General features: G+C 38.8%; 3 protein-coding genes and 1 long non-coding RNA gene across 5 annotated transcripts; 3 read left to right on the forward strand and 1 right to left on the reverse strand.

Moving 5' to 3' along the window:
• Positions 1-20,639: 20,639 nt before the first annotated feature.
• Positions 20,640-67,858, forward strand: LOC135714993 (lipopolysaccharide-induced tumor necrosis factor-alpha factor homolog). 2 transcript variants are annotated; one of them, XM_065238396.1, is made up of 4 exons: positions 20,640-20,658; positions 20,757-20,867; positions 20,954-21,223; positions 67,829-67,858. In XM_065238396.1, the coding sequence occupies exons 1-3, from the start codon at positions 20,655-20,657 to the stop codon at positions 21,205-21,207; spliced, it is 369 nt and encodes a 122-aa protein (XP_065094468.1). In that variant the 5' UTR covers positions 20,640-20,654; the 3' UTR covers positions 21,208-21,223; positions 67,829-67,858. The 2 variants fall into 2 exon arrangements, with proteins under 2 accessions (XP_065094468.1, XP_065094467.1); XM_065238395.1 differs by lacking the exon at positions 67,829-67,858 and having other exon boundaries at positions 20,954-21,745.
• On the forward strand, positions 23,626-45,090 carry LOC135714987 (uncharacterized). Its single transcript, XM_065238390.1, has 4 exons — positions 23,626-23,729; positions 38,251-38,740; positions 38,849-40,715; positions 45,047-45,090. The coding sequence occupies exons 1-4, from the start codon at positions 23,626-23,628 to the stop codon at positions 45,088-45,090; spliced, it is 2,505 nt and encodes an 834-aa protein (XP_065094462.1).
• On the reverse strand, positions 49,985-62,331 carry LOC135714992 (uncharacterized). Its single transcript, XR_010518919.1, has 3 exons — positions 62,234-62,331; positions 54,496-54,599; positions 49,985-50,680 (listed from the first exon to the last, which is right to left on the reverse strand). It is a non-coding gene; the product is annotated as an uncharacterized LOC135714992 (long non-coding RNA).
• Positions 67,859-94,678: 26,820 nt separating the features above from the next.
• On the forward strand, positions 94,679-102,367 carry LOC135714991 (uncharacterized). Its single transcript, XM_065238393.1, has one exon. It carries the CDS (start codon positions 94,715-94,717, stop codon positions 101,180-101,182), a length of 6,468 nt encoding a protein of 2,155 aa, XP_065094465.1. The 5' UTR covers positions 94,679-94,714; the 3' UTR covers positions 101,183-102,367.
• Positions 102,368-106,431: the final 4,064 nt, after the last annotated feature.

The following is a 106,431-nucleotide window of genomic DNA, read 5'->3' on the forward strand; positions in this document are numbered from 1 at the left end:
CATAGAAATCCTCCAACACATTTTAAAAAATCTTAATAAGGCGCCCAATAGAAAATATAAACAAACCACATTATCAGAAAAATTAAGCCATGCGAAAAGCACATATACCAAGACTATAAACACTTCAGCTGCCCTCGAAGATAAATTATCAGTAACAGAAACTGCATTTTTAACCAAATGCGTTAGAAATGTGTATAGCAATATACACACGTTAATATTACAAAAACTTGAGTGGGCAGGTGTGCATAAAATTAGTATTTTTTCATTAGCATATGCTTTCGGTTTTTATTATAAATTAAAAAATAAACGACAAATCATGGCCAAGGTTGACATTAAACTTGGAACGTCACTAGTGGCGGTGTATGATGGTGCACCAGAACACCTCACCACTTTCCTCGATTCTGTTAATTTATTCAATGACACAGTAGAGGCAGATTTTGCAAATGCTACCGCAGCACAAAAGCAAGCTGCTCAACAAACAGTACTAAGGTTCATTAAAACGCGCTTGACTGGAAAAGCACGCCAAGCCGCGACAGATAATCAAACACTCGCAGAAATGCTAACTGCAGTGAAAGAGCACTGTGTGTCGAAAGTGACACCAGATAATTTAATTGCACAGTTGAGGACATTGAAAAGGGGTGAAAATTTGCCAGAATTCTGTCAACAACTTGACAAAATAATTTCCCAATTAAAGGCAGCATACTTGAGAGATGACATACCTCAAGAAACTGCACAAAAAATGGCAACAAAATCGGGAATAGAAACGCTGATCCGATGTGCCAAGAACAATGAAGTTAAAACAATCCTGAAAGCAGGAACGTTTCATTCACTGAATGAAGCTGTTCAAAAGTTTCAGGAAAATGAGACAATCAATACTCCAAGTACGGTCTCACAAATTTATTTTGGTAACTCGAGTAGAGGAAACCAAAACAGAGGTCGTGGAAATTTTAGAGGAAACAGAGGACGTGGAACATTCAATACACGTCGCTATGATTCCCAAAATTTTCAGAGAGAAAATTTTAACCAGTCTCGCTTCCAGAGAGGTAATTGGAATCCTCGAGGTAACTGGATTCCTCGAAGTAATTGGAACCAGAGAGGACATGTCAGACCGAACATGTTTATGGCACAACAAAATTTTCAGGAACAACAGCTACAACAGCAAATGCAACATCTACAGTTGCAACAGCAACAAAACCTGCAACAACAGTTGCAACAGCAACAGCCACAATATCCACAATCAAATATCCACCCTTTAGGTGTGCCTTTCGGGCAGCATACGCAATAAACGTATCTGCCTCGAATTTTGTATGCATGAATATTGATGCATCAGAAACACCGTGTATCTTTATGGTTGACAGTGGATCTGATATATCAGTTATTAAAGCACACAAAATTAAACCAAACCAAATTTATTTCCCGGCTAATAAATGCAGTGTTACCGGTGTCGGAAATGGAACTATATGCACTCTAGGTGACACTACTATAAAAATCATAATAAATGACCAAACTTTACCTCAGAATTTCCACATAGTAGATGACAATTTTCCCATGCCTACAGATGGAATTCTCGGTAGAGATTTCTTTACTCATTGGAGATGCAATATTGATTATGACACATGGATGTTATCGATTAAAGCAAAGGAACATACCTTTGAAATACCGATAACTAACCATCTTAAAGGAAACTACGTTATTCCTCCACGCTGTGAGGTCCTTAAAAGATTAAATTTACCGAATTTAGAAGAAAGTGTAACCATCGCAGAAGAAATACAACAAGGAGTCTTCTGTGCCAATGGTATAATTAATAAGAAATATCCATTTATTAAAATAATGAATACCTTAGACGAAACGATACAAATTTCTAATAATTTTGTACCAAAAATGGTAGCACTCTCCAATTATCAAATATTTAATGTTAATAAACCTTCAAACTGTAACTTACGAACCCAAAAATTATTAAATGAATTGAATTTGCAAGCATTAGACCCAAATATAAAAGGGAAACTACAAACGCTTTGTGAAGAATTCAATGATATATTTTCATTGAGCAACGATGTGCTAACTGAAAACAATTTTTATAAACAAAAAATTCATCTGAGTGATCTGAATCCGACATATATCAAAAATTACAGGATACCCGAAGCTCAAAAACATGAAATGGATATCCAGATACAAAATATGCTAGAAAGCAAAATAATTCAAAACTCTACTTCACCATATAATAATCCAATTCTTTTGGTACCTAAGAAAACTACTACAGGCGATAAAAAAATGGCGTTTAGTAGTAGATTTTCGTCAATTAAATAAAAGAATTACTCCTGACAAATTCCCATTACCCAGGATTGATGAAATCCTTGACCAGTTAGGAAGAGCGAAGTACTTTTCAACGCTTGACCTCAAGTCTGGATTCCATCAAATTCCTTTGGCAGAAGAAAGCAAAAGGTTTACAGCTTTTTCATCGAGTTCAGGACACTATGAATTTAACAGACTACCATTTGGGCTAAATATCAGCCCCAACAGCTTTCAAAGGATGATGACGATTGCTTTAAGCGGTCTTCCTCCTGAGATTGCTTTTTTATACATCGATGACATCATAGTCATCGGATGTTCAATAAATCACCACATTGCAAATCTTAGAGAAGTATTCTTACGTTTGAGAAAATATAACCTCAAACTGAATCCTGAAAAATGTTATTTTTTTAAAAATGATGTAACGTACTTGGGACATCACATATCTGCAAAGGGCATAGAACCTGATAAAAATAAATATTCAGTTATTGAAAACTTTCCAATATCAAACAATTCTGATGAAACACGCCGATTTGTAGCTTTTTGCAACTACTATCGACGTTTTATTCCCAATTTTGCTCACATTACTAACCCGCTAAATAAACTTCTCAGGAAAGGCGTAACATTCACTTGGGACAATGAATGTCAACAAGCTTTCGAATTACTTAAAAGATATTTGTTGTCACCTACTATCCTTCAATTTCCTGATTTTAAAAAGGAATTTATTTTGACCACAGACGCCTCAAAAGTAGCATGTGGAGCAGTACTTGCACAGCTACATGACGGTGTTGAATTACCTGTTTCATTTGCCAGCAAAGCTTTCACAAAAGGCGAATCGAACAAGTCAACCATTGAGCAAGAATTAACTGCAATACATTGGGCAGTTAAACATTTTCGTCCATACCTTTATGGACGTAAGTTTAGAATACGAACCGACCATCGACCACTTGTTTATTTATTCTCAATGAAGGAACCTTCATCCAAGCTTACTCGAATGAGGTTAGACTTGGAAGAATTTGATTTCGATGTAGAATATATAAAGGGAAAAACCAACATTATTTCTGACACACTTTCGAGAATTCAGATTAACACTGATTATCTCAAACAAATGTATGTCATAACACGTTCAATGGCTAAAAAGAATAAACCAACGCTTAATCCTTTACCGCAGGAGCCTGATCAACTCCATGTTTACGAAGCATTAAGCAACCACGAAGCTTTTGAACTACCAAAATTATCATTTGCATACGATAGAAACAAGTTGAATATTTTGCTATATAAGAAAAATTATACAAGTGAGTTGACCTTAGGGTTCAATATCCTAATCCAAAAAAATACAAATGAAATGTTGCAAAATATATTCAAAACGATTGAGGCCTCAGTCGAAAACATTAATAAAAATGAATATAATAGAAGAAACAAGCGAACAATTGAACAAATAGCTATTGCTAAAAGTGATTATATTTTTAAATTCGCAGATATGAAATTGTTTAAAGAAATTGGTAATAAAATTCTTCGGAATATAACTATAATTATTTATGATAAACCTAAAATATTATCAAACATAAATGAAATCGAAGAGGTATTGAAACAGTACCACAATACACCAACCGGAGGACATTTAGGCATAAATCGACTTTATAAGAAGATCAAAGCCATGTACTCTTGGCCAGGCATGAAAAGAACAATATCAGAATACGTGAAGTCTTGCTCTTCATGTTTACTAAACAAACACTATATTCCAGTAAAGACACACTCTACTATTACGACAACACCAATAAAGCCATTCCAAGTTGTATCGATTGACACGGTAGGACCTTTTTCATTATCCGGAAATGGAAACCGGTACGCCGTGACGATGCAATGCGATTTCACTAAATATGTTATAATAGCACCTATAGCTGACAAATCAGCAACTACCATGGCAAAAGCCGTAGTTGAAAAATGTATACTTGTCTACGGACCAATGACAAGTATCAAAACCGATCAAGGAACCGAATTTAAAGCGGTATTTGATGAAGTATGTAAATTGTTAAATATTACACATACATGCTCAGCTGCCTATCATCCACAAACTATAGGCGCATTAGAGAGAAATCACAGGTGCTTAAACGAGTACCTGAGAATTTTCTGTAATGAGAGAAATACTGATTGGGATGAATGGATCCCGTATTATAGTTTCTGCTATAATACAACACCAAACCTAGACCATGATTACACACCGTTTGAATTACTATTCGCTAGAAAAACCGAAACTTTTAATCTTTTATCAACAAATATATCTCCATTGTACAATTATGATGCTTACGATAAGGAAATGAAATTTAGGTTACAAGTCGCACATGCAAGTGTACTGGATGCCATTCAAAAAACTAAAAGTAAACGCACAAATAACTTGAATAAAAATATTAGCCCAACAGCAATAAAAGAAGATGACATAGTTTATCTAAGGTTAGAAAATAGGAACAAGCTTGATCAGGTTAATGACGGTCCATATAAAGTAATAGATACAAACTTTTCGAATGCTACTATCATAAGCAATAATAACAAACGTTTCGAAGTTCATAAATCCAGATTATTGAAATTTAAATAACAACAAACATTCTTTCAGGGGGATGGTATAGTGAAATTGGCACAAATACAAATAGATATTAAGCAATCCATGTAAACAATTTTTGTGAGAGGCATTTGAAGTCAAACTTACTTCCTTAACACTAAATTATTTTCCGTAGGGGGATGGTGTAACATGTGCATCAAACATGTCAGCAACTTCCCACGCTTGCTATATTTGCTGGTCTCATAAGTGGCACCATGCCGCGACGAGACAAGCTATTCCAAAAAACCTTTTTCAGTCATCGAACCCATTTGAGCAATGCAATGCATAAATGAGTTCGATGAATTGAACGAAACGCATTCAGCAATTCTCACCAAAAGGCAGAAGTGTCAAATAACACTTTGGTTCATTCTTTCCCACTCTTGGTATCGATCACCAACGATCGAGTAAATAGCGAAAATACATAGTGGCTTCAAGTGTCTCCATTCTCAGCACCATATGTAAAATATTGTTCAATAAAACATTCTTAGTTTAACTTTCGAAGCGAAAGGTTCGTTTTTAGTAACTGCAATATCACGTCATGAAAACGTCAAATGGCGAAATAGTGAAAACGTTAAAAACTTTCTAGCTGGTCAAGAACTCGAGCTATTGTATATGCGAGAATTACACGTATATACTAGCGCCTCGTAGTGTGAAATTTCTGAACTACTCCACCAACGAAAAGAGCTTGACTTCCTGAACAACTTTGCTGAAGGCATTTACTTTCTATCTGGTCAGGATCTAGAGATATTTTATACACGAGAATTTCACATGTATACTAGCACCACGAAGTGAGATAATTCTGAACTATTGTACACTAAGAAATAGGCTTTGACCTCTTGAACAACTTTGCCCAAGACAGTAACTTTCTATCTGGTCAGGATCTCGAGATATTCCATGTTGTAACCAATTAAGTCAATCCCACGTAGTATGGACATTTACGCGGTTTCCATTCTCATTTTCTCTATTATCCGCATTTTGGGGGTTAATTGTAATCTAAGTTTAGCTTGTTTAGTTCAAAACAAGTTTTTTGAGGAATACAAGTTGGTTTCAGATCGATTGGCAGCAACAAAATGGCAATGGAAAACTCATATGTGTTGTACAAAGTACAACAGCGCGAGTAACGGGGGGTTAACTTTTATGCATACCGTAAAACGGGGTGTAATTGATCAGCGGGGCAAAATTGATCGCTGAAATTTCTCGTGATATTTTTTCATGTGTAACATGTTTTTCGTTACTAAGCGTACGAATGTATCTTTGTATACATTGTAAAAATATTATGCATAAGTACAATATTGGGTATACTCAGCGATCAAATTCACCCCGTTTTACGGCACCTTCTTTGAAAATTTTCCCACCTAAACGGACCTAACAAATGCGAGATAGCAAGAAGTGACCGTCGTAATTAATTTTAGGCTCATAGGTTGAAAGAACTTCAGCATGTCCAAAATGTATTCGTTCCCATTCAGTGTGTCCAAAATATATTATGGACACTGTCCAAAATCAAGTGGAAGGGTCCAAAATATGTGAATATCATGATGTGAAAAGAATTATTTTTCGAGTATATATCAATAAATAAAACATCAAGTGACATTTTACATCCAAGATTAGTAGCTTTCGAACACAACCGCATGTAAATTGCATAATAATAATAAACAAATAATATTATTTTGACATAAACGTGATCTCACTTCCTCTAGGGGTCCAAAATCAGTTGGTTACCCTACTTACCTTCAACTTACCCTTGCACCAATAGACTATTGGAAAATTGGTTTTAAACTTATAAGATAAATAGGATAAATAAATGAAATACCCATGCGTTTTTATTTGCATCTTACATTTATTACTTTCGATCGTCTTTAATAATAATAATTTGTACATAAACCTTTTCGTAGGATATATTTTTATTTGATGAACTTTTGATTGGCATGTTTTTATATGTTATGAATGGTGCGTTCTTCGTCATTCGAAAATAGTTTCGCTGATATTTTATTTTCGGAAATCGGAACAATACAGTGATATTTTCTTGTACCTGGGATCGTTTGGGCCTTTTCAAAAATGCTTTCCCATTTTGCAGCCCCCTGTTCGTATTTCTTTTGTGACACAAAACAAAATGACATTTTTGTTAAATAATCATTACTCTTCTGGTTAGCCCATGCATATAACTCTGCTGCACTTGTGATTGGATGTTCGTGTTCTACAGCCACACTTGCGTTCCTTGCCATTCGTTTTAATGTGCCACCAATCGCGTCACATGGTCCCTTGAAATGCGAAGTTGCAAAAAAGTGCCATTCAACATCAATATTGTACTTCGTTTTAAATTTACAAAGACTTGCAACATTTTTGAAATTTTTATATTGGGATGCAGCTCCATCAGACATAAACATCGCTTATTTTACTTGTATTTTTGTTTGCAAAAAGGTCAGTAATTTTGAAATAAATACTTGCACCGCAATTGTATCATGTTTGAAAACTTCAGAGATTACGATCAAACTTAATTTTTTAATTATACCTGATTCTGAATAATAAATGCAAAAAGGATTAATAGTAGCTTGTTGATTATTCCAGTAACTACTTTGGGCAGCATCTTGAAGAACACATGAATAATTTTCGTACTTCTACATTTTTAAAAGTATTTTTTGTATTTTTCAAGAAACTAGACTGCTGAGTTTTAATATAATCATGGGATACCAGTTTTTCCAACTTTTCGCAAAAATAAGGAACAAATCCATCTACTGGTTTTACAAGTTTCTCTAAACTACATCGATCAGTTGAAACCCATTGTTCAAAACATATTTCAGACATACCCTGTTCCTCGAATTTTTTCTGAAAAACTTCTTTCAAAATCTGAGAGACCTGGACAACGTTCGCATTCGCGGAGATAACAATGTTTAGTTCTGGATGATGAACTGCATAATATTTCTTCAAAATAATGGTTGAAATCTTTTTCGAATGAATATTTTCTAAGACAATGAAGCATTAAATTAATATTTTCATGGAGCTTGAGCTTGATTGACCGCCCACGGTTGCTACTCTGTTACTACCAGATCAGCTGTAATTACACAGAGAACCAATAGACGATGCTTGGGACGATCAATCATCCTCAATGTGTAAATACTGGTGATCTTAAATTAGGCAATACCAGCGCCGGCCGCGCCCGAACACAGGTCAAGAAAGGAATGGGAAGGATTGTGTTGACATGACACTCGCTTTGATGGAAGCCGAGAACACCTTTGCACTTCCACGAGGAATCACTGGGATGTTGGATAAGAGGGTTAGGTTTGCAGCAGGGTTCGTTTTGGTAAACGAAGCTGAATTGATGTCCTAACGATCATATAACGCGAAGGAGCTTGGGACTAAACCCACGGTCTTCTGCTCAGTAAGCAAAACCGTTTGCCACTAAGCAGACGAGCACCTTTTTAATCACCGAGTTGCTGTTATTACCATGTAGTCATATTAACAAATAAAACGATTGACGAATCTTGAATGTGGATGGGCCTGAGATTAGACTCATGATGTTCTGCTCAGTAAGCAAAAACGGTTGCTCTAAGGCCACCGAGCCCCTCTTATCACATAATACCGTTGCTCAAATTTGTGTTTCCATTCAAACCCGGAACCAACGACAACAACGAGTTTCGCAAAATACACGATACACAAGTGATTTTACCATAAATCTCTTTGATATGTAAGGACCTGGGACCGCGTTTTTCTGCTCAGTAAGCAGGCCACTGTAACCGACGATCTTTCAAATCCGAAAACTAAAAACTACGAAAAAGTACTTAGGCCTTCATTAAGTTCCACTTTCACGCGACGTTCAATGACAGGGTCCTATCCAGGATTACATCTGAAAAATCCAAATCTGGCCAACGCCCACCTAAACCTGTTCTAATCCACCTGAAATGACTAACGAATGGAAGACTTTGACTATCCAGCCATGCAATAGTCTCATTCCGTGCCTTATGGCAACTGGATGATTCTATTGCGCTCATCTTTTGGCACCACCCAGCGGAGACTTGGTCCTGTACCTAATGCTTAACTTATCTCCATTTCACTCAGCTACTCGCAATTTGTTGTGATATAGTGGGCGGAATATTATTATATGAGACAATTCAATGCAGACGTCTTTCCAAATTTGGCAGATCGACAGGTAATCGGTGAGTTACCACTATAGTTGCTATTCAACAACTCGACAACGTCCCATCGTTAATGAGAATTTCCCATTGCAGACGCCAACGAAATGACGTCATCGAGCTATCGATCATCTTCCCTGGTTATCGCCTGGTACCTTATAGCACGATGCTAGGAGGCGAACCGGAAGAATCGATGAGCTACCTCTCCCCCCATTAAATTAATATTTTCATGGATGGTACAAACACAAATATTGTGAGAACCTGAACTACCAAGTAATTTGCAATGCTTTGGTTTTAGTGCTGCAAATGAACTAAATCCAATGCTATTTTTACTAACTTCTTGAAATTTAATAAAAGCTTCTCGCAATGTACAAACTAAAAGTCGCTTTTGAATATTAATCTTCTTACCTTCCTTCTTCACTGAAACGTAATCGTTTAGTCCTGGCGTGGCTCTGCTTATCTGGTCGCTTTCAAAGAACTGCAATACCTCGTTTTTAATTTCGGGATCCAAACCGTGTCCTAACCTTTCGTTGGGGTGGCCAATACTCCTTTCCCGTTTGCCAAGCATCGAGCTTGCAATACAATGTATTTATTTGTTTCAAACTCATCCATTACCGTTTGCGTTGACCAAGATTTCGGCAAAATCGTCAGAATCCTTATTTGATCGTCTCTCGATGAACCTGGATCAGCAAATCTCTCCTTCAGTTGTCCGATCATCTCATTGTGTTCCGCAGCTTTCAATTTAAGTTGCTCCAGGTCATCTTCTTCCGCTTGAAAACCGAAGATGCGTTTCTTAATGCCATTGGCAATGTCCATATACTTTCTCCGGGGATAGTTAACATTCTGGAATTTTTTTTTTGTCGATATTGGCGAAACGTTGATACCAGCTATGCCCTTGTTGAATAGCTCAATATTATGCGTCCTGGAAAATTGTTGCTCTCCACTATCCTGAGATGATGCTGTTGTTATTGACGTAGTTGTTGGTATTTCTTCAAGGCCATGTCGAGATGTAGATGGCTGCGGCTCCGCGATGTCCATGACTGACGGTTGCACTTCTAGTTCCAGATTTTCAGCACATGGTTCGATTCTATTTAAATTCGGATTGCAACACGTACCACAGATTGATAGAGATGTATCCAAATTAAATTCCACTCTAGGAACTTACGTTTTTCAATCAAATTTTCGGATAATTTACGAAGCTTTGACAAACACCGTTTATTAGGAAACGGCTTGCAACACTCGACCTTCTTGAATTCCATATTCAAATTATACTTGTTCACTCAAAAAGATTTTTTTAGTGATGTCTGTTTTCAAAAGGATGGTCATGCTTATATACAAACGTAGATACCATTTGGATATTCAGGTATAAATATTGTTTTGGTATTGAAGCTACTCTAACAGAGAAGCTCTTTTTTCATGAAAAATACCATGGAAGACATTATAATGTACCTAAAATAATAAGATGGATAGGTACATCAATATTAACAACTTGAATAGAATGAAACTACGCTTGATAATGAAAATAAGTGCAACTTAACTTGTGTTGGTTTCTATATTTAAAATAATAGTGTTTTCATTTCCCCTATAAATTCTAAACGGGTTGTCTGATCGTTCAATCTTCAAAAGACAAATTGTGTGTATTTTGCTAAACTTATCAATGCTGATGGAGAATCACGATTAACTTATGAAAATGGCTTATTTTCTACAAAAAATGATTTTGATGAAAGTAAATTTGAAATATCTCGAAAGCGGTTATATTTAGGAAGTTTATCGATATGAGCACTATCATTTGAAATGATGTTTATAATCATAAATTAACATCAAACTGAACATTTTGCCGTAAATAATGAAATTTTCAAAAATGCCTCAAAAGTTGCTATTAGAAAAACTTTTGACGTAGGACTACGTCTTTGATTTCTGTATGGGGGTACACTTAGTGAAAACTGAAACATGTAACAAATTAAGAAAGATTTTTAACGTTAATAACTCAGCTGTCCCTGGTCCAATTTCAATAATTTTATCACCAAACGATCAGAAATATAATGCTTCCAAATGTTGATTTTCAACAAGAAAATATTGAAAAACTGGTAAATGTCCAGTATTGTCCAAAAGCGTCGAATTAACTAACAAATCCACCAATTACCTACATGCATTTGCTGCTTCCCCAGCACAGTCGTCAGAGAGTAGTAAGTAGACGAAACAAGTCGAAGTGGCATTCGCCTCCGATCCTCGGGCGCGTGCGAATAGGGAGGATGGAATTGCGTAATATTTTGCACACTCATCGCCATACTCAGAACCACACGCTCCCAACGACCACACCACTGTGTGGTGGTGTTCGGTCGTCGAAATTAGAAGCAGCAGTAGCAGCAGTAGCAGTGCTTTCGGCAGGTGGCGTTGAAAATTGTTCTCCAGTAACAACGAAAGGCTGCCTGCAAGCAGCGAGCTGCAGAGCCCACATAAGCAACCATCAAAGGAGGAAGAAGCTGCACCGCTATGCTATGGATCGGAATCAGTAGCTCTTCGTGAGTCGCTGCGGGTCGGTTATCTATGCCAAGCGTGTCACCCTAGCTCCAAACGACATACAGCTCGACAGCCTCATCCGTGTTGAACACCCAGCTCAGAATTATACAACCATCACTACAAAACGGTCCTTTTCAGGGCCACCAAAAATTTGTTAGAGAGTATTATTTGGACATTGGTCAAGGTCATCAGTTCCCGCAAGCAGCTAGCTATCAAGGCTCAATCTGTCTATAGAAGGTGTGGAATTGTAGGCCTGAATATATTGGTGCAATTAGTTTTTCCTCGGCTTTCATTCCGCACGATTCGTTTCTTTCGTTTAATCAATCACCCTTGTAGTGACGTCAAAAAGATTGTTTCAATCGGCGCTTACATATGTGGATTATAGAATTTTTTGTATGGTACCAAAATTTATGAATGGTTTGCCACTAAATGTTGAGATAATTTATTGATTATTGAATTATCACACTGTATGCCATGAAAAAGCAGCCTGTTTGTGAGTTTTTGCCTGTTTTCAAGTAAGGAGTTATCATGAAAAACAAATCGCCAGCTGGTATTTCCCAGCGACTTTACAAATAAATAAAATCAAACAAAATCATCATGCAGAACTAGCTAGGATTTGCTTTACTTCATATTTCACAAAATTGCTTTCGAGTGTTAAGACATCGTCTCCCGCAAAGTTTACATTTTTCCCTCTACCAACACATACATCAGGGCTAGATAGATGTCCACAGGATCTATAGAATCCACGCAATTTCAAAAACCAAAATTCACAGCATTACGAAAAGAGGTCAGGTTTCGACCAATAGCAGATAGATTTTAATTCTAAACAAACCAAACGATTGGAAATTTATCTATCAATCTGCTGAAATGAACACTTAGCTAATTTTCAATGGGTCACTATTGAAAAATACCAAATGTCCAACTGTTGCAATGGTGATCAAAATTATCACCGAATGTCTGAAAACAGCGCATTCCCTAACACAGACTTAAAAATCGAATTCGATGCGGTCCCACTGAACGGTTCTTATTCAATCACCGTAAGTGGTGGTGTCCAGTCCAGCAGCAGTAGTAGTACCAGCAGCAGCAGCAGCAGCAGGAGTGCTTTTAACAACAACAACAACGAAAGATTGCCTGCAAGCTGCAGAGCTCATATGAGCAACCATAGAGAAGGAGGAAGAAGTCCCACCGCTAGGCTAGGATCGGAATCAGTAGCTCGTCGTGCTCAGCTCAGTATTGCTCAACCATCTCTACAAGACGGACCACCATAAAATTGTTAAGAGTATTATTTGGACATTTGTTAAGGTCATCAGTTCCCGCAAGCAGCTAGCTATCAAGGCTCAACCTGGTCTCTATAGAAGGTGTGGAATTGTAGGCCCGAATGTATTGGTGAGATTAATTATCGTCCGACCATTTTCCAGAACACGCTGGTAGGAAGTGTTAAAAAAACATATAGAATTTAAGAGAAGTGGGAATAGTAGCTTTTGGTGTATATTCAGTCCCCAGAAAGCCAATTGAATGAAATTTGTGAGAAAATTAGCTCTCACTAGTTCCATCTCTTGAAGGTCCCTCCTTTTTTTTACATAATCTGCACAAACGATACTTTCCACCCTGGAAGGAAATCCTGTGAGGGGTGAATTGAATACACTTTGATACCAAAATGCACAAAACTTAAAGATTCATAAATAACAAAAAAAATCAAAATACACCTTTTAAAGTCGGGTAGATGAATCGAAAATACTCAAGTTGACAGTCCCTTGGAATCTCTTCATCAACTTTCTCTTTGAAATAAATACTACAAATTTGATACGCTTACAAATAAAAAAAACGGAAAGAGTTAAGAAAGAGTTAAGTTGATGATTGATCAATTAAATGAACTAAATGTTCACATTTGTTCCGTCCACTAGCGGTCCTTCGTCAAGCTTCCGTTCGTGCCCCTAGGCACAGACCCTTCTACTTTTTTTTCCATAAAGCTTGCCCATCCGTTCACCAGAACGGTGCAGATTTTCCACCAGAATTTTTCAATACAGCTTAATTTTAAATAAAGCTTATGCTTTCATATACCAAACCAGTGCAAGTTTTTCACCAGAAATTTTCCGTTAATTTCATTTATCACAGCGATGCAAATTTTCTATAAAGCATGCTTTTTCATTCACTAGAACGGTCCACCAAAAATTGTAAGTGAAGTTTGTTTCACAATGCACCTTTGTGGTGCAATTTTCAGGCTTTGCCTCTTCATGCACCAGAATGCTGCAAATTTTCCACCATAAATTTTCAATGAAGCTTGCATTCATCAGAACGATGCAAATTATGCACCAGAAAAATGAATAAACCTTGTTTCTACATTCACCACAGTGTACCGAACTTTCCACTAGACATTTTCAGTTCAATGTGCACCTCCAAATTTTTAGCGTGATTCAATGTTTCTAATTTTAATTTTGATTAGTCCCTCCATGCACCACCTTGATGATATTTTTACACCAGAAATATTCAATAAAAAGCTTTTTCTTTGATCTATCATCACGAAGGTGAAATTTTTCAAGCTTAAATTTACCCTTTTCTTTAAACCCTCCATGAACCACCTTGAAAAAAAAATTACACCAGAATTTTTTTGTATGCACCACTGTGCACAGTGGCGGGCCTCCATACAAAGGTCGGACAAAACCTCATATGTTATCCGGAATGGCTTAAACTCACAGGTTAAGATGATTTTGGTATCCTGAATGTATTTCTGATATGAAACTTTTCATATGTTTTGGTTTTATTATGTTAGGGTGGTTCTAAATTATGAAAATCAGCTCATTTTGGGTTAAGTAAAAAGTAATCAACAATAGACTATCACGATGTGTTAGTTGAATGGAGATTTTGATTAAAAGGGTTATTAGGGGGTTTTGAAATCATTATTGATATTGAAATTAACTTTACTTGTGTATTTTTTGCTCTTAGGGTGCTCCAAAAGCTATAAAATCATATAAATTATTAAAAAAAAGTTCGATTACCTACGTTTTTCATTCAATGGATCGATTCAGCTACACACACATGTTAGCTGACAAAACTGATCGGTATTCTTAGGGACCGTACATAAAGCACGTGACGTTTTTAAGGTGCGAACTCAGAGCTAAGTTAATGCTGAAGTTGATGTTATATAAGGATTCATTTCTTTTACGATTTACCATGGGATCAGATAGTCTCAAAATGTGAACTGTTCCTTACCAATCTCATTTCAACGCTTTCATACATGCTCCTCTGAGTGTGGGCTATGATATACATTGATCTTTTTTTCTCACTTGTCGAAGAGATACCATACAGCGCGCTGCAGCGAACAAAAGAATGATGATACCTTATCTCATTTCACTTGTCGAAAGTGAAACAAATGTCAATACACATTCGCAATACCGAACGGAGTTGCTGATAAACAATCATCAGTGATCGGTGATCATATTGATAAAAAAGTAGAGTTCCAGCAAATACTTTCAAATTGTTAATCACCCTTTGTGTGGTTTAGTGGAAATGTGCTCTAAGAAAAACGGTGTAGATAACACACAATGAAATTTCTAGTTATATTAGAAGTAATATTTGTTTATATTTTATAGAAGTTTACTTAAAAAGAAAAGACGTATTGGAGGGTGCTCTGAACTGCAGCGATGTGCGTGTAGAGCAGAAACACAAAACTGTCGACCAATATGTGTCGCTATATGTTGGATGTGCGGTAGAAGGTCGTGATGAGATCGTTTCCAAGCTTTTTAAGGAGTTTCGACGAAGATGGCAGAGTGCGAATCGAAAAAAGGATCAGTTTTTGAAGACCAATGAGCAATGGTTTGTTGTTATTGTTTCATGTTTTTTACGGTTGATTATTTTTTGCTTTTATTTAATTTCTTAGGTTAGAAGAGTTCGTCGTTTTTGGTGAAGCAACATCATCTTCAACAATGCGGAATGTAAGTGGTCGTCCTTCAAAAGATTTTGAAGACGTTTGCGATCGAACCAAGCGGCGAAAAACAGAAGTGTTGCGTAAATCATTTACTCCGCAAGAACTGAAATTTGCTGCAGGAATGGCTTTGCAAGCAGAAGGAAATGCGGAATTGGCTTCGTTACTAAAGAAAGGCACCTGCACGACAAGCATTCCGATTGAGCATGCATTGGCAATATATGTCGGCGCAAAACTTTCGAAAAGAAGATACAATATCATTCGCGCACCCGTTAAAATTTTTTATCCATCTCATGAAAAAATATGTTCTTCGAAAAATGAGTGCTTTCCATCACTTGAGCACTTTGAAATTACGGAGATTGTATGTAACATTCAATTACAAGCATTGCTGAACCACACTTGCTCTCGGTTGATTGTACTTGTTAAAGATAAATTTGAAACTCTAGTTCGTGAAGGTTTCAACGATTTCAGCCTTTTACTAAAATGGGGCTGTGATGGAAGTTCTGGTTTTAACGAATACAAGCAAAAATTTATGGATCCTAGCTGCTCCGACGCTCACATTTTTTTAACATCGGTGGTATCATTAAGATTAATTACCGACCGGAAAGTAGTTTGGGATAACCCTCGATCGTCTTCTACGCGATACTGTCGCCCTGTTTCATTGAAATTTGCAAAAGAAACTGTCGAGTTAACAAAACAAGAATTTCAGCGCATGAATGACGAAATTTCTAATTTACAACCATTCGAATTAGAAATTTCAGGCATCAAGGTGTTAATCACATTTGATCTTATGTTAACTATGATTGATGGAAAGACTGTTAACGCCATCACCAATACAAAATCTTCTCATAGATTCTACCTTTGCTATGCTACGAGTTTCAATTTTAACGACATTGAAGAAATGTTCAACAGAGCTATCATCTCGGATAATCTGGAGTACGGTATGTGTAGCTTACATTGCTGGATCAGAACATTTGAGTGTCTGTTACATATACCATACCGACTTAGCTTCCGAAAATGGATAAAAACTGCACATATGGAGGAGTACAACAACTTAGCTCGAATTCAAAAAAGTTTCTTGCAGCAACTTGGATTACACGTCGATAAGCCTCGTGCTAAATTTGGAAATAGCAACGATGGCAAGATGGCATTTTATAAGACTGACTTTCTTTGATTTGCACGCTAGGATTCTTCAATATTAATACCTTTTACCTGTTAATATTCTAATCGTATCGTTCTTATTATCTACAGGTAACACCGCGAGACGCTTCTTCAAAAATGCTTGGATTTCATCTCAAAAAATCACTGGAATTGATCTTGATCTTATCATTCGATTGAGAACGATTTTGCAAGCCGTTTCATCTGGAGAATCCGTTGACCCAGAAAAATTCCACCAATATGCAAAAGAGACAGCCAAACGCTTTATGCTTCTTTATATGGATGGTATAATATGCCTACAACGCTCCATAAGTTGCTTGTCCATGGGTATCAAATAATAAATAACGCATTGCTTCCCATTGGTCGTATGTCCGAAGAAGCCCAGGAAGCAATGAATAAAGAAATTAGGCAGCTAAGAGAGTATCACGCGTGGAAAGGTTTACGCAAGCAAACAATAAAAGATATATGTTGTGGATTGCTTGTTGCATCCGATCCCATTGTTTCAAGTTATCGCCATGGGCAAACGGTAGTGGCAGATGAATTGCCTAAAGAGGTGCAAGATTTGTTAATAGTTGAAGATTGCGATGAATAAATGTTAGTTTGTTTAATAAATGTTTGTTTATAGAAATAAAAGTTAAATTTTAATAATTTTTTGGTGTCCCAAATTGATTACATAATTGACTGTTTAAACGCTACTCAAACTGTTTATCAAAACTCTCCAATCACTTTTTTCTGGAATGAAACCTCTCCAAAAATAAATGTCTTAACAAATAAAGGCTAAATCATTCTTATGTAACACTCACCTCCTTGTGGTCTTTTGTCCGTAGAAAAATTCTAAAATTTGTTAGGGCCGTGGTCATGACCCCCTCCCCATGACCGACAGCAACCTGAGTAATCGTTATCAGCGAAATCACAACATCAAATTTAGATTTTAATTTGGTCTCAGACTTTGCGCTGGGTAGCACTTCCTTTATCAAAAAGCAAATAAATCCGCACGCAAGAGAGCACGATGCGAACTCCTTTAGGAATGCTTCCTTCTTTTGAACGTCAGCTGTTCTTTCGAGATTTTAGTATTTTCTTCAAGTAAATATTGAAAATTTTAATCCGCTTGTACTAAACCAAAAGTCAATACCCACTAGAGGGATTCCATCCAGAATGAGCGGAAAAAACCTGAAATCGTGCTCGACCATCTTCGATTTGGATGATACTTTGCCCATATTTTCAGTATGATTGGAAGATTGCCGCAAAAGCTCAACGCAGATGTCGCCACTGAATGATGATGATAATGTTGACAGACTGCATATAAAATTCGTGAATCATAATTTTCATCAAGCCTGCGTGAAATCCTTCCAATATCATATTCGAATTGAAGAAGAAAACGTTTTTACGATCAGACTGATGTGCATCTTTGACTTTTCCAGGTGAACTTTCATAAGATATATTCATTTGATTTCACGGCTCCATCAATGCTGCATCGTAAATATGATGGTAAACAGAAGTAAATTGCTCAATTACTCAAAATAAAGATGATTTGTCATCTTTTTATCGCTTTGAAGACCATCTAGCACCATTTTATAGCATGGTGCGTGTTGAGTAAATCAAGTTCCGGTGCGTTTTCCGTCTATCTTTAAAAACTGTCGCATTAATGGCCCTTCGCTCATTTTCAACTTCTATTCAATTTTCATACTGCCATACTCTAACGGAACTTTCCACCTACCCTCTTCTAAAGATCATTCTCTAGCTAATAAATCATCACACTAAAGCTTCATGTTAGCATTTCAAACCAACTCTTTGCTGTTGTTTTGATGCTAATCAATTTTCCTCTGAATATATTCACATCGAGTTTTCTTTATCGATATCTCACTTCGCACGATCTACCGCCGTCTCAATCACTCCCGGGACTCTCGTAACCATGATCTCGCACTCCACCGGTCGTGGGTATCTTTTCCAAAGGCGTAAATTTTCTTTTGGCTTCAACTCGACTTTTTTCGCTCACTGTTGGAAACTTTCTGCCTCTTCCAGAAAAAAAAACTACTTCATCATCTCCTCTCTCTCTCTCTCTCTCTCTCTCTCTCTCTCTGTCTCGTTGCTCTTCATTCCTTGCATTTAGCTAACACTAAGTTTAACGCGGTTTCACGGTATCCCGATTGTTCCGGTATCAACAAAAGGTTTCATGAAAGCAATCTTGAATAACTCTAGCATTAACATTATCTACTCCAGCCGTTTTTCCTAGTGAAAAGCAAATATTTTTAAGTTCATCTAATGTAATTATGTGAAAACCATCAAATCTACAGTTACTATTAATCGGCTGTTTTATTTCGTCCGGTTCATTGATCAGCTCAATAGATTAATTGATCAATGAAACGCTCTCTACGAAATAGTCATTAAACTTAGAAGCAATTACTGGTTCTGACTGTTCTAATATGCCATCAAAAGTTATGGTCCGCGATTTACAATTACTAGGCTTCATCAAAGATTTCAAAATTTTCCATAACTCTTTGCTGTTGTTTTGATGCTGATCAATTTTCCTCTGAATATATTCACATCAAGTTTTCTTTATCGATATCACACTTCGCACGATCTACCGCCGGCTCAATCACTCCCGGGACTCTCGTAACCATGATCTCGCACTCCGCCGGTCGTGGGTATCTTTTCCAAAGGCGTAAATTTTCTTTTGGCTTCAACTCGACTGTTGGAAACTTTCTGCCTCTTCCAGAAAAAAAAAAACTACTTCATCATCTCCTCTCTTTCTCTGTCGTTGCTCTTCATTCCTCACTCTTACTTCTCCTTTCTTCTTTTCCGGTGATCCGTGCTGCCAACATTGAACACTCCCGCACAAACTTTACATACAAATCTAACCTAATAATCAAAAAACAAAAGAACTAACCCTAACCTTAACTATCCTCCGTGAACATCCTGCCTTGAGCCGGACCATTGTTCACAAGTTGTTGGTAACACATTCAAGATTCGTCAATCACTTTATTTGTGATGTGAATACCATTGGAATAAAAACAAATTGATCATTGATGTGATGTAATAAAAGGAGCTCGTTTGACTAGTGGCAAACGTTTTTGCTTAGTGAGCAGAATATCATGGGTTCAATCTCAAGCTCCTTCGCGTGATATGATCGTTAGGACATCAATTCACCTTATCGTTTACCAAAACGAAACCTGCTGCAATCCCAACCCTCTTACCCAATATCCCAGTGATTCCTGGAGAAAGTGCAGAGGTGTTCTCGGCTTCCATCAAAACAAGTGTCACGTCAACACATTCCTACCCAATTCTTTCTTAACCTGTGTTTGGGCACGGCCGGCGCTGGTGTTGCCTAGATTTAGATGACCAGTTCTTACACACTGAGCATCATCTATTGGTTCTCTGTGTACTTGCAGCTGATATGGAAATAACAGAGTAACAACGGTGGGCGGTCAATCATGCTCATGCTCATTCCCTGATAAATTTGTTGCAACAAAACATTACAAAACATACCTTATGAAAACTACAGCTCTTTCAAATAAATCAACTGAGTTCAAATTATTATAAGTAACAAAAATGAGTAATGAGTGTTTTAACTACCCATTCACGTACATATCAAAGCTCTGCGAGAAAACCGAATTCAATTGCAACCAATGGTTGATGAATCACTATTCAATGAAAAACATAAAAATAAAAACAATAAAGACTTAAGTGACGTTGAACTGCTCCAGATACCAATCACCTGGGGATGGCAAGTAAAATCTAATCTGACTCACAGTCGTTACCGTCATTCCCAATATCTTATCTTAACCGCACGAAATCAAAATTTGGGCACCAGTTAGGTTGAATCATACTCACCCATATCACAAATCGCTTTCAGTCGCTCTGATAACTCACTCATATCAAGCGTCAAAAACAGCACAAAAATCCCCAGCCAAGTAAACGTTCTACGATAAGACTCAAATACTGAGTTTCACAAGGCGATTTACGGTTAGGACTGATAGCAAGCGTCGATTAGTTTAGTTTTTGCATTCAAACCCAGCGGACGTTAAGCAGATATATCAAAATAATGGGTAAGTCCATTTGACTGTTTTGGCAGTTATGTTGAATTATAATGTAACAATGTCTACATGATCAATCTTCATCCCATCATTTTCACCTGGTGTGCCAGCTTCAGAAAAGACAAATCCCCCAACATACGATCAGGTTCACGGTCCCACATCCTCGGCATATCCTCATCCGGAGCAGTCCAATGCGCCGGCCTCATTCAACATCCCAACCCGTAAGCCCCACCCACTTCATCAAATTCTTCGTAGAGAAGCAGTCTGGCACTAAAATCATCTCCATTTCCTGACTCCTCTATTACAGAATCAACCACCGTCATCGTTACGAGTCCCCAGGTCGGTCCCGATCCAACCACCATGACGTGCCCATCCTGTCGGGCAACCATGGTCACCCGGTTGGAGTACGAAACCACTACCAAGACACACATCTGTGCCGCTTTACTGTGCCTGTTCATTTGCTGGCCCTGCGTTTGTATTCCCTACTGTTCGACATCGTGCCGTGATGCAAACCACTACTGCCCCAACTGTGGATCGTTCATCGGAACTTATCGAAAGTAAAAGCTCTCTGCCGTTAGTTGGGTGAGCTTTCCGACCACCGTTACCTCTTAGTATCGAGTATTAGTGACGGGAAAAGCTTGCCCCAAAAGAGAGTGGTTTCGTCAAAACGCTTAGTGAATTAGAGACCTGCCTACCCACGATTCGAGTGAGTAGGCCAATATCCAGTGTGATAGGGTGGCAGAGGGGGAGCCGATAGCGGTGGAACTGTTTTCGTTAATCTACTTTGGCCAGTTTTGTATGTCAGTCAGTGGTGGATTTTTAAGAGCGGGAGATGTTCAGTAGAAAACGTGCAGACTGATATAATTGAATGTGATCATCCCCAACATACATCGCCCCGTGGCGAGCAGAGTGAACGACGAACAATATAAAATAAACTCCTATTAGGTAATGCTAACAATGATGCCGAGACTGCCGAGCAAGTGTGAGAGAGATAGAGAGAAACCGAACATGGCTTGTGAAACGTTTGTTTTAGAAATATTTTATCGTGGCTAAAGTAGTTCAACCAAGCAACGGATTAGGTAAACGCAGAATAATGTAACGCAAACGATTGCACCGTGTAGTAGGGTAGGATCACTTCATTAGATAATTTTTTTTTTGCTCATACACTTTAATGACGGGGATAAGCTGCAGTAATGTGCATTTCACTAGCATTAATGTTATGGAAATAAACCTTTCTTTACTATCTGGAAATCCTTTGCGCTAATATTGTGAAATCAATTTGGGTTTAAAAAAATAAAGGGTTGTGTTCTAGACAGGCATTGTTGCTGACGGCAATGTAAACTTCGGTGAATTTTCGGATCTTCCGTTAGCAAACTCAAGTTTTGAGTGAGAATGCTTTTAGCTGTAAGTTTTATTTAAAGATTAGATTAATTTTAGAAAACTTAATATATAAACTTACAAATTTTAATCCACTTCACGTGTTGAAGTTCACTGTGTCAACAAACTGTTTTTAATGTGTTGTGCTATCTGTATATAAATTTTAATTTAATAATTGCTAGTATTTTAATTCATGTAAACTTACGAAATAAAAGAATTCAATATATTTTACCACTAGCAAACACTTTTAAAATGCGAAAGAAAATAAGTACCTAATAGTTTTTAATCTGTCTTCCTTTTGTTCTATTTGTTATCTGTTATCTTATAACTCTCCTTATCTGTCCTGTCACCTGTTCTGTCATCCATGATGTCAATTGTCCTGTCAAGCGTAGCGTTACGCCCAGTCAGCTGCCCTGCTGCAATTTGGCTCGCTTCAAGACCGGTATGCAACTGGCTGTCTCCAACATTCCCCGGCCCGTATTGCTGGAACTTCCTTCCAGCTGTACCGCTGCTTTGAACCTCAAGTACAGCCAGACTTGTTACTGGCCTCTGAAGCACTCTGCTACTAGTTTGGACGTCAGCGATGCGGATTCTGCCATCCTTTCCGGGATATACTCTGACGACCTTTCCGCGAATCCAGCTGTTCCGTATTCCACCATCCTCCAACATCACCAAATCTCCTGGCTGAATTGGTATAGAGTCGTCGAACCACTTGGTGCGTGTTCTGGCCCATCTGGCCCAGAAGAGGTCTAAAAAACTCTGCGCGTGGCCGCAGTTGGTTTTGAGAACAGCGCCAGTATCAACAGACGACTTGGTTGGCTGCACAACACCACTGGAGCTTAACATCAAAAAATGATTGGGGGTAAGCGCTCCGTCATCTTCCAAATCAAGTGGCACGTGCGTTAGCGGCCTAGAGTTCACGATGGCTTCCACCTCGACCAGACCGGTTCCAAAAGTCTCCTCGTCCGGATTCCTGCTGGTAGAGAGCGTGTCTAAACCTATTTTGACCGAACGGACCAATCGTTCCCACGAGCCACCCATGTGTGGGGCAGCTGGTGGATTCAAAATCCACTGAGTGTTGCAGTTGGTAAAGGTGTCAGCCAGTTTCTGGTTGATGCCTGCAATCTCCTGTTTTAACTCCTTCCTAGCGCCATGAAAATTGGTTCCTTGATCACTGAAGACCTGCTGCGGAGCACCTCTTCTTGCGATGAAACGTCGCACAGCCATTTTGCAGGATTCAGTTGACAGACTGCCTGTGACCTCTTAATGGATTTTTCTCACGGTTTGGCACACAAAGAGCGCTACCCATCTCTTCACACTACTACGACCGATCCGAAAGTAGAAAGGTCCGCAATAGTCCACTCCGGTAAAGAAGAAAGGACGTACGTACGAAGACATCCTGGACTCTGGAAGGGGCGCCATTCTCGGAGCCCGTGGGGTAGCCTTGTAGACGATACACCAGTTGCACTTTCGTATCTGTTTGCGCACTGCCGTGCGCAAGTTAGAAATGTGGAATTTTTGCCGAACCTCATTAACAATAGTCTCCACGTTGCAGTGGGCGTATTTACGGTGATACCAATCCAAAACGAGTCCAGTCACGTAATGGTTCCGTGGAAGCACTATTGGGAACCTAGCGTCATAGGAAGCGTAGTTGGCAGCACCAATTCGCCCTTCCTGTCTAATTACTCCCGTCTCATCGACGAAGGGTGATAATTTGTGAAGCGGGCTTGTTTTTTCCAACCTTGCTGCACTCGATTGTTGCTGCTGTCTTCCAAGCACGATGACTTCATCAGGATATGCCTCCATCTGCACGGCACGCCAAAGAAACTCCTCGGCATTCTGCAGCTCCCGTTGAGACAAAATGGGGTTGAGTTCGACAGGATCTCCGTTGATTTTGCTTCTGCAGTTATTCACACACCGCAGAAGGAATGCTGTGGCTCTCAATAATCTTTCCGACTTGGAATACCTGCTGTAGTTTATCAGAGGTTCAGGAATTTTTCGATGATGGGCATGTATCGGGCGTATCTCCTCAGCAGTGTCCTTCGTTGGCAGAATCCTTTTTTGGCCACGCCGACTCCTCCTGGTACAAAAACTCAGGTCCGACAAACCACCTACAACCGCATGGAAGCTGGGTTCTTTTACCCACTTCGTTGCTTCATCCGCTACGTTAAGGCGCGTTGGCACCCAACGCCATTCCTCTATATTGGTCACATCTAGGATTTCGCTGATTCTGACCGCCACAAACTGACGGTATTTGCGCTGGTCCGACTGTATCCACGATAACACCGTGCTTGAATCGCTCCAGATTACTCTACGACGAATCGGCAGCGTGTTGTTTTCCTCAATTGACTTCACCAATCTGCTTCATATGACCGCTGCCTGCAGTTCCAACCGCGGGATTGACAGTGGTTTTAGTGGAGCGACCTTCGATTTTGCAGATACAAGTGCACAGCGGACCTGACCACGATCGATGATGCGAAAGTAAGCAACGCAGGCGTACGCTTCCTCACTTGCATCAACAAACACATGCTATTCAAGTGTGTCCAAGCTGTTCAGTGAATAGTTTGGGAAGTAGCAGCGAGGGATAGTCACTTGATCTAGCTCTTTCAGTACTTCCACCCAGTGACGCCATCGCACAGTGGTTCCCCTTAGAACAAAAGTTGGCCAAAACCTCAAAATTGTTGCTAATAGGCAAAAAAAACAGTTGAAATAGATGTTTTTTAGCTGTACAAAGAAAACTTGACAATCAAGACGTCACAAAAAGGAGTATAGTAGAACCAAAACCAATGCACATTGGGCCCAGCCGCATTTACCTAGGAAGACAAAAATGTTCGCGCCCAAACTGTCAGTTTTAGGTATATGGTTTCTTAGGGAAAGTTGCTTCATATTTTTTGTTCAATCTTTTTATGTTCTTAAAATTAGGGTGTTTGTCTCTTGTGACAATAATCCTCCCTATTGCCCTGCCCTAGAATGGGGGGTTTGACAATGGTTTGTCAAGTTTCATTTTGCATTTGTTTTTGTTTTTATCTAAGTTATTTATATAAGAAATATAATATTTCCATATAATTGCAATTTTAGGTTTGCTTTTGTAATTGCACGATAAATAGTTTACGTCAATTGAAATATTGAGTTGTATAAACTTGGCGAATCATACCTCTAACATAGTAGTGGTTAAAGTGTCGCATGATTGTACAACCACTACCTGCAACTAGTGTTGGAGAGACTGGCAGGGTTGACTACGGATCAAAACGATCATAACTCTAACACTAAAATTAACCCGAAACTAACGCTCATTCATTGCATTTTTAGTTATAAAGTAGTTCTGTTTTCCTAGTAATTGATCTATGCTTCATTCTATTGTTTTTACACTTTTTCAATAATCTGCCTACGTTGGTTTTTCTTTGTTTTCCTTTTTCTTATTCTCTTTTTATTGTTCTGCTCTTCTTTTGTTTTGTTTTTTTAGATATAACTAATACTAATACCTCTTTGTTTCCTCTCTAATGTTTCGTCTCTAATGTGTCTGCTATATCCCACCATCACGACGAGGGATGAGCTACCCTACATAGTACACGCCTATATGGGCGCCCAAAATAGTATGCCGCAAGTAAGTACCCGAGCAAAGCTGAAGATCAAATTGAAATCAAAATTTGCTGTTATGATGTAACTTATTTTGAATACTCCAGTTGATCTCATTTTGGTTGACTTAACGGTTAACACAGCAAAAATGAGAGCAAAATTTAATACTGTTGAAGCAAACGGAAAACTTATCCTGGTTTCAATGAAATCAATTTGTTTACTGATTTTGCATTCATAATGTTCAACTGAATACGGGCCTGGAGTAAATGGTTACCATTCATGTTTCTCAAGCTGAAAGACTTGGGCTCCAATCTCACCCCGGGCAAGTCACGAATGACCTAAAATGTGTTAAACAAATCAATAATCATAAGTTTAACGACAGATGAATTTCAATTAAATTTTAAACAAGACGAAAACAGCAGAACTTCAAGTTAAGTTGCTTTCATTTAAAAAGTTTTGACTGCATAATGAAAGCACAATATGATATCAGACTTATGTCGCAACATTTGAAATCAAAATGAGTTTTCATTATGATAGCAACTGCACACTTTAATATCGATTTGCTTTCATTTTGTTAACCGACTTTGCTCGGGTATATCACCAAAACAACTCAAGATCCAGAAATAAAAACCGATGGCGCTGCAGAATAATGAGGTAACTTCTACAATGTACTGTAATTTGTACAATAATACTCATATTACTTATATTGCTTTGAACAATCGTCACGTCGGTTATAGCTTGTTATGATTGCCTGAACAATGCGTAAAGAGCAAATCGAAACATTGAACGTCGCGTGATAGTGGAATTTAATCAAGGCCTAAATACTTTTTCGTAGCCTTTTGTTTTCGGATTTGAAAGATCGTCGGTTGCAGTGGCTTCCTTACTGAGCAGAAAAACGCGGTCCCAGGTCCTTTCATATTAAAAATGTATGGTAAGATCGCTTGTTTATCGTGTATTTTGCTAAACCTTTCGTTGTCGTCGGTGCCAGGTTTGAATAGTTATAACAACTTGAGTAACGGTATGATATGATATGAGGGGCTCGGTGGCCTTAGAGCAACCGTTTTTGCTTACTGAGCAGAACATCCTGAGTCTAATCTCAAGCTCATTCACATCAAGATTCGTAAATCGTTTTTTTTTTTTGTGTTAATATGACTACATGGTAATAACAGCAACTCGATGATTAAAAAGGAGCAGAAGACCGTGGGTTCAATCCCAAGCTCCTTCGCGTTATACGATCGTTGGGGCATCAATTCAGCTTATCGTTTACCAAAACGAGCCCTGCTGCAAACCCAACCCTCTTACCCAACATCCCAGTGATTCCTCGTGGAAGTGCAGAGGACTCCTCGGCTTCCATCAAAGCGAGTGTCACGTCAACACATTCCTACCCATTCCTTTCTTGACCTGCGTTCAGGCACGGCTGGCGCTGGTATTGCCTAATTCGAAATCACCAGTTTTTACACATTGAGGATGATTGATCGTCCCAAGCATCGTCTATTGGTTCTCTGTGTAATTACAGCTGGTCTGGCAATAACAGAGTAGCAACCGTGGGTGGTCAATTATGCTCATGCTCATACTCATTGTTTCGGTTATGGTTCAATATTGGTTCAAGTATTTTTCCTGGAATGTAATAAATTATGAACATTCAAATGTGGCAAGCTGTTATATATTTTGGAGTAGTACCCCAGTAAAGTACACAAACACATACATGTTGTGCGATAAAACAACTACCAAAAAATACGTCGTTTCAGTAGCTCCATCATTAGTTTTAAATTAGGTCTTTGAAGCAGAGAAGAGAGTGAATGTTGCATTTTATGATAACGCAACAGGCAGTTGTTTTTCTTATCAGAAGACGGTACTTTCAATATTGAACAAAATGTTGGTTCATATGCCAGCAAAGTATAACGATCATACGGGGTTTAAGCACCTATTTGTTCTCCAATTTGGAGGACAACTTTAACATAAAATTATCATGCATCATCATTATGTAGTTTACAGCGTGTTGGTAGAATGATGCAAAATACAAAATGTATGGTAAGATCGCTTGTTTATCGTTTATTTTGTAAAACTTTCCGTTGTCGTCGGTGCCGGGTTTGAATACTTATAAAAATTTGAGTAACGCTATAATGTGAAATAAGGGGCTCGGTAGTCTTAGAGCAACCGGTTTTGCTTACTGAGCAGACCATCATGAGTCTAATCTCAAGCCCATCCACATTCAAGATTCGTCAATCGTTTTTTTTTTTTTTGTTAACATGACTACATGGTAATAACAGCAACTCGATGATTAAAAAGGAGCTCGTCTGCCTAGTGGCAAACGTTTTTGCTTGCTGAGCAGAAGACTGTGGGTTCAATCCCAAGCTCCTTCGCGTTATATGATTGTTAGGACATCAATTCAGCTTATCGTTTACCAAGACGAACCCTGCTGCAAACCCAACCCTATTACCCAATATCCCAGTGATTCCTCGTGGAAGTGCAGAGGTGTTCTCGGCTTCCATCAAAGCGAGTGTCACGTCAACACATTCCTACCCCTTCCTTTCTTGACCTGTGTTCGGGCGCGGCCGGCGCTGGTATTGTCTAATTTAAGATCACCAGTTTTTACGCATTGAGGATGATTACTAGTCCCAAGCATCGTCTATTGGTTCTCTGTGTAATTACAGCTGGTCTGGCAATAACAGTAGCAACCGTGGGCGGTCAATCATGCTCAAGCTCATCAATTGTTGAATTTCTAGGTCAGAGCAAAAGCTCGTATGAGTCATGCGGCAAATTGCGACCTCAAACGAATAAAACTTATCATGTGACACCTCAAATCACATTGGCATTAAAAAAAAAAGTTTCCCAGGATCCAGTCGATTTCCGGAAACCCCTTGAAAAGTAGCCAGTTTTAGACTTGGATATGCGATGGTTCAAATCACATGAGAATTCATCTATACTTCCTCTATGCTCTGTTTAAGAAAGTTGTGACTAGGAAAGTAAACAGAAAATTTTGTTGCTGCGCGCGAAAGAAAATTTAAACAAACCGAAGCACACCTGACATCCAATGCAGGAAACAACTAGGTCCAACCATGATACTAATATAAATTCGGAATTTCGCCAAATATACACACTTTTTAATAAAATTTATGCAATAATAGTCTGCTAGCATTCAGACTTCTTGAACTAAATAAGCGCCGGTAAAAAAAATGTCCAACATGATTCATTTTTGGAAAGGTTCAACCTAAATTTATAACTCCAAAGGTTGTTACAAATTAATTTGAATTTCCTACATCGAGTTACCTTCACTTTCTCCAGCGTCCCAACCAGTAAATGGTGACGCATTACCTTTAACTTCTTTCATGTTTGCTTGATAACAGTGAACTTGCTCTGCAGCGGTCTTTGGAGAACCGTCAGCCTCACGATCCTTTGCATCCAACTGCCAGTAAAACACTTGACTTTAAATGATCTTTATTTCTTGTATTTGTAATGTTTACATGTATGAGTTATCAAGCGACACAGATGCGTCTTTTTAACGTTAGTTCTTTTGAGATTTCAATTAGGGGAAATGTCTCTAATGTTGGCCTATGGATCTAAGATTGGGCCCAACGCTAAAAATATGCTATTTAACAATTTTATCTAGATGAACGCGTTATTGGGACGTTACTAATGGATATTTTTGGTTGCTATTGAAAATTTAGTCGATTGCTGAATTTATGTATGGGCCCAAATTAGGGACACTTAGGCCGACATTACCTGCATTTCCCCTATTATTAATAACAATTCTTAGTCCTATCAGGCCTGTTTTAGAGAATGACCACCTTGGTGGGATTGGTTTGTTTTAAATTTGAAAAAGGAGACTACTCAAAACTACTATTTACAACTATAATTCACCTACAACTACTATATACACCTAATCTACTATATACAAATTGCTTACAAATTACATTTTTGTGCAAATTTAGTCTTAATTTCGTTAATTCTGGAATCTATTTTGGAAATGCCTGCCTCTTCGTGTAAATTTGTTATTCTAGTGTCGAAAGGACGATCAAGTACCATCCTCTGCACTCTATTCTGAGCGACCTGGAAGTTGTTCCTGTGAGTCTGTGCACATGATTCCCACACCGGAGCTGCGTAGAAAGATCGCAGGTGCTATGATTTGTTTGTAGACAGCCAGTTTGTTCACCCTTGAGAGGCGGGATATGCGACAAATCAGCGGATACAGACACCTAACCTAGGCAGAACACTTGACTACAGTTTTCACTACATGCGAACGGAAGAGGAGCTTTTCATCGAACAACATCCCGAGATAGGTTACTTCGGCAGACCACTCAACCCTTGTACCATCCATGATTACAGTACAAGATGGAGCCGGTTTCAGTTTGGGCGATTGCCGATGGAGGAACATGATCGCTTGTGTTTTGGAGGCATTTATTTTGATTTTCCACGTGGTGGCATAATCAGCAAAGGCGTTAAGGAATCGTTGAAGTTTGTTCGTTATTTCGCGAGGCATCCTTCCTTTGACGGCTATTGCGGTATCATCTGCGAACAGGAAAAACTCGCAACCGTCTCCGAGGCGCGGAATGTCGGAAGTGTAAATGCTGTAAAGCAAGGGGCCCAGCAGACTACCTTGCTGGAGGTAGTTACGGGTGATTTTAATAAGATGTAAAGGAAAGTTGAAGTTACAAAGCTTGTACACTGAAGTCTTTTTTTACACGGTTTTTTTTTACGCGGTTTTTTTTTACACGGTTTTTTTTACGACGATTTTCGAAATAACGCGGTTTTTTTTTACGCGGTTTTTTGAAATAACGCGGTTTTTTTTTACACGGTTTTTTTGAAATAACGCGGTTAAAGAGCCAAAACATTCTAAGTGTTTTCTGAGGAAAGGACTTAGCCAAAAAAACAAACTTGGAAGTGTACTTCGAGTGGATTCACCGGACAACATGAGTACATACATATTTTCGGAACGGGAACGACGCGTAGAGGCCGGAAATCGATGATTCATGCCATTTTGGAATCCAAGATGGCGGCTTCCGGTTTTGTGAAAAACTGTCAAAAAGCCAACAATATGGATATTTTTGGAACCGAGATGACATGCAGAGGCCGGAAATCGATGATTCATGCCATTTTGGAATTCAAGATGGTGGCTTCCGGTTTTGTGAAAAACTGTCAAATAGCCAACAATATGGATATTTTTGGAACCGAGATGACATGCAGAGGCCGGAAATCGATGATTCATGCCATTTTGGAATTCAAGATGGCGGCTTCCGGTTTTGTGAAAAACTGTCAAAAAGCCAACAATATGGATATTTTCGGAACCGAGACGACATCCAGAGGCTGGAAATCGATGATTCATGCCATTTTGGAATCCAAAATGGCGGTTTCCGGTTATGTGAAAAACTGTCAAATAGCCAACAATATGGATATTTTTGGAACCGAGATGACATGCAGAGGCTGGAAATCGATGATTCATGCCATTTTGGAATCCAAGATGGCGGCTTCCGGTTTTGTGAAAAACTGTCAAATAGCCAACAATATGGATATTTTTGGAACGGGAACGACGAGTAGAGGCCGGAAATCGATGATTCATGCCATTTTGGAATCCAAGATGGCGGCTTCCGGTTTTGTGAAAAACTGTCAAATAGCCAACAATATGGATATTTTCGGAACGGGAACGACGCGTAGAGGCCGGAAATCGATGATTCATGCCATTTTGGAATCCAAGATGGCGGCTTCCGGTATTGTGAAAAACTGTCAAATAGCCAACGATATGGATATTTTCCGAACCGAGACGACATGCAGAGGCCGGAAATCGATAATTCATGCCATTTTGGAATCCAAGATGGCGGCTTCCGGTTTTGTGAAAAACTGTCAAATAGCCAACAATATGGATATTTTTGGAACCGAGATGACATGCAGAGGCCGGAAATCGATGATTCATGCCATTTTGGAATTCAAGATGGCGGCTTCCGGTATTGTGAAAAACTGTCAAAAATCCAACAATATGGATATTTTCGGAACCGAGACGACATCCAGAGGCTGGAAATCGATGATTCATGCCATTTTGGAATCCAAAATGGCGGTTTCCGGTTATGTGAAAAACTGTCAAATAGCCAACAATATGGATATTTTTGGAACCGAGATGACATGCAGAGGCCGGAAATCGATGATTCATGCCATTTTGGAATCCAAGATGGCGGCTTCCGGTTATGTGAAAAACTGTCAAATAGCCAACAATATGGATATTTTTGGAACGGGAACGACGAGTAGAGGCCGGAAATCGATGATTCATGCCATTTTGGAATCCAAGATGGCGGCTTCCGGTTTTGTGAAAAACTGTCAAATAGCCAACAATATGGATATTTTCGGAACGGGAACGACGCGGAGAGGCCGGAAATCGATGATTCATGCCATTTTGGAATCCAAGATAGCGGCTTCCGGTATTGTGAAAAACTGTCAAATAGCCAACGATATGGATATTTTCCGAACCGAGACGACATGCAGAGGCCGGAAATCGATAATTCATGCCATTTTGGAATCCAAGATGGCGGCTTCCGGTTTTGTGAAAAACTGTCAAATAGCCAATATGGATATTTTCGGAACGGGAACGACGTGTAGAGGCCAGAAATCGATGATTCACGCAATTTTGGAATCCAAAATGGTGGCTTCCGGTTTGTGAATGTTTCAAAAAAATGTTATGCAACAAATTTTAATTAACTTTTTTTTTCGATAATCTGTAATTAATCTTCTTACATTTACAAGAACTTCATAAATTCAATGTTGAACAACATGTGATACCAGTGACTTGGTTGTGGAATGCATGTAGCACTAGAGGTTATACAGGTACAAGTGGTAATGGCCTGCCGAGATTTGCTCAGCCGAGCTCGGTAGAAAAAAAAACTTAGTGTGTGGATAGTACTTAACATAACAGGAACTGGGGTTGAAGTTGTCGCTGACCGAATAGTCAAAGTCATAAAACACAGTGAACGAAGAATCCTTGTCACTGAAATCAATGTTTAGCCAATAAGACATCATGGACACTGCCACTGCCAAAGTAACTCTAGTCGTAAACCTGACAGACTTAAATCTTATTTACATAACTAAGACTTATCGATACTTAATACAAGCAAATGATGAAATTAAAGCATACCCCGTCAGTCAATGCTAACCAGTATATTATTGCGGTAATGCTCTTCGACAGAGGAACCATGCCATTAGTGCGAAGCATTTTTAGTCCACTGCACAGTGGTCCAGAATGCAGATTTAGGTGTAATGATATGTTTTGAGCCTGAAATTGGAACTTAAGACTAAAAGTCTCTTCTACAAAGTTGTTTCTTAAAGTTAGGCCCTTATTTTTATGACAATGAATTCTAGGGTGGTTCTTATTATCATTAAAATCAAAAATATAACTTTTTTGTTTGAATAAATTAAGGTATACATTCTTCGGCAAAGTTATAGCTGAGCTAATTTTAGCAACTTTGTAGAAAATAACTTTTTTGTATCTCTTAAATTGGCCGATTTAGAGCTATTTTCTTGAATTGAGTTAGGTTGGCTCTTAAAAATACAGTTTTTTTTGCTCTATTTATCTTATTTCGAATTTCTCAGCAAAAATGTCTTGAGATAACTTTTAGATCTTAAAAAAGCGCAAATTTTTACTGCACAAAGCTTGTCAATATCTTTCGCCGATCAAGAGTTATTGACGTTTTTATACTAAGAGTATGCACTTTTCAAATGTTAATATCTCTGTTTGGCGCAAACAAAAAAAAAGTTTTTTTTGCAGCATTTGAAAGAGCGTATGTTATTCTCAATAATATGAAAAAATTGCAGGTATGTTATTTTTTAAACTCGTATAAAATCAATTTGAATTTATTCATATTTTTTACTATATTTGAGTATATCTTTTTTATTAGAAGAAATACAGGCAACAAATTCAGCTATAAAACATTCGTCTTAAAGAGTTTCAAAAGTCTCTAGAAGATGACTTTCATGATAAATTTCAAATAAAAAGGATGGATTTCATAGGACCACTCTAATGACAAATTTATATAAAATGTGCTAATACATTTATTTCAATATTTGAACATTTAGTGTCTTGGAAGAAGTTTTTGTTCTTAAAAATTCCCTTCTTTTGGTGTTTGCAAACGTCAGGGTGGTCCTCAAATTAGGGAATTTTTAAAACTAACTTTTTTGTTTTACAAAATATAAACATGTGTTGTTCAAAAAAGTTGTAGTTAAGTTACTTGCAAGCAACTTTGTCGAAATTTTTTTTTTCTATCTCTTAACGTTCTCATTTTAGAGTGATTTTTCGGAGTTGACTTAGGGTGTTCCTGGAAAAAATAGTTTTTTAGCAATAACTTTTTTATTTGAAAATTCTCATGAAAATTATATTCTAGAGACTTTTAAAACTCTTTAAGACAAATGTTTTATAGCTGAATTTATTGCCTGTATCTCTTCTAATAAAAAAGATATACTCAAATATAGTAAAAAATATGCATAAATTCAAATTGATTTTATACGAGTTTAAAAAATAACATACCTTTATTTTTTCATATTATTGAGAATAACATACGCCCTTTCAAATGCTGCAAAAAAACTTTTTTTTTTGTTTGCCCCAACCAGAGATATGAACATTTGAAAAGTGCATATTTTTAGTATACAAACGTCAATAACTCTTGATCGGTGAAAGATATTGACAAGTTTTCTGCATTAAAAATTTGCACCTTTTTAAGATCTAAAAGTTATCTCAAGACTCCTTTGCTGAGAAATTCAAAATAAGATAAATAGAGCAAAAAAACTGTTTTTTTAAGAGCCACCCTAACTCAATTCAAGAAAATAGCTCTAAATCGGCCAATTTAAGAGATACAAAAAAGTTATTTCCAACAAAGTTGCTTAAAATTAGCTCAGCTATAACTTTGCCGAAGAATGTATACCTTAATTTATTCAAACAAAAAAGTTAGATTTTTGATTTGATTGATAATAAGAACCACCCTAGAATTCATTGCCATAAAAATGAGGGCCTAACTATGAGGAACAACTTTGTAGAAGAAACTTTTAGTCTAAAGTTTCAATTTCAGGCTCAAAACATATCATTCCACCTAAATCTGCACTCTGTACCACTGTGCACTGATACCAGCGCTCATTTCTGAAAAAAAACTTATAATTTATTCATTGCTTGCAAAAAGAATAGATGAATCAGGGCACATGTATCAGTATATATCAAATTATAAAACTCTATAGTGTGAAAAAAATCAACAAATTGAAAAATTTACTCGGAGTCGTATGTTTGCGAAAAGAATTATTTCGCGAAGTTCTCTTTGGCGCAATTCCGATTTGCAGAATCCTATTTTGCGGTATAAGGATAAAATTTCTGCAAGATAGGACATTACGCGAAATGGGATATTCTGCCAAATAATATTCCGCTTGATGAAATAGGTTACCCCGTAAATCGCTATTGAAATGCCACTGCCGTCAAACTATAGGGCGCCTTGATTATGTTGAGCCGACTCTTTCAATTAGTAATGGATGAAATGGTTTTGCAGAACATACATGTATACCACATTTTTTTTTGACCATGTCAAACAGTGGAATTTAAATTGAAGTTTAATTTAAAGGGTCTACTTCAGTACATACCGTGCACTGGTAGTGGCAGTGTCCATGATGTCTAATTGGCTAAACATCGATTTCAGTGACAAGGATTCTTCGTTCACTGTGTTTCATAACTTTGACTATTCGGTCAGCGACAACTTCAACCCCAGTTCCTGTTATGTTAAGTACTATCCACACAATTAGTTTTTTTCTACCGAACTCGGCTGAGCAAATCTCGGCAGGCCATTACCACTTGTACCTGTACAACCTCTAGTGCTACATGCATTCCACAACCAAGTCACTGGTATCACATGTTGTTCAACATTGAATTTATGAAGTTCTTGTAAATGTAAGAAGATTAATTACAGATCATCGAAAAAAAAAATTAATTAAAATTTGTTGCATAGCATTTTTTTGAAACATTCACAAACCGGAAGCCACCATTTTGGATTCCAAAATTGCGTGAATCATCGATTTCCGGCCTCTACACGTCGTTCCAGTTCCGAAAATATCCATATCGTTGGCTATTTGACAGTTTTTCACAAAACCGGAAGCCGCCATCTTGGATTCCAAAATGGCATGAATCATCGATTTCCGACCTCTGCATGTCGTCTCGGTTCCGAAAATATCCATATCGTTGGCTATTTGACAGTTTTTCACAAAACCGGAAGCCGCCATCTTGGATTTCAAAATGGCATGAATGATCGATTTCCGGCCTCTGCATGTCGTCTCGGTTCCGAAAATATCCATATCGTTGGCTATTTGACAGTTTTTCACAAAACCGGAAGCCGCCATCTTGGATTCCAAAATGGCATGAATCATCGATTTCCGGCCTCTGCATGTCGTCTCGGTTCCGAAAATATCCATATCGTTGGCTATTTGACAGTTTTTCACAATACCGGAAGCCGCCATCTTTGATTCCAAAATGGCATGAATCATCGATTTCCGGCCTCTACACGTCTAGATTATACCATGCAAGAGTGGAAATGGCTGAATTCCAACACAAACCTGGTTCATTGTCTGGCTTTGTGGAAGCCAGCTGCTTTCAAGATGGTTAGGACTTACAAATGAGAGAAAATTCAGTAATGGTGTGATCAAAGCATTCGGAAGGTCTTTACCTTCAGAAGAACTTTATCATGAACGAATATGTTCTAGGTGATCATGACTTACAAGTACCGAATAAAATTCCATGCACACTGCTCAGTTTTTTTGTTATGATGAATTTTGAAATAACACGGGTTTATCACACGGTTTTGTGAAACACATGGTCTTTTTTTACACGGTTTTTTGAAACAACGCGGTTTTTTTTTACACGGTTTTTTGAAACAACGCGGTTTTTTTTTACACGGTTTTTTGAAACAACGCGGTTTTTTTTTACACGGTTTTTTGAAACAACGCGGTTTTTTTTTACACGGTTTTTTGAAACAACGCGGTTTTTTTTTACACGGTTTTTTGAAACAACGCGGTTTTTTTTTACACGGTTTTTTGAAACAACGCGGTTTTTTTTTACACGGTTTTTTGAAACAACGCGGTTTTTTTTTACACGGTTTTTTGAAACAACGCGGTTTTTTTTTACACGGTTTTTTTTTACGCGGTACGTATCCCCCGTGTAAAAAAAGACTTGAGTGTACACAAGTCCATCATGCCAAACATTGTCAAACGCCTTTTCAACGTCCAACAAGGCCATGGCTGTGGACTTGGATACAGCTTTGTTACTTCGGATGTTATTCATCACCCGTACTAGCTGATGATTGGTGGAGTTCCCCTTTCTGAATCCAAACTGTTCCGGAAGGAGAATGTTGTTTTCCTCGACAAACTTGAGCAAACGATTGAGAATGAGTTTCTCGAACAATTTGCTCAGCGCTGAAAGGAGGCTGATTGGTCTGTAGCTTGAAGGCTGTTCGTACATCGACGAAAAGTGTATAGGCGCGCCATCTAGGAGTCAACCCTCATGGACCGACAGCATAAACCATTTTCGTTCGTCGATCATGGCGCCCGGCTAAAAAGAGAATTGTCGGTCCACATGTGATAGCATGGAGACGGAGGTGATTGATAGTCAAAGACTTGCGTGTTCCCGTTGTGCTCTGTGGTGCCCTGAAAGGAAGAAAATTTGGCACAGAACTACTGTTCTCCGCTGATCCATCGAACATTTGGTCCTTCGAACCGGATTGGACGTCGAAACTCCGACCTTTCTGGAACCTTCCCGTGGAGAAGCAAACCGCCATCGCACCCGTGAGACGAGTCACGTAGGATCCGCCATCGTAGCCACTGAGGGAATCACAAAAGCCCATTGGATTCCGCCATCACAACTGCTGATATAATCATTGCCTTTAAAAGGTAATTAGCATTCCTATTATTTCTACCTCTCCTTTTTTGGGCTACGCGGTCTTTCGTTTTGCAGAACCGCTGAATCCCGTAACCCGCATTCATCTTTACCGCAGCTGGAATTATTCAATACAAGGCACTAATTGCCTTCAAAAAGGTAATTAATTTTCCAATAAAATTTACTCTCTCTCGTGTGAGCTACGCGGCATTACAGACCCTGCTCAACACCATGTCTACCGATCGACGTCCTCAAGACAAAGCAGAAGAGCCTGCTTGCGTCGTTCGGCCTCATCAAGGCCTTCGTCGATAGTTACGATGAAGAAACCGGTGCGTGTGAGATCCCGGTTCGCCTAGAAAATCTCGACGCTCTATGGACTTAGTTTAAGCAAGTCCAGTCCGAGCTTGAGACACTTGACGAGGCCACTATCGACCAGCAGCTAAAGCAGCGAACCGATTTCGAGACAGCATACTATCGTGTAAAGGGATTTTTGCTGTCAAACAATAAAACGCCTTCCACACCCCGCCTGAATACTTCTTTGAGCTCGCAAATCCCTGCTTCTTCATCGTCGCATGTCCGCTTACCTGATGTGAAGTTGCCCGTCTTTAATGGAAACCTAGACAACTGGCTCAACTTCCATGACTTGTTCGTTTCGCTGGTTCACGCATCGCTCGAGTTGTCCAATATCCAGAAGTTTTATTATCTACGTTCTTCTTTGGCTGGAGATGCCCTGAAGCTGGTTCAAACGATTCCTATAAGTGCAAACAACTATCCAGTCGCCTAGAACCTGCTGGTAGACAATCCTACCTTGACGCTCTTTTCGAGTTTCCTACGTTGAAACGTGAATCTGCTGCCGAACTTCATTCGCTGGTTGAAAAGTTTGAGGCCAATGTCAAGGTCTTGAAGCAGCTTGGTGAAAAGACTGAGTTTTGGGATATCATCCTTATACGAATGCTGAGCATCCGTTTGGACCCAACCACTCGACGAGACTGGGAGGAGTATTCGTCAACGAAGGATGCCATCGCCTTCAACAATCTTACGTCTTTTATTCAGCGAAGAGTAACTGTCCTACAAACAATTCAAGGGAAAGTTGTTGAAGCTCCAGTGTTCACTCAGCAGCTCAAGAAATCTGCTCAACGTCCGGTTGCCAGTTATGGGGCCAGTCAATTCAACTCCGGTCGGAAATGTATCGTCGGCTCCGATCACCATCCGCTCTATTTGTGTTTGTCGTTCGCCAAACTCGACTTGGTGGCTAAGAAAAGGGAGGTTTGACGACATCAACTCTGCCGTAACTGCCTACGACAGGGTCATCATGCTCGGGACTGTCCATCGGCTAGTTCTTGCCGTAAATGTCGAGGTCGCCACCACACCCAGCTCTGCTCTGAGGAGAAGTCAGTCGCTGCGAACTCCAGGACTACGGATTCTTCTCAAACCAAAACACCAACTACTTCTACGTCTGGTGAGCAACCAATGGCATCCGTGTTAGCTACCCTCTATGAACCTACCAGCTACGCGAGCACTGGACAAGCACGAAAGAACGTACTTCTGGCAACAGCTGTCGTCAATATGGTCGACGACAATGGGACTGCACATGTCGCAAGAGCTCTCCTCGACTCCGGTAGTGAATGCTGCTTTATTACCGAGTCTTTCTCGCAGCTTGTCAAGGCAAAGCGCTACAAAGTCTCTGTACCGATTTCGGGGATAGGACAATCATCGACATATGCAAGGTACAAGATCGTCTCTACTGTTCATTCGAGAGTTTGCGATTACTCCACCTCGGCTGAATTTCTGGTCCTGCCTAAGGTCACCATAGATCTACCGACTGCTTCTTTCGACGCTAGCTCGTGGAAAATTCCTCCTGGTGTTCAATTAGCCGACCCGGCTTTCTACAATGCAAACCCCATCGACATTATCATTGGCGCTGAAGTGTTCTTCGATCAATTCAAAGTTTCTGGGCGTATTCAACTTGGCAATTCTCTTCCGACCTTGGTTAACTCGGTCCTCGGTTGGATAGTATCTGGAAAGGCTTCGTACGGTACTCCTACGACTCCAGTAATCGCCAACGTTGCCACTGTTGCTGAACTACACCAGTGGATGGAGAAATTCTGGGCCATCGAAGAAAACGACACTTCACCTTGCTACTCCGTCGAAGAAGCAGCTTGTGAAGAACACTTTCAACGAACGGTTAGGCGCAACTCCGAAGGAAGGTACATCGTTCGTTTGCCGATAAAGGATGACGTCATCAAGCAAATTGGTGACAACCGTCGCACTGCTGTTCGCCGTTTTCGGATGCTGGAAGGTCGCCTCGGTCGCAACTCCGAACTTGCCCAGCAATATCGTGACTTCATAGACGAGTACCTTGCTTTGGGTCACATGAAGCAAGTCTTTGACTATCAATCACCTCCGTCTCCATGCTATCACATGCCTCACCACGCTGTAGTTCGAGAAGAGAGTACTACAACAAAGCTACGAGTAGTCTTCGATGCATCTTGTAGGACTCCAGAAGGACCATCGCTTAACGATGCACTCATGGTAGGCCCAACCGTCCAGCAAGAGATCCGTTCAATCATCATGCGTTCCAGAATCCGTCGAGTGATGATCATCGCTGACGCCAAGCAGATGTATCGTCAAGTCTTAGTAGACGAGCGTGACACTCCGCTTCTACGAATAGTCTGGACACCATCACTGGACCAGCCATTGGCTACCTACGAGCTCCTAACAGTTACCTACGGTACTGCAAGCGCACCGTTTCTCGCTACTCGAGTTCTCCTGCAACTGGCAGACGACGAGAAGGACAGTTATCCTGAAGCAGCTGAGGTATTGCGTAAGGACTTCTACGTAGACGACCTTTTCTCTGGAGCAAACAGCATCGAAGAAGCAACTACGCTCCGTCAACAGCTAGAAGCACTCCTAGCCAGAGGCGGATTTCAACTTAGAAAATGGGCATCTAACGAAGAAGCAGTTTTGGAAGGTCTCGCACCGGAAAACCGAGCTCTCAAAGCCTCAATTGATCTGGATCGTGACCAATGCATTAAGTCTTTGGGTCTTCATTGGGAACCCGCTTCGGATCAACTGAAATACCGCATCGAGCTTCCGGCGGACTCGACTGATTTTCCTCTAACTAAGCGAATAGCTCTATCGCAAATTGCTCGCCTTTTCGACCCACTTGGTCTACTGGGTCCGGTCGTAATCTCCGCTAAACTCTTCATGCAAGCACTCTGGACGCTGAAGGACGACGATGGTAAAATTTGGAACTGGGACCAAGAGCTTCCGATGCCAATAAGAGAACGTTGGCATACTTACCGATCTCAGCTACCACTTCTCAACAACCTTCGTATCGAGCGGTACATACTTTCATCAAATCCGTCAAGCGTGCAGTACCACTTCTTCTCGGACGCTTCTGAGCAAGCATACGGCGCGTGCTGTTACATTCGGTCGGCAGACTCTTCTGGAGCAGTTAAGGTAGCTCTTCTAACAGCGAGATCAAAGGTAGCACCCTTGAAACAGCAGAGTATTCCTCGCCTTGAACTATGTGGAGCACTTCTCGCTGCACAACTTCACAAAAAGGTCTCGGCTTCTCTTGAACTTCCGGGAGAGTGTCTTCTCAGCTTTAGTTCCTTTTCAATTTAAATTATTATTAATTACAGTTCCTAGTCCTATCAGGCCTGTTTTAAGAATGACCACCTTGGTGGGATTGGTTTGTTTAAAATTTGAAAGAGGAGACTACTTATAACTACTATTTACAACTACAACTAACCTACAACTACTATATACACCAAATCTACTATATACAAATTGCTTATCAAAGCATGTTCTGATAAAATACATTTTTGTGTAAATTTGGTGCTAATTTCGTTAATTTTGGAATCTATTTTGGCAATGCCTGCCTCTTCATGTAAATTTGTTATTCTAGTGTCGAAAGGACGATCAAGAACCATCCCCAGCACTCTATTCTGAGCTACCTGAATTTTGTTCCTGTGAGTTTGTGCACATGATTCCCACACCGAAGCTGCGTAGAGGATCGCAGATGCTATGATTTGTTTGTAGACAGCCAGTTTGTTCACCCTTGAGAGGCGGGATCTGCGGCAAATCAGCGGATACAGACACCTAACCAAGACAGAACACTTGACTACTGTTTTCTCTACATGCGAACGGAAGAGGAGCTTTTCATCGAACAACATCCCGAGATAGGTTACTTCGGCAGACCACTCAACCCTTGTGCCATCCATGATTACAGTACAAGATGGAGCCGGTTTCAGTTGCAGCGATTGCCGATGGAGGAACATGATCGCTTGTGTTTTGGAGGCATTTATTTTGATTTTCCACGTGGTGGCATAATCAGCAAAGGCGTTAAGGAATCGTTGAAGTTTGTTCGTTATTTCGCGAAGCATCCGTCCTTTGACGGCTATTGCGGTATCATCTGCGAACAGAAAAAAAAACACGCAACCGTCAAGGGGCCCCGCAGACTGCCTTGCAGGACTCCTGCTGGGATGGAAAACGTGTCTGAAAGACAACCATTCAACGATACCTTAAACGACCTTTGCTGGAGGTAGTTACGGGTTATTTTAACCAGATGTAATGGGAAGTTGAAGTTACAAAGCTGGTACACAAGTTCGTCATGCCAAACATTGTCAAACGCCTTTTCAACGTCTAACAAGGCCATGGCTGTGGACTTGGATACAGCTTTGTTACTTCGGATGTTATTCATCACCCTGATGATTGGTGGAGTGCCCCTTTCTGAACCCAAACTGTTCCGGAAGGAGAATGTTATTTTCCTCGACAAACTTGAGCAAACGATTGAAAATGAGTTTCTCGAACAATTTGCTCAGCGCTGAAAGGAGGCTGATTGGTCTGTAGCTTGAAGGCAATGTTGGATCCTTTCCGGGTTTGCGGATTGGTATGATTTTGGCTACTTTCCAGATGCTTGGAAAGTAGTGCAGTTCTAAACATCTGTTGAAGATAGCGGTTCGAAGAGACTGCACTTTCATGCTGAGTCTCTTCAAGATCAAGTTGAATATACCGTCAAACCCGGGAGCCTTCATGTTCTTGGTGCATTTCAGCGCTGAGCAAATCCGTTGTACTGTAATCATATCCGCCGGAGGCACGACACAAGGGGAGGCATCTAGGTTTTGAACGCATTGCGCAACCTGATCATCGAGCGGACTTTGGATAGTCGAGCCAAGCAAATGCGATGAAGCGACATGCCTGCCGATCGCATTTGCTTTCTCCTGTGGGGTGATTAAAAGCCGATTGTCATCATTTTCGACTCTGAGAGTAGGAATGGGTTTGGGATGAGTTTTCAGGAACTTGGCTACCTTCCAGAATGGTCTGGAGCGGTCGTCGAGATTCTGGACAACACGCCCGAAACTTTCATTTCGTAGTGAGTCCATTCTGGAAGCAATCTGCCTGTTCAGATCGGCCATTTCACGTTTTTTGCCCAGATCTCCAGTCCTCTGAAACTGGCGTCTACGAACATTTCTCAACCGAATCAGTAATTGGGTGTGGGAATCAATAGCAACAAACTTACCCCTCAGAGGAACTTGTCGAACGTATGCCTCGTCAGCCATGGATATGGCCTGTTGGAGCCCTTCCAACGTCCGGTCGATGTCATCTACGGTGTTGAGTAGTGGATTTTCATCGATGTTGCTGTCCACCATTCGTCCGTACTGTACCCAGTTGACATGTTGGTAGTCTTTACGCAGGCAGCTTCTAGCAGGAACCACGTTGACACCGACTTCAGTCACCACCGGTTGGTGGTCGGAGCTGAGATCGTTGTGCGCCTCCGGCTTGGATAGTCCGATGTTTGACAGGACGATCCGTCGTTATCAGAAATTGACCGAACTGCTAATCCGCAAGTTGCCTTACCAGCGTCTGGTCCGTGAAATTGTCCAGGACTTCAAGACCGATCTGCGCTTCCGCTCAGCTGTTCTGGCTCTACAGGAAGCCAAGCGTGTCACAATCATCGTATCCATGGTGAACGCGCCTAATTTCCCCGTCGAAAATCTTACTAAACTGGCCACTACAAAGATTCAATTAGAGAGCTATTTAAGAGAACTTTTAAAATTCAGATTTAGATCGGCTAAGTTTGTTCTGTGGATTCTATGCAATCAGTAACGGACTGGCACTGCTCACCATACACGGTACGGTACATGGGTCGAGCCAGAGACGATGTTTAAAAAGAGACGCGAAGACTGAAGCAAAAATTTTAAATGTTCCAATCGAACCGTCAAACGCGGTTCCAATCGAGCAATGTACACTAAAAACATTTGACAATAAATATGGTACTTGGACGGCATCCAAGTATCAATACAAATTATGGTACTGGGATGCCGTCACTGAACACGCCAAGCGCAGACAGTCACGGCCATGGATTATCACCAACAACCAAGTAACAAAACGGCCACCAAGTTCATTTATGAAAAGAGAGTAGAATTTTCAAAGAACTACAAAAATAGTTTTCACCATTAAGACACCAGAATATGCAAAATGGGAGGGACTTCAAATGTTAATCCCTAATGTGATATATTTTTTGAGCGCATCCCCTGTTTCCAAGTTTGGTTACAATAATACAACTCTGGAGAGCATTTTGTGTGGTCGTTGGGAGCGTGTGGTTCTCAATATGGCGAAGAGTTTGTAAAATATTACACAATTCCATCCTCCCTATTCGCACGCACCCGAGTATCGGAGGTGAATGCCACTTTCACTTCTTTCGTCTACTTACTGCTGGGGAAGCAGCATATGCATGTAGCTAATTGGTGGATTTGTTAGTTAATTCAAGGTTTTTGACAATGCAGGATACTTACCAGTTTTTCAATAGTTTCTTGTTGAACATAAACAGTCAAAAGCATTGATATCGATGCGTAAGCGTAGCTCTGATCGATTGGTGTCAAAATTATTGAAATTGGTTCAGGGGCAGCTGAGTTATTAACGATAAAAATCTTTCATAATTTGGTTACATGTTCCATTTTCAGTTTTTACAAAGTGTACCCCCATATAGAAATCAAAGACGTAGTCCTACGTCAAAATGAGTTGACCCACATTTGCAGCGCTGTTTTATAACTTTTCTGATTCAAGCAGCACGATGTGCAACCAAATTGTACTTGATTATGAGGACTGGGTTTGGGGAGAACGTTTATTTCATGCAAACAGTGATAAAATTATCACTTTTTATTTGTCCATCTAAAAAAAAAAAATTATGAAAAATTTAAATGAAACTTTATTGCAACAGCTTACGAAAGGTATTTCCTATCGATTGATGTATTCGGATTTTAATTTCATCTATAAATGACAAAGCTTATAGCGTTCACCTTTTCGTGACGTTCGCAATTTTAGATTTTCGATTTACCCCCAGTACCTTCCCGTAAGACGTAGTCTACGTCAAAACAAAATAATTAAATTCTTACACTAGACATTTTCAGAAACACATAAATGGACTGCAAATAGCAGATATCGCGGGCTGAAGGGTTGCCTTGTTCCTCGAGTGTATTCAAAAGTCGCTCTCTGGTGGCGTCATTATCCGTACATTGCCAAACTGCGTCATCAATGTCATTGTAACCGTTTTCACACCGACAGATGTTGTTGTTCACAAGGTGTTTTCTATGGAGATGCACATCTAAAGAGTAGTGGTTGGACAAAGTCCACTCATCACGCGAATGAAGTCACGACTTAAGCCCAAGGTTTTAAATCACGCTCTCGAAAAAAAAAACATTAGGAATAATTGAATGTAACAACTGTCCGAGATTTCCATTGTCCCAATCGGTTGGCCAACTCGCAAGGGTACTATGACTGGCCACTTTTACTGATGTTCCGGATCTTCTGGAGGACGATCCCATAGCCATCCGGGTTTATGTTTATGTCACGATCTCAAATTCATTCTTAAATCACAGTTCTTAAAGTTTAAAAAAATGCAGAGGTCTAGGATTAGTTTCTTGGATTGACCACTGATCTGGAGGACCGTTCTGATATCTCCAAAATCCATATTTAGGAACCATGACTGTATTCTGGCTAATTATGAACATTTATGATCATTAATCAAAATTATAGATCTGAAGCTTCTTGAACCCGTATAAAAAAAAACGTGTAACGACTCTTTTCCCTTTAAAAAAGGAGACGAGCCTATTTTCAACAATCTACAGACCCTAGGGATCAGAGTTGTGACCTATCCCAATCACGATCGTAAAACAGCTGATGGTCCTATCAATGTGCTTGTCGAGGCACTCTCCATGACCATCCATCAAGTTGACGAAAGAAGTAAAAAGCAACTGGTGAATGTCGTTTTCGGTGGTGATCTATCACCGATATGGTCATTCCCGACAATCACGACACTCATCTGTGCTCGTTTTGAACCAATTGCTGTTTTGCTTGCTTATGTGAGTGTGTTGGTAATGTGAGTGAGTCCAACAGCTTCAGTTCAATGTTGCCAGCTTTGTTTGTAACTCACACAGTCGCGCGTGCTGAGACGAACTTTGAATTCGTAGGCATTGTTTTCATTTTCTTCTGTCGATTCGTTTTTTCTCATCATCGTACTGCAGAAGTCTTCACTGTTTTTGTTTTCCTTTACATCATCAGCAGCAGCGAGTGTTACGTTTTTCCTGTGAGCAGCGACCATTACTGGTGATTGTTGTTTGCCATGACTTTACCTCTCACTGCGTGACAAAACGTTCGGTCAGCGATAGTCGGTTGATGCGTTGCCGAGTGTCGAGTGAGTTTCATGATATTTTGCATCACTGCTAGGGATTCAAGTGGTACCACATTTCTTTAAATTCATCAAGAAATAGCTAATATATGATATTGCAAACTTGCCATTACACATTTTTCGCACGTATCGTGTTAGGAGTGTTAAAAGCGAACTTAACTCTTTCATCTTTTAAACGCATAACTTACTTCAGTTCGTAAACTTATAAGAATGAGAAAATGAGTGCATTCACTCAACTTTCGCATCCCGGCTATGCTCATGAATAACCCGGTTTGGCATTTCCCAGTTTCTTGAGCTATAATTTATGGATTTTCTTTCTGAACAAACGAAATCTTTCACACACACATGTTTATTTTATCAACCTTCTGTAGATTGGTGTCAACATTTTGTGATTGTTTGATTTTTAATTCTAGTTACATACCACATGCCACATGAATATTTTATTTTTGTCAATAGCCCAGACGATCTTATGTTAGCTTAAAATTAGTCGAATACCTACTGATCGTTCGCTGTGTACTCCATTAATCGAGTAAATGTCAGACATCACTAATTCTGACGATGTTTACCCATGGCATGGCATCGTAGGACTATAACATCAAAAAGGGAACAATAATAAATTGAAAAAAAAAACCAATAAAACCTAAACAAATATGGCTTCCTTGTTGGAAAATTTCGAAAGTTTTTCCGGCACATTTTAATGTTTTAGTGCTGATGTTTTTTCTATTAGTTTTCTATTGCCTCTTCAAGGTTTTTTATTGGAAATTATTTGATTGTTATTGGATCATTCCAGGTTTTTTTGCTCAAACATATATTTTCTATTGCTATTTTTGAATTTTCTGTTGCCACTTTTCAATCTATTGCTGCTTTTTCTCTTCCTTGGTTAGTTTTCCGTCGATCTATTGTCCATCTCCGTCGAGTACCGACGCCAAGGAGGCAGCTTTCTACCTGGACCCTATCTATCGACCCATCAACTCACTGAACGGGGACCAACGGTTTTACTTCCCTGATCAGAGATTTTATGCCTCAGAAAATTCCGACGGGGCCGACTGTGGTTGAACCCAGGCCCTTTGAAGTGAGGCCGGCGCCGCCGTCCAAGAAAAACTTATTTAAATCTTTCATTTTTCAAAATTCGGTCTAACGACCCATTCATCAAAATGAGCCATATAAAATCACATGAACGTAAAAATATATTGTATTATCTTATCTATATTATCTTCATTAGAGTGCCATTAATTGTGAAAAATGTGTATTGCCTTGAACAAATTTCAATCAGACGTTCATCGGAAGTTTTCCATGAATTTTTCAATAACATCAGTTGTTTATCGTTTTCAAATCTCTGATTGTCCCTGCTCCAAATTTTTTTTTTCAAGAATACATGTGACATGATATCTTCCACTAACAATCACTCGATTATTCTTCTTTGACAATATTTGCTTAAAAAATGCGATTGCCTCGTTATGAAAATTTATCACATCGAAACCATCAAATATGATTATTGATTGATAAGCGTTGCTTTCTAGATTGTTTTCAATATTGTGATCTTTTTCATCATGATGCAGAACGATCCAGGAGAAGGTTAGCAATTTCTAAATGCTCATTTTTACTTGCATAGTGGAGAGGTGTTCTATTATTTTCATCCTGATGATCCACATTTGCAGATCTATCGAGAAGAATTTTAGTAATTTCTAAATGCCCATTTTCACTTGCATAGTGGAGAGAAGTTCTTTTATTTTTATCCTGAAGATCTACACATGCAGATCTATCGAGGAGAAGTTTAACAATTTCTAAATGCCCATTTGCACTAGCATAGTGGAGAGGTGTTCTGTTATTTTCATCCTGAAGATCCACATTTGCGGATCTATCGAGAAGAAATTTAGCAATTTCAAGATGTCCATTTTTACTTGCAATGTGCAGAGGACTTGTATTGAGGTGTTTATCATAACCTTGAAATATCTCAAATTTGGCGATCAGATTAGCATCTATGCCATAATCAAGTAGAAACAAAACCAGCTCAGAATTACCAGCATACGTCGCAGTGTGTAATAAAGATCCATATTTTTCGTGTTTTTTAGTTTTTAAATCATTATTTTTAAGTAGTTCCTTTACTACTTTTACTGAACTTGCTTCACATGCCCAGAATGCAACCTCAGCTTTTTTTTTACAAATATCGCTCAGAACAATCATTTGCTCTGATTGTTCTGAATACTGTTCTTCAGCTAGCTTAAAAAAAAAATTTCGGACTATTTCATGATCAACAAGTGTTTCGTACAAAATTGCTTTCCAGTTTTGGATATAATCATATATATACATTGCAGCGAAAAATCCGGCATAGGATAACTGTATGAAGCTAATATTGCCATTGGAAATATTAAAAAGAGGAGAGTGCTCTTTTCCGTTTTTGATTCGTTTTTGAAGGTCATAGTAAATTGTTTCGTGATCACCCGATGTGATTACATTATAAATCTGTTTCAAGGCAGCTATTTGATGCTCAATAATAAAGTATTTCATCTGACGGTCCTCTTCTTCATTACTTTGCATGTCAAAATTTTGGTAGGCATCTTGGTATTTATTTTTCTTCCATTTGATTTGAAACGAAAACTGCACAAACTTTTTAAACAATGAGACAACATTAAATTCTTGTACACGTTTATATGGAACAGTATTTACATATTGTTGGAAATCATCAGAATATGCTTCCGCCAACAATCGAATCATAAGTGGAATTCCAAATAATTCAGACTCATCGCTTGTTATGTCCGAGTAGAAATTTTCGAGCAAATGAGTTGAATAAATTTTAAATTCCCTTGAATCATCGGAAGCTTTCCATGAATTTTTCAATAACATAATTTGTTCATCGTCTGCAAATGGAATCAATCTGATTGCCCTTGCTCCAAAAGCTGATTCAAGAATATCTGTGACATGATATCTTCCACTTACAATCACTCGATTATTCTTCTTTGACAATATTTGCTTAAACATGGCGATTGCCTCGTCATGAAAAGTGATCTCATCGAACCCATCAAATATGATTATAGACCGATTTGCGTTGCTTTCTAGATTGTTTTTCAATATTGTCAAGCTTGTTTTTGAAAGAGTCGGTTTAAGAATTGTGTAAACTGTTTCTAAGTTTTCACAGCCCGTTTTGAGCATTTCCTGTAGGTTATTCAAATATATCAAGAACACATCAATATCGGATTTCTTTTGAACTTCGAAGGCAATGTATTGGAGGATAGTTGTTTTTCCCATACCAGGCTCTCCGATGAAGAGAGAAAATTTGCTCTCTTCTGGGTCGTCTATTAATCGTTTGATGAAATCATGGTCGCTTACAATATGATTATTTGCAATTAATTTTCTTCCTATGTACTCGCTTTCACGTTGTGATAAATTATGACTCAGTTCTTCCGTTATGTCTTTGACACACTTACGTCCCTCGGCTCCAGTTAAGTAAATCTTTTGTGTATGCTTGTCACTACTAAGATTGATCCAATCTTTAAAACATTGATAAAATTTAAAGAAAGGCAGCTCTAACTGTGCTTTGCCAAGATTGTCCGGTAGAATCCAAGTTCTCATCCATGAGCGAAGATCATCCTTGACGGTTGTCATGAGATCACTTGGTTGGTCTACACAGAAAGTTAGATGCTGAAAGAACTTGCTCACACGTTCTTCATTTAAATATGGAGGTAGTTGTGTGTCCCTAGATCTACCTTGCATCAGATTTTGAAACGCTTGATTTTTTGCTATGTTTGCCGTTGCTTCTCTATGAATCTTATTTAATAGCTCATTGTACAACCAATGATGGGTGGTATCGACCTGGGTGTTTGAGTTATCACTATTTGAATTCATAATTAAATCTGCCAGGATCTTCTGCAATGGTGTTTTGTACTTCGTCAATATGTCCGAAGCTTTTCCACGTTTGAAGAGTTCAATGATCGCATCCCTAATGACAGTTATTTCAGAGTTCATCAACTTCAGTAATTCTTCAATGTTATCCTCTTTTGGTCTGAATCTTATGTAGCAATTGTCGGATTTAGCTAACTTCATTATTGGGTTCACTTCACTTTGTTCACAGATCTCGATGTTCACCAACTTCTTAAGCTGTTCATCGCTAACGTCTAATGGTTTATTGGTTAGGATAAAAAATCGTTTCTTATACTTCTTGAACTCATCTTTTTGAATAACATCTAAATATGACTGTATGTACTTCACAAGAGCAAAATCTTGATTAAACTGGAACTTCTTCGGAAAAAAATTGTCGAACGATAATGGTTTTGTATCATCTGAGTTGCGTTTGTGTTTGGTTTGGATTAACAACATATTCTTCTGTTCTTCGAAAATTATGACTACGTCGTCAAATTTTCCAGCGTCCTTCATTTCTGATGCAAGTTTGAATTCTGATTTCCCGAAAGATGCTCGCTCAAACAGCACCAAAGCTAAATCTTCTTCGTATGGGTTGCCAGTATTGCCACCCCATGCATAGACCAATGGTTCCTTGGTGGGCTCCATTATTTTCCCTAAAAAGAAAAGAATAATATATTAGTAACATTTATCATAAGTATTTCATGTCTATTCGTTCAAAATAATCTAGGAATTGCTCTCATAAATATAGAAAAAAGCATTCTACAGTGTTTGGCTTGAACTTTTTATTTCCATATTGAAACAGCTTAACTTTTCACTCTATATTATTTCAAAATTATGTAACTTACACAACTCTACTCCGATCGACTACCTGTTAGAGCTGGTGTTCCTCAGGGTAGCATTCTTGGGCCGATATTGTAAAAAATTCCACTCCAGATCTCCCTAATTTGCCTCAGAGTACCAGGAATTCCGACTAAAGGAAGAAATCTTCGTGTTATTTGCAGCAGACTGCAGAAAAGTTAAGATATTGTCTCTTCTGATTTACAAAAATGGAAGATTTCTCCCAACGCTTCCAAAACATAACTTATAAAATGTTCACATAAACCTTGAGCTTCGTTTTTGAAACCTAGTTGTAGTCACATAGTCACTATTAACGGAGTTCCAATTTCCTGGTCAAACCAAGTGAAATATCTTGGATTAGTACTTGACCAAAAATTAACTTTTAAAGATCACATTGAGGGCATCCAAGCCAAATTTAACTCCTATTCTCTTACGAATAAGAAATCCAAACATTGCCTTAAGAATAAACTTCCAATAATTAAACAAGTTTTTAGACTGGCCATGTTTTACGCTGTGCCAATATGGTCTAGTTGTTGCACTACCAGGAAAAAGGATCCTCAAAGGATTCAGATAAAAAGTTCTGAAGATGATTTTGAAAATGCCTCCCTGGTGCAATACTACCGAGGCACATAGAAATTCGAATGTTGATACTTTGAAATAATTGTCCGACAAAATAATTAATTATTTCAGGCAAAACCGTTGCAATCCCCAATTACAACAATTGATTCCCTTTATACTCAGACGAGGTTTGGTTTTAGTTTTTAGTTTTAAGATTGAATTTCCAAAGCAGGAACAATGTAAACACACTTAGATATATATTCTGACAATAAAGGCTGGTTGCTTACTGTAGCAGTTGGATCACCTAGATGAAAAGTAAATGTAATCTTATTTGAAGAAAGAGTTATGTGTGGTTCATGTCACTAACGTGCACAGGAATCTTGTTAAAAAGGGGCATTTTTGACGTAGGACTACGTCTTTGATTTCTATATGGGGACACACTTTGTGAAAACCGAAAATGGAACATGTAACAAATTAAGAAAGATTTTGAACGTTAATAACTCAGCTATCCCTGGTCCAATTTCAATAATTTTATCACCAATCGATCAGAAATATGGCTACGCATTGATAAAAATGCTTCCGAATGTTGATTTTCATCAAGAAACTATTGAAAAACTGGTAAATGTTCAGCATTGTCCAAAAGCGTCGAATTAACTAACAAATCCACCAATTACCTACATGCATATGCTGCTTCCCCAGCACAGTCGTCAGAGAGTAGTAAGTAGACGAAACAAGTCGAAGTGGCATTCGCCTCCGATCCTCGGGCGCGTGCGAATAGGGAGGATGGAATTGCGTAATATTTTGCACACTCATCGCCATGTTCAGAACCAAACGCAAATTCTTCGAGATAACCCCCATCCGTCGTCTGGCTCGCCGTGGCGGTGTCTGACGTATCTCCGGTTTGATTTACGAGGTGTGCTGAAGGTGTTCCTGAAAAATGAGATCCGTGATGCTGTCACCTACACTAAACACGCCAGGCGTAAGCGGCCATGGATGTCATCTACGTTTTGAAGTGACAGAGAGGCACTCTGTTTGGTTTCGGAGGTTAAATCAACACCAACTTTGGCAACAAAACGGCTCTTTTCAGGGCCACCAAGCTTATTAGAGTAAAGAGTAGGAATAGAATTCATCTGCCTGTTTGTCCATATTCAGAACCAACGACCACACAAAATGCTCATGCAAATTGGCTTCTTTAAAGGCCGTTCAACAACTACGAATTTGCTCGAATTAATTAATTATTCCTTGAATGCAATGGATAACGGAAACCATGTAGAAGTGTTGTATACAGATTTCAGCAAAGCGTTTGCGAATTGACATACCCATGCTTCCTTTTAAACTTCAAAGAATGGGAATGCTTTACGCACTTCTCAAGTGGCTTGAATCATATTTAACTGACCGCTATCAAATAGTCAAATACAAAGGAAAGACAACAAATCAAATGTCACATCAGGAGTTCCTCAAGGCTCCCATTTAGGACCACCTTTATTTATTCTCTTCGTCAATGACATATCTTTCATTATTAAGAAATAGAAAACTTTAATCTATGCTGACGACATTAAACTTTTTTCGGAAATCAAAGATGCCAAAGACAGCAACACATTTAAAGAGGAAATACAGATATTCCATACTTGATGTCATAAAAGCCTGCTACAATTAAATATAAAAAATGTAACTCAATTACCATTAGTAGAAAACGAATCCTACCCGATGTAACAATCACTTTAGAAAACCAAAGCGTAGAAAAGTGTGATAGAGTCAAGGATCTAGGTGTTATATTGGAATCAAAACTTACTTTCACCGATCATTATAACACAATTATTAACAGAGCTAACAACATGCTTGGTTTCATAAAACGTTTCTGCTATAACTTTCACGATCCGTATACGATAAAAACATTGTACATTGCTTATGTAAAGTCGATATTAGAATATTTCAGCATAGTTTGGTCTCCTTTTTCAATCACACACGAAGAAAGAATAGAGTCCGTTCAAAAGCAGTTTCTATTGTATACACTCCGCAAGTTAGGTTGGACTGTATTTCCTCTGCCATCTTACACAGCTCGGTGTATGCTCATAAATATCCAAACCTTAAAAGAGCGTCGTGAATTTGCTATTATTTCATTTGTAAACGATATCGCATGGATTCAATAGAACTATTGTCATCCTTAAATTTATATACACCATCTAGGCATTTACGAAAAAGAAATATATTTGCTACAAATCATCATCGTACAAATTATGCCAAATTTGGACCCTTGAACCAAATGATGGATACATATAATAAGCACTGCGATAACATTGACTTTACAGTGACAAAAACCAAATTAAAGCAATATTTTATATCCTCGCATAACGTCAGCTAGAAGTAATGTTTTAACTTTTTCTCACGACATATTATAAAAAGTTATAAACAAAGACAAAATTGTAAAAATAGCACTAAAGACAACAAATGTAAAACGGTCTACACTGATTGACGACAAATAAATAAATTCATGAAGTAATCAACATTCTCATTTTCAGGAATATCTTCTTTACAAAGGACCATCGCCACGTCGTTGATAATTTTGCAATTCGTCCTTATGAAGTTCTCGATATTCGAATATTTAAAATATCGCCAACCTGCAACCATAAAATTCTAATGCTTCATCCTGATGATGTTATTGAAAATATTATTTCAGGAATGTCACCCTTCCAGTGGATATTTTTTTCGAAATTCTAATGCTTTGTCCTCATAAAGTTCTCGATAGACAAGTTTCAAAAGAATATCATTGTCACCTCATTGATAATATAATAATTCTTATGATCCGTCATCGTGAAGCTCTCGGCATTCTTGTTTTAGAAATGTCATCTGAACAGAGGACCATTGCCACATCGTTGAAAATTTTGAAATTCTAATAATCCGTCCTCATGAAGTTCTTTTTCTTATCTAATGCAATGTCACCCTTACAGAGGATTTTTGTCATACCGATAATTTTGAAATTCTATTGCTTCACTTTGGTAAAGCTCTCGATATGCACATCTTTTGAATTTCGCCCTTGCTTATCTGTCGCCCCTTGAGAAAAATTGCGACTTACCTGTTATTATGTCACGATTACAGTACTGGTTGTATCGCGGATATTAAGAAATAGCAATAGGAGATCTCGCAAAGTATCAGCATCCGGCTCGTCCGTCAATGATCCTGCGGAGCAAAAAACTAAAATTAATATCACGTCAAAGAGACTGCACTACAATCGAGTCGAAAATATGATGCATTTTATAATTTTAGTTTTTTACGATGTTGATGAAATGTTTTGTAATAGGAAATCATCAGCAGTTTATAATCTTAAAAAAAATCTTATAATACGTTTTTTGAATGTGCCCCAGTGCCAGATTTAGGATCCGGGGGCCCGGGGCAGATATAAGTTATAAGTTTAAATTTCAAATGTGCGTTCGTATTTTTCCTCCTACCATCTTGATATGAAACAAATTAAATTTAGATTAAAACAATCATAAGAAAATCATGTGAATTCTACATTGCGCCATAAAATTAATAAATGAAAAAGATTTAAATACTGTGATACGGGGGCAATTGAGCACCGGTATAGAATTGGTTGGTTGGTGATAGATATCAAAATAAATCTTGATAACATTTCATTATGCGACTCCAATGGTAGCTTTAACTAGTTTCTCTTTATTAAAAAGTAGATTTTTAAGCATAATTTTCAATATTACTTAAGTGACGTTCAATAGTATTCAATATCGGTTTCAAAGAAATGAATCATATGCTTAGAACGTGTATTGTCCTTAACTTGAAAGTAAAATTAAATGTAACATTTTGAACTTGATAAAGATACATAACGTATTATATATTTTCACTGTAAAAAAAATAGCGCCGCTAAAACGCTACCGCCATCTATTGAGTATACTTTCCGGTTCGGGATATTTTGGCTAGACGCGATCTGGAGTTTATGCAACTCATATATGTTTTCTTGAAGAATATTAACCATAGATTGTTAGTTTGATTAACCTTGTGTTTAGTTCTTATTTTGCATGTGGGTGTGTTTTTCTTTTTGTAGATTTGTTTCTGTAATAATTGTATAATTACAGAGTTGATATAACGTCGATAGGATTAAGTATATGTTTTAGAAATAGTGAAATTTTTGAATCCAAACAATTGTCATCCACTAACCTCGAGAAGACCGCGAGTAATGGGTTCACATCCTTTAATTTTAGATTTAAGACATTTATAATGTATAAAGAAAATGATAACTTGGCTCTGTAAAGTTTATTCGATTGAGCCTGTACAAATAAAGTAATTAACAAAAAAAAAATCTATTGAGTATACTGACATGGGCAGTACGTTCAACATATGGCGCTAGCGTGTAAACGTCAAACACAAGGGAATTGACTATGCGCGCCCCAAGCGACGGCTCTACTAACTAATACATATTTAAATTGATCGTTAAATGCGTGTTTGATGAACAATATGATGATAATTTGGCTAAACATGTTTGAATTACTTCATGCGTGAAGTTTACGATTTACATAGATGTAGCTGCCCCCTCCGCCACCACTGGCAAAAAAGATGATCGCCGACTTGCTCATGTACCTACGATGTGCGGAAACAGTTCTAATGATTTTTTTCACACTCAGGTCGCCATCAGACCAAACACCCTCCCCTTGGCTAGTTTTTTAACTGGACGTTGGTGGGCGGGCCTAATCTTATGCTTCATAGTGGAGCGTTGGAGACGGTTGGTTTAGGTCCGGCACCGTTGGCTCTTGCCGTGGCAGAATAGCGCCATGAGCATGCGATGAGGATTACTGAGCTTCCCCTCTCTGATGAACCATTGCATAAGAGAACCAAAGTTCTAGCCTGAAGTGATAGTATCACACTTGTTACTCCTTTATTTGAAGGCCGCGTTGTAGTACGCTTACGTATAGGCACTGACGTTGGGTGCGATACTGGCGGGTTTTTCCGCAAATCACTCTTATTTCATTTATTTTTACGCAGATTTATTTGGGTTTGCAAGGGAATTGTACTATTGAAATATTTCAGAAAGTGTCCAACAGTGCTCCTTCTACTTGCGTGACTAGCTTATTACCCAGGGAACAATGTTAAACAACATTTTTGCACATGGTATTGTAACTAATCTTATATATGCTTCATTTTGATTTGGGATAAGTGTTTGAACTAACTGTGGCGTGATTCTATTGTGACATACCCATACGTAATTTTGTGGTGCGACAAAGTGGAAACGTGTGAGCATAGTTGGAGCATATACCCTATATAATTTAAAAATCAGCTAGGAAACTAACTTCAAAGTGAAGCATTTTAGTCACTGGAAGGTGTCACTTAGGTCGAACTAAGATATACAAAATAATTATAGGTCAAAATCAAAAGTACTTGCAACACGTAAAATTTTTGATTACATACACAAATGCAGGTACTTAATAAAGCATGGGTTATAATTGATGAGGTAGATTAGAGATTTCATTTTTTTTTTATTAAATTAGGATAATGAGATTTCATAATTATCAAAAGAATTGAAATAAGAAAATTTAGGCAGCCTAATAACATTAAGTAGATAGACAAAAGAGTTAGGATACGGGGTTTCGCTTAGGGAAGCAACTAGCCTTTAAAGCAACTGGCAACTAGCCGTTTCATATATTGTCTGTTTATTTTGAGGGTTGCTTTAAAATATCAATTTGGTATATATGTGAAAGGATAAATAGGTGGGAGATGGAATGTCGGTTTCTTTGCATTTTGCAGCACAAATCTAGTACTTTGTGTCATTTCCTCAAAACCCCAAATAACCAACCTCTCCAATCCATTCCCATGGCGTTCAAGTGGTCCGCATAGACTATTCAGCCATTACCCTTCCTTTATCCTCGGCTTTGGATTGACTTGCCCTCGCATTGCCCCACCAAACACTGCAAAATGAAAATGAAAATGAAAAATGAAGTCGCCATCTGACCAAACAAATAATTCAGAGCACTTATAAAACACCTGTGTTGATAAAAAAAAAAGTTAAATAATAGCTTCCAGAGTTGAACAAAAATGTAGTTGTATTGCCATTTGGTTAAGAGCTTTAAAAACTGCATGGAGCGCTTTTGAATGATTGTTTGCGTTCGGTTTAACTATATGCTTCATAGGACTAACGATACCTTTTATAGCACGTCACTTAAATCAACAAGCAGGTTTACAGCTTCACAATGAACAGTGCTTTATGATATGTTTGTTAAGCATTTATTCAATTATTGTAGAGCTGTTTTACAACGCCTAATAAATTTTGATGAGGTTGACTTATAAAACTGTGTTGTAGTACTTGTGCGCAATTACACAGAAAAAATTCTGAATTTTAACTATCGCGTAAAATCTACCTTCGTTTAATTTTGAGCTATACTTAGCATAAAGAGCAATCGTTTACAAGCTTGCCTACAATATTGCTAATTTATGCGTTATTGCACTTAAATTTACACAAAATATCGCGTAAATTTATGCCAAATCAAGCGTTAATTTTATGTGCGCTATATCTCGCTGAAATTTGCATGAATTTTTCGAACGGTGTAGCATAAGTCATAGGTACGTTTATTTTACCGTAAGGCAATGATGATTCTACTCCAAGGGAAGTTACTCAAGATGAGCTTCATATAATTCTCTGATATGATCGAAATATGTAATCAAGAATAAAACAGATGGAAACAGAGATGGCTGGCAATCCAGGATCAGGAGTTTGAAACACTCAATGGAGTAGAGGTAAATTATGTATAGGTGTTATTAATAAATACAAACATTAATTTAAGATGTATGTAATATAATCAACAATTTAATTTCTAGATAAAATCTTTAAATTAATCATTATCATTGATCATCTCCTTCACAGTCCTTCCCCAACGAGGGAGTTTGGTAAAAGAGATGATCAACCCGATTCGTACCTTCATCAAAATTGACCTTGAATCGTTTTCTTCTCTCTATATACAATTTTCACATTGCCATACTACTCTAACGGAACAATCAACTCTATACTTTTATCGCCTAATCTATCGTATAAAATCATCACTTTAAGCCTATGTTATGTCTGTTTGTGTCTGGTAAAATGTTTCCAATGTTATAAATGAATGATTTTCTGTAAAATTACCAGTGATCAGTGATGGAAAAGTTCATCAAAGTTCCCTATGACTCGCGAACTTTTCCCTTGGTGAACTTCGTGAAATATCGCGAACTTTTCCAACACTGGCAGTGATATAAAAACATGGTTTTCAATTTAGAGTTGCGTTTTCAATGCTACATAGAAACAATACAAATCATTAAAACGGATTGGAAACATCCATGATGCATCGATGTCTAGGTTTTGCTTCAATGAAACTGAAACTCGACGGTATTGATTGCATTCATTGATACGTTTGTTGTTCTGGATGATAGAAGAGTGTAGCAGAAATAGTGCGAAAATGGTTAGTGAAGCCATGTTTACCAAAAAAGGAAATCGATGAAGAAAATTGACTTCTAGCGCCTTAATTCAGTCGTCGTCATAGCAATGTAAACTAGCATCGCAACGCTTTTGGTCAGAGTTGCAACCTATCACAATCACGATCGTCAAACAACTGATGGTAGTAACATAGAGGTAACTCTAAGACCAGAAGGTCCCGAAGAAACGTGCTCAACTTTTTGGCTCAGCTTTGATACTCTCATCGGTCCCAAGCTAATCGATGCACCCCTCGAAACATAGGAAAATCCATGAACCCCTCATTTTATCTGTCAAACTTTCATAGTGAATCAAAACAAACATAGTGTAGTACAGGAATTTATACTAGAATGGGGTACGTTAGTCGATTTGCTTGGGACCAATAGGCTAGTCAAGTAGTGAGCCAATTTAAAATCGTTAGTTTCGTATTGATTGTTGGTAGTAACGCTTTGTACATTCCTATCAATGTGCTCGTCGAAGCTCTCTCCATGACCATCCATCAAGTTGACGAAAGAAGTAAAAAGCAACTGGTGAATGTCGTCTTCGGTTCCATGGTTCCATCACCGATCTGGTCATTCCCGACAATAACGACACTCATCTGTGCTCGTTTTGAAGCAGTTGCTGCTTTGCTTGCTATTTTGTGTGTGTTGATGAGTGAGCCCAACAGCTTCCGTTTAATGTTGCCTGTTTTATTTGTAACTCACACAGTTGCGCCTGCCGAGATGAACTTGGAATACGGAGGCATTATTTTCATTTTCTTCTGTCGTTTCGCTTTTTCTCATGATCGTACTGCAGAATTCTTCACTGTTTTCGTTGTGCTTTTCATCATCAGCAGCGAGTGTAACGTTTTGCTTGTGAGCAGCGACCATAACTGGTGATTGTTGTTTGCCATGGCTGTACCTCTCACTGCGTGACAAAACTTTCTGTCAGCGAAAGTCGGTTGATGCGTAGACGAGTGTCACGTGAGTGTCATGATATTTTGCATCACTGCTTTTGGTTCTTGCTTGCTGGTTGCAATTCTGCTGTTCGACATTTTCGAAGGACCACCAAAGATCATGAAATTGAAAGTCCAATTATTCGATTAACGATTAATCGTAAAGATTTTTTTCAGTTATTCGATTATTCGAGCGCGTAACCGACATCCCTTCTTATTTCTACTTTTTGATTTAGCGTTGCAAAGAAGAACCATGACGTGAAACAGGATAATAAGAAAAAGTGTTAAACGCTGTCCACACTGGTGAGTTATAACATGTTATAACGGTTGTCAAATAATTGCAACACAGAAACCACCATCAAGATAGCGCTATAACATGTTATAACTCTGCAGTCTGAACGTACTATTAAGCGTCTTTCTGCTAAAGGCAAAGATTTACCAACTTGTTGATAGAAGGAGTTTAACGATAAAAACTAATAAGGGGAGAAGCTTCAGCTGGGTGGACACTGATGCAAACGCTGATTGAAACAAACGATATGACGTAACTACGAGCGTGTTTGAGCGTACGAAAGAATCAAATCGTGCGAAGCCGACTGAAGGCCGAGAGAACGAACTGCACCAATTGTCAAATCCAAGTTCATGCCGACCACCGCGGCGCTGTAATCATAGCGGTGATGAACTTGAGATCATCTGTCAAACTGCATATATTTTCAAGTTTGTGATAAGAGAACTATGATTTACGTGTTATTGTAATTGCTTTATTCAATAACAGAAAGCAAATATGTACAGAAACGGTTCGCCAGTAAGAATGGTAAGTAAATCCTAATTTTTGAATGCAAAATCATTGAGTTTTTTTCAAAATGAAAAAATAGGTTGCTCCCAGCAAAACATCAACAAATAATGTTAACAATGTTCTTACAGTATTCAAACTGTGAATGCAATACTGAAGGATCATCCCATCGGAAATTGAATTAAATCAATTAATTTTGCTGTTTGAGGTGAGTTGTTAGAACAATTTTACATATTGAAGCAATCAAAACAATATATTGTTCCATCCGCAGGAACATCATCTTTCTTATAGCTGAATCCGCTGCGAAAGCATTAGATTACTTCACACCTGGTTTGGTAGATTCAGACGAGTGGGGCAACAAAGGCAGTACCAAAAGTGCCTGTGTCGCAGACGGCTTTGGATAGTTTGCCTGATCACCAGGAATATAACCGAGCGGAAACCCTTTCTTCTCTGGCATAAGTAGAATCTCTCTGGTAAGAAGTGCTAAATTATTGAAATAGCATTGAAATAAAATAAAAATCGTAGAACAAACATGATAAAACCAACGAAATTCCTACGTGCTTCAATCGATGGTTGCAAATCATATTCGAATACAATCCTACCGTATTAAACCAATAACCATCATTTTACAAGGGGCTCTTTTCTATTTCTATTTGATTTGGTTGGTCATGTCTCCATATCAACATTAATCGATGTGATATGGCTGTTAACATAACCATGTCCATAACCTCATCATGTTTTTTCATTTTTTTTTTTTTTTGAAACTAGTATTTTTTTAGGATTGACACATATCAGAATAGTTTTTTAGGTTTTGTACAAGATTCATTCATTTTAATTGCATATTTACACAAACTAGCACTGTAATTTAACAAATTTCCATAAAAATAATTAAATTTCCAAGGGCTGTCACTAGCTGATCACCGTCGAATAGTGCTTATTCCTGTCACCAGGCGCGCATTAGTTTAAGTTGGATTCGTCAATAGACCAGGTTGTTCTGCGGCCACATTCCTACACAAAACTGGATCAGCATTTGTAAACAAACCGTTCTAAAGCTCATTCCTCACAAATCGAAGGCTACCCACACAAATCAACACCATCATCGACAGATACATATAGCGCTGAACCTGAGCGAAGGTGGAAGAAACGCATAGAAAAATGAGCAAATACCCAAAACTTTTTTCAGAGCATGTAATCTTTGCTATCAAATTCATTCGAAGCATTTACCTTTGAGCGACAGATGACACAATTGTACCTGTCTCATAGCGGTCGTACGAGAAAATTGAAGAGTTGGCAGTCTTCTTCATGTGTTGTCTTATATGAAACACAAAATGGCAGCTAGTGTTATGACGTCGTCACCAGCGTCCTCCGCAATATTAGTTCGACTTGGTTACTGCCCAACTCGAATCCACACGTGACACGCGCAGATAGGGGAGCGCATGGTGCTTGGAAGGGCCACGAGGATAGTGCTTGAAGCGATAACGAGTATTTTTAGAAACACTTGTTGCACCAAATATCCTATTCAATGTTTTACCTGTACATTAGTCTTTGGGGTTCACTTCATTAGTTCTAAGTGGCACTGAACTACACAGCTAGTGTTCAGTCTAACTAATTAGGTTTAAAAAACTAATGAATATCGGATAACTCACCTATATAAAACAAAGTTAGCTATCACGCGTTTTATCACTTCAAAACTAATATAACACACTCGGTATGAACAATATGCCACACTTGGGTATAATTTTGACTTAACAATTAGGCTTGACGATCTGATCACTCGCACAGGTCTAACAGAAATAACCCTAACTCATATTAGGAATATCGCTTGCCACTTCGTATACGAGAAATAAATTCAGAATTCCAACGTGTCCTGCTCTGATTGGTTAAACCAACACCAACCGAGGTTGCGTTTCACAATGTTTAGTAAAAGATTAAAATTGAATCGAAGACTACCACATTAAAAAAGTAGTATGATCCGAGGCTACTGTACGGGAGCTATAAATTTCTGCTGTATTTGTTTTTATATATCTAGTTGCAAATCCCGGCACTCCACCAATAGTGGCGCTACCATACCTTAAGTGTTACAAGCTGTAAAGGTGGTCGGAAAGCTCACTAAAGTAACGGCAGAGAGCTTTTACTTTCTGTAAGTTACGATGAACGATCCACAGTTGGGGCAATTGAACAGTACGGAATGCAAACGCAGAGACAGAAAATGAACAGGCACATACCAACCTGGGCTGTGCAAGAAGTGGAACTGAAGAGCTGAATGTATTGGTGCACTTCGTTTATCTCTCGGTTTTCATTCCGCTTCGCACGATTCGTTTTTTTCGTTCGCTCAATTACCATTGTCGTGACGTCATAACGTTTGTTTCGATCAGCGTTTGCAAAGGAAACGTAATATGGACTACATCATTTCGGTATAAAACTCAATTATGGATGTTCTTCCTCTAAATCTAAACATCCTGCCAGTGAGTTTTTTCCCGTTTTGAAGTAAGGAGTTAGCATAAAACCGAAAACATCATCATGATTTGTTGTCTTTGATAAAACACAAAATGGCAACTGGTATTTCACGGCGACTTTACAAAAGAATGCAAGCATATTTCACTAAGTTGTTTTACAAGTGTTATGACGTCGTCACCAGCGTCCCCCGCAATCGGCAAATCAAAGTTGGCACTCGTGGAGAATAGAAGAACTATGAGAGTGATGATGGTTTCAAAATTTTACACGGTGAGGTATACGAGTGCAATCTTGAAATGCTTTTATTTTGCAAATGGGGCATTTTATATAAATCTGGTTAATGCTACGCTAGTAGAAAACTTGAGGACTACTTAATAGACATATAATATAGAAAAAATAATTTCTTTTCAGATTTTTATGTGTAGACATAGATTTCAGCTTTTCTACAACTGTAGCAGCAACCAGATTTAAATAAAATGCTCCATTTGCAAAATAAAAGCATTTTAATATTGCACTCGTATACCTCCCCGTGGGAAATTCTGAAACCATCATCACTCTCATAGTTCTTCTATTCTCCACGAGTGCCAACTTTGATTTGCCAATATTAGTTCAACTTTGTCGCTGCCCAACTCGAACCCACACGTGACACGCGCAGATTGGGGAGCGCAAGGCCATGAGGATAGTGCTTGCAGTCATAGAGAGAATTTTTAGGAACACTTGTTGGACCAAATATCCTATTTAATGTTTTACCTTTACATTAGCCTTTGGGATTCACTTTATTATTTCTTAGTGGTACTGAGCTACACAGTAAGTATTCAGTCGGGCTGTCTGGCTATACATTATATAATTAGGTTTAGAAAACTAACGAACGATCTAACGATCGCTGAACTCACCTTTATAAAACAAAGTTAGCTATCACGCGTTTTATCACTTCAAGACTTATATAGCACACTCGGTATGAACAATATAGCACATTCGCACAGGTCTAACAGGAATAACCCTGACTCATATTAGGAATATCGCTTGCCACTTCGTATACGAGAAATAAATTCAGAACTCTTATCAATTCCAACGTGTCCTACTCTGATTGATAAGGCCAACACCAACCGAGGTTGCGTTACACAATGTTTATTAAAAGATTAAAATGTAATCGAAGACTACCACCTTGAAAAAGAAGTACGATCCGAGGCTACTGTACGGGAGCTAAACATTTAGAAAAATTGATTAAAATTAAGGTGCTCTGAGACTGGCATACACGAGCGTCAATTTTGACATCAAATTGAGTCATAATAGACGCGAAATTCAGCTCAATCAATCGTACTTTCGAACTTTTCAGTCTCGGATCACTTAATTTTACATGACATGTTTGTGTACGTCTCATCCTTTATGTCAAAGATGGATTTCGTCACGTGTAAGATTATTTATTTCTAAGTGTGTATAAATTTCTGCTGTATTTGTTTTTATTTATCTAGTTGCAAATCCCGCCACTCCACCAATAGTGGCGCTACCATACCTTATGTGTTACACACTGTAAAAGTGGTCGGAAAGCGCACTAAAGTAACGGCAAAGAGCTTTAATTTCTGTAAGTTACGATGAACGATCCACAGTTGGGGCAGTCGAACAGTAGGGAATGCAATCGCACGACCAGCAAATGAACAGGCACATACCAACCTGGTATGAGCAAGGAGTGGAATTGGAGAGCTGAATGTATTGGTGCACTTCGTTTATCTCTCGATTTTCATTCCACTTCGCACGATTCGTTTCTTTCGTTCGCTCAATTACCATTGTCGTAACGTCATAACTTTTCATTCAAAGTGTTTTTATGTTACTTCATACGCGAAGTTAGCGATTTTCAGAGTTGGTTGGAAATGCTAACATGAAGCTTTAGTGTGATTATTTATTAGCTAGAGAATGATATTTAGAAGAGAGTAGGTGGATAGTTCCGTTAGAGTACGGCAGTATGAAAATTGAATAGAAGTTGAAAATGAGCCAAAGGCCATTAATACGACAGTTTTTGAAGTTAGACTAAAAACTTTTGCCTAACCCGTACGATGTACGCGGAGACTTGAAGTATGTCTCCAAGTCTACAGGCAAAAAATGTGCGTCCTTCTTTTGCTCATAAACTGACTGCGGCTGTGGAATAGTTCTAGCGACGTTTTCATCACTACCTAAAGCCCCACGTTGCGAGAGCATTTCCAGTCGATGGTGTGTTATAATGCAATTGGTCATGACGAGAGGAGCAACACAATAGTTGGGTAAAGAATCCACATTAAATTTCATATGTAAGCGCCGATTGAAACAATCTTTTCGACGTCACTACAAAGGTGATTGATTAAACGAAAGAAACGAATCGTGTGGAATGAAAGCCGAGGAAAAACTAATTGCACCAATATATTCAGGCCTACAATTCCACACCTTCTATAGACAGGTTGCGCCTTGATAGCTAGCTGCTTGCGGGAACTGATGACCTTGACCAATGTCCAAATAATACTCTTTAACAAATTTTTGGTGGCCCTGAATAGGACCGTTTTGTAGTGATGGTTGAGTAATTCTGAGCTGGGTGTTCAACACGGATGAGGCTGTCGAGCTGTATGTCGTTTGGAGCGAGGGTGACACACTTGGCATAGATGACCGACCCGCAGCGACTCACGAAGAGCTACTGATTCCGATCCATAGCATCTTCCTCCTTTGGTGGTTGCTTATGTGAGCTCTGCAGCTCGCTGCTTGCAGGCAGTCTTTCGTTGTTACTGGAGAACAATTTTCAACGCCACACGCCGAAAGCACTGCTACTGCTGCTACTGCTGCTACTGCTGCTTCTAATTTTGACGACCGAACACCACCACACAGTGGTGTGGTCGTTAGGAGCGTGTGGTTCTGAGTATGGCGATGAGTGTGCAAAATATTACGCAATTCCATCCTCCCTATTCGCACGCGCCCGAGGATCGGAGGCGAATGCCACTTCGACTTGTTTCGTCTACTTACTACTCTCTGACGACTGTGCTGGGGAAGCAGCATATGCATGTAGGTAATTGGTGGATTTGTTAGTTCATTCGACGCTTTTGGACAATGCTGGACATTTACCAGTTTTTCAATAGTTCTTGTTGAAAATCAACATTCTTAAACATTGTTATCGATGCGTAGCCATATTTCTGATCGATTGGTGATAAAATTATTGAAATTGGACCAGAGGCAACTGAGTTATTACCGTTCAAAATCTTTCTTAATTTGTTACATGTTCCATTTTCGGTTTTCACAAAGTGTACCCCCATATAGAAATCAAAGACGTAGTCCTACGTCAAAAAAGCGGACAGAAACTGTTAGCATTCCCAATGGTCGGTGACGGAATGAGACGATAAATTTCCAAGTGTGGGTAAAAAATATACCCATTATGCAATCGTGAACTGATTCTTTAAATGGGTATTTTTTCACCCATTTTATGATTTCCAAATCCCCCCATTTTTTGACAGCTGCATACATGGTTTGAAAATGGGTATTTTTTACCCATAAATGGGTTTTCACGAAACACCGTGTATACCTGGGTAGAATTGTACATGCCTGTGCGTTGAAGTGATTAATATTTGAATAAATAAGCACTTCAAATCGTCAATTGTTCACTTTACCCCAACTTCCCCTATCCATTACATTTCAACGAAGTATACACGGTAAGAAAAAAGTACCCAGCGGCCAGTTCACTTTTACCTACTTTTGACTAGTTTGTCTCCTTTTCTCCTTCTAATGTTGTCTAAAACGGAGGAGCAAAACCACCCAACAGGGGTAGTAAAGTGTGGGAACCCAACGTTGAGTATAATCATATTTACCTACTGTTGGGTACAACTAACTTACTTTTGGTTAAAGAGCCAGTGGAAAATTCCATACGAACTGCACATAAGTAAATGAAAATTACTTTGACCCGCTTTACCTACTTTTGGGTTCCTGCACTATGTGCCGAGATGAGTGAAAAGAACTTAATTTTGGGTATTTTTTTCTAACCGTGTAGCAATAAAAGAGAAAAGTTTGACAATACATGTTTGAAAACTGGAAAGTTTAGTGAAATCTGCAGGCTGACAAAATCGAGGGTAAAAAATCAGAAGCGGACAAAATCGGGAAAGCACTGTATTTTTTAAGGTGGTAGCCTTCGATTATATTTTAATATTTTACTAAACATTGTGAAACGCAACTTCGGTTGGTGTTGGTTTAACCAATCAGAGCGGGGTACGCTGGTGATTACGTCATAACACTCGAAAGCAACTTAGTGAAATATGTTTGTAATCTTTTGTAAAGCCGCCGGGAAATACCAGTTGCCATTTTGTGTTTTATATAAGACAACACATCATGATGATGTCTTCGGTTTTATGCTAACTGCTTACTTGAAAATGGGAAAAAATCACTGGCAGGATGCTTTTACACGGAATGCAATGTGATAATACAATAATCAATAAACTATCTCAGCATTTAGTGGAAGAACATTAAAAAATTGAGTAACATACAGAAATGATGTAATCCATATTATATTTCCAATGCAAACGCAAACAAAAAGTTATGACGTTACGAGAATGGTAATTGAGGGAACGAAAGAAATGAATCGTGCGAAGCGGAATGAAAACCGAGCGATAAACAAAGTGCACCAATACATTCAGCTCTTCAATTCCACTTCTTGCACAGACCAGGTTGGTATGTGCCTGTTCATTTGCTGGCCATGCGTTTTCATTCCCTACTGTTCGACCGCCCCAACCTTGGATCGTTCATCGTAACTTACAGAAAGTAAAAGCTATCTGCCGTTACTTTAGTGAGCTTTCCGACCACCTTTACAGATTGTAAAACTTAAGGTATGGTAGCGTCACTATTGATGGAGTGGCGGGATTTGCAACTAGATATATAAAAACAAATACAGCAGAAATGTATAGTCCGGATCGTACTACTTTGTTAATGTGGTAGCCTTCGATTACATTTTAATCTTTTACTAAACATTGTGAAACGCAACCTCGGTTGGTGTGGGTTTAACCAATCAGAGTTTGACACGTTGGAATTGATAAGAGTTCTGAATTTATTTCTCGTATACGAAGTGGCAAACGATATTCTTCATATTAGTCAGGGTTATTCCTGTTAGACCTGTGAGAGTGATCAGATCGTCAAGCCTAATTTTCAAGTCATTGTTATACCCAAGTGTGGCATATTGTTCATACCGAGTGTGCTATTATATATTAGTCTTGAAGTGATAAAACGCGTGATAGCTAACTTTGTTTAATAAAGGTGAGTTATGCGATTTTCGTTAGTTTTCTAAACCTAATTATATAATGTATAGCCAGATAGTCACACTGAATACTAGCTGTGTAGCTCAGTTCCACTAAGAACTAATAAAGTGAAGCTCAAAGCCTAATGTAAAAGTAAAACATTGAATAGGATATTTGGTCCAACAAGTGTTCCTAAAAGTACGCGTTATCGCTGCAAGCACTATCCTCGTGGCCCTTCCAAGCACCCTGCGCTCCCCAATCTGCGCGTGTCACGTGTGGGTTCGAGTGGGGCAGCGATCTCGAAAGCAACTTAGCGAAATATGTTTGTAATCTTTTGTAAAGTCGCCGGGAAATACCAGTTGCCATTTTGTGTTTTATCAAAGACAACACATCATCACGGAACCAAATTTTGTTCATTTTTTTTTTTTTTTACGTTGACTACGTCTTACGGGAAGGTACTGGAGTAAATCGAAAATCTAAAATTGCGACCGTCACGATAAGGTGTAATTTTTTGAACGCTATAAGCTCTGTCATTTATAGATAAAATTAAAATCCGAATACACCAATTGATAAGAAATACCTTTCGTAAGCTGTTGCAATAAACTTTTTTTAATTTTTCATAAAAAGCTGTTTTAAAAATGGACAAATAAAAAGTGATAATTTTATCACTGTTTTCATGAAATAAACGTTCTCCTCAAACCCAGTCCTCATAATCAAGTACAATTTGGTTGCACATCGTGCTGCTTGAATCTGAAAAGTTATAAAACAGCGCTGCTAATGTGCCTCAACTCATTTTCGCTTCGGACGGTTGGTAAACAGGTAGTAGCAGCAGTAGCAGTAGCAGCAGTATCAGCAGTAGGAAGGCGGTTCCTGTCAAGCGTGCAGAGTCGAGTTTTGCACCTCGAACTTTGCGCGTCGTTCCCGTCGAGATCATTGGCTGCTGGTAGCGGCGTCGCCTCGATGGCGCAAGCGCTCCTTGCCTGAATGATAACTACAAATCTCGATTACTTTTCGGAAGGACATATCAGCTTTTGTACACAACGCATTTTATCGTCGATTTTGGCATAACTAATAGCTCGCCTCACATACTAACACCGGTAATAGGTTGGGAAAATTTTCCGCTATCTGATGGTAGTACTAGCATGCGTGGGGGAGCTACCAGTTACGCCAAATCGACGATCAAATGCGTTGTTTACAAAAGCTGATACGTTCCTACGAAAAAGTAATCGAGAAATACTTCTTGGGCTGTGTACCAATTGCCGAATTAAATTTAACTCGTGGTTAAACGTGACATTTCGTAAGTTATTTTCAATGTTCGAAAATGCCGGAAATTGATCAGTTTTCAAACAGAACTCAGCCACGGTTACCAAAACTTAACTTCTAGTCGGTCCGAAATAACCACGTTTATTGTAACATTGCCTCGATTGCTACACAGTCTTGGAAGTAAAATTAGGGCCATCCATAGATTACATATATTTTTGACCAATTAACTCCCCTTCCCCCTCGGAGTGTGTTTTGCAATACACCTAATATATGGCCGGTCCCAACTTCTAAAACCCCTCTCCTCCCTCAACTACCACGTTATTTATGAAAGTTAACCAATCATTGGGCAACGCTGAAAATCAGCAGCACACACCACACAGAATGGGTTGGACAGTTATGCGAAATTTCGATATTTAGGCCAAAATATTATAGCTTGAAATGCCCCCATTTAGTTCTCGGTACATCTTTAATCTGTTGATTGAATTAAAAAAAAATCTTAGTATGGTTTTTTTAAGATTTTGTGCGTTTTGTGAACGCACATTCATTATTTTGTATAAGAAAACGGGAACGGCGTTTTTCTGTGGTGATAAAAAGGATAAATGTTATGAATTATCAGACGGAACCTCTATTTATGCTTTTAGATTAGCTATGAAACTCCCTCCTACTTGGAAAATTAAGCTACGGTTTATACAACCCCAGTTTTTTTTTTTGCATAATTCTTCAAGTAGATGGGACTTGCAATGCTTATCTCTTAGCATTAATAGAGGTACAGTCAAGTTTTTTTTTTTTCAGTGCTAGGTTCTGAAATTCGACAGTGAGCGTTCAATAGGCCTGCTTGTAATGTTCGATTCTCTTCATCGATTTTCTGTTTACAGCTAAGCGAAACAATTCAAGCTGAACATTGCATTAGGTCCTAAGTAACACTGACAAGATCCTCTTCTTCGACTTTCTCCTTGAATCTACTCGGCCCAGGTATTTTAAGCACACATAACGATAAAATAAGTTTTTATCCAGCATCTAATACGACAAACACAACAAGAAACGATTCTGTGCTCAAGTTATTAAGGCTGTGTTCCATTTGGTGAATTTTTACTTAAATTTGACGGACGGAATATTTTCAAATAATCCTGCTATTCCAGCAGACTCATTTCTGACAGACAAGGAATCAATTTGACAGACGCTTTCTCGAAAATCGGCCGATCTACAACGGAGGGATTTTCGAACATCTTAATTTATTTTCGAAGTGTCAAATCTAAGTGAAAATTTTCCAAATGGAACACAGCCTTAGTATTTTTTTTTATTTGTTTGATCGGTAGATAAAAGATGTACCGAGAAATTATTGGAGGGATTCATGGCTTATTGATATCATCTCGATGAACTATGAAATGTTGCATAACATTGATGCAAAATTGTGCACTCCGTTTTTTTGTGTGCATTTATTTTTAGCGTTTTGAAGTTGAATCGCTGAGGATCAATCTCATTACAATAGAAAATTTTCAAGAGTACAGATATCAGCTCTCACAAAACTTATAACAAAGAAACTGGAACTTCACGTTTGTTGCAGTCCAGTACACAAGGAGTTTTAATTTCATGCGTGATGTCACAACCGTCCAAATTTATGTCCTAGAAATCTTGAAGTGATAGGGAATATCAGCCATCATGACGGTCATTGTTGAACGCTTCAATGAATCACCTGAAAAAAAGCCTTAGTCATATCTGATTGTAATTTAGGAACCAAATGAAATAGAATATGTGTTCGCATTTTTATGAGGTCCTGAATTTAACCAAGTTTTACTAAGTAGGAAATCCAAAATATGTACATAGAACCGAAATCATAGGTTACTTCTACTGTATTTTAAATCAATGGCTAGAAAAAATGCACGAGAATTTCACTACATAGCTTAAAGTAGTCTACGTCAACCCTGTGATCGTGTCTTGTACACAACCCCACCATTTTTTTAAAATATATTTAACTGCGTGACAGCTTAGTTTTTAAGACTTGATCCATTTGAATAAATGTTGCTTCTATCTTTGACAATACAGCAAAAGGACTAGCCAATGTTGGCCGCTTGAACACTGGATTCCGTGTGTATTGTTTCAAGACAGTTATAGAAAAATGCTGTGATGTGTGCGCGTAGATACATTCGCGTAGTAAACCGATTGAATAAGTAAATCCGTTTCGAACGAAAATCTAAATTATGTAAGTTACGAAAACCGCTCGAATTCCGAAAACCGTGCTAGACAACCGAAGCGAGAAAAAAAAGGCTTATTATCATTTAGAGAGTGCCACCAAAATAAATGTGATAGCCTATGTCGGCAAGTTGATTGATTTTGGTTTCCTCCCTTAAAGAACGTATCAATCATTTCAAGATTTCACGATCGCACCGAACAAATTTTATACTACATAAGTTAAAAAGTGTTTGACAAGCTCTACCGAATTGCGTATCACTTCTGCGTAAGCTCCGTAGACGTAGGCGCGTTGAATCCGACAGTCGGCAAAGGTTTAACCTGTACCCACACCGCTTAAGGAACGACCTCAAGTCAGTAAAACCGTTCAGAGCTAAACATCTAAATTACTTAAGATACGAAAATCGCGCAAATTGTGAACGCCACGCGAGACAACCGTACAGAAAAAACAGCTTATTATCACTTAAAGAGTGCTACCAAAATAAATGTGATAGCCTATGTTGGCAAGTTGATTAATTTTGGTTTCCTCCCTTAATATTCTACTTATTTTACTGTTGAGCTTTGTTTCAATTTAGTTATTTTACCGCGCGTATCAATCATTTCAAGATTTCGCGACCGTACCGAACAAATTCTGTACTACAGAAGCTCAAAAAAACTTTTGGTGAGCTCTACCGCATTGCGAATCACTTTTGCGTAAGCTACGCAGACGTAGGCGCGTTGATTCCGACAGCCGCGAAAAGTTAAACATGCATCAATACCACATAAGGAAAAATCGATTTTACGTATGATTTAGTTCATAGATTAACATTGACTGCTGTTTACAAATGTAAGTACTTGAACACTAAGAAATAAGTTAACTCAAATGCTTTAACCGCATATATATAAGATTTATTCTACAACTTTAAAGGTTAGTTGTCTCCCTAAGCGGACCCCCCGCATCCTAATTCTTTTGTTAATCTACTTAATGTCATTAGACTTTCTGAAGTTTCTTATTTAAGTTCATCCGATGATTATGATATATCATTAGTCTAAATTAATAGATTATTAATCCTAATCAATCATAACCCATGCTTTAATAAGTACCTGCACTAATCTAAAATTTAACGTGTTTCAAGTACTTTTGATTTAAGCCTATACCTATTTATTATATCTTAGTTCGACCCAGGTAACACCTTCATGTGACTAAAATGCTTCATTTTGAAGTTAGTTTCCTAGCTGATTTTCAAATTATATAGTGTATATGCTCCAACTATGCTCACACGCTTCCACTATGTCACACCACAAAAATACGTATGGGTATGTCACAATAGAACCACGCCACAGTGGAAATCCCGAGCCATAGTTCAAACACTTATCCCAAATCAAAATGAAGCACATATAAGATTAGTTACAATACCATGTACAAAAATGATGTTTAACATTGTTACCTGAGTAATACTTCAATGAAAACAACAATGAAAGCTTGTCACGCAAATAGAAGGAGCACCGTTGGGCACTTTCTGAAATATTTCAATAGTATAATTCCCTTGCAAACCCAAATAAATCTATCTGTGTAAAAATAAATATAAAATGAGAGTGATTTGCGGCAAAGCTCGCCAGTATCACACCCAACGTCAATGCCTATACGTAAGCGTACTACACAGATAAAAATTCTGAATTTTAATTGTGATGTAAACATTCATTCACGTAAACTTAAATTTAATTTCACACAACCGAGCAACTTGTAAACAATGTTGTTTACAAAGATGGGCTTTTGTATACAATATTTGCTACATTGCATGAATTGTGCTAGAACTTTACATGATATATAATGTAAACTTATATGATATATGACGCTCCATTTGTGTGCATCATATTGAACAGAAATTTACAATACTTTTCGAACTGTGTACGACGCCGATGTCAATTATACAAGGTCTGGCCCAACCGGCTTATTGGTATTAGTGAAATGTGAAAATGTCTAGTGGTGCTCGTATTTCATCGCAATGTTTATCTTTTTACTCGAAACAGCTGTTTTCTGTGACGACACGTCTGCTAATCGCAGTATGGAATGTTGTGCTGCCACACACTACGAAAAAGAGATGTAAATTTCAGTGCCCTGAGACCGACACATGCAAGCTGCCCTTTTGACATAAGAATCAGTTGAAAAGGACGAGAAAATCAATTAATCATTTTGTCAAGCTTCTGCATTCATGTTCCATCAGATGTCACAGCTGCTGTTTGCGGTGATATCTATCGGAAACTAGACACAATCTGTTTTCCTATAATTGTTCACAGAGGCCACTGTAGTGCAAAACATGTCTGGTACCTCTATATATGCATTTAGATTATTATTCGAAGTCCCTCCTTTTTTACACATTCTGCACACAAAATAGCTCACCCCTCACAGAATTTCCCGCCGAATTTTATGTATGGGGCGGGGCATAAAGTATCTTTTGCGCAGAATATGTAAAAAAGGAGGGACTTCAAATGTTAAAGCAAATGCATATACATATAGAGGTACCAGACATGTTTTGTAGTGTCAGGTACTCTATTTTGTAATCTGTGAAAGGGAAATCACAAATCGAGTGTCAACAAAATACATGGCATGTTGAGAGATGGAGCTCGTGAGAGAGAATTTCTCTCTCAAATTTGAATTTTTTTTGGCTCTCTGGGGTCTGGTAGTAAAGCAGGTAAAATTGTATGGGGAAAAATCATTTTTATTTAATTGTAGCTTGTTTAGCATTAATTCCCGGGAAAAAACTGAACGAGAAAGCCCCTGACTAATTTCTTTAGGTTGTCGTTCACTTTTTTTGACCTGAATGTGCACCGAAAGCGAATTATTCCCACTTCTCTCAATTTCTATATGGAGATTTTTATCACTTCCTACCAGCGGAACAGCGCCATCTCTGTGGAAAATGGTCGAACAAAATGATTAATTCAATCAAACTCACTTTTCGTCGAGTTGCACACAGCAAAAAAAAATGTAATATCGATCAACGTAATTCAAGCTGATGTATGAAATAATGCTGTAATAGCAAAAAGCAGATACAATATTACATCAATGGATGTAATTTTGTTCGCAAAATCGATGTAAATCGTACAATGTGATATTACACAACCGATGGATTGACCTGGTTGCAGCAGTTTCGATGTAATATTCAACAACTTTTTTTGCTGTGCATATGTTTCTGTCTCAAAACACTTAATTTTACATGTCATGTTTGTTTACGTTCCATGATTTACGTCAAAGCTGAATTACGTCTCGTGTAAAAGTAATAATTTCTAAGTGTGCATGACATCGGCATTCGCTTGCTCAGCAATGTTTACAACATTTTTGCTTCTAACACTAGCAAGCTGCCTGTTGTTCCAGACCTTGTATGATTGACATCGCTACGACGCGGCTCTCAATCAAAGGAGTAACAAGTGTGATAGTATCCTTGCTAGACTAGATCTTTGGTTCTCTCATGGAGGGGTTTATCAGTGAGAGGAAGCTTAGTAATCCCCATTGCCTGCTCATAATGCCATTCTATCGCGGCATGAGCCAGCAACGCCGGCCATAAACCTACCTTCTCCAACACTCCACTATAAAGCATGAAATTAGGCTCGCCCACCAACAGCAAGGTGCAAAAACTAGCCAAGGGGAGGGAACCAAATTTTGTTCATTTAGATCCAAGCTTGAAAAAACCGGTGGAGCCCCACAATTGGCGTTGACGGCGACTCTGTATGAGGAAATCCATAAGCAAACGTCAGACTGTGCGTGAAACATGGCGGACTTTATCCTACACGGCGAATTAGAACGACCCAAATTTGAGTTTTGTTCACTCATAATCGCCAAAAGTGCAGGAACTCAGCGATGAGTAAAATTTGTCTCATGGTTTCCTGTGGAAAACCTAAAAAATCTACCGGAAAATAAGGAAATTGACGAAAATTTTATTCAGTCTCGGAGTAGTACCAATAGACTGAGTGAATCCAATCTTTACTTTTCCCAAATTCGGGAATTTTTCCCTGGAAAATCCTGGAAAAACCTGGAAAAACATGAGGCAAATTTACGCTTCGCTGAGTTCCTGCACTTTTGGCGATTATGAGTGAACTTAACTCAAATTTAGGTCGTTCTCATTCGCCGTGTATTCTTTCACTCCACCGAAAACTCCCATAAGTAACTTTCTATATATACTGGAAGAGCAAATTTTTCGACGGTGCCGTCAACGCCAATATCAACGTCACTCCGTCGTTTCGGATGCCGATCCCCATATCATCCTCACCCCCACCCGACGTCGAAAGAAAACAGATAATCCCCCAACACCAAACGTAGAAAGAGGCCGGTATGAGGACCAGCGTCAGAAACGACAAAATGACGCTAATATCACAAAGTTTCACCGGTTTTACTGAACTGGAACCCCCGGACACCCACTCCAACGCCCCCCGGATCCCAACACATAGACCACCCTTAATCACATCGAAAAATAGATGCCCTGTCTGCCAATTTCCATTTATTTGCTATCCATTTTAAATGTTTTGTTTTATCCCGCATTCAAATGCTAAAATAATTTCAAAATATGTTTTTTTATTCTCAACAAGAAAAGCGTGTTTTAAATAATCATATTTATTTTTGATTACATATAGTTGTCAAATCAACTAAAAATATTCACGTTTATTTTCAACAAGAATAATTTTAAAATAAACGTAAAAATATTTTTTTTCAACATTATTAAAAATGGCTTCAAAAATGGAATACGTTTGATATCAACCTAGTTTATGTTTGTGACCAGAACAAACTGAGTCTACGTTTAAATTTACGTCAAATTGCGGAATGCTCACTATGCCCCACCTGTTCACTATGCCCCTCCTCACCCTATTATATAGAAATGATATCAGGCATAACATTTGATAACGGCACAACAGCATTTGTAAACAAACTTTCTAAAGGGCCTTAGAAAGTTTATTTACAAAATCTTTATAGTCCATATAACATTTCCTATGCAAAGGCTGATCGAAATAAACGTTATGACGTCACGACAATGGTAATTGAGCGAACGAAAGAAACGAATCGTGCGAAGCGGAATGAAAACCGAGAGATAAACGAAGTGCACCAATACATTCAGCTTCCACTTCTTGCACAGACCAGATTGGTATGTGCCTGTTCATTTGCTGTCCCTGCGTTTGCATTCCCTACTGTTCAATTGCCCCAACTGTGGATCGTTCATCGTAACTTCGTAACATCGTAACTTGCCGTTACTTTAGTGAGCTTTCCGACCACCTTTACAGCTTGTAACGCTTAAGGTATGGTAGCGCCACTATTGGTGGAGTGCCGGGATTTGCAACTAGATATATAAAAACAAATACAGCAGAAATGTATAGCTCCCGTACAGTAGCCTCGGATCATACTACTTTTTTAATGTGGTAGTTTTCGATTACTAAACATTGTGAAACGCAACCTCGGTTGGTGTTGGTTTGACCAATCAGAGCAGGACACGTTGGAATTCTGAATTTATTTCTCGTATACGAAGTGGCAAGCGATATTCTTCATATTAGTCAGGGTTATTCCTGTTAGACCTGTGAGAGTGATCAGATCGTCAAGCCTAATCGTCAAGTCAAAGTTATACCCAAGTGTGCTATATTGTTCATACCGAGTGTGCTATTCTATATTAGTCTTGAAGTGATAAAACGCGTGATAGCTAACTTTGTTTTATAAAGGTGAGTTATGCGATTTTCGTTAGTTTTCTAAAGCTAATTATACAGGGTGTTTGGTTCCGGGTTTTACATATTTTTAGGGTAGATAGGGCTCTTAAAGTTATGAAAAAATCCCCATGAAACATAGGGTCGGAAATGACTGCTAAGTGAGTTATTCAACATTTTATATTTTTTTGTATTGCCAACTTTGGTTAGCTATATTTTTTTAATCTTAATGTGGTTTTCTGATTTCAACATACCAAATGAAAGATTAAAGTCTTAGCTATCAATGTTCTTTGAAAAAGAACTCGATTAAAGTTAATTATCATACATTAAAATTGAAAAGTATGTTGAAAGTACCGAAAAAATTGGTGAAATTTCATACATTTTAGTGTTTTTAAGTTGAATATTTTCATTTCTGTTTAATTAGTTGTTCTACAAAACATTTTCCATGCAGTTCTCTAGATTTGTGCCTTTGGTAGTAACCTTGTAGGCTTTATGGTTTCTTCGTAATTATTGATTTAAAACAGCCATAAAAACTTGTGACGTTTTCATAAAATGCGCTATAGTCACCCTATTCGTTCGTACGTTCGACTGTTGCAGTGGACTACGCACATGACAATTTGGTAGAATGTTATTGTAAGTGTTTAGCTACATTCTTAACTTTAGATTACCGCACATCTCCTGCGCCGAAAGAAAACATAACTGCGGAGATGTTTCGCGGTATCGAATATTGCTCAGTCTCAGCAGAAAACACAACGAGAGACACCGAAGCGAATTCTGAGAGCGGAAGGAAGAGAAGAAGTAGGTAGTGGTGATAAGTCGATGTCCCTTTTATTTCATAGCACTCTCAGCTCAGCTGCGGTGCTGTTTTGATGGAGGAGTGTGGAGCTCCGCTGCTTCTGTATACACACTTAGATTTTTTTACAGGAGCTAGTATTTTTACTGGTTTTTGGATTACTGACTCGGTTAAAATTCAAATGACTGTTATTCGTAAAGATTGGATAAAATCAAAAAAAAAAAATATTTTTCATAATTACACGGGGTTAACAGAAGTTAGTCTCTAAATTTTCGTAACACATTTTCTCAACTTTGAATTTTTTACAGATTTTTTTTAAATTTTACCGAAGAGTTCCGGAATTCAAAAATCCTGTAAAAATTATTGACTCGATAAGTGTGTGCTGATGTATGGTTGGTGAAGAGGCTAGCATGTGGAGGGTATTCTCGGGCTAGTGAATGCCACCCATCCCCACTTATAATTCAGTAATACACTATTTATTCATTTCTGTTTGATGTGTTTACAAAGTTTGCAAACAGAAATGAGCATTGCAGTGTAGTTACCAATTTTCCAAGTCATAGACTTCAGATAACTGTTCAAAGTCTCAGATTTTTTATAACGGAATCATGAACAAAAAACCAATGACCACTATGACAAACGTGATTGGTCTGAAGGGATCTTTACATAGAAATTGTTTTAAGGTGATACGATCCAGAACCTCGGGCTCTGATTCCACTTCGCTTTTTCCAGGAGGCCATTATCTGCTACCGGAAAACATACAATAACAAAACAGTGATGACAATTTAGTGCCTCAAATCACAATAGTGCCCGAGATTAACTCCCTAGAAAACTCTAAGTGGCAGTGAAAGTGCCTATTATTTGTGGATACTTAACCATACCACCTTAAGAACTCAGTATGCCTTAAGAACTCAGTCACAGTAATTAATTGAAAGCTTTCTTTGCCAACCAATGTATAAATCTGTATTATTACAAGCACAGTGATACTCTATGCCCAGGGAAGTTGAGAAAATTTCCAACCTGGGAATGGAACATACTGAGTTCTTAAGGTGATACGATCCAGCGTCCACAGGCACTTTCACTGCAACTTCGAGTTTTCTAGGGAGTTAATCTCGGGCACTATTGCGATTTGAGGCACTAAATTATCATCACAGTTTTGTTATTGTATGTTTTCCGGTAGCAGATAATGGCCTCCTGGAAAAAGCGAAGTGGAATCAGAGCCCGAGGTTCTGGATCGTATCACCTTAAAACAATTTCTATGTAAAGATCCCTTCAGACCGATCGCGTTTGTCATAGTGGTATTTGGTTTTTTGTTCATGATTCCGTTATAAAAAATCTGGGACTTTGAACAGTTATCTGAAGTCTATGACTTGGAAAATTGGTAACTACACTGCAATGCTCATTTCTGTTTGCAAACTTTGTAAACATATCAAACAGAAATGAATAAATAGTGTATTACTGAATTATAAGTGGGGATGGGTGGCATTCATGGGGCCTCCCTTAGCCCGGTGGTTAAAGGCGCAGCTGCAAAGCAAGACCATGCTAGAGGTGGCTGGGTTCAATTCCCGGTCCGGTCTAGGAATTTTTCGGGTTGTAAAATTTCTCGACTTCTCTGGGCATAGAAGTATGCTTGGACTTGCCACACAATTATACCAATGCAAAAATGGTACAGGCATCGAAAGCTCTCAATTAATAACTGTGGAAGTGCATCTAGAACACTAAGTTGAGAGCACGCTATAAGCCAATATGCGATATGCAATAAGCTTGAAATGCGAAGAAGAAGAAAGAAAGAAGGGTGGCATTCACTAGCCCGAGAATACCCTCCACATGCTAGCCACTTCACCAACCATACATCAGTACACACTTATCGAGTCAGTAATTTTTACCGAGTTTTTAATTGCGGAACTCTTCGGTAAAATTTAAAAAATTCAAAGTTGAGAAAATGTGTTACGAAAATTTACAGATTAACTTCTGTTAACCCCGTGTAATGATGAAAAATAAAAAAAATCGATTTTATCCAATCTTTACGAATAACAGTCATTTGAATTTTAACCGAGTCAGTAATCCAAAAATCCAGTAAAAATACTAACTCCTGTAAAAAAAGTCTAAGTGTGCATTCAGAAGCAGCGGAGCTCCACACTCCTCCATCAAAACAGCACCGCAGCTGGGCTGCGAGTGCTATGAAATAAAAAGGACACCGACTTATTACCACTACCTACTTCTCTCCCTTCTGCTCAAAGAATTCGCTGATTCGGTGTCTCTCGTTGTGTTTTCTGCTGAGACTGAGCAATATTCGATACCGCGAAACATCTCCGCAGTTATGTTTTCTTTCGGCGCAGGAGATGTGCGGTAATCAAAAGTTAAGAATGTAGCTAAACATTTACAATAACATTCTACCAAATTTTCATGTGCGTAGTCCACTGCAACAGCCGAACGTACGAATGAATAGGGTGACTATAGCGCATTTTAAGAAAACGTCACAAGTTTTTATGGCTGTTTTAAATCAATAATTACGAAGAAACCATAAAGCCTACAAGGTTACTACCAAAGGCACAAATCTAGGGAACTGCATGGAAAATGTTTTGTAGAACAACTAAATAAACAGAAATGAAAATTTTCAACTTAAAAACACTAAAATGTATGAAATTTCACCAGTTTTTTTGGTACTTTCAACATACTTTTCAATTTTAATGTATGATAATTAACTTTGATCAAGTTCTTTTTCAAAGAGCACTGATAGCTTAGACTTTAATCTTTCATTTGGTATATTGAAATCAGAAAACCACATTAAGATTAAAAAAATATAGCTAACCAAAGTTGGCAATACAAAAAAACATAAAATGTTGAATAACTCACTTAGCAGTCATTTCCGACCCTATGTTTCATGGGGATTTTTTCATAACTTTAGGAGCCCTATCTACCCTGAAAATATGTAAAACCCGGAACCAAACACCCTGTATAATGAATAGCCAGATAGTCAGACTGAATACTAACTGTGACGCATTTCGCACCAAATCGAATCGAAGTTGGTAGCACCCTCTCAGATTTCAATGAAATTTTCTGGATGTTGGTCGGACGGAGAATTTGACTAAATAAGCACTTTTTCATACTCAGTTTTTCCAAAATTTATCTAGGCTAACATTTGAGAAGGGCCAAACCTATTCTGCCGATTTTTTTTCAAAAAAAAATATTATGGAAAAATGACAACTCCTACAAAAATGTGTTGTATGAATGACTTTAGGAAATTGTCCAAGCTTTTGAAAAAAAAAAAAATACTGAAAAAAAAATCCATTGAAACCTACACTGAAAAAAAAAGATTTTTAAAATTTACATTCGATTAAAAAAATAGGCACGTTTGATTTGGATGAAATTTTGCCTCAAGATAGGTAATTATGTTAACTACCATCCGTCCATGCATCGGTAGATGGGCACATTTAAGGAAAAAAGAGTTTTTCGTACAAAAATGTCTGAACTGATTTTTTTAACGTACCATTTTCACACAAAACTAAACCAGTGAAGCTCAAAATCACCTCAGAACCCAAAGAAGCTCAATTTGTGATTCAATTTTGTCTAATCAGCAACTATTCACTTTGATTAATCGAGAATTCCATATGAAAAGGGCTTATATCATTAGAAAATAATATAATTGATTTTATTGTCTACTACTGAGACAAAATCCGATACTTCTATAGCAACTTAGCATTTTTTTTTTTTTTTTTTTATAATGCGTTTATTTTTCCAGGCTCATTTGCCGTAGCTTTGCGGAGCCGATATTCATTGTTTAGATTACAAAGTTTCTTAAAGCTAACGTTAGTAAAGCGGGGGCCGATTACTCGCGGCTATCTCGAGGTTAGGGGTAACACATTTTAACAAATGGATGGCAGGGTAGGGATTGAGAACACAAGGTTTGGAGAGCAATGTGCTCTTGATCTCGAACTAAGCGACCAACTGATGAAAAAGACAAACATGGGGGTACACCGATGGGCAGCTAACAACTTGGGGGAACACAAGATGACACTAACTACTAAATCCTCAGATCGATCCGTTTTAAAAACACATAAATTAAATTAAAATATTCGAGATCTCGGCTCGCCAAGATGTCTCTAACGGGCCGCAAAGGTTGTTTTCCTCGGGCCCTGAGGGATGCGGATAACTCGGATCTAGCAACACAATGGAGGGTACATGACCAAAGTACGTGGTCGATATCGTGATAGCCACTACCACAAGCGCACAAATTGCTGCCTGCGAGCCCGATTCGGAAGAAATGCGAGTCTAACGAGTAGTGATTGGACATGAGCCTTGATATGACACGTATAAAGTCACGGCTCATGTCCAATCCTTTGAACCATGGCTTGTTCGATACCTGTGGGAGAATAGAATGTAACCATCTTCCCAGATCACTCTCATTCCATTTTTGTTGCCAGTTGGTGAGGACGTGCTGACGGGTAATTGAGAAAAATTCCGCAAAGGCGATTTGTCGGTCAAAAATATCGCCTTCCATAGCGCCCACCTTAGCTAGCGAGTCCGCTTTCTCATTACCCGGAATTGAGCAATGAGATGGGACCCAAACTAAGGTGATAGTATAGGAGCAGTTAGATAAAGTACTCAATTTAGCTCGGATTTCGGTCAGGAAATACGAGGAGTGCTTCATCGGCCTCATTGATCGAATAGCCTCCAACGAGCTAAGGCTATCAGTAAAAATAAAATAGTGATCAGATGGTAGTGAGGCAATTTGCTCTACTGCGTAAAATATGGCTGCTAGTTCCGCAACGTATACGGAACAGGGTTTTTGCAGTTGATATGAGGCGCTATGAAATTCGTTGAATACTCCAAATCCAGTGGAAGCGTTTATAGTTGACCCATCTGTGAAAAAACTCTTATTGTTACTAACATGGTGGTACTTGTTTGCAAAAATTAAGGGAACAACCATCGACCGATGGTGATCTGGTATTCCACGGATTTCTTGCAACATGGTCAGATCAAAATTTACAGAGGAACTATAAAAGTCTTGGAGGCAAACACGAGAGGAATTGAATGAAGAAGGGCCAATCTCCAGCGTCATGTACTCGTAATAGAGACTCATGAATCTTGTTTGAGGATTTCTGTCGAGTAGCTTCTCAAAATTTTCTATTACCAATGGGTTCATTACTTCACAACGGATAAGAAACCGAAAGGACAGTTCCGCGAAACGATCTGTCAGTGGGAGAACACCCGCGAGTACTTCGAGGCTCATCGTATGCGTCGAGTGCATACAGCCAAGCGCGATTCGGAGGCAACGGTATTGAACCCGTTGCAGCTTCAAGATATGTGTTTTCGCCGCGGATTGAAAGCAGAAGCTACCGTACTCTAGAACCGACAAGATGGTTGTTCGATACAACCTGATAAGATCTTCCGGGTGTGCTCCCCACCAAGTTCCGGTAATTGTACGAAGAAAATTGATTCTTTGTTGGCATTTTTGTTTTAGATACGCAATATGTTTTCCCCATGTGCATTTGGAATCGAACCAGACACCTAAATACTTGAAAGATATACTTTGAGTGATTATTCTACCCTTTAGTTGAAGCTGTAACTGTGCAGGATGATGCTTCCTAGAAAAAACAACCAACTCAGTTTTCTCCGGAGAGAATTCGATACCCAGCTTCATAGCCCAAGTAGACAAATTGTCTAAGGTATCTTGCAATGGTCCTTGCAGGTCCGGTGCACTTGGCCCTATAACGGACACAACCCCGTCATCTGCAAGCTGCCTTAGCGAGCAATTTTCATCAAGACAACCATCAATGTCTTTTACATAGAAATTATAAAGAAGGGGGCTTAAACATGAACCCTGGGGGAGACCCATGTAACTAATTCGTGAAGTTGTCGAGTTTCCATGAGAAAAGCTCATATATTTCTCAGACAACAAGTTGCTCAAATAGTTGTTCATAATTGGTGAAAGCCCACTATCGTGGAGTTTATCCGAAAGGACATCGATACAAACAGAATCAAAAGCCCCCTTAATGTCCAAGAAAACTGAACCCATTTGCTGTTTTTGCGCATAGGCCAGTTGAATTTCAGTTGAAAGCAACGCAAGACAGTCGCTCGTTCCTTTGCCTCTCCGAAATCCAAATTGCGTATCTGAAAGTAAACCATTCGACTCGACCCATTTGTCTAGACGAAAAAGAATCATTTTCTCCAACAATTTCCGTATACAGGACAGCATCGCGATGGGACGGTACGAGTTATAATCCGACGCGGGTTTACCGGGTTTTCGAATGGCGATAACTCTTACTTGCCTCCAGTCATCCGGAACAATGTTGTGCTCCAGAAATTGATTGAATAAGTTCAACAAGCGTCTCTTCGCGACGTCTGGGAGATTTTTAAGCAAGTTGAACTTGATTCTATCCATTCCTGGAGCTGAATTGTTACATGAAAGGAGAGCAAGTGAGAATTCCACCATCGAAAACGGGGAATCTATTTCGTTACTACCCGACGGACGATCACGAACGTTGGTTTGAACCGACACCGAATCCGGGCAAACTTTCCGCGCGAAGCTGAATATCCAACTGTCCGAGTACTCCTTGTCTTCGTTAATCGGTGATGACGCGTTTCGCATTCTCCTGCCGACATTCCAGAGTGTTCTCATGGAAGTCTCTCGCGACAAACCATCGACGAACCGACGCCAGTAACCGCGTTTTTTGGCTTTAGTCAAGCCCTTAAAGGTTTTCTCGAGGTCGGTGTACCGCTCGAAATCCTCGACCTTACCGTGTTTGCGGAAGCGTTTAAACGCGGCGGACTTCTCGCTGTTCGCGTCGGTGCATTCCTTATCCCACCACGGGGTGGGAGGTCGCTTCCGAACGGAAATACCCGGAATACGTTTCGTCTGTGCTCGCAGCGCGCAATCGATGATGACACGCGCGAGAAAGGAGTACTCGTCCAGCGGAGGAAGTACGTCAACCGATTGGCTGGCATCAAGAACCGAGGTCGCGAATTTTCGCCAGTCAATGTTTTTCGTAAGATCGTACGCGATGTCGACCGAGCGTGTAGAAGATGAACCATTGGTAATAGAAATTTTGATTGGCAAATGGTCACTACCGTAGGGATCTTGAATTACTTTCCACGAGCAATCCAACGATAGTGAACTCGAACAAAGTGAGAGGTCTAATCTGCTTATTTTTGCTGGAGGTTTGGCTACTCGTGTTGCTTCCCCGGTGTTCAGAATTGTCATTTTGAAGAAGTCGCACATGTCGTATATCAAGGTTGAGCGGTTGTCGTCGTACAGTTCCCCCCAGCCTGTACCGTGAGAGTTAAAATCTCCCAAGATCAACCGTGGCTCCGGCATAGCCGTGCAGATATCCGAGAAACTTTGACGAGAAATCGCAGTTCGCGGTGGAAGATATACTGAGGCAATACTGAGGCATTTACCTCGAATATTAACCTGACAGGCAACAACTTCAATGCCTGTCACCGAAGGCAGATCGATTCTGTAGAAGGAATGGAGCTTGTTGATCCCCAGAAGCACCCCTCCATACGAATCTGCCCGATCAAGGCGAATAATATTAAAATCGTGGAAAGCAAGATCGTTGTCTGAAGAGAGCCATGTTTCACAAAGGGCAAATGCATCAGAAAGTAAATTGTTAACTAAAAATTTAAATGTGTCAAGTTTTGGCATAAGACTTCTACAGTTCCACTGAAGAACAGAGATCATATCCCCGACCTCATTCGGAGAATTATCCATCAAAGGATATAATCGATGCAAGGAAGGACCACCTAGAAGCTAGTTGCTTCAAAAGAGTTTTCACCATTGGCAGCACTAAATTAATAATGCTCCTCGTTGAGTCAGAGATATTGAATATACTGAAGAAGCTATCCACAATACCAGAAAACGTGAACATGGGAGCATGTTCTTGCTGATTATTCAGCTGATTTTCTGGCAGAAAAACTGGAACATCTGGGGTTTTAGATGATCCTGGAAGTGACGGAAAGTTCTTGTCATAATTACAAGGTTTATAACCCGGTGGAATGGGTTTCGGTGAATTTCCGTTACCTCTTGATTTTTCCAAGGTGGAAGGGTGGTCCGTACGAGTGGCCTTACGAGGCTTTTCGGTGTTGTGTTTTTTTGCTCGTTTTCTCGTATTGCCTTTAAAGACAAACGGACTACCCTCACCGACCTCTGAGTCAGAGTCTAGATCATCAATTGGCAAAATGGAGAACGTGTTACTGCTTTTTGGTGTGGTCTGAGAAGATGAAGCGGTATTCTTCAAGAGTTCTGCTAGTGTTCTCTTGGAGCGAGCTTGCAGAGACCGCTTAAGTTTTTCTCCCTGCTGTTTGTACCTCGGGCAGTCAGTCAGGGTATGCAGGCTTTCCTTGCAGTACACGCATTTTTGAGGAGCACCGCAAGGGCCCTCTTGATGTTGCTCGCCACACTGATCACAGCGTGGTTTGTTCGAGCAGTAGTCCGATGTATGACCAAGTTGTTTACATTTCGAGCAGTTCATTACCCGAGGTACAAACAGGCGTACAGGTAGCCGAACCTTGCCAATAGCGACGTAGTGAGGTAAAGCTGAACCCGAAAAGGTCACACGAAACGAGTTTGACAAGGAATAAGTTTTTTTGGAGCCTACTACGGATACTGACTGCATTTGAAGGCAGTCCAATATCTTCACCTTCGGCAGAGCACGGTTTTTAAAGATTCCGAAGGAATCGGGACCCAAGAAATCGTCACTAGTCAAACTCGCTTCGGTGACCACTCCTTCAATTTCTACCTCACTACTGGGTATGTAGACTCGGTATTCCAATGAAAAGAGCTCGCACGCAACAATTTGGTTAGCCTGCTTCCGGTCATCAACGGTAACGCGCAGTTTTATTGGTGTTACCCTGAAAATATCGGTAACGGCCGAAAAATGTGTTGTTAGATCCTTAGAGATCCTCGGAATGTTCAAAGGTTTTTGTTTGGGCCGGAAAAAAACAACCCATGGGCCTTTCGAAGCTTCTGGGTAAGCCTTTAGGCGGGGGAGCGCAGAGGTTTTCGGGGGCAATGGTGTGGGGGGTGCAGGTGGGCGAGGAGGAGATGGTGGAGGAGAGGGTTGTGGGCGATACCTTTTCTTGGGATATGCTCCAGTATTTTTGCTGGAGAGCGAGTCAACTGGAACGTCAAGGGTTTCCATTTCCACAACTTCCTCGAGACTTTCGTGTGAGGTGGAATTAAGAGTTTCGTCGTCTGAGATGGCAAGCGACCATCCCCCGCCTTTATCATTTTCATCCATTGCGGTTAAATATCGCCACAATGGTGTTTTTAATAAATATTTTACAAATAATTACAGTAATTTCAAATAGTATCAAAAATAAAAAAAAAAAAATAATAAAATGCAAAAAAAATAAATAAAAAAATACAAAAAAAATGATATAGTTTTACTCTACTAAAGAGTAACACAAAAGAAAAAAAAAACAAGAAAAAGAAAAAAAATATATATACAAAAAAAAAAGTTTTTGGATCACCCTAACTATGCTCTACTTAAAAAAAGTAAGAGAAAAAAAAAATCAAGAAAAAAAAATTATGGATATATACTATTAACAAAATTTTGGATCACCCTAATTATGACCCAACCTAATCTAATATGTATTGCACCATGCGGGGGGATGCGATACTGGTGAAAACAAAGCGACACGTTATACCTATTGCACTGAGGCGGCAGATGACTGGTGCGATGCTATTGTTCGCCCCAACGGCTGTTGGGTCGATAACCTTGTAGCTGGTATGCCTCGGTCGCCTCGGTAGGCAATTTAACGTGCTTTCGTTGTTGCTTCAATGGGATGATGTGATGATGCGATGATGATGAGTTAAAGCTGGACCGTAATCAAAGCGCTCGGCGTATGCCTAACGGCTTCCTCACTCGCGCACTAGTTGTCTTAACACTATGCCAACTAACTTTGGCGAGAAAAAACCCTCGCGTGGGGAAAAACTCAAAAACTCAAATACTAGTGTCGTACAACGAGACCGATGCGACTTGACCGGCTCAGCGTGCGAGACGGAATCAACTTAACTTAGCATTCTTAGCTAAAATTATCCATTAAGAATTAGGTATGAATAAAATTTAAATTGAGATCTTCTTTCGTATCAACATAGCGTCATTATTCTATATGCCCTTCTGTTATTTATACCTAAACCATTAACATTATATACCTACCACTTCACTCTACCAATGAGCACTATAAAACTAAGATTGATTTCATACAAGCAGCAGTCAATCTGATAACGAAAGTTGTGAAGACAAGTTTTAGTAAAATTATGTTCATGGACCAAAGTAGTAAATTAAGGCTCAAAGGATTGAAATGTTGTGCAAATATAAATAATCTGAGATGCAACCGAAATAAGCTATGGGATTATCGTTCAAAAAAGTCGCTAGAAATTACACAAGCAGTTCGAAAAAAATATATTTGGCCTAGATACAGCAGACATTAAAAAAGTAGAGGCATACGAAGAAATGATTGTGCAACTAAAGGAGAAGTTCAATTCCCCTACATGTGACAGAAAAGCTCAGATAACAGTATTATCAGTATTGCCCAAGTCTTGGTCCGTGATTAAAAACGTAGTAGAATTCAACCCACCAACGTACATGGCGAGGCAGGTGAAGAGCCTTGTTAATGAGCAGGGTAGTCTAAGCACAAAAGCAGTGGGCATGTGATCAACGATGGTACAAGAAAAAATAGTCAGTGAATTTTTTGGTGTCAATGATATTAGTAGACCTATGCCTGGAACAAATGATTTTGTGTCCGAGTTTAGAAATGGACGAAAAGAACACGTGCAAAAGCACCTGTTAATGATGTCCATCATCATGTACGAACCCACACAACTGAGCGGACAGTATAGTGCAAATCAAAACACGAAGCGGTGTCATCAGTCATCGTCATCATTCAACTTCGGCTACTTCCGTTTGCGTTTGCTTTCACCGGCGTTGACAAATACTTCCTACGTTATAAAATAGGAAAGTAATGATTATTCCAACGTAATTCTCTGAATAGAATTCGTGCTGCATGGCCAAAGAAGACGGCACATTTTATTACGTTTAGCAAAGACTTCGATACGTTGCATTTCCAGTGGCTGGGGTTTTGGAATAATTCTTTAGAGAGAGCGAATGTTGTTCCAATGTTTACTTCTATGCTTATAAAGATTGTTTTGAGCACCAGCTCCAAAAATCATCAATTACTATTAGAGATTTGCATCTTACTGATATCGGTGGTATATTGGAAACTCTTTTGCTCGAAAACAAAAAATATTACAAGCATGATGCGCGCTTGGATGTGTGATTGTTTTCTCAAGTGTTTCTGTTGCTTATAAAGTGGTAATGATTGACAAACGAAGCAATCACAAACAAGTAAGAATCTTGCTATCGCAATTGGAAAATCAAAGTTGGCACTCGTGGAGAATAGAAGAACTATGAGAGTGATGATGGTTTCAAAATTTTCCACGGCGAGGTATACGAGTGCAATCTTAAAATGATTTTATTTTGCAAATGGAGCGTTTTATTTAAATCGTCAGCAATCTCTATTGAGCCGGTTGCCTAGTTGGCGTGGAACTCCCAACAGTTTCAATGTGCACTCAACAGATTGCACTTCGATCACATAAGGGTAGTCATTATGTGCCTTGTATGAAGAATTGATTAGTGGGATATCTTGTTAATTAGATATCTTTGCATCAATGCATCATGGATGTTTCCAATTCGTTTTACTGATTTGTACCCAAGCAAAACATCTTCGTGAAATTATGTTGAGTAAACATCTTTGCAACCAAAATCAGTCATACAAAGGTTATTTAAACTGTTATAGAACTTGTGTGTTGCTTGGGTATTGTTTCTATGTAGCATTGAGAACACAACTCTAAATTGAATACCATGTTTTCATATCAATGGTAATTTTACAGAAAATCATTCATTTATAACATTGGAAACATTTTACCAGATACAAACATAACACTATCAAACTTAAAGTGATCATTTTATACGATAGATGAGACGATAAAAGTATAGGGTTGATTGTTTCGTTAGAGTTGTATGGCAGTGTGAAAATTGTATATAGAGAGTAGAAAACGAGCAAAGCTCAAGTTTGATGAAGGTACGAATCGGGTTGATCATCTCCTTTACCAAACTCGATTTGTTTACATTTGTTACTTAAGACCTATTGAAAAGTGATGCGAGAATTCACACATGTTTAGCTAAAGTGCTATCATATTTTTCATCAAACACGCATTTAACGATCAATTTAAATATGTCTTAGTTGGTAGTGCCGTCGCTTGGGGCGCGCATAGTCAATTCCCTTGCGTTTGACATTTACACGCTAGCGCCATATCAGTGCCAACATTTCAAAGGAGCGTAATTGTATTTGTAAACAATGGATTTAGCCGTCGATTTCTCGCGAATAAAAGCTCACTCATGAAAAATAATGACACCAGCAGGTAGAGGAATGTTTCCTTTACCAGCTAGCATTGTTATTTTGGAGAGGTAAAATTTCATTCGCGAGAAATTTACGGGTAAAGTCATTGTTTACAAAAGCAATTACGCCCCTTTGAAATGTTGGCACTGATATGTTGATAGTACTGCCCATGACATGGGTATACTCAATAGATGGTGGTAGCGTTTTAGTTGCGCTATTTTACAGAGAAAAATATATAATACGTTATGTATCTTTATCAACTTCAAATGTTACTTTCAAGTTAAGGAAAACACACGTTCTAAGCACATGATTCATATGTTTGAAACTGATATTGAATGCTATTGAACGTCACTTAAATAATATTGAAAATTATGCTTTAAAATCTGCTTTTTTTTATAAAGAAAAAATAGTTAAAGCTATCAGTGAAGTCTCATAATGAAATGCTATCAAGATTTATTTTAATATCTATCACCAACCAACCAATTCTATCCCGGTGCTCAATTTGCCCCCGTATTACAGTATTTAAATCTTTGCCATTTTTTTTTTTGCGAAATGTAGAATTTACATGATTTTCTTATGATTGTTTTCATCTCAATTTAATTTGTTTCATATCAAGATGGTAGGACGAAAAATACTAACGCACATTTGAAATTCAAACTTTGAAGGCAAATAACTGCCCCGGGCCCCCGGAACCTAAATCTGGCACTGGAACACATTAAAAACATGTATTAATATGAAAGTTTTTAAAATTATAAACTGCTAATGAACTCTAGAAACGCTTCATGAAGGTTTCTCGAGGAATTCCTACTACAAAACATTTCATCAACATCGTAAAAAATTAAAATTATAAAATGCACCATATTTTCGACTTGGTTGTAGTGCAGCCTTTTGACGTGATATAAATTTTAGTTTTTTTGCTCCGCAGGATCATTGACAGACGAGCCGGATTCTGATACTTCGCGAAATCTCCTATAGCTGTTTCTTCATATCCGCGATATACCCAGTACTGTAATCTTAAAATAATAACAGGTAAGTCGTAATTTTTCTCAAGGGGCGACAGATAAGTAAGGGCGAAATTCAAAAGATGTGCAGATCGAGAGCTTCACCAAAGTGAAGCAATAGAATTTCAAAATTATCGGTATGACAAAAATCCTCAGTAAGGGTGACATTGCATTAGATAAGAAAGAGAACTTCATGAGGACGGAGTATTAGAATTTCAAAATTATCAACGATGTGACAATGGTCCTCTGTTCAGATGTCATTTCTAAAACAAGAATGTCGAGAGCTTCACGATGACGGATCATAAGAATTATTATATTATCAATGAGGTGACAATGATATTCTGTTGAAACTTTATTCCAAAAAAAAAAAATTGTCTATAGAGAACTTTATGAGGACGAAGCATTAGAATTGCAAAAACATATCAACGATATGGCTATGGTCCACTGGAAGGGTGACATTCCTGAAATAATATTTTCAAGGACTTCATCAGTATGAAGTATTAGAATTTTACCGAGAGCTTCATAAGGACGAATTGCAAAATTATCAACGACGTGGCGATGGTCCTTTGTAAAGAAGATATTCCTGAAAATGAAAATGTCGACTACTTCATGAATAGCCATATCTGAAAATTATCGAGGTGACAATGATCCTATGTTCACATATTTAAAACTTCAAAAGGACAATATATGAAAATTTCAAAATTTTCAACGAGGCGGCAATAGCATCATTGTCCAGCCATTTGCTTGTTTAAGGCTCAATTCAGGCATGTCCAAACACATCACGGCACTGCGTACGGAAATTTTTTATCTAGCCCAAACAGTTCAATGAATGTCACACTAGCGCTACCGGGTGAGTGAATTCTGAATTAAACTCTTTGCCAAGATAGGTCTTGACCATTTGATCAACTTTACTGATAATGGAAATCTTCTATTTAGTCCATATGTTTTAAATAAAACAGCAAAAACGGTTATCTTCCATTTAATGTTACTAAATTAATTTTGGTATCCATGACAGATACGTATTTCGACTACAATGTGCAGTCTTCATCAGTGTCATTCCCACAAAAGAACTTCTCAAAATCTAATCCCCTTAAGTACTCATCCTCTAGGTAAAAATGTCAAGATGCCAGATATAAAAATGAAAATACAATGTGTAGAATCGGAACCTACCTAACTAATAAAAACCAAAGATTTAATTAAACTAGAGGAGAAAAATCTATGCAACTCTCTTATAAGAAAATGCTTGGTAGCCATCATAATAAGTATCTATCATGGATACCAACATTAATTAAGTGGAATTAAATGGAACATAACATTTTTTGCTACTTTATTTAAGCATTCTGCTAACAACCCAATTTCATTACTTCATTGTGATGGCTACCAAGCCTTTGGAAATTTTCGTTATTAGAGAGTTGTATAGATTTTTCTCCTTTATAACATTGAAAATACTCCAGCAACGTCTAGGTCGCAGAAAATGCTCACTAGAGATCATTCCAATGGGCTGGAAACTTTAAAAAAAAAAGAAAAAAAGATGGTTCTTTAACTACTTCTACTAATGAAACGTTAGAGTTGATTATGAGAACACATTTTCCATATTCTATTATCAATTTAAACGAAGACCAAAACGCAACGAAAACAGCAATTGGTATCGATGAGCCCAGGACGAATATTCATGAAATATTGAATGAAACGATTGAGTTAGACAGAACAAAAGCTGATGCTTGCACTTTGGCCAACATAATCTTTACTGAAGAAAAGATGAATGGGCGATTGACTCTTTTGAACCTTGCAAGTAACCAGGTAGGGATGGAATTTTTCTTGTACTACTATAAAAGGGAAAAGTGGTTTTAACGCCTATTCTAACAAAGCTAATTTAAGCAAGCTGGTGAACTTGGGATACATATTAAGCTTTATACGGGCAGTGTGGCGACAAGTGCGAATTATTTTTATCCCCAAGGCTAATAAAAAGGATAAAACTTCACCAAAATCCTTCAGGCCAATAAGATTATCGTCTTTTATGCTAAAAATAATGAAAAAAAGACAATAGATGAACACATAAAGTCAGCGTATCTAGTTAGAAATCCTCTGAGCAAATATTAGTTTGCATACAAGGAAGGTAACTCGTCAGTAATGGAGTGCTGTTACGGTTGTTACAAAACTAGAAAGATCTTTTGAAGCCAAAGAAATTTCAATTGCTGTATTCCTTGACATTGAAGGTGCATTCGATAATTCATCTCACGATTCAATGACTACAACGTGGCTTCGATCAAAGCATTGTAAATTGGATCAATGAGATGTTATCAAAAAGAGAAATATCAGCAAACCTTGGAAGCTCACTCATCAGTGTAAGAGCAACGAAAGGATGCCCGCAAGAAGACGTGTGATCACCTCTATTGTGGTCTTTAATAGTTGATGATCTTCTCAAAAATTTAATAGCTCAAGGCTTTGAAATAATTGGCCTCGCAGATCTTAATTTACACTTATCCTCACGCGAAAACTAATATTTGTTTGATTTGGTACAATTAAAAAATATGCGAAAAACACATGAAATCAGCGCCAGCAAAAACAAAACCAACCGTTCGCCGGACAAATAATATTTTTTGAAGGTCGAATGAAAACAATTATGTGTTTCACACATAAATTTCATTTGCGAAATCACATGGCAAAAATCTATGATCAATTTTCTCAGTGTAGTCGAAAACATTTCACTAGGTTTGACCAGAAAATTGAAACTCTGTTCATAGTGACTATGTGAGTACTACTAGTGTTTCAAAAACGAAGCTCTAGGCTTATGTGGAAGTTTTATAAGTTAGGTTTTGGAAGCGTTGGGAGAAATTTTCCATTTTTGTAAATAAGAAGAGACAATATCTAAACTTTTCTGCAGTATGCTGCAAATAACACGAAGATTTCTTCCTATAGTGGAAATGCCTGCAACTCTGAGGCAAATCAGGGAGATCCGAAGTGAAATTTGTTACAATATCGTCCCAAATATGCTACCCTGAGGAACACCAGATCTAACACTGTAGAATGCTTTTTATATCTATATAAGAGCAATGTCCAGATTATTTTGAACGAATAGACATGAAATACTTATGATAAATGTTACTAATAGATTATTCTTTTCTTTCTAGGGAAATAATGGAGCCCACCAAGGACCCATTGGCCTATGCATGGGGTGGCAATACTGGAAATCATGGCAACAAATACAAAGAAGATTTAACGTTGGTGCTGTTTGAGCGAGCATCTTTCGGGAAATCAGAATTCAAACTTGCCTCAGAAATGAAGGACGCTGGAAAATTTGATGGCGTAGTCATAATTTTCGAAGAACAGGAGGAAATGTGGTTAATTCAAACCAAACACAAAGGCAGCTCAGGTGATACAAAACCATTATCGTTCGACAATTTTTTTCCGAAGATGTTCAAGGATAATCAAGATTTTGCTCTTGTGAAGTACATACAGTCATATTTAGATGTCATTCAAAAAGATGTATTCAAGAAGTATAAGAAACGATTTTTTATCCTAACCAATAAATCATTAGACGTTAGCGATGAAAAGCTTAAGGAATTGGTGGACATCGAGATCTGTGAACAAAGTGAAGTGAACCCAATAATGAAGTTAGCTAAATCCGACAATTGCTACATAAGATTCAGACCAAAAGAGGATAACATTGAAGAATTACTGAATTTGCTGAACACCGAAATAACTGCCATTAGGGATGCAATCATTGAACTCTTCAAAAGTGGAAAAGTTTCGGACATACTGACAAAGTACAAAACACAATTGCAGAAGATCCTGACAGTTTCATGTGGAAATCTAAAGTTCACCGATAATTTCTTAAACCATCAGGTCAATACCTCCCATCTATGGTTGTACAATGAGCTACGAAATAAGATTCATAAAAAATCAACGGTAAACATAGAAACAAATCAAGCGATTCAAAATCTGATGAAAGGTAAATCTAGGGACACACAACTACCTCTATATATAAATGAAGAACGCGTGAGCAAGTTCTTTCAGCATCTAACTTTCTGTGTAGACCAACCAAATGATCTAATGACAACCGTCAAGGATGATCTTCGCTCATGGATGAGAACTTGGATTCTACCGGACAATCTTGGCAAAGCACAATTAGAGCTGCCTTTCTTTAAATTTTATCAATGTTTTAAAGATTGGATCAATCTTAGTAGTGACAAGCATACACAAAAGATTTACTTAACTGGAGCCGAGGGACGTAAGTGTGTCAAAGACATAACGGAAGAACTGAGTCATAATTTATCACAACGTGAAAGCGAGTACATAGGAAGAAAATTAATTGCAAATAATCATATTGTAAGCGACCATGATTTCATCAAACGATTAATAGACGACCCAGAAGAGAGCAAATTTTCTCTCTTCATCGGAGAGCCTGGTATGGGAAAAACAACTATCCTCCAATACATTGCCTTCGAAGTTCAAAAGAAATCCGATATTGATGTGTTCTTGATATATTTGAATAACCTACAGGAAATGCTCAAAACGGGCTGTGAAAACTTAGAAACGGTTTACACAATTCTTAAACCGACTCTTTCAAAAACAAGCTTGACAATATTAAAAAACAATCTAGAAAGCAACGCAAATCGGTCTATAATCATATTTGATGGGTTCGATGAGATCACTTTTCATGACGAGGCAATCGCCATGTTTAAGCAAATATTGTCAAAGAAGAATAATCGAGTGATTGTAAGTGGAAGATATCATGTCAAATGTATTCTTGAAACAACTTTTAGAATAGGGGCAATCAGATTGATTCCATTTGAAAAAGATGCACAAATGATGTTTTTGAAAAATTCATGGAAAGCTTCCGATGATTCAATGGAATTTAAAATTTATTCAACTCAATTGCTCGAAAAAATATACTCGGACATAACAAGCGATGAGTATGAATTCTTTGGAAATCCACTTATGATTCGATTGTTGGCGGAAGCATATTCTGATGATTTCCAACAATATGTAAATACTGTTCCATATAAACGTGTACAATATATTTTCGCGGCAAAAAATTTTAATGTTGTCTCATTGTTTAAAAAGTTTGTGCAGTTTTCGTTTCAAATAAAATGGAAGAAAAATAGATACCAAGATGCCTACCAAAATTTTGACATGCAAAGTAATGAAGAAGAGAAGCGTCAGTTGAAATACTTTATTATTGAGCATCAAATAGTTGCCTGCCATCAGATTATTTGGCATAGCCATCAGAAAGTAATCACATCGGCTGAACACGAAAAACTTTACAATGACCTCCAAATAAGAATCAAAAAAGGAAAAGAGCGCTCTCCTCTATTTAATATTTCCGATGGCAATATTAGATTCATACACTTATCCTTTGCCAAATTTTTTGCTGCGATGTATATATATGATTATATCCAAAACTGCAAAGCAATTTTGTACGAAACACTTGTGGATCATGAAACAGTCCGAAGATTTTTTTTTAAGCTAACTGAAGAACAGTATTCACAACAATCAGAGCAAATGATTGTTCTGAGCGATATTTGTAAAAAAAAAGCTGAGGTTGCATTCTGGGCATGTGAAGCAAGTTCATTAAAAGTGTTAAGGGAACTGCTACAAAAGAATGATTTCAAAACTAGAAAACACGAAAAATATGGATCTTTATTACACACTGCGACGTATGCTGGTAATTCTGAGCTGGTTTTATTTCTACTTGTTTATGGCATCGATGCTAATCTGATCGCCCATTTTGAGATATTTCATGGTTATGATAAACACCTCAATACAAGTCCTCTGCACATTGCAAGTAAAAAAGGACATCTTGAAATTGCTAAACTTCTCCTCGATAGATCTTCATATGTGAATCTTCAGGATGAAGAAAAAAGAACACCTCTCCACTATGCAAGTGAAAATGGTCACTTAGAAATTACTAAACTCCTCCTCGAAAGATCTGCAGATGTGGATCATCAGGATAAAAATAATAGAACACCTCTCCACTATGCAAGTGGAAATGGGCATTTAGAAATTGTTAAACTTCTTCTCGATAGATCTGCAAATGTGGATCATCAGGATGAAAATAAAAAAACACCTCTCAATTATGCAAGTGAAAATAGGCATTTAGAAATTATTAAACTTCTTCTCGATCGATCTGCAAATGTGGATCATGAGGATAAAAATAATAGAACACCTCTCCACTATGCAAGTGGAAATGGGCATTTAGAAATTGTTAAACTTCTTCTCGATAGATCTGCAAATGTGGATCATCACGATGAAAATAATAGAACACCTCTTCACTATGCAAGTGAAAATGGGCATTTAGAAATGGTTAAACTTCTTCTCGATAGATCTGCAAATGTGGATCATCAGGATGAAGTAAAAAGAACACCTCTCCACTATGCAAGTGAAAATGGGCATTTAGAAATTGTTGAACTTCTTCTTGATAGATCTGCAAATGTGGATCATCACGATGAAAATAATAGAACACCTCTTCACTATGCAAGTGAAAATGGGCATTTAGAAATGGTTAAACTTCTTCTCGATAGATCTGCAAATGTGTATCATCAGGATGAAAATAAAAAAACACCTCTCCATTATGCAAGTGAAAATAGGCATTTAGAAATTATTAAACTTCTTCTCGATCGATCTGCAAATGTGGATCATCAGGATGAAGTAAAAAGAACACCTCTCCACTATGCAAGTGAAAATGGGCATCTAGAAGTTGCTAAACTTCTTCTCGATGGTTCCGCAAATGTGGATCATCAGGATGAAAATAAAAAAACACCTCTCCACTATGCAATTGTAAATGGGCATCTAGCCATTGCTAAACTTCTTCTCGATAGATCTGCCAATGTAGATCATCAGGATGAAGAAAAAAGAACATCTCTCCACTATGCAAGTGAAAATGGGCATCTTGAAATTGCTGAACTTCTCCTCAATGAATTTGTCAATGTGGATCATCAGGATGAAAATAAAAAAACACCTCTCCACTATGCAAGTAAAAATGGGCATTTAGAAATTGCTAAACTTTTCCTCGATCGATCTGCAAATGTGGATCATCAGGATGAAAATAATAGAACTCCCCTCCACTATGCAAGTGAAAATGGGCATCTAGAAGTTGCTAAACTTCTTCTCGATAGTTCCGCAAATGTGGATCATCAGGATGAAAATAAAAAAACACCTCTCCACTATGCAAGTGTAAATGGGCATTTAGAAATTGCTAAACTTCTCCTCGATCGATCTGCAAATGTGGATCATCAGGATGAAAATAAAAAAACACCTCTCCATTATGCAAGTGAAAATGGACATTTAGAAATTGTTGAACTTCTTCTCGATAGATCTTCATATGTGAATCTTCAGGATGAAGAAAAAAGAACACCTCTCCACTATGCAAGTAAAACTGGGCACTTAGAAATTACTAAACTCCTCCTCGAAAGATCTGCAGATGTGGATCATCAGGATAAAAATAATAGAACACCTCTCTACTATGCAAGTGAAAATGGGCATCTTGACATTGCTAAACTTCTTCTCGATAGATCTGCAAATGTGGATCATCAGGATGAAAATAAAAAAACACCTCTCCATTATGCAAGTGAAAATGGACATCTTGACATTGCTAAACTTCTTCTCGATAGATCTGCAAATGTGGATCATCAGGATGAAAATAAAAAAACACCACTCCATTATGCAAGTGAAAATGGACATTTAAAAATTGTTGAACTTCTTCTCGATAGATCTGCAAATGTGGATCATCAGGATGAAGAAAAAAGAACACCTCTCCACTATGCAAGTGAAAATGGGCATTTAGAAATTGTTAAACTTCTTCTCGATAGATCTGCAAATGTGGATCATCAGGATGAAAATAAAAAAACACCTCTCCATTATGCAAGTGAAAATGGACATTTAGAAATTGTTGAACTTCTTCTCGATAGATCTGCAAATGTGGATCATCACGATGAAAATAATAGAACACCTCTTCACTATGCAAGTGAAAACGGGCATCTTGAAATTGCTAAACTTCTCCTCTATAGATCTGCAAATGTGGATCGTCAGGATGAAGAAAAAAGAACTCCTCTCTACTATGCAAGTGAAAATAGGCATCTAGAAATTGCTAAAGTTCTTCTCGATGGTTCTGCAAATGTGGATCATCAGGATGAAAATAAAAGAACACCTCTCCACTATGCAAGTGTAAATGGGCATCTAGCCATTGCTAAACTTCTTCTCGATAGATCTGCCAATGTAGATCATCAGGATGAAGAAAAAAGAACATCTCTCCACTATGCAAGTGAAAATGGGCATCTTGAAATTGCTGAACTTCTCCTCAATGAATTTGTCAATGTGGATCATCAGGATGAAAATAAAAAAACACCTCTCCACTATGCAAGTAAAAATGGGCATCTAGCCATTGCTAAACTTCTTCTCGATAGATCTGCAAATGTGGATCATCAGGATGAAAATAAAAAAACACCTCTCCATTATGCAAGTGAAAATGGACATCTTGACATTGCTAAACTTCTTCTCGATAGATCTGCAAATGTGGATCATCAGGATGAAAATAAAAAAACACCACTCCATTATGCAAGTGAAAATGGACATTTAAAAATTGTTGAACTTCTTCTCGATAGATCTGCAAATGTGGATCATCAGGATGAAGAAAAAAGAACACCTCTCCACCATGCAAGTGAAAATGGGCATTTAGAAATTGTTAAACTTCTTCTCGATAGATCTGCAAATGTGGATCATCAGGATGAAAATAAAAAAACACCACTCCATTATGCAAGTGAAAATGGACATTTAGAAATTGTTGAACTTCTTCTCGATAGATCTGCAAATGTGGATCATCACGATGAAAATAATAGAACACCTCTTCACTATGCAAGTGAAAACGGGCATCTTGAAATTGCTAAACTTCTCCTCTATAGATCTGCAAATGTGGATCGTCAGGATGAAGAAAAAAGAACTCCTCTCTACTATGCAAGTGAAAATAGGCATCTAGAAATTGCTAAAGTTCTTCTCGATGGTTCTGCAAATGTGGATCATCAGGATGAAAATAAAAAAACACCTCTCCACTATGCAAGTGAAAATGGGCATCTAGAAGTTGCTAAACTTCTTCTCGATGGTTCCGCAAATGTGGATCATCAGGATGAAAATAAAAAAACACCTCTCCACTATGCAAGTGTAAATGGGCATCTAGAAGTTGCTAAACTTCTTCTCGATAGTTCCGCAAATGTGGATCATCAGGATGAAAATAAAAAAACACCTCTCCACTATGCAAGTGTAAATGGGCATCTAGCCATTGCTAAACTTCTTCTCGATAGATCTGCCAATGTAGATCATCAGGATGAAGAAAAAAGAACATCTCTCCACTATGCAAGTGAAAATGGGCATCTTGAAATTGCTGAACTTCTCCTCAATGAATTTGTCAATGTGGATCATCAGGATGAAAATAAAAAAACACCTCTCCACTATGCAAGTAAAAATGGGCATTTAGAAATTGCTAAACTTCTCCTCGATCGATCTGCAAATGTGGATCATCAGGATGAAAATAATAGAACACCTCTCCACTATGCAAGTAAAAATGGGCATTTAGAAATAGCTAAACTTCTCCTTGGTCCTTCTGCATCATGATGAAAGAGATCACAATATTGAAAAACAATCTAGAAAGCAACGCTAATCGGTCTGTAATCATATTTGATGGTTTCGATTAGATTACTTTTTATTTGGTATTTGTAAAGGCGAACGTCATGGCAGTGCTGTGATAAATATTCGATTAATTAAGTGTAAAATTGTGCTTGTGCTATACCACGAATAGATCCTACGTGTAGTGATGTCCGATTTTCCCAACTAATCGATTATTTACTAATCGATTAGTTTTTTTTTTATTGATTGTAGTCAACACCGATTAATCTGCGTGAAATAATCGATTAATCAAATAATCGATTAATTTTAACACTACCAACGTCTCTAAGAAGGTGTTTTTACTAGCTGTAGATTATACATCCTTGATTCATGGGTAAATTATTGTTTCGAGATATAATAATTCAATAAAATACACTTTTACTCTTTAATGCTTATTAACATTCTTATTAGAGATATAGTGAGAAAAAAGACAACTTGCATCTTTACGACGAATTGATTATGTCTTTGGACTGCAATATCATTGTCTAAAAAATAATACTTACTCAAACCGAACATCTTCTCCAACAGATTGTAGGAATAGTATCTAGTTGAGATGCGGGCCAGACAAACAGTTTTTAATTAATCATTTTGTCAGGCTTCTGCATTCATTTTCCATCAGATGTCACTGCTGTTGTTTGCGGTGACATCTAACGGAAACTACGCATAATATGTTTTCCGTTCATTGTTCACAGAAGACAGTGCAGTGCAAAACTTTGACTTTAAATGATCTATATTTCTTGAATTTGTGTGGTTTACATGTACAACTTATCAAGTGACACATATGCGTCTTTTCAACTTTAGTTCCTTTGAAATTTCAATTATTATTAATTACAGTTCCTAGTCCTATCAGGTCTGTTTTAGAGAATGACTATTTATGACTACTATTTACAACTACAACTAACCTACAACTACTATATACACCTAATCTACTATATACAAATTGCTTATTAGAGCATGTTCTGATAAAATACATTTTTGTGAAAATTTAGTCTTAATTTTGTTAATTCTGGAATCTATTTTGGCAATGCCTGCCTCTTCGTGTAAATTTGTTATTCTAGTGTCAAAAGGACGATCAAGAACCATCCTCAGCACTCTATTCTGAGTGACCTGAATTTTGTTCCTGTGAGTCTTTGCACATGATTACCACACCGGAGCTGCGTAGAGGATCGCAGGTGCTATAATTTGTTTGTAGACAGCCAGTTTGTTTACCCTTGAGAGGCGGGATCTACGGCTAATCAGCAGATACAGACACCTAACCAAGGCGGAACACTTGATTACGGTTTTCTCCACATGTGAGCGAAATAGGAGCTTTTCATCAAACAACATCCCGAGATAGGTTACTTCGGCAGACCACTCAACCCTTGTGCCATCCATGATTACAGTACAAGATGGAGCTGCTTTTAGTTTGGGCGATTGCCGATGGAGAAACATGATTGTTTATGTTTTGGAGGCATTGATTTTGGTTTACCACGTGGTGGCGCATAATCAGCAAAGGCGTTAAGGCATCGTTGAAGTTTGTTCGTTATTTCGTGAGGCATATCCTACGCAGGTGTGGAAGCTGCCTTCCTGCAAATTCGATTGCCGTCTATGGATGGCAATCGATGTCCGTTGGTGATTGAAACTAGATTGCGGAACAGAGACCGACGTTAAATAAAGGACAGAAGAAGAAGAAGAAGAAGAAGAAGAAGAAGAAGAAGAAGAAGAAGAAGAATGAGTAGTAGTAGTAGTAGTAGTATTAGTAGTAGAAGAATAAGAAGAAGGAGAAGAAGAAGAAGAAGAAGAAGAAGAAGAATAAGAATACCTTTGCTGGAGGTAGTTACGGGTGATTTTAACCAGATGTAATGGGAAGTTGAAGTTACAAAGCTTGTACACAAGTCCGTCATGCCAAACATTGTCAAACGCCAAGCAACAAACTTACCCCTCACAGGAACTTGTCGAGCGTATGTCTCGTCAGCCACGGTTATGGCTTGGAGGAGTCCCTCCAATGCTAGGTCGATGTCCTACACGGTGTTAAGCGGCGGGTTGTCGATGATGTGTCTGTCTACCACGCGTGGGCCCAGTTTACGCGTTGGTACTCCTTGTGCAGACGTGGAGCAGGGGCCACGTTGTAGCCCAGTTCAGCCTCCACCGGTTGGTGGTCGGAGCTGAGTTCGTTCAAGGCTACCGGCTTGGACAAGCTGGTATTTGACAGGAACAGGTCTAGCGTCGATGGGTTGCCGCCGGTGAGATGAATGTTGGCTCATTCGAAAACCAAACGGAGTACAGCCCATGCTGCGAGTGGTCGAACAGCAGACAACCGTTCTGGTTCTGCTGGTAGTTCCGCCAGGCCTCATGGCGAGCATTTAGATCTCCTCCAACTACGAAGCGGGAACCGGTATGGGTGATGGTGGACAGGTCCTTCTTGAATTTAGCCGCTAGTCCACTGCTGGCGGCACACTGTCGTGGGTAGTAGACGGCGTTGAACTGGACGTATCCAGTCGACGACTCCACCTCCACACCAAGGGCCTCGATGATAGAGGTGCGGAAATGGGACAGAGTGTGGTATTGTATCCCTTTCTTGACGACGACCGCAACGCCCCCCCCCCCCCCTGGAGCTGGTGTGATCAAGCCGACTAATGTTGTGGTCAGGCAAGCAGAAGCTGTCACCGGACTTTAGATGGGTCTCGGTTAGAAGGCCCACGTCGATGCTGTGCTTGCGGAGGAAGTCGGCAAGCTTAATCTCTTTTGCTCTTACAGAGCAAGCATTCCAGGTGACGATAGTTAGCGGTTTAGAGGCCATACTGGATGATGAACTTACCGAGCATTTGGATCTGTTCGGGCTTATTGCGGTACTTACGAAGATCACCGGACATGTTGACGAAAATTTCCATCAGTTTGTCCGCTGAGAATAGATCGGGGTTGTTGTTTTGCGCTGCTGGTTGTCTCCAGAATTCAGGGGGGGATGGAGAGCTTTGGCCAGCAAAATCACCGGAAGTTGCTTGAGCGGAATGCACCCGCGAATTCGCTTGCCTTTGCCGAGGAGCACGAAGAGGCGGAAAATCCACCGTCCGAAATGCCGGGACTTTGTCCTTCTTGCGTCCTGGTTGGTTGTTAGTTGCCACCTGTTTTCGGATTCGTTTGAAGTCCTCACGTTTGGAGCACTGTCTGTCAGAACCTTGATGTGCATCACCACAGCCACGGCTCCATCCACAGGGCAGTCAGAAGTGGCATGTTCGTGAGCGCAGTTGCTGCAGCGTGGCTTGATGTTGCAGATGCGAGTGCCGTGTCCAATGTTCAGACATCGTTGGCACTGGGTCACATCGCGATGGCCTCCACGGTACGGCTCCCATCGTACGATGATGGAGTACATTGAGCGAATAGCCTGCAGCGCATTCAGCGTCACCTTTCCCTTCTGGAAGTACACCAGGAAAATACAATCCGGGTACGTCTTCACGTTTTCGTCTCTCCTAGTTATCTGAAAGACAGCGATTGGGGCCAGCTTGTACCGGTCCTTGAGTTCTTCTTCGATCGCCTTGGGATCAACATTCGGTAGACCTTAGTGCAGATCCTACTGATCTTGTACACAGCGGCGATTTCCCAGTGATGCAAAATCGCCAATGAGCGTCTTGAGAGGCACTACCTTCACCACCAGTTAGGTTTCGGCGTCGCCGAAATCACCGATGTCGCTGGCGTTCGTCGCGATAACATCATCGCGTCCACTCGTACCATCGGACTGTCCTTGATTATTCTTCCTCTTTTTCGTCCGCTTCACCGGGACTGGGTTGGTATTCCCAACATCGGTGGGAAGAGTAGCATACCTATTTGAGATAGATACTGAGCTACCCTCATCACTGTTCTTCTTTTCCGCTTTATCACGGAACCTGCTCCGGGAGCGCTGTCTTCCCATCACACGAAGCAACCGACACTACGCGATTAAACTGCGAATGTTTGGAACAAAGTAGGAACTTTTGAACAACTCGACAGAGCGAGCAAAAACCGAACTGTACTGCTTGACGTTCAAGCAGAGAATGATGAGCCAAAGAACCAACAACTTTGGCTTCAAGTAAAATGTTCGTGAATGACGTTTCTGCCACCGGAGAGTGATGAAGATGTCGTGGAGTGAACGCCAGACCGGCTCAACCGGGTGGGACAGTCTGGCGCTAATATGGTGTAGCGAGCCTCTTGCAGGTCATCGTTCAGGATGGTGCCGTTTTGGTTGCGTCGACTGTTGCCTCAAGCCTGGTGTTTGGCGTTCAGGTCGCCAGCGATGATGTACTTTTCGCGCCGTCGAGTTAGTTTGATGATGTCCCTCCGCAGGTCTGCTGCCGACCCGTCGACTTGCTTGGGCAGTAGGTCACAATGATGGCGATAGGGCTGACAGGAGTGGAGACTTCTGCCCCTAAAGCTTCGATGGTTTTCTGCTGGAAGCTCGGAAGAAGCCGAGAGAAGATGTTTCTCCTTATAGCAATGGCCACTCCTCCTCCCCCGGAGCTGGTTCGATCAAGTCTTAGAGGCCGGAAGTCAGGAAGGTAGATGTTTAACTCCAGTTTCAGGTGGGTTTCGGTGATAACGGTAATGTCGATGTTTTGTTTGTTGAGGAAGTTCAACGAACTCAATGATCTTGCTCTTGAGCGAGCAAGCGTTCCAGTTGGCGATCTTGATGGTTTCACGGTCCATAATTGTCAATGAAACGTGATGCAGCAAGAATCTGCTCGGTTTTGGTTCTGCAGGAGCGTTTGATGATGATTGCTTCTGCCATGATGGTAATGAGTTCCTCTGTTGTGAGTAGCTCTTCGTGGAGGCCCTTTTGCGGATTTCCATGAATTCCGCACGCTTCGGGCAAGACTTGCTGGTAGCTCGATGTGCTGCACACAGTTGGCGCATTGTGGATCGGCGTTCTCCATCCTCTCACATTCTTCGGGTGCGTGTTGCTTGCCACATTAGTTGCAGCGATGAGCCATGTGGCAATTTTTGGTCCCATGCCCAAACATGAGGCAGTTTGAGCATTGGGTGACGTTTACGGGGGCGAGGTTGGTAGCGTTCCCACTGAACCACGATGTGGAAAAGCGCCCGAATACACTGCAGGTCCTTCAAACACGTTGTGTTTCGCTCGAGGTGGACCAAATACAGCTGGTCACGGTACTTACGGGAGACGTCTTGCCGATTCATCTTTAAGACTTGCAACGGCTTTAGACCGTTCTTCTTTAGCTCATCCGACA

The sequence above is a fragment of the Ochlerotatus camptorhynchus genome, unplaced genomic scaffold, assembly GCF_037179485.1.
Source record: "Ochlerotatus camptorhynchus isolate MF236.1 unplaced genomic scaffold, CSIRO-AGI_Acam_v1.1 ptg000772l, whole genome shotgun sequence".
NCBI classification, from domain to species: Eukaryota; Metazoa; Arthropoda; class Insecta; order Diptera; family Culicidae; genus Ochlerotatus; species Ochlerotatus camptorhynchus.

Coding starts and splice junctions, on each gene's coding strand:
- LOC135714987 (XM_065238390.1), top strand. CDS start 23,626: ATGGTTCCGTGGAAGCACTATTGGGAACCTAGCGTCATAGGAAGCGTA. Junction 23,730..38,250: donor TCCCGTCTCATCGACGAAGG/GTGATAATTTGT, acceptor ACAACTATCCAG/TCGCCTAGAACCTGCTGGTA. Junction 40,716..45,046: donor GACGCTGAAGGACGACGATG/GTAAAATTTGGA, acceptor TCACACCGACAG/ATGTTGTTGTTCACAAGGTG.
- LOC135714991 (XM_065238393.1), top strand. CDS start 94,715: ATGGAGCCCACCAAGGACCCATTGGCCTATGCATGGGGTGGCAATACT.
- LOC135714993 (XM_065238396.1), top strand. Junction 20,868..20,953: donor CTCATTCAACATCCCAACCC/GTAAGCCCCACC, acceptor CCTCTATTACAG/AATCAACCACCGTCATCGTT.